This window comes from Drosophila gunungcola, chromosome 3R (genome assembly GCF_025200985.1).
Source record: "Drosophila gunungcola strain Sukarami chromosome 3R, Dgunungcola_SK_2, whole genome shotgun sequence".
In the NCBI taxonomy this organism is placed as follows: Eukaryota; Metazoa; Arthropoda; class Insecta; order Diptera; family Drosophilidae; genus Drosophila; species Drosophila gunungcola.
The window spans coordinates 4,189,102-4,296,603 of NC_069139.1; the positions used below are offsets into that span (position 1 = coordinate 4,189,102).

Consider the following 107,502-nt stretch of genomic DNA (forward strand, 5'->3'; position numbering starts at 1 on the left):
TTTCCTTATTTTCCGAAAATGGCTTTGCAGAAAAGTGACCTAATATCAGCACTTCTTAAGCCATAACTTTTCTTACAATTATCCGATTTTGGCATAGCTCTATAAGTTTGTGGGCTTAAGTTCTAAAAATCTGCATTTAAATTTTGGTTCGTAAATTTGGGTCGATTTTCTTGAAATTTTAATGATGGTACCCCTTTCCTTTTTTTCCGAAAATGGCTTTGCAGAAAAGTAACCTAATATCAGCACTTCTTAAGCCATAACTTTTCTAAAAATTATCCGATTTAAAAAAGGCATAGCGCTATAAGTTTGTGGGCTTACGCTCTAAAAATCTGCATTTAAATTTTGGTTCGTAAATTTGGGTCGATTTTCTTGAAATTTTAATGATGGTACCCCTTTCCTTTTTTTCCAAAAATGGCTTTGCAGAAAAGTGACCTAATATCAGCACTTCTTAAGCCATAACTTTTCTAAAAATTATCCGATTTAAAAAAGGCATAGCTCTATAAGTTTGTGGGCTTAAGCTCTAAAAATCTGCATTTAAATGTTGGTTTGTAAATTTGGGTCGATTTTCTTGAAATTTTAATGATGGTACCCCTTTCCTTTTTTTCCGAAAATGGCTTTGCAGAAAAGTGACCTAATATCAGCACTTCTTAAGCCATAACTTTTCTAAAAATTATCCGATTTAAAAAAGGCATAGCTCTATAAGTTTGTGGGCTTAAGCTCTAAAAATCTGCATTTAAATTTTGGTTTGTAAATTTGGGTCGATTTTCTTGAAATTTTAATGATGGTACCCCTTTCCTTTTTTTCCGAAAATGGCTTTGCAGAAAAGTGACCTAATATCAGCACTTCTTAAGCCATAACTTTTCTAAAAATTATCCGATTTAAAAAAGGCATAGCTCTATAAGTTTGTGGGCTTAAGCTCTAAAAATCTGCATTTAAATTTTGGTTCGTAAATTTGGGTCGATTTTCTTGAAATTTTAATGATGGTACCCCTTTCCATTTTTCCAAAAATGGCTTTGCAGAAAAGTGACCTAATATCAGCACTTCCAAGGCCATAACTTTTCTTACAGATATCCGATTTTGAAAAGGCATAGCTCTATAAGTTTGTGGTTTTAAGCTCTGAAAATCTGCATTTAAATGTTGGTTTGTAAATTTGGGTCGATTTTCTTGAAATTTTAATGATGGTACCCCTTTCCTTTTTTTCCAAAAATGGCTTTGCAGAAAAGTGACCTAATATCAGCACTTCTTAAGCCATAAACTTTTCTTACAATTATCCGATTTTGGAAAGGCATAGCTCTATAAGTTTGTGGGCTTAAGCTCTAAAAATCTGCATTTAAATTTTGGTTCGTAAATTTGGGTCGATTTTCTTGAAATTTTAATGATGGTACCCCTTTCCATTTTTCCAAAAATGGCTTTGCAGAAAAGTGACCTAATATCAGCACTTCTTAAGCCATAACTTTTCTAAAAATTATCCGATTTAAAAAAGGCATAGCTCTATAAGTTTGTGGGCTTAAGCTCTGAAAATCTGCATTTAAATGTTGGTTTGTAAATTTGGGTCGATTTTCTTGAAATTTTAATGATGGTACCCCTTTCCTTATTTTCCGAAAATGGCTGTGCAGAAAAGTGACCTAATATCAGCACTTCTTAAGCCATAAACTTTTCTTACAATTATCCGATTTTGGAAAGGCATAGCTCTATAAGTTTGTGGGCTTAAGCTCTAAAAATCTGCATTTAAATTTTGGCTTGTAAATTTGGGTCGATTTTCTTGAAATTTTAATGATGGAACCCCTTTCCTTTTTTTCCGAAAATGGCTTTGCAGAAAAGTGACCTAATATCAGCACTTCTAAAGCCATAACATTTCTTACAGATATCCGCTTATGAAAAGGCAAATATTGGTTTGCAATTTTGGATCAATTTCTAGACATTTAAATTTTTTTAAAAATGTCTTTGCAGTTATATGACCTGAAATTAGCATTTAAGAATACTTAACATCTATTTCCATTACATAAAAGTGATTCAGAACATATTTGTATGATGATTGAGTATTGATTGAGCAGCCTGACTTATTACCGCCGTAACTCATTTAGCATCAATACTTGTGGGAGTCTGTTGCGACTGCCCCTCAAAAGCGAATCACTCAGAGATGTGTTGAAAATAAGCTGTCACATCTGCGGCTGCTCCATAAGCCTCGTCAACCTTCATTAGTTGGGCCGCAGCGTATGACAAATTACGGATAATCAGCATAACAAAAGATCGGTTAAGCCAAAAAAATGAAAATCCGAAGACAAAGTATTAGACCAGGGCAAAACCCTTTAGTGTTTGTTAATTTGGCCAATCCGTTTTCACACGCCGCACAAGTGGGCGTGCCCATGTGCCCATCCTCCGCCATATGCAAGGTATAAGGTAAGGTATGACCCCAGTCACCACCTACAATTTGTTGGGTCAACAAAATGTTAATCACCCGAATGAGCTTAAGGCAGAAAAAAGACGAACTTTGTTTGGGAATCTGCATTTCTAATATGTGAAGCAAAGTGCGCAAAGTTGACGCAATCGGCGAACGAAAATATTCACAAGATTTATGATTTTCCTAGATGTCTCGAAATCTAAGCCACTTTGTTACATAAAACTCGGGGTTGGGTCGTCTCGAAGCTCTAGGTGTGCAGATCCGACATAATTGATTGATATTGCCCGGCGGTTGTTGTTTATGAGGCGGACGTCATCCCAAAAAACGTATCAAATGTATCTTTTGGCTTTTGGCCTGAAAAATTTAGTGGATCGAATAAATGTTTAAATTTGATTTGCTCGAGGCATAAACAACATGGGAATATACACAAATAAGGAAAGCAAATGATCTCCGAAATCATCTCGTATTATCTCATTTGATGGATTATTTTAATATTGGATGGCTAACTAGTTATAATCATTAAGCCCTAAAAAATGGGTCGTAAATCGAGGCACCATTAATTGGCCACATCTTCATCAGGTTGCAGCGAAAACAAGTTTTGATTGGAGTGATTGAAAGATGAAAACCCATCAGCCAGGCATTGTTTAAAAATAGATATGTTTACCTTGCTTAACATTTGGTTAAAGTAATTAAAACTTACCCTTTTTTACACCGACATTTTTGGATGATTTAAAATTTTTAATTAGTTTCCTTAAAATTGTTTTTTTAAATAGTTAATCACAATACCATTTTACACAAGGCTTAATTTTTCTTCAAAATTGCTTTTATAGTACTTAATTTATTTTATTCTTTTCCACAGAAAACTAATGAGATTTCTCCTTTTCTAAGACCTCAAAAATTTCACTTACTTCATGCATCAATCAAAATCCTTCAATTTCCAGATTTCACTGACATTTAAGTTCCCAAACATATTTCAATCATGGTGAAAAATCACACAAAAAAAAAAAAAACCAGCCTGCCATGGCATTGAACCATGCACAATGGGCCGAAAAAAAAAGTGGGGTTCAAAAGTTCAGCCGGTAGCTGCCCAAAAAAACAAAAAACAATCGCCTTGTGGGCGTGACCACCGATCGCTGGACAATTAAGCAGCTGTCAAATGATTGATTTAGCTTACTTAAAAAGCAATTTCGTCTAATCCGGAACTGACAAGGCCCCCAAAAAAATGAAATGTAACCGAAGATATTTGGGTAAAAAACATTTGGATGCATATGATTATCCGGAGTGCGTTGGCAAATCTTTTCTCGGGTTTCAGCCTGTCACATCCCATGGGGTCTAAAGATTAGAGCTGCTTCTGCCGCGTCCATATTTCACACCTTAAACGACAGTCGACAGTCGTCCGCGATTGCCTCTTTCGACTATTTGCATTTTAAATTATTAGTTCGGCCCTCATTGACACGTTTATTTCTGCTGGCACAAAGGCCTTTGTCTTATGCCCAATCCCAGTCCATGCAAATTATACAAATTTATTTATAAGCAAATTTCTCGATTGTCCGCCGTGTTTGTGCCATTTATTGAACTCGTTGCTCTTTTTGCTATTTATGGTTTCATTTGCCGCCTGCCCATCATAAATGCCTGGCAGCTCCTGGGAATGGAAGTCGAAATAACCCCTCAATCAAGTGTCACAACAAAGCTTAGCCCCAGGCCACACGGTGATCGCTTTGCCCAGATGGATGACTTTATTATGCGACATGGACAACAAAATACCCACAAACGGTAGTGGCCAAAGGGCGTGGCGAAGCAAATCAAGTGGCTAAGGTCATCGATGGGTTGCCAAACGAAGAGGTCAAAATTGTGGTTTTCCTGAGTTATGGCAGCCGAGATCACATCCGATCGAATGCCAGTCCGCAAAACCGCAAAACTTCATTAGGAATCCAGTTCACATACAGATTTGCAGCTACTGGCACTGACTGTTAAACCAAGCAACATGCTTTTTCAATTTGCATGCCACTCAAAAAATAAGTATTATAAATTCAGGCAAATAGCAGAAAACTAATGCCATTTTGTAATCAATTTAAAAAAAAAAAACGTGTGTGTTTTAAGGAGGGAAATTTAGTCAACATGCATGCAATGAAAAGTTTTTGTTTTTTTAAGAATATTATATTAACCAGAAACTAATTAGTCTTGAATAGTTTAAAATGTTTAAATTCTTTTTTTTGTTTTAACTAAAAAATTTGTATATTAAAGTAGTTTTTGTTTTACAAAAATTGATCCTTTATAATATTACAATTAATTGTTGATACCTAAATGTATGAAAATTAATATAATAATGTCATAACCCAATTTGAAGTAATAACAATTATCATTATTATATCCTTGTAGATCAGAAGGAGAAATGTTTGTTGAACTCTTATAAAAGAATGAGGTGTTTTTATTTTATTTTAAAGAAAGTGTTGTGTCTTAACAAAACAAATTTAGCCGTGATCTGACAAAATCACTAAAAGTACCAAAGTAATTATATAAAAAAAAATATATATATATAAATGAATAATAATAATTTTTTGTAGATTACTCAGAATTTTTTTGAATATTACTTCAGTGTATAATGTTAATGCTCTTCAGCCAACTCCCTGGCCGAATGGCCTGCGGATCAGCACGTTCAGCCTGCAGTTGGACAAATGTACAGCAGCCGTTGTCCTGGCCACAATCAAAATTTGTTCAGCATACAGAGCAGCAAACGACTTGGACTCGGAAAAGTCAAATTGCAAAATTGTAAGGCGGGGGAAAACTGCATTGGAACAGTTGGAAAAGGGTGCAAACGGGTTCAAAAGCTCACCAGGCGACGGCGTCGAGGCGTCTCGACATCATTTCAAATATCAAAAGTCACGACGAAGAAAGCTGGTTTGCCATTCGACGTTCAACGTGTTCGATGTTTGGTTTTGGTTTTTAGTTTTTCGGTTTTTTGGTTTTTGGTTTTTGGCTCGCTTTTGTGGCTTTCTGTTGGTCTTTACGAAGCATTTGCCAAATAATCTGCCGCTAAGAGATGTTACACCGACTCTCCTCCCAGTGGCATCTGCAAACTTGTCGGTGGTGGCGGAAAGTGCTTTTCACTGCCTGCCGATTCCCATTTCCCCATTCCCCATTGACTGGGGACAGAGGGCAGATGACAGTGGAGATGGGTCTCCACTCCCCCGCCGACTGGGGATTTCCCGGGCAGGTTTCTACTGCTCACCCAAATGGTGTTATGGCACCTACCAGCCAACATTTGGTAATACCCGAAAAAATGTTATTAAAAGCAATGGTGCATTACTTACTCACTTATTAAAAAAAAAAAACATTTTAAAACAAAAACCAGTCACATAAAAAAGTTTACACTTTTTGGAGAGATATTTCTAAATATAAAAGCAACTGCATTACATTTGTGGTTTTGACATATACATTTTCCATATTAAATGTAGATTAATTATTGAGTCATTGTTTTGACATATAGTTTTTAGTCAAAAATAAGTTTCTTTATAAAAGGAATTGGTAAATTTTATATAAAAATAAGTGTAAGTGACATAGAAATCTTTTTGGATAAAATTTGATTGACTTGTGATATACATATATGATGTAAACACAAATTTTAATCTAGAAATTTAGTTTTATACCCGATTTTTAGACAATTTTTGTAATGAGAGCTGGAAAAAACCTTAGACCTTCATACTATTTTGAAATACGTTTGGTAATTTTATATATTTTTTTTAAAATATACAATTAATACCTTAATTTGAATGAAAAAATCATTTAACACTATGTTCCATAATCTGCGTATATAGTTGATTATAATCAATATTGATGGCCAAGAAACACTTCCAGGTTTAGCCTGTTTGGCATAAAATCCTAACTCATCATCAAAGCTTCGTGGCAAAAATAATTGCAATTGGCAAAGATGAGCGGAACTGTGAAAAGACAGGCGGAAATCAAATATTGAAACATGCGTCTTCAGAAATGAGTTAATTTACATGCTGAATTGGCGCTAACTTGAGAGAAATTGGCGCCGTGAAGTGGCCTAAAAAAAGAGCCACAAGGAAGTGGAAGTGGCAGAGCCAACTTTGATCTGCGGCACGTGTGTGAGTTGGCCCCAACTGGCTTGGCTTGGGGCAAAGTGGCTCATTAAGCTGTGGGCAAGGATTTCGAACGAAAGCGAAACCAGCCATGTTGAGTAATAACGCGAAACTTGGAAAGTGTCTGCCAGCGAGTCAGAGACACGCATAAAGTCCGAATAAAATACGAAAGATAAATAAATGTAAATAAAACAAACTTAATTAAGCCGCAGGCTGCAGTTCCACTAGAATTCCGTTGCGTCATAATGGCCATTAAAGGTGTAGCATAGTAAGCGTTTGCAGTTGGCTGCGAGCCAAGTTCAAACTAGCTTTTCATTTTCATTCATAGCCAACTGGCAACATGCACGCCAGCAACATGTTGCCGCCCGGCAGCAACATCCGCAGCATCTTCAGGCCCATGGTTTTCAATGCTTTTGTCTTCGGCCAGGAAACCTCGAAATGTTCGCGCCTCAGTCTGCAGCGAGCGTTCAGACGGTTTGGTTCAGTTTTCCCTCTGCCAGCGGTTGGCCGCCTCAGCGCTTAATACAAAAATAAAAACCCCTAAAAAAAGAAGCAAAGTCAAATAGCAACCTTTAAGCAGCAAGCAAAACAAAGAATACAAAATCCTAACTAACTCTGAGCCGCGAAAATTATCGGACGGTGTGAACTATTGTCCGCTAATTCGAAAATAACGATTCGAAATTTGGCAATTTAACGAAAATAAAGTGCAACAAGGAACGACCTACAGCCAACGGCATATTGGCATTATACAAATCAAATGAATATAATCCAAATTAAATAAAGGAAACGTTAGCAGCTAATTCGCATTTGATTAGTTTCTGTTTCTGTCTCGATTCGAATATTACGATTTGATTGCGTGCATCGTTTGGGACGAACGAGAGGAAAGAGAGAGTGAGGTGGAGTGTGGTCATCAAACCATCGGATTACAGCGCTATAGATTTGGATATATTGCACTAAAATACACAGTCAAAATGCTTGTGGTGAGTACCTGTATAAGGGGGCAACAACTTTGATTTCTTTAACAAAACCATGGGAATAAATTTGCAAACTATGAAATTTCTTAAATCATCAACCTCGTATTAAGTTTCCCATTTATTTTTTTTTTATTTTTTTCATATGCAAAAATTGTTAAAAAATAATTTTATCTGGAAGTGATCAATCTTTTAGCTTTAAGACTTTTTTTAGCTAAGTTAAAATCAGAAATTAGGGTTTATTTTTCCAAAAATAAAAGTAAGTTTTTCCCGCAGTTATTTTTTTTTTTGTACTTTAATCCTTTATCAAACCCCTTGTATTTTTAATAGTCATTTGTAACAAACGGAGAATTATTATAAACGCTTAAAAGTTTTAATTTCAGTTAGTCTGGTTATTAAATGAAAAATGTATAAATTGACCAAAAAATTCGATTTTTAATTCAACCGCAAAAGTAAATCAGATCAAAGCCAGTAGTAAGCCAGTTAAGCAAAAACAAATAAAATAAATTAATAGATTAATTTAAGGCAAAAACCAATAAGTTTTAGTAAGCTTTAGCTAAATAATTAAATTTAAAATATATAATATTTATAAAGTCTAACTCGTTCATGAAACATTTAAGACGAGTGATAATAAACATTTTTTCCCGAGAAATATCAAGCTGCGTATTTAAATGGTTGATCCAAGAAATCCCCTAGCTCTTGTTTCTTTTCAATTTGAAAGTTTGACACCCGAACCTCAATAGAAATTTCTCCACGTTTGCTAATTAAATTACCTCAATTAGTGAAGACATAAGACCCCGCCCATTTTTGGCACAATGAACACATTGTTGTAGGAGTTACGCGTTACGATCTGACAGCTGCGATCCAATCGCCAATCGATCAGATAGACCAATCATGAATATATGCATGGGTTTTTGTGGTTTTTGGCAAGACCAAATTATTGGAAGTCATTTGCCAAGTCATTTGTGTAATGGGTTTTTAATGCCGTTTAATGAGTCCATTTCGAAGGCAATAAAACAATTTAATTGGCGACATATGAGACGCATTTAATTTGTTTGCCAGCTACCGATCGAGTTGTTTTACGATCGTTAATCACTCAAAGTCCATTTAGTGGCTAAGCCTGATTAGCACCGTTAAAAGTGACAAATAAAGCCGTGACTTTGAGGTCGAAATGCGAATGGATGGCTATTAAAGCACAGGTGCTGGCTGCGCGTTTAACCCAATTGGATTGGCCAACCCAAAACTCAAGGATTTATATGCCTTCTGGCCCGCATGTGAGCCAAGTTAAGGCCCACACCCCAGGCATATCCGATTTCCAGCTTATGCAATCGACAGTTTATGGCCAAATTCAAATGGCCAGTTGTCTGGCGACCTGTTCGTGGCCAGCCAAAGTTGAGAGTTGGCACCCGGTTCCAGTGCCCAGTACCCAGTACCCAGTACCCAGTACCCAATACCCAATCCCAGCCCATCTACCAAGTCATCTGCAAAGTCGTCCCAAAACGCAAGATGTGTGTAGATGTCTGCCGTTGTTGACATGCAATAAAATTTCACTTTTCACCGTTGCATAATTGCTGTTTGACAATGCTTAAAATTGATTATGCTGCGTTTTCCTTTTTTCCTTTTTTTTTATTTCTGTTTTTGCTTGGCTGTTTGCGTTGGCAAAAATAAAAAAAAATCAACAAAAAAAAGTGACGTCTTCCTTGCCGGCCGTTGATTTCTCCAGCCCAAAATTAGCCAACGGATCATAAATCATCCAGAGGCATTCAGTGTCAAGGGATGTGCTTACCGATTTTCCTGGAAAATTAAAAGTATATAGGAAAAAATGTATTTAAGCTATTAAACATATCCATTCAATTAGATACTTTATTATTGTTGTTTTTTTCTGCAATGTAAAATTTACAGACGAAATAAAAAAATAAATACATAAAAATAAAAATTTATCGATAGCTTAAGGCCTTAAGCTAAAAGTGATGTTATGTATTGCGATTTTTTAGAAGAAACTGTAAGTTAACTATGTGTGTTCGTGCTTAAAAGCATTTAGTTACGACTATTCCCAGAATAAAGATATTTGATGTTTCCTCTAAGTTAGTTGGGAAAAGATCAAAAGGTTGTAAAAATTGTAAAGAAAGAACTACAAATAAAAAGTTACATTAACTACTATAAATATGTTTATAAGACAATAAATTAAAAAAAAATTTTTTTTCTTTTAGTACAACAATCAAGAAGTATTACAAAATATTGTTTAATGGTTAACTTTCCAGCAGGCAATAAAATCAAACAAAAAACCAAACTAAAGTCAATTAAATGATTTTACCATTTTTAAATTTTCAAACTGATCTCTGCAAGCCATTTCAGTAAGTTTTTGTTAAATCAAATTACATATAAGTTTGTTTTTTCCTTTGTTAAATCTTAACAAGAAATTCCAAAATACTTACCCAATAGACTTCCAATCCTTTTATTAATTTTTGATCTACAACAATCTTTCCAACACAAAGGCAATTAATTTCTGCCTAATGAAAGCCAGTCAAGGCACGTAGTAAAAAGTACAATTGGATTATTAATCCACCAAGTCATTGGCTATCATCAATCCCAAAAACCATATACCATAAGCACAATTCAAAATATTTTACAGGTAATATCTTTGACTGGAGTTTATTACACGTGAGTTTCTCTCGGCCAATTCAATTAACGATTTTCAAGTGCCCCGGGGTTCCGATTTTCGCAGTCATTGATCAGGGAATGTTATTTGATTTGCTTATCGGAACTGTTGACCCGCCGCCATTGTAGGGTAACAAAAGTAAAAGTGCCTCACACTCACTCACGATCGGCGGTTCATTCACAAGATATCCAATTCATGGATTCAACAAGAAATAAATAACAAGAAATGAAAAAAAACCGCCCGCACACTGAGCAGGCGAACATATATCGTGCGGGGAGATCTGTATCTAAGAGCAGGGTCTGCACGAAATTGTGAAATTGTCAAAATAACAATTTACAACTTACCATATGATGGATGATTGGCAAAGGAATAGTGAAGGTGAGGGGGAAGAGGAGGGAGGGGGAGGAAAAAACCCTCGAATAAATCAAAAGCACCTGAGATTTATAACTATAACTGCTAAGCAAGTGCAATGAATGAGTTTTTTGGTCATGCAATGCTTTTAGGGGGAGTTTAGTGTCGAGTTCGTTGCCTAAGTCTTTGGTTTTGTAAACCCATCGACGCATCTGCCACCGCTGAAAGGTCAACAGCAGCATTTCGAACTGGCAATTGTGGTTGCTTCGGTAGGTATAGGTACCCCTTTCAAATAGTAAGTGGCACACGACGCGCTGCACACACAATGTAAGCGATTTACATAATAATATGTAACTATATATACATATATACAGTAGTGGGGGGGGGGCCAAACAAAGCATTTACCACGTCAACTGGCCACCGATGATCTCTGCTCCGCCAGCATCTTCATCGCCGCTTTGGCTTTGGGTCTTCCTCAACAGCCTTCGTCTGCGGAGCTTCAGATGCCCGGGCATCGATAAAAGTGAAACCGAAATTGCCGAGTACACGGCCCAATGATGCCATTGACATTGCATTTTTGTCTCAACGCGCGCCATTAGATGCAAACAGCCAAACAAAAAGCGACGGAAAATAAATTATAAAAAAAAATGGTAAAAGAAAACACACAGATTTCCCCGGCAGCCCCTCCCTAAAATCCAAACCTCGAACAATGGGCAGACATTACGCGAACCAAAAACAAACACCAACAAACCAAACAGAAATGATTGTAAGATGGAAAAACCTCACAAGTATGACTGTATGTGCCGCGGAAATTTATCGTAATATGCGCACATTGGTAATTTCGTCTTATTTTTATTATGAAATGCTGAATGCTGTGTGGCTAAATAAAAGCCGTGGAAGATGGCAAAAAGCATTGGTCAACGGATTTTCACTCAGCCACTAAAACGCCAGCGAGAGTTTTGGCGTGGCAAAAATATATGGTGGAAACCTGTTGTTTCAGACAGCATAATATTATTGTTATTTGTCTGGCAAATTGAATATGAAGTCCAAACTTGAACTTCAGCTGGTTATCGGTGGTTCATCAATAAACTTGACCTCTGGCCAATCAGGCGAAGATAATATCGTATATTATATCTGCCATATCTATGACTATGGCTTGCACGCAACCAAAAACCCAATTAAATGCACATAAATATGCAAATAACAGTCAGCAAAATGGGCCCTAATCGAAATGTAAACAGCTATGAATTCGTGATTTCTCGGTGATGAAGATCCCCTCGCCTATCACGATATCGCATTATTGGTCAATATTCAGCGATCCAATCAATGCCAATCAAAAGCCTGCTTCCATGTCAAAACAGCATCATAGACTCATATTGCTAATATCTCGCCGAAAACAATGCCACAAAATCTGAGATCAGGGCGCGTCAGCCTCGAAATGCGAGTGTGAAATTATGCAAATGCCCGGGACTTGCTATCTAGTATCGAGCATCGAACTAGAGATTGAGTTAAAGGTGGAAAGGGGCTGCCATTGGGAGAAGACGCTGCCGAAGCCCACACACGCAATTATGGAGGTTTTTTATGGCCCTTTGGACAACGCAGCTTGGTAGCCACAAAGGCAGTTAAAAGCCCATAAAATACTGTAACAAATTTATTGAGCAACCGAAAACCATAGGGGATCGTCATTGATAAAGGTTAAAAAGTGGTGGCAAAGTCATCGATTTGTGCATGCTCTTACATTTTAGGAATCTGTGTAACAGCTGGAAGAATTGGTTTTATTTAAACAACAATTTGTATAATGTTTTAAAACCAAAGTTAGTTGAATATGAATTTAAACTTAAATTTAAATTTTGAAATTGAAACAAACAAATTTAGTAAACATTAAACAAGATGCACAATATAAGTTACAGAATTCTATTATATTTTATATTGATGATAGTAGAAAAGTAAACTAAAAGTATCTAATATAAAAATAAAACTAAATACTTTAATTTATATTTACTTTGGTTGATTACAAAATCTAAATATAACTTTCTTATCTTGCATATAATCTGTAAATATACAAAAATATAAAAGTCACCACGAAACAAAAACCTCTAGATGCTTTTTAAAATCGAAGTATACTTTCCTAAAGAGAATTTACCATGTGCAAGATAATAGCAAATCTTTTATGAATGGCATAACATAAAGCAACAAAAATCGATTTCAGTGACAACTATATTTGGCTATTGATGTATTTAAAGCAAAGAAGATTTCTGTAGCATCATGATAATCCCTATTGTTTTAAATATCAACCAAAATTTGCTTATGAATACAGTCCAATTTGTAAATCATAATAAAAGGCCTTTTAGACCAACGTTGGATAAAGATGCATATACAAAAAGATCAATATACCAATAATGAATATACCCTTCAGACCATCAATCGTTTATTTTAGGCGTGAACTTGGCAGACCCATAAACCTTTTAATATAAAATATTTGTATTAAATTTGTTTGCTTTTTACGACTTTTGCTATGGATTACAACATAATTTTTACAACATTTAATGTTTATGGTGGCCCACATAAAGCATAAACACCAATTTGCACTGGCTCGCCAATTGGCAAGGGGATGGGTATGGGGATTGGTATGAGGATTGGGATTGGTGTTGGGATTGCGTTATGTGGCAAGGCGAACTGTTACATCCAGAGCCAGATAAACAACTTTCGGCCGGGTCTCGAAATTCGGTGTTTATCATCTTGCCAGCTGCTTAATAATGCGTGGCTTGTATGGATGTGGATGTGGATGTACCACACTGCAGGCTTGAGCAATGCTAAATGCAAAATGCGAAAATTCAAAATCCAAAATGCATCTGCAGAATGCGAAATATTCGTGGTGCAGCGGCGCTCAGCTGGCGTGAAATTAATCACAATGAAAAGAGGGGAAAACCCCGCCCAACTGACAGCTCGAATTACTGGCATACGCGAATATGATGTACCATTTTTTTTTTCTGTTTTTACCTGTATTGTTGGTCAGTGGAACTGGGTTACCCAGTCCGCAAGTCGAAAGTGAAGTTTCGGTTTTGGTCAGTTTTTTTTTTTTGGCTTATGCAATTGCCGCTTCTTTATTGCCCGCGGAGATATGTATTTGCTTACCTCAAGAGAGGGGGTGGGGGGTAGAAAAACAATAAAGAAAACACTATCAACCCACACACTGGAGATAAATAAATTATATAGACAGCTCTGGGCCATTATCCATTGAGGTATTGCTAATTTATTGGCGTTGTCCGATTGTTGTTAAATCACTTTTACACTTTGCCGCATGTTTGTGGTCGAAAAGCTGTGGCTTCGGGCATTTTGCGGAACCCAGCGGCCAACAAAAATAATTACGGATAATTAAAGGAATTTTATTGAGCTGCCTTATGGCGTTTTACGCGCTTGTTCACTTTGTACATTTACCCATGTGAATATATTCATCCAATTAAAACGGAAATTTTGCGGCGCCTTTTGACTGCGATTTTGGTTGGGAACTAGCGCGAATTTTAAATAGAGAAATTTTTGAAATTGCTGCAAGGCTTATTAACCTTTAGCCATTAACAATTTAAATTTATAAGCCATTGAAAACTATTTGGTGAAAGACATATTTAAATTTAGCATTTTATATTTCCTGGAGCCAAGTTGATAAAAATAGATTTGTTAAAGCTTTTGATCAGTCATCATAATTAATTTTTAAGGCATTTAATAAGATGCCTCTTTTACAAAATGATTTTAAAATTTCTGAAAATTCCAATACCTGATTTTTATAATAGTTTCATAATTAAAATAAAAACTTGTATAATCTTTAATTTAAATTTCTAAAATATTTAAAAAATGTGCACTTTTTGTACCACAGCATAATAAAGTTATCTACTTTAATGCCGCAAATATTTACAATTAATCGCTTCCGCAACAAGCAGCGTGGATTTTCGTGTTTTGAAGTGCCAAACATAGCAGGGAAATGGCCCGAAATGAAATAAATGGAAATGCCCACATGCAATTGAGCCCCTGCCTTTTAATATGGCTGCAGAGATTCCCAACTGACCATTACAATTTATGATGATTGCTATTTCTTTTCGCCGAGCCAGTGGATCCCCCTCGCCCCTCTGTATTGTAATATTACCTTCAGCTATGAAAACCATCCAAAGCCGGTAAACCTGATTAGCTTAGCGCCAACTTGACGCGACTGACGGACTGTCCGACTATTTGGCTGGCTGACTTCAGGCCCACGATGGTTTCCATAGTGAAATTGACGCAAATGAGCAAAGCAAATGGTTGGCCAGAAAGCGAAAAGGCAGGCGGAAAGTCAATAGCAAATGGCAAACTAGTTGTGTGGAAAAACGACTGCCAGCTGGAAATTGTTTCCCATCAAAAGGGGCTTCCTCCTGGCTCATAATGCTTTGCCCTTTAGCAGAACTTGAACCCTGGCCTTGGTTTTTGTTTTGGGCGGCATCCGCCTGCAAGGTAAATTGTGAAAAATAGTGGTTATTTTCACCAGATTATTCAATGTAAAAAACACTTGAGTCATGTTCGATTTTATAGCAATGGACTTCAAAGGAGACGCCTTCGAAGGCGGAAAAGTAGAAAGTTTGGGGTTCAAAAACTCCAGTCAAAGGTGTTGGGCAGAGTCGTAAGTTTTAATCAATGGGGAAGATTGATGACCGATAGGGGGTTCATCAGATCAATGGCCTTCATCATTTTGGCATTTGTTCCAGTCCACACAGAAAAATCAATAGTAATTTGTAACTCCGAATTTGAAGCTTAGCACGTGATATTTGGTTTTGCATAGCACATACATTAATATTGTAAATAAAACTTTAGCAAGTGTGTTTTTTTGTGACAAAAACTTTAAGAATAATCGTCAAAAGCTAAAATGTCAATACATCGTTGAATTGGTCGTAAATTTTCAAATCGAATGGCATTCACAGCTTAAAATATTTGATTTTTTTAAATTTTGTTGTACCCTATAAGAAATGCTTCAATTGACAAATCTGTAAAAGATATATTTTTCATATTTATCTGGTATTTTGATACACAATAATAAATATTAATAACGATATAATCAGTTATATGATTGGTTTGGTTTGGTTTGGTTTAAATTCACCACCAAATCTTTTCCAGATTTCTAGCCTAAAATGATTTCCTTTTATTAACTTTTTTTTACATTTGAGTATTTAAGAAAAGACATAAAATTATGTTATGTTATATAAAAGTTGTATACACTTTTTCGCTGTGCAAAGTAAAGATTTATGCAAGATCAGCATTGCAAATCGCTGGAATCCTTGCTGCGAATCAAATGGGCTTTTCATTTCATCTGCTGCTGCTGATGCTGATTAAATAATTTCGACTGGGCCACGATTGTTCGAATTTGGCCAGAAACGCGGAGTAATGCCAAGTGCCAAGTGGCAACAACGTGACTGTGACTGCCTCACAGAAATCCTGGGCACCCAAGACGAAACCTTAAGTCCAAATCCGAATCCCAGACCAAAAACTAAGAAACAAAACCAAATCAAAAGCGAGAAACTCACGTAGTTGCGGCGACAGGTGGTCAGATGGTTTTCCTCTGATCGTTGATGCAACAATTAGCCTAACTAAGCACTTGGCCGCAGCCAAACGAGCTTTGCAAAGTTGCTGGCCAATTTGCAAACGGTCTTGCCAAACCACATGCAAAATAAAAAACAAAAAAAATGAAAACAAAAAACACCAGGAATCAATCGTCAAGCTGTTGAAAATGGGAAATTGTGAAAACGCAGCCACAGATTCCCCCCCAAAAAGAAAAAGGCAAGAAAACTGCATGCCATGAGTGGGCAGTCTGACCAGCAAAAAACTATGTATAATGCGTTATGATTTTCTGTCTGTCCAAATGCCGGAAAGATTACCACTTCGCGATTAGCTGACTTTTGGTTGGAAAAACGAAAAGCGAAGGGGTCACAAGCTGCACACAGTGCTTGCATTTTCCACCAGCCTGCAAAAGTTTCCCGCGATTGGGCTTGGCTTCTAATATTGCAAAGAAAATGCAATCGAAATTCCAATGAGTTCAGTTCATTACTTTTTCACTTAAATCAGGAAGTTTGTTATGCAGGAAAAAGAAAAATATTTTACATCTAAATTTTAATTTATATCTAAAGTGCGAATTGCCAAAAATTAAAAACATTCCAGAAATAGCAATATTATTATGACTTACAATTTATGAAAATTAGGTCACATTTAAAAATATGTATATTCATAATAATAGCCATAAATATTGGTGTGCTTTAATTCGCTAACCAGATTTAAATAGGCCAATTTTTAGATTCGATGAGGTGTAATTTCATGCATCTTATAAAGTTGCCTAGTGCTAGTCATTTTATAGTTTGATTTGTATCTTATAAAAAGCTTTCCAAAGCAAAAACTGCAGAGATACTTTGCAATTTAAAAACTATTCTTACTGAGAGACTGTCTCAAACAATAATATATTTATATCACAATAATTTTAAAAGCTTTAATAAACTTACATAAAACATAAAACAACTGCTTAAGCTTAACTCTTTTGGCAAATACCACTTAAGCCAATGCCATGAGCGAAATAGCTATATTATTATTTCACAATTAATAAAATATGTATACGAAATAATAGTCGTAAATATTTGTATGCTTTAAACCACTAGCCAGATGTAACTAGGCCAATTTTTAGATATGAAGAGGTGTAATTTTCATGCATTTTATAAAGATGCCTATTTATAGTCATTTTATAGTTTATGGTTTTAAGAAAAAAAATTTTATAGAAACTTTGCAATTTCTAAACTACTCTTAGATATAAAAAAATTTATTGTAGAATTCAGACATTTGTACTGCCAGTCGCTTATAAAATAAAATTGCTTAAGCCTAACCATTTTGGCAAATACACCTTAACCAAACGCCAGGCCATGTGAAATGGTTAAGGTGTCACAGACAAGTGCCCAAGGTGTCTCCAACTAGCCGAGCATTTATGGCCATTAAATCAAATGAGGCCTGAAACTAAGACCTCCATTAAGAGCAGCCCCTTCGAACTTATTAAGTTATTAAATTTAAGCGTAACCATTAATGTTTCCTCTTTCTTTGTTTTTCTTTTTTACATTTTTTTATTTAAACAGAGACATTGGAATGGTTTGCCTTGGGCTTTGCTGGCGATTCTGCTGCTGGCTGCTCTGAAGCTCCATGTGGCCAATGCGGAAGCCAGTGAAGGAGAGCAGAAGGAGGAGGAGGTGGATGCTGCCAGCACGGAGAGCAACGAGATCATACCAAGGGAGGCCATCCAGAAACTGGATTACTCTGTGAGACAGGCCCTACTGCGGGCAATTGATAAACTGGAACAGGAGGAGGCGGCGGCCACGGAAAGTGGGGAGGAGAGTGAGAGTTCCAGCAGCAGTGGCTCCCGTTCCCTGCTGCAAACTGAGACCTCTACCTTACCCTCACATCGCGAAAAGGATGAGATACTGGAGGAGAGCACAAGGGGCAACGAACCGGAGCCCGTGGTGCCCACTGTTCAGTTTTACACGGCCACCTTTGACGAGAAGAATGCCCAGGAGCAGCTGCTCTCCTCCTTCATCGATCGTTCTAAGTTGTGGAAGAAGACCACGGTCAGGAAACAGAATACGCCCGCCATTTCCCTGCCCCTGGAACCCACGACCTTGGAGGTAGAAGCTCCGGAGAATCGCCAACTAACCCGCAGTGTGGACTCCTCCAGTTCCGGATCCGTGAGCAGCAATGAGATCTCCCACGACAGCGGCAGCCATGAGATCAAATTCGAGATCAGCAATGTGAGAAAGACCACCGCCGTGCCAACCACATCCTCGACCACGATCCCAACCACAACAACCACGCCCAGACCCCGCACCACCAGGCGTCGCACTACCACGACTACGACGACCACCACAACCACAACACCACGACCCACCCACAACGAGGATGGGGAGAACATCGAGCTGGTGGACAAGCAGGACATTCGCATCCAGGAGGCACCACTGGTCACCGCTTTCACGGTGGATCTCGACGAGCGGGGCACGGCCCAGAAGTTCCGCCCATTGCTGGCGGGCAGCCAGCGCACCACCCATTTCGGGGCACCACAGCAACAGCAACAGCAACAGCAGCAGCTGCAGCTGCCACACATCGGACCCACCATCACCAAGCTGAATGTGTTGGAGTCGGAGCCGCCGGCCACACCGCTGCCCACTCAGTTTCCACCCACCAGCAGCAGCACAACCACCACCCAAATCAGCACGAGCACCACTGCTGGCGGCGGTGGTTTCTCCACCACGCCCGCTTTCCTGGCCAGCTCCACCAGCAATTATGTGAAGGTATTATAGGGAAACTTATAAAACTGTTTTAAAAGCTTACTGACTTTCAAATACCTTTCTTTAACCAATTTGTGGGTTAAAAATATATGTTATATATATTTTATGGACTAACCCTGTCTTAATCCATATAGGAAAATATAAAATTGCCTTTTTCAATTCTCAATAGTAAACATTTTAAATATAATCAATTTCTTAAATTATTTTCCTTTTTTTTTAGTTAGATAAAACGGGAATATAAGTATCAATAAATATTTTAAATAAATTTATAAAATGAAATAAAAATTCATTTGCAACAAGCAAAACAAGATATTTGTATACAAATATATTAACAGAGCTTATAAAAAGAAAGAAAAACGTTTTTTAAACGTTTTTAACGTTTTAAAACTAAATTTAAGTTATGAAAGATGTTTTATAATTTAGAAATTTTAATTTTTAGTGACACACAAATCACTCCGTAAAAATATAACTAACTAAAATGAAACAATAATTTCAGCAGGAGCCGCTGAACAATCTGGCAGAGCCGCCAAGCGTAAATAACTACCTGATTGAGCGTCAGCGGGCACTGGAGCAACAGATCTACCAGCTGAAGGTTCAGGCACAACAGCAACAGGCTCTAATCCTGCGTCAACTGAAGCTCCTGGAGGAGCAGACCCAGAGTCGTTTCCAGGGCACACCGATTGCCCAACCCAGCACACTGCAGCCACAGCAGCAACTTCAGCAACAGCAGCAACATCAGCAACATCAGCAACACCTCCAGCAGCAACAGCAACAACAGCAGCAGCAGCAGCCGCAAGTCAAGCAGCAACTTGGTTCGCTGGAGGCCATTCAATCCGGTCTGCAACCGCCCTCTTTGGGAGGTTACTCCATAAGACCTTCGGTGGAATTTATACCCAGCACACACACCAAGACTGTTATTTATCCCACATATCCAATTGAGCAGCAATTGCCGCTGCGCGATTCCGTTGCGGGTCATAAATTCGCCCTGCACAATGGCAACATCAACGCGAACAACTATCAGCCGAAGCCGCCAGCGAATGCAGTGCAGCAGATTTTCCAAAATTTGCAGCAATCGCTGCAGAAATCGAACGAAAACCCCCAGGTCCAGCCCTCCAATCAGTTCAATTTTGCACCGGCCGAGGTGTCGCAACTTCAGGCCTTGCCCCATAACAATTACAAGCCGTTTCAGCAGCAACATCAGCAACAGCAACAACAGTTGCTGGTGCCAAACTACGTCAGCAATGCGGTTTTCCAGCAGCAACAAAGGGCTCGGCAATTTCGCCAGGAGTCGGGAGTGGGCAATTTCGGACTGAATACAAATGTGGAAATACAGCCGAGCAACTCCTTTGCCACCACAATTGTTAGCCAGCAACCTGACCTAAATGCCAATCCACATCTGGAGAATCAGAACTTTTACAGGCAGCATTTGACGCCTCAGTTGAGCAACCAATTGCAGCAAAACGCCCAGCAATATCTGCAGCAGCAACAGCAGCAGCAACAGCAACAGCAGCAACAGCAACAGCAACAGCAGCAACAGCAACAGCAGCAACAACAGTTGCAGCAACAACCAAAAGCCAGCGGCGATATTAGTCCAGGTAATGCACACTATAAGAGTAGACCGAGTGGCCAAAATGGCAATCATCTTAGTCAATTTAGCAGTTTAAGAAATCTTGATGAATTGAAAGTAATCAGTAAAGTTTTAGCTCTCAACCATGGGATACCGCAGTTCGCCTCACAAAACCTGCACTTCAACGGGGCCTTTTGAGCACTTGCACCACAAAAAACCACCACCAAACCAGCACCACCATCCCGCACCAACAAACACCCACTGTTTCCGTTTCCGGTCCTGCTCCTGAGTCCTTTTTACCCCGAAATCACAAATCTACCAACCTACCAGTTGACTTAAGTTTTTGCGTAAAACATCTTTGTAAATATACATTTTATTTTAAAACTTAAGCATCGATCTAAGCGAAAAAATATAAAAAAAAAGAGCAGGATTGTCCAGCGGAGAACGAAGGATGAATTTATGGTTAGGCAATTGGCAGAGCATTGTGTTGAAATGTAACAATTATTTATTTTTTATGTGAATAAAGTTTATTTTAAAGTACAACTAAATTTAATGTTTGGGTGTTTTAATTAAAATAAAGATCTAAATATTTTAAAAGTACTTCTTACAAGCAAATACCACAAATGAAACGAATGAGTAAAATAAGCTCAATCAGTTTATTTTATTTATCAATTTAAGTGAAGTAAAATCGCTTGGGGTACAAAATTGGTAAAAGGAATACCAAAGTTCTCTTCTGTGGTACATCGTTTGGCTCCGGAGGAACAACAGGACGAGCTAAGCCAGATCGAGCACCTAAAGGAACAAAGTTTTTACCATTTGCTGTAGTTAATAAAGTACTCACCATCAATAATGTCAAATATATCCTTATCCTTAGAAACAGGTTGGGAATATGCCAGGGCAAATAAAGCCAAGCAAACCAAAAGGACACGTAGTAACATTTTGATAAAGGTTGAAAGCAACTAAATAACTTTCCAAATATGCTGGGCTTAAATACCTAAAGCAAGTAGTATACGAGGTAAGCAAATAAACAAAGCTATTTGTGAATTTAACTCGTAAACTCATCAATCAGCTCGTTTTATCTTCAAAGTCATGTTCTACTAACAGACATATTAGTAATCAAACTAGGTTAGTTTCTCAATTAGTTTGGATTTATGCTTAAGCTAACAAAAATATTTAACATATTTATAAAACGAATTTATAGATCATTTGCTAACTATAAAAAAGTTACAAATTAAAATTGTTAAAATCTTGGGATAAAACTAATAAAATGCGGATTGGCATACCTCATATATCTTGTAATTAAGTTTTGAAAAAATTGGTATCTTAAATAAAGTTTTTACAGTGTCTTTACATTAATGGTATAAACACAAACGATTGACAATATTATTAATTTTTTATTAAATATATTTAAAATTTTCTACGTAACCGTTACAAAGATCGCGTTAACAGCGGCTTAACAGGAAATGTAAGCTGTTTTAAATTGTCCATCTCTAATGTGCGTGCTTCCGCGTCTATCGAAATCCAAATCGCCAAGCTTAAAAAACACAAGGCAACAAATTTAGCACTTCTCGCCAATCAATTCGAATTAAATTAATCCAATTGGGCGAAAACGCAACAATTAAGCTCGCAATATAACAGCAATTATGTATTTTTAGAATTCGACAGTGCCAGTGCGAAATGCGATTAAATAAAAGAAGAAAGCGCTGAGTGCGCGTAAAAGCTTGTTGCAAAGCTTATTTTGGCGAGTACATGTCGCTATTTGTTTATAAACAATTGTTTTAGTTCGCCGACGGCTGTCGCCCCCAAAAGAGCGCCATGTGGTCGCGCAGTAGCAGTTCCAGACGACAAGGACAAGTCACCACCGCCGATGGTGACCCCGAAAGGGTTCTAAGCCAGGTGCAGGATCTCGGCGATTGGCTCCTGGCCAATCCCCAAATCAACGGGTGCAACACCTTCGAGAACCTCCACTTTTTTCTGAGAACTTCCAAATTCGATGTGGATCGAACCAAAAAAAAATTGAAAAACTTCTATCAAATGCGAGCGGAGCGCACTGAATGGTTTGAAAACCGCGATCCCAAGTTGCCCGAAATCCAGGAGTTGCTCAATCTGGGAGTTTTTCTACCCATTGGCGCTGATGCGGAACAAAGAATGGTGGTGGTCATCCGGACAGCAGCTCATGATCCCAAGCTACACACTCAGAACAATGTCTTTAAGGTGAGTCAGGCATTATATACGTGCTTAGATATATACACGAAAAAAAAATAATTACCTTAACCGAACTTAATAAACTGAATCAAGTTTACTCATTCATAATATTAATAAAAGACTGCATCTGGTTAGGAAAAACTGGGTTCAAATACCACCGCTGCCCTTAAAACTTTTCTATTTTTTTAGCTTTTAAAAAATATTTTGAGAATATATTATAAAATGTGATTGTATTATTCCATTACATGATTTGTACAAATTTCTTTTATTAAAATGCTATTATTCGGTATAAAACGATATGTTAAATATTGAATTTTATTTTCAAATCCTATTTATATACTTTTTTGTTTACACTGTATAGTTATATATATATATCCGACCTTTGCTTCTCAGACCAGCAAAATGATATTGGACCTGCTGTTAAAGCTCGAGCCAGAGACTTGTGCTCGTGGAATGGTGGCCATTCTGGACATGCAGGGCGTCCAACTGGGTCATGCCCTCCAAATGAATCCGAAGCTCATCAAGCGATCCGTGGAGAGCTGGACAGCCTATCCATGTCAGCCCAAGCTATTGGAATTCACCAACGCACCACGTCATGTGAACCTTTTTTTAAACACTTTCAGGTGGGTGACACCCAAACTAAAATTATACCCTACTATATAATTGGATTATCGTTTTAGAATATTCATGACACCGAAGATAAGATCCCGACTTTTGTTGAGACGCGAGGGCACCTCTGTGATCTGTGACCAATTGCCCAAAGAACTGGGTGGACAAGGGCTCAGCTATAAGGAGCTCTCTCTAAAGTGGAAGCAGCTGGTGGAGCAGAATGCCGATTTCTATGTGGAGCAAGACAAATACAAAAGCCAGCTAAAGTGATTGGGGTTAGTGTGGCGACAGTGATAACAAGGCGATTAGCCGAATGCTATAGATTAGTCGAAAACATTTACAATGCGCAAATGCATATGTAAGTATCGGTTGTCATATTTTAGTAACCTTCCCGTACTAGAAGTACTCCCTAGTTCCCCAATAAACCTTAGGTGTATATATACAATACCTTTTTTAATGAAAGGTATTTCAACATGTTAATCTTAACCGGTTTTGTCGTTTCACTTTTTGTTTTCGTTTTAAAACAAAGTGTCAATGCACGATAAACCTAAAGGAGAGCTGGCTTTATTCATAATATTCTCTTTATTAGTATAAAACGTATCAAAAATGTTTATCAAGTCTACAATTATTATCAGTTATTGGGTGCTGTCGAGCGTCGCCTCACATTGCTGGGGTTTGCATTACAAAATCGCTTGATCCGCTGGACGACTCCAAGCTATATAGCGATAGTTTAATAGTAATAAATACATACAATACATACAGAAAGAAAAAACGATAAACAAGGGAACACGCATAGTTTGTGAACGTAATATTGGTTGTTTCTCGAAAGCTGGATGTGTTGGTGATCGAAGGCGTGCTGCAGATGCCGCTGCTGCTGCTGATGCTTTTTGTTTTCTCCTTTACATATACATATAAATATGATTTATACTCCTTAAAGTTACGATTCACATATAAAAATATAGTAGTTGCTCTGGATCAGCAATTAGCCCGCTATAGTTCGGTTATCTTCGCCGATCGGCTGTTTTTATGTTATGTTTTGTTTTGTTTTTGTTTTGTTTTTAGTGGGAGGCACCCCATGAAGCAGTGAACGAAACTTAAAAGAAAAGGCGGTAACTAACTAAAGCGTAATACACGAGTCTGCCGGAGCGCTCCCATCACAAGTCCAACTGCAAGCCCAGGCTACCGCCATCACCGCAGGCAATTGCGGCTTCCTGCAGTGATTCCTATATCTGCCGCTCGTCCTTTGCCGTCAGCTTGTCGATCAGCTCCTGCAGCGGGGCCAGCTCGCGCCGCTCGATCAAATTGAACTCCTGCACGAAGAATATGAAGTGCTTGAAGGACGTGTTTAGGTGGGCCTCCTCGCCCAGCGTCACCACCTCTGTGAAGTGCTGGTGATAGATGTGCGCATACACGCGGAACAGACGCTTCAGTATGGTCTTCGCGGAGGAGTGAAAGTTCTTTGGAAACGGCACGCCGATCTTGGAGGGAAACAGAGTCTCGTCGTCCAGCTGGTCCTGCACCCAGGTCATCAGATAGTCAATGTACTTGGGGGCGCTGCACTTGATCGGCTTCTTCACGGTCAAACCGTCAGCCCAGTGGTATTCGTATTTCGGGCCAGCCGACATGATGCCACAGGTCTCCTCGGTGCAGAATTCGGTGATGGTGCCGTACAGCATGTTGATCTGGTTAAAGAAGTCCACGGCTGCAAGGCAGTAACCATTATTAGGAGCCTTAATAAATTATAGTATACTCACTGTTGACGGCCACCCACTCGTTGAGATCCTCGCCATCGGGCAGGGCCACAGCATTGCGTAGGTTTCCCGATCCCAAGGTGGCTGCCGCATGCTTCATGAGATCATACTGGTGGGTGCCCTCCGGGATGTTCTTCTTGGGCTTGAAGGTCTTGCTGGAACGGGAGCCGCTGTGGGAGCAGGAGGGCAATTAGTAAAGGACCATGGAATAACTTTTATAGAAGTGAAATACCGCAGAATTCGTAGCGTACAAACTTTTGTAATGGTAAAATATTTTTCTTTTAATTGGAAATAAGACTATAGGAAAAATCGAGCGAGTTTGGAAACTGTTTGTTTCAGAATTTCTTTAAATTAACCTTTATCATAAGATAGATAGTTTTGGTACTGCTTTGAACTGTATTATTAGGTCTTTCCTAATTTAGAATTTTGTTAATGTCTCAGAAATCTTATAATTTAGTTTAAGAAGTATCACTTTTTGTAGGAATTTGGTCCTTAATATTTTTTTTGACACTCATATATATTTATATTTTTAAGCAAACGGAATGGTTTTCAGGCACAAGTTTCGACTTTCTGTTGGAATTCGTTTTGAAGGGATTTCTGGACAGCCCCAAAAGAGTTAGGGAAGTTGTACTGCTTTGGAGTTGGGGGTATCACCCCGAAAAAAGAAAACAAAGCCACAAGGTCGGAATTGGGGGCGGGTGTGATCCAAGCTTTCTTTGTGCTCCAAAAGGACGGCAGTTTGCACACCGTGTTGCATTTTTTATTCTGCGCCCGAGAACTTACAACAAAAAGTCCATGGCATGCAGTAGTTGTGTTGTGCTCGCCTTTCACTGGGCCTCCAATGGAATTTTCCTCTGCGCTGACTTTTCCGGCGAGTGCCTCACAGCTTTTCCGGCTCTCCTGTGACGTGTCAGCCGATTTGATCAGCCGATTTTCACACAATTAATGCCGAATAATAATCAACAAAAGTGGCTGGAATTCGCTGCAGGTTCCTTTCTCTCCTCCAAGGAAACTGGGAAACGGTATTGGAATCAGTCTACAAGCTGGTGCCAATGGCCAACAGCTGATACGAGCGATTCCAGGAAGTGCGCCGAGCCAACTATTTATTTCTGTTGTGTTTATAAACGCAAAAATTGTTATAAATAAAAATAAAATTGCTTTCACACACAGAGACAGAGATAGCTGAAGGTGCGAGAAGGACAACGCGACAGGTTATCAGGCTATCAACGTGGCCAGCCTGTTGAAATTATACGGTATGGTACTTTGGTATTTTTTCTAGTATATCGTTGACATTTCTATACTAGCCTACTGCTGGTCACACTTTTAAGTAAGCACGTGGAAAAACAACGGCAGGAGCATCGTGTTTGAATAAAAATATATAATTTTATATAAAAACGGCATATATTCGGCATAAATATGGTAAGTACATACTGTCTAAACATCTAACATTAAGTGCTGCTTGTGAAAGGCGAGTGTTTGAAATGTTTTGTCAACGAAAACTAACCTTACCTGATGGAGCACCCTAAAACACATGTGCTTGCCACCGCACCAAATTGATAGTTTTCCATTTCCCCGCCTCCAGTCGAACCTGTATGTGCTGTACGAGCATGCGGCGGGCTTCTCGCTCTTCTCCGTCAAGGAGTTCGAGGAGGTGTCCATGTTCCTGCCCCAGGTGGAGTCCTCGGTCACGGACCTCGCCAAGTTCAACTCCATTGTGAAGCTGGCGGGATTTGCGCCCTTCAAGACGGCCATCGCCGCTTTGGAGAACATCAACGCCATTTCCGAGGGCATTGTTCCGCAGGATCTGCTCAGCTTCCTGGACGACTTTTTTGCCAAGCTCAAGAAGAAGAAGTGCACCCTGGGCATTGCAGATGCCAAGCTTGGAGCAGCCATCACCGAGTCCGTTGGGGTGCAGTGCAGCCACTTTGGAGTAGTCCCTGAGATCCTTCGAGGAGTTCGATTCCATTTCGCTAAGCTGGTCAAAGGTAAGTAAGTCACTGGCCTACGAAATGACTCTGTAACTAACCCTTCACTTTTTCCCATCCTCTCCAGGATTCACTGACAAGTCTGCTGGCGTTGCTCAACTGGGTCTGGGCCACAGCTATTCGCGTGCCAAGGTCAAGTTCAACGTGCACCGTTCGGACAACATGATCATCCAGTCAATTGCCTTGCTTGATCAGCTGGACAAGGATGTGAATACATTCTCCATGCGGATACGCGAGTGGTACTCCTACCACTTCCCAGAGCTGGTCAAGATTGTGCCCGATAACTACATGTTCGCCAAGTCTGCCAAGTTCATTAAGGACCGCAAGAACCTCACGCAAGATCAGCTTGAGGATCTGGAGAAGATCGTAATGGACTCGGCCAAGGCGCAGGCCATCATCGATGCCGCCAAGATGTCCATGGGCATGGACATCTCCATTGTGGATCTGATGAACATCGAGCTGTTCGCCGAGCGCGTTGTCAAGCTCTCCGAGTACCGAAAGAAGCTCTCGACCTACTTGCACAACAAGATGAACCTGGTGGCCCCCAATCTGCAGTCGCTGATTGGAGACCAGGTCGGTGCTCGCCTCATTTCCCATGCTGGCAGCTTGACCAATCTGGCCAAGTACCCGGCATCGACTGTACAAATTCTGGGTGCCGAGAAGGCGCTCTTCCGTGCGCTAAAAACCCGCTCCAATACGCCCAAGTATGGACTCATCTATCACTCCTCGTTCATCGGTCGCGCTGGCCTGAAGAACAAGGGTCGCATCTCCCGGTTCCTGGCCAACAAGTGCTCCATTGCCTCGCGTATTGATTGCTTCCTGGAGCAGCCAACCAGCGTGTTTGGTGACACTCTGAAGCAGCAGGTCGAAGATCGCCTGAAGTTCTACGAGTCCGGCGATGTGCCGCGCAAGAACATCGAGGTCATGAAGGAGGCCATTGAGGCAGCTGGCCAGGAGGCGGCAGCGACTCCCCAATCCGAGAAAAAGAAGAACAAGAAGAAGAAGCGGGTGGCGGAGGATGAGGGTGAGGCCAATGGCGCCAGCAATGGAAACGGAGCAGCCGCCGAGGCCGAAAATGGCAATGGAAATGACGATGGAGAGCCAAAGAAGAAGAAGAAAAAGAAGAACAAAAACAAGGAAGCCGTGGTGGCGTAATCGGTCGTCTCCATTACATTCAGCTTAGTCTTAAGTACCTTTTACCTTATCAGCTTTTTCTGTATTTTCTTTGACCCTAATGGATCCACATTTAATAAACATACTTTGGAGGGTACTCCCACCGAATAAGATTTGCCTTTTGATTTTGAATTGGACGGACTGAAAAGGAATGAAAACCTTAATATATAGATAAATCTTTGTTAATAAAAACCGCAAAGAAATCTTTTTTACTCGGTTAATTTAAGTAATTTCTGTCGAGAAATGAAACGGATTGTTTATCATGACAATAATTAAATATATAAATAATAAATTAGGTAAAATTCTTATCAGCTTTTTCTGTATTTCCGGTTGTAACTGATTAAAATTAAGTAAATAACAATATTTTAAAATTATTGGTTTCATTTCTTTTATATTTCATATTTCTTTTACATTCAATTTATATACAGACACATCGTAACGTTAACTATTGCTAAAATTGTTTGATTTCAATATTTGTAGTATTTTGTTTAACAATTTCATTGATGGATCGCTCAGCCGTCGTCCGTCCGCGCGTTGTGCTAACAAATCCGTTCAGTACAACCATTTATTCAACTACAGTGTATTGCATTTGATGACGACATTCGGTTTCCGAGTGGACAATCAGGACGGATGTGGAATTCATGGATGTGATCCGAAAAACTGCATCGCGGGTGGGGGAACTTGTTTAACAATAAATTTAGCAACAAATTGCACGCTTCGCAAACTTTATACAGCAAGGGGGAGTAGGTAAGTAGGTAGGTAAACGTAAATAATATATAGAACTGACAAGTTTAGCGATCGTGAAAATGTGAATGTGAGAGTGGAAGTTTTGGGGGGGGGGAAGTAGTTCAAGGCTGGGGTGGGTTGAATTAGGCTAAACAATATCATTGGAACAAGTCGAATGCCGACGAGCTGTTATTGTTATTATTGCTGTGATTCTGCTGCTGCTGCTGGAACGCTCCAAAGTTGGCAAATGCTGGTTGGTTTTGTGGAATGCTTTGCTGTGGCGCCGCAGAACCAAAAATATTGGGACTGTTCATCGGCGAAAGTCCGGAGAATCCTCCGCCTCCCGTCTGCACATTCAGCGGGCCCTTCGCCGGACTGTGGGTCTTCAACGCATTCATCGAGGGAGCCGGAGCACTGGGCTTGCCCGACTTGCTCATGAGCAGGTTGTCCAGATCGATGTTCATCTTGCCGCCTTTGAGGTCGCCCGACCAGGTGGCACCCACACTGGTGGGCTGGACACTTGGAGCGGTGGTCGCTGCTCCCCCGTTGGTATTATTATTGTTGTTATTGTTGGTCATCGACATGGGCTGGAGCAGATTATTGCCCGTGACGGCGGCAATGGGAGGCAGCATGTTGTCTGGAAAAATAAAACAAAAGCAATAATATTGTTATTCGGGGTTTTCACTTTCGGTTTATTTGTTCGGTTTCACAAAAAAGCTGCTTTGGATGTATGTGGCTTCGATAGAATTGCAAATGCGACTACTGGGTGATCGGCTAATGAGGTGGTAACTACTGCTCGGAAGCGTTTGCGCAGCAAATCAAGTGCAATTACATAGTCAAAGAATAGATTTGGTATCTGTTATAAGGCTATTGCGCTTATTGCTGTTTTATTGGGGTTTGTTATTGGTTTACCTAATGAGTCCGCGGCTGCGGTGGCCGCACAATGCCCGGAATATTGAGAAATGCTTTTCAATTCACCATAATTAAGTACATATATATTTGAGAAATAAAATCGTATCCGATGTGTGTGTGGTTTGCAATACAAATATGCAGTGGGAGAAAAAACGAATAAACAAAAGAAAGTAGTTTAAATGAAGTAAGTCCGTATATGTATACCTGTAATACAATGGCTTGGCGAAGCGAGAAATACATAATCATCATGAACTATATAACTTATTTCTAGCAAGTACATCTCTTTTGTGAGTTCATTATTATTATTTTATAATGTTAAGAAAATGCTTAAGGACAATGTTTTATGTCGAATACTTTCTTTAAAAATTTGTAATGGTGAAGGTATGAAATATATGATTAGCTTTGCCAAATTATGAGATAATAGAAGGTTTTTCAATGACAATGTTCTTGGGGGATTTATAATATTTATGTTGGTTGTTTAAACTGGAACTATTTTTTGTACATATATATGGCTTTATAACAACTAAAAGCATAAAATTGTCTTTCTTTTTCTTTAGAAAAGCATAAGGATTATGTATTTCAAATACAGTTTTTATAGTAAAGAAATCTTTAGTTTTTCAATAGTTATTTCTTCTTAAGAATGGTTAGGCTGCCTGTTCCATGGCAGCTGAATCGAACAGCTTGTAGCAGGTGTCCAGGATGCTTTGGGCCAGATCCCGGCACTCCTCCGAGGATTCCCCACCGATGAGGGGCGATCGTATAAAGTCCTCCAGCCAGCGCTGCAGCTCGTTCAGCGACTCGGCAAAGTGCTGGGCCAGCACATGACCCGGTGTGGTGACCAGGGCGATCCCTATTAGCTGCAGAGTGGCCGCTCGCACACGAGCCTCGGCATTGAAGCGCACAAAGGCGCACAGGTCGAAGATCTCGCGGGTCATGGCCGGGAGCAGTGGACAATTCTGGGAGCACATGACAATCACGGACAGGGTGTGCAGTAGATTTACCAGCAACTGGGTGTCAATGTCGTGCGATATGTTTTCGTACTTCACGAAAAGCATCTGGCGTGTCCGTTGGCCCCTGACCAAATTGAAGAAGAAAGTGCCTGCCACCGGGTGAAATGGATTGGCCTTTTCAATTCGATCCCCAACCTTGGGCTTGCTGAAATAACGCTTTGTCTTGGCACGCAATCGTTCGCGGATGATTCGCTGGGCAGCAGCCAGACGGGCGGCAGGACTCTCCTCCTCCTGGTGGAGATCAAACTTGCGCGGCTGTTTGGCTGCTGGTGGCACAATGTCCAGGATTTCACTCTCAGTTTCCTGCTTCTCGTCGCCAGATAGTTCTTTGGCCGCCGCTGCCAGCACCTGGAGCATCAGGATGCGCACACTGGCCGCATAGCAGGTGTTATCCGTGTGAAACTGGCGGCACAAGTACTCGGCACAGGCTCCCGGATGCGAAACACAAATGGCCACACAGCACTTGAACTGTGTACGCTCGAAGTGCTCATAGTAGAACTGCATTTCCATGACGATGAATAACTGCAGCAGATCAATGGCCAACTGAGTGTCATGCCTGGCCAGCTGGCCACGAATGAGCTGCTCGGCCGTTCCAAAAGCGCCCTCAAACACTTGGTAATTCTCCACTTTTGTACGGAGAAGTTGCAGCAAGTCTATGACGAATTTGGGGCGCTCCTCAATGGTGCTGGTTATGTCATTGGACATATCGTAGGGCTTCAAATCATCGTCGTCGTCTTCATCCAGTGGCTCATCGTCATCCGAGTCCAGCTGCATGCTGACACTTTCTGTTTTGGTAGGTGGCTTTGGTTTGGCTTCAATTTTATGGCGATTGAGCTGCTCCTTTTCCTCTGAGTTACTCATAAACTCCTTGAGATGTGACTCCAACTGTTTCAACTGATCTTCATCTGGCTTCTCATCTAATTTGGACTTGCTGGGCGATTCAAAGCGAGCCAGTTCATCAAACTCCTCAAAGATGTGCCACTGCCGAGTTTCCTGCATTGAATCGTAATCGAATTTTAAGCGATCTTCCTCCTTTGTATCAGGCAAAGCCATAAAATTGAAGAGCAGCTCCACTGTCTTCATGCCCACATGTCGCTGCAGCGCATCTGGGGACTGCAAATGGTGGCTCAGTCCATCGTGCAGCTGACGCTTGGTGTCCAAATCCATTTGAAGACTGCGGGAAAGGCATTTTCCGGCCAGCACAATCATTTTGGATATGGCCAAGTGCTCTTGGCTGCCCAGTTTATGCAAAGAGATTCGCTTTGACCAGATTCCCAGCAGTTGATTAAAGAGCACCTGCAGTTGAGCAGGAGCCACGACATTCAGATAGCTCCCCAAAGTCTTAAGCTGCTTGTTTTCCACCGGTGTCCGCTGGAGTGGCAACTTCTGGAGCAGGCAGTGCTTCCAGTGGGGTGTCTCCAGGGCGGAAGCTCCAAGAAGTACGTAGAGATTCAGTTCCGCCGAAAGCGCCGATTGAGCGGTCTTCAAACAAGCAGCAGGATCAAGTTCCTTCAGAATAGTATGCACTAATTTCCTTCCTCTGGGGGCCACCGCATAGTCCTTGAGCACTCGCAGGAAACCCTGCAACGTTGGTCCATCGTAAATTAGATTTACAAGCTGTGAGAGAAGCCAGGAGTAGGGTTCCAGATCAAAGCAATCCTCGGTATCATCGCACTGCAGCACAAAGTGCAAGGATTTCAGCCACTGGCGCAGCAGGAGCTGCTGGTAAGGAACAGGGGCGAACATCTCCGGCAGCCTGCGACCCAACCGATTGGCCACCTGGGCTGGAAGTCCGATGAGCAGCTGAAAGAACGCCTTCACCTGGGCATCCAGCTCCTCCACACGCCTCTCCGGCATTACTTTAATGGTCCTGGCAAACCGCTGCATCAAAGATCCTCTCTGGCGGGAGATGTGCAGCAAGGCGACAGCAATTAGGCCATCATCTTTGAGTAGATCCTGCAGCAACGATGTGATTGTACCCGGAAACTGATCCAATTTTCTCAGCAGCGCTTCAAAGGCAACCCGTATGTAATCAAAGCTGTGATCGAGTTTGAAAAGATTCAGCACATCCACATCCCGCGACGGTTCTGGCCAATCCTGGCTGAATAGCTCCACCAGTTGGTTCAGCAAGGCGGCGTACTCTCCGTTGGCCAGCGAACTCCAGTCGCACGTCTGACGATCGAGGCCCACCAACTGCTCCGGGGTGGCAAAGCCGGGCAGGGCGTTCGCGTGCAGCAGCTCCCGCAGAACGGATGCCACTTGGGCGGTGGCCGAGGCGCTCTGCACCTGCCCCAAGTCGCGCAGCTGCCTCTGCGCCTTGGCCAGGGCCAGACGCACTGCCTCCGACGGCGGGGAAGGCTGAGACGGCGACATCGAATCGCCACCGGATGCCAACTGCTCTTCGACAGCTGCGAGAGAGAATGAGAAGAGAACGAGTGCATCCGATTGGAATATGTTGCCGTTTTTGTGTGGAAGGATGTGTGTGAGAGTGTATCTTTGTGTGTGGGTCTGGGGGAGCTCGAGGTAGAGATAATGGCTCTAGTCAAGCTCGGGAGACGCGCCGTCATGCAGCGATTCCTAAATACAATATCATGAAGTGACTAAAGCCAATACAAGTACTCTAATCCTAAGCCTAATTCAAACTTAAAACTAGGTTAGTCTACGAGTATCAAACTACAACTCACCCATGGGCATGCTTTGGTGTATGGACAGATCGCCCAGGCCCGCCAGGAGATCCGTGGCCGTTGTGGCCGCCGCCGTCGTGGCGGGAGCGGAGTTGAACAGGTCAAAGGAATCGTTCGCCGGCGTGGCCGTCTTTAGCAGATTCCCGTCCAGAGCGGAGGTCGAGCTGGTCGATCCTTGGAATGCGGCAAAGTCGGCAAACTCATCGTTGACAGCCGGAACGAGGCCCGTTGATGGTGGCTCGCTGAGCGCCGATCCAGCTGGATTGCCACCGAAGGCGGCGGCAAAGTCCCCGAACTCCTGCTGGCCAGCATCGCTGGCCCGCGGATTAAAGTCATCGTCGTCGTCGTCCACGATCCTTGCGGCGCTGTTCAGTGTCTGCTCCTGCGCTGGCGGTGGCGAGCAAGTCTTGAACAGATCGTCCAGCAGATCGTTATTATTGCTTTGCGTATTATTGTTGGCCTTGGAAGTGGACGGTGAGGGTGAGCCGCCGCCCATTAGGTCCACGCTGGTAGGTGTGTCGCGGTGCGTGGGCGAGTGAATGCCGGCAGCACCGCCTGGCGCTGGCTTTCCAAAGTTAGCCGCCGCACCCAGATCGATCTTCTTCTGGGGCAGCGTCGGCTTGGCGGCCACCGTTGAAGTGGGCTGTTTGGAAACCGGCGAGCTGACAGTCTTCGAGCGAATGTTCATGCTGAGGCTGGAGGGCTTGGCCTCGCTGGCCACTTCGGCGGGACTGGCGCGGTCATTATAGCGATAATTACGTCTGAGGTGGTAAAAGTAACATTAATTATTTAGTCATGTTCTGTGGGAGCTTGTTGTTCACTTGCCTTGGACTGGGTGAGTCGCTGTCGGATCCTTCGCGCTCTCCATCGTAGTGAGTATCATCATCCTCGTAGCGATCCTTGTCGGCGTTCTTGTCAGAGTCTGCAGAAGAAATATACATCATTAATTACTTGTATCTGGTTAAGAATAGTTTATGGAAGGTGTGTAGCCTCCAGAAATGAACTTCTAGCTTACACCAATTGTCTCCACGACTAGAGCGGTAGTCGCCACCATCATTGTAGCCACCGCCGCTGCCGCCGCCTCCTCCACCGCCTCCACTGTAACCGCTGTAGCCGCCGCTGCGCATGCCCATGGCATCGCTGCTCATGCCAATGTACTTGTCCTTGTTCTTTTTCGCCTTCTTGCGCTCCTCGCGCAACCGATCGTCGTCCTGAATGAAGTCTATAAGCTCTCGTACCTTATGCCTAACATTAATACCCTGATCCTTGCCGCCCTCGTCGGTGAACGTGTAGTTCTCCAGCGAACGCAGATCGTAGATGTGCTCCCGGGAGGAGGTCACCACCCGTTCGGAGCCATTCCGCACCAAATAGTTTAGAAGAAGTAGACTCTGTAAGTATAGGGATTTGGTAAATAACTTTATTGACTCATTTAAAGTTAATGCCTACCTTGTAGGTGCGTCGCCAGTTGGTTTTGTTGTCCTGCAGCATGCGCTTCCACAGCATGGACATCACCTCGGGGAACGTCTCGTAGGAGAAGGTGGAGTAGGCCAACTCCTGCATGAGTGGTCCAGTGGGTCCCCAGGGATCATCGTTGGTGGCCTCCCGCACCTTGCCCTCCGTCTCCGTGTAATTCATCACGACATTGGTGCTGCAAGAGGAATTGGCAAGAGATTAAGATGCTGTAAATCAAATCTTGCTTCTAAATATTGCTTCAAATGACTAAAACATATCTAGGTCTTAAGTCAGCGAGCCAATTTAGATCGCAAAACACATATTTAAACCAGTAAAACAAGCTACTTTTATGGTGAAGTAATATTAAAAATATTATGATTTCATCTTTCTTATAAGAGTCTTAAAAGAAAAGCTATATGTGTACTATTAGTATAAATACCTTAACCCAAAACTTGACTGTTAAAAAAGTATCTAAAAATTTTTTCTAAGTATTTTTAATACATTTAAATTAAGTTGATTTTAAAAAAGTTATAAAGAGACGTTAATCATTATTCGTAAGTTTAAAACAATAACCACGTAAAGCTTCCAGTAGTAAAGTTAAAGAATGCCTATTTGCTTAATGCATTGATAAGTTCAATTGACTTGATAATCAAACAGATACAGCCCCGGTTAATAAAAATAGGTATCTTGAAAATACAAAGCCCAGATAGAGATAAATAAATAAATAATAAGACTGCGACGTTGATAGACATTGGAAACGTGATGGAAGAGGGCTAAGTGTCGCGGCCCAGTTCCAGCTAGTTATTCCTTATCAGTCCGCGATAAGGGCTAGAAAAAGTGTACCCGAATCCCCTATAGTAACTGCACTTAGCTTAATGATTTGGGTGACATTATAGCAGCTCCATTGGCTTTAATTTATTGGAACTATAGTCATTTTAGGTGGCACCACCACCGTAAAAGGGGCAGGCGAAAGGGGGCAACCTTAATTAATAATTCGATGGCGAAACACAAACACCCGTTTCACTGGAAAGCCTGGAAGTGGAAGTGTTAACACAGGTGGAAACATTTTTTTATATTTGGGCAGTCGAAGCAAACAAATTGTTTCTTGATAAAGCCTCACACACACACACGCACACATTCACATGGATATCCATATCGGAATGTGGTTGTGTGTGTAAAGCTCGTTTGGAATTACGAACAACCTTGAAAACAGGTAAAAATGTGCACCTAATCAAACTCCCTGATGCAGTGCATCCATTAATGAGATCTTTCTGATGATACTCAGAGTTTTGGACAGGATAGAGCTTTGTGGAGTAGGGGGCGTGGCGGGAAATCGGGAACTTGGGGCGTGGGAGGCTCCACATTCACTCGATTTGAAGGGGCTTGTTATACACACAGCCCAAAATTTAAGTACTCCTGATCACTTACACCTTGTCCGCCAATTCGCGCACTTTCCACATGCTGATGAACTTATCCACCATTTTGGAGCTATCGAATGCTACGGAATTTTTCACACAATCTCGTCGAAAGGTGGCTGGAAAATCCAACTACAACAAGAGACGTCGAACTCGTTTTCGCTTGGCGTGCCGTTCTCGTATGTGTGTTTTTGCACTCGCGTTTTGCACTTTTGCATGGAAATTGCGCACTTGACTCGCACCCGCGCTATCCGCCAAACAAAAATGTAAAAATTTAAACGAAAATTGTAAAACAAAATCACAGCAGCTAATTTTTTTTGGTGAGCTGTCCCCAGTGTTGCAAAATTGCCTCTTGACTTGGGCAGTGTGGCAAGACCTTGGAAAACGTTATTCGGTCGTTAATCAACACTAGCAAACAGCTGAACGCTGCCGTCATCTGTGGATTCTCAACGTTCAATAGGAAAGTTTGCTTAAATTAAAGGATTTACTAAATGAAACGTAAATGATTTCAAGGAAAAAAGGCTATAACAATTCATAAATATAAGGCTGTAGCCTTGGCATACGATAAAAAACGGAAAACTGCCCGCTCAAAATGTAAACAAAAAGGTTATGTAAACTTCTGTGGTTTCTTGCAGCGTGTAGATTGACTGAAAATGTTGGGACTGCAACGTTTTGCCGGCAGCTTTGTTAGCCTATTATACCGCCGTGCCGCCTACAGCAGCAATGTGCGGGCGGCGGGCGTTCCACTGGCCAACACCCACACCCCTGGAGGTCAATCGGATGGAGATGCAGTGCAGCCAGAAGCACGCACGCCGGCTGCAGAGGCGGTGGCCAGAAAACCGCGAGGTAGGTAGCTCCTTGAACCTTCTATACATTGCTAACCAGTTGGTGCTCCAATACGAACAGGCAACATGGTGGCCGCCGCCTTCGAGTCCCTGAAAAACGACAATCCCAAGGATGAGAGCAAGAACCTGGCCTCCAGCAAGATAGACGAGCGCATCATCAATGCCAAGACAGTCAACGGACTGCTGTCCATCACGGAGAGCAACAACGCCTTCTCGCGAAAGCATGCCCTCAGGATTGTCTCCATTCTGGCCGAGTGGAGCACCCTGGATCGGGTGAAGATCTCAGAGTTCGAGAACGACACCAGATTCCTGCGCATTTGCCGTATGTTGGGCAGGACTGTGCCCAAAAGTGGGAACGGTGGCAACAGCAAGACTCTGAGCGAGAACAATGGCCAGGCTAAGCGGATTTCCGGCTTTCGGACGGACGATCTGAACACGGTGCTCGGCGTAGCTGGCGATGATGAGGCGGCCAAGCTGATAGCCAGCATCAGTCTGCCCCAGATGGTCAAGGTGATGAGCACGCTGGCCCAGAGGAAGCGGCGTAGCACTCCGCTCCTGCGCTCCCTGGCCTTCAACATTAGCAGCGCATCGGAGGCACTGGATTTGAAGCAATCAGCGGATGTGCTGTACGCCATGTCCACGCTGAATTTCCAGGACTCTGTGCTGGGCGCCAAGGTCTGCGCGGATGTACAAACGGCGCTGCCCAAGAACGTGGAGAAGTCCGCCGTTGTGGGATCCATCATTACCAGCCTGGGCATCTTGCGTTACCGGGACTTGGGTTAGTTTACCTATATAGCCACTCCAAGTCATAACTGCTAATCATATGCCTTGATTTGCTCTAGATATCCTGGAATCCCTGACGCAGTGGCTCTTGAAAAATAGCGAAATCTGCCGTCCCCAAGATCTCAGCGCCTACTTCCTTACATCGGCCCTGCTGAACTTCAAGAGCGCCCAACTGGAGGAAGTGAGCAACAAGCTGGTGAAATCCATTGTGCGTGAGGACTTCACCAAGCAATCCGAGTGGCTGAGCTTTGTGTGGTCACTCACAATGCTGGGTCTAGTGGAACACAGTCATTTGGCTTCAGTTTTGAGGTTTGTCCTCAAACTTAAACCTTAAAATATTCAATTTTATATTTATAATTTAATGTACTTGCAGTGCGGACTTCTTAGAGAAATTGCAAAAGGACAAGGCTGGCATCACAGCCACCTCCAAAATGAGGCTGCTCAACCTGAACAGCTATGCCCAGTTATTAGCCACAGACTACAAGGGTCCTCTGCTCTCCGCCGACAGTCCTGCCTACCAGGTGCCCATGGCGCATCCCAAGGCAAAACAAGTGCTAGTCAATGGCATGCTGGATGCTCTTAAGAGCCTGCTCCCGGCCAGCAATCATTTCCAGAGCGCCGTGGACAGTAAAATGGGCTTCCTTATAGGTATGACACCCTTTTTTTTAGTCGAGCAATTTCCCTGATCCTCTTTCGTTCCAGATGCCGTGTGCCACTTTGATGCTAACAGAAATCCCCTGCCCTTGGACAAGGAAAACCCCAAAGCCATTAGGTGATTGGGATAAATCTCTTTCACTTTCTTGCTGGTACTTATGCTCTTATGTTTTTAGGGTGGCCCTGATGATCATTGATTTCCATGACATTTGCCACGGAACGCATCGCAGTGGCAGCGGCGTTACGAATCTGACATTTGACCTGCTGGAAAAGAGTGGATACCACGTTATTCCCGTGCCCTACAACGAGTTCAGCACCAGTGACAAACTACTGAAACGCGTTCAGTATTTGGAGGCAAAGTTCAAGGCGATTGCAAGTAGCAAATAATTGCAGTTGTAGTTTTATTTAATTTTCCTTTTAATGATTGATCAATATTTGAATTGTTTAAATTTTGTAAATGTTAAATTAGGCGCTGAATTACAAGCTAAACCCAAATGATTGAGAGTGTGTCTAGCCATAAGTTATAATAGCCATAGGTTAAGTTTATTTTAAATGGCATCCAGTTTGCTGGAGCGCTGCTTGTTCATGCCCACCTTCCACCACTGACCCGTCTCCTGGAACTCGATGGCCACGGCCGCCAAGGTGTGGAACAGACTGCGGGCCAGCATGTGCAGATTGCCAATGTGCAGAATGAACTTGGCATCGTACACCTTCTCGATGTCATCGATCTTGTAGTGATCTCGCGTCTCACGCTCCGTGAGGCAGACACAGTTCCAAGGTGCCCAGTCATCGCTCTTGTTCCATCGCGGCAATCTGCAGGAGATAAATTATACTTAATAATATTTATAAGTCATCTAGTAGAGAACTCACCTCAGTTCGCTGAGATTCTCAGTCTTGCTGAGGGCCGAGTGTCCATGCCATATCTTGTCTATGATGTGGCGCACATCATCTGGCTGCATCACAAAGGCAAAGGACGTGGTGCACTTGCGTTTGCGCTCATCCCGATGGATGCATCTCAAGATGGACTGATACACCGTATTCTCAGTGGCCGTAAGCTGTGGGTAAGTGGTTCTTATTATATTTTATCAAAGTAATCTGTGCAACATCCACCTTAAGATAGTAGCAGTGCTTGCAGGTGTCCACATGACTCTGACGAGTCCTGATGGCAAACTCCGCATAGGTCTTAACCTTCTTGCACACAATGCACATGCGGGATGGAGTTCCTGGATATAACATATTATAAAATGTTCAAAGAACTAATGATCCAAACTCACTCTCCTTGGGCTTGTCCTTCTGAAACTTTATCAAATCAAAGAACAACATGGTCTGACGTTTTCGCAAAATTTCCACATCAAAGGATTTGGCGTAAAGCAGTAGATTCTTCTCACGTTCAAAGAGATCGAAGAGCTCGGGAAAATTGGGATAGCAAGTCTCCTCGGTTAAAACTGTCATGACCTGACGGATGAAGTTCAAGCGCTCCTCCTTGTTGCGTGGCTTTCGTAGATCCTTGTAGATCTCGGTGAGAAAGCGCACTCGCTGCGTGCTCAACAGATCCATGTGGATCTTGGAGTCCTTGTAGCCGATCCACTCGATCGGCTTGCCCATCTCCTTCAGTAGCTGGTCATTGCGGAAATCCTCCATGGCCTTGTAAACCAGATTGCGCTGCCTCTCCACGCCATTCAGCAGCTGGATCTCCTTGTCCAGCAGGATGTTCACCTCGGCGATGCGGGCAGGACCTTCGTAGTTGGCTGTAATCCTCTTCAGCTCAGCCTTTTTCCAGCGACCCACCTCGGCGAACAGTAGATCGAAGTCGTCCTTGTTGCGGGGAAATTGCTTGACTACTCGATGCCGCTCCACACGCTGCTCCACGCACTTTTCATAGCGCTCATCCTCCTGCTCGCGATTTTGGACCAGGCGACTGGTCAAGAAAATGTCATTCAGATTTAATTAACTATTAAATACATAGTTGCGGGTAAAATATTAGTAGTGGAACAATGAAAAGTGCTCAAAGACATACTTTGAGGCAGAGAACAACCTTTCTTTTAATTTATCATAGTGCCTACTTATCGATAAACAGAATAACATTAAACATTTAGTTTTTCATGGGAAATAAAACTGTCAATAACTCCTTAAAGTATGCTTTTAAATATACTGTAATAAATCATTTTAGAACATAACTAAAAATCCTCGTTTATCTGCACTTTGCAAAGGAATAAAAACGTTTTTATTATGAGATTTAATTTTAAGTAAATTTTAAAAAACATTTTTTTTTGTGTCAACCATTTAAAAAAAAATTTTTAATTAATGTGCATACGAAATATGTGGGTTTTTAAGATTTTCCCCAATTTAGTTTCAAGTATTAGCTGAACAAAAATATAAAAAAAAACTTCTGAAAGTTTTTACTATTTTCATAAGCTTAAAAACTACTAATATTTTGCAGCAACTATACATATAATCTACCCACCGATATTCCCTAGCCCTCATGTGGATATATTTCCATAAAATCCAGCGCCTCCAATTCCGCTGAATGAGCAGAATCTTCTCGAGCTTTCGTTCGGCTCGCTCCTTCTGGGCAAAAGTCTGGTACTTGCCAGGAACAATAGTAAATTCATTGACTGCGGATACATACAGGATGTTAGTGCCATCCAGATGGCATTGCACCGACTGCTCATGGGCTGTGTTCTGGTGGAGATTGATGGGTAATCAATTTTAGATATTACAAAAAATCGTTTGAGAGCCCACCAGAGTCTTCTCCTTTTGCTCCCAGGTTTGCGTATCCCTGGTCTTGTATTTCCTGTACTTCATCTTGTCGAAATAGGGACCAGTTTGGGTAAAGGCATCCAAATACTCCTTGCCAGTGTTCTTATCCCGGTAGCCGCACAAGAAAGGTTTGACGATGGCCGCATTTTCAATCTCCACCACCACGTTTTTGGACTGACCATCCTGGGTATCCTCTCCAGAAATGTGGACAGTGATGAAGTCCGCCAAGCGATGTTTGCTGATTAAAATGGAAGGTATTTTTAAAAGAGTTTGTGATCAAAAACCTCATATTTAAATACCCACTCGTAGTAGACATCCAGATCCAGTTTGGAGGAGGGACTGCCCTCAGCACACAGCTCCAGTTGGAACTCATGGATGCCGTATTCATCCAGGGCCGTGGAGTTGAGGGGCAGGGTATCGCAGAGCACGCGATTATCCTGCCGGAGGACCAATGATCCCGGTTCCACTTCGAATTTGCGAGCAAGGTCCTGCTTAACTTCGCCCAGGGTCATGCAGTTGGGATACACCTGGGCCAGGATGTCGGATTCCGTGAGCCGGAACTTGACCGTCACGTTCTCCAGCTCCACACAGCACTCCTCGGAGTGTTGCGGCTCCGATTCGGTACTGCCGCTGTCCAACGGAGGAGGGCAACTAGGCGGCAACTTGGGCCGCTCACCGGGCTCCACATGGAGTTGCACATTGCACACATACTCCGGGGCATGCTCCTCCACGCTCATCTTGCCGCACACAAAATATATCTATCAAACTGGGAGCGAATAATAGTTTGTAGTTGGGTAATTTCAAATTGAGTGTAAAAACTGCCTGCTGAGATATGGCCAGCAAAAAAGAGGATGGGTTGAATGGAGCCATAAATTTGTTCAATAACGTTTTTCAGCCGCTGCTAGGCGCCCTGTTGTGGCAACGGGTTGTAGGCCAAAAACGCCGCTTTGGCCCTAATTTTATGGGGTCCCAATACAGTGGAGCTAATTGTACCATTAAATCTTGTCTTAAACACAGTTCTCATAATCATTAAGATTTAATTATTATATATTAAATTAAACCGCATTTGATCGGATTAAAGTGTTGGCTGAAATTTTTTAATGGTTGATCTTTTAGGTAAAATTTAGAATTTTATGTATCGATAATTTTTTATTAGTTGAAAAGTCAGTTTTAAATCTTAATTCTTATATTTCGTTACTTTATAACATACTTAAATACTAATAAATAAATGGCTTGAACCCTAAATGAATCAGGACACGGAATGAAATGAGTAATCAAAAAAAAATGGCTTTATTAGAATACAATAGAAACTTCTAAAATTATATTTTTAGCTGAACAGTCAATTCTTAAATCTTATTTTGTATTTATAATAACTTTTAAAAAAGATCTTGTATGTTAAACAAATGAAATCAAGTAATGAAATGGCTATCTAAATATATATTATAAAAATATAAACGATCAAAAACAACATCAAAGTCAATCAGTTTACCATCAAGAAGTTCCACTTAGAGAACTCCAACTGTGCTTAAGTTTTCTCACGCATACGCACTGAATTTTCACAAGTGAAAGCACCCAATCATCTAATGAGCTCCTCAACTCCACTGGGCATTTATGTACAAATTTGCATAGCCATAAATATTTTCTAATTGCCAGAAATTCATCGTCTTCCCAATTCAATCTGCCACTTTTGAGCGCCTTATTATTTATTATTATTTATTGCACAACTCGGGGCATTTGGCATGCGCAAAGACAACGGTGACAGTAATTACTTTTACTAAATGGATTGGAGAGATGGTCGGACCACACGTAAAGCTGATGATTTGAGGCTACCGATGAGGCTACCGATGCGGAAGCCGTCTTAATAATGATGCCTAACTATTATATCATGATCCGAACAGATATCATCAGTTTTAATGGCTCCCCAGCTTTCAGCGATTTCTTTTGCTTGATTTTGACCCAATTTGGGGGGTTTTGTCAATTCGTCAATTCGGCTCATAGGAAATGCGATCCAGATGAAAGGTTTTGCCGTTTCCCATTCAAAAGCCGCTTAAAATATTCGCTTACCAAACCCCCCCAAAACAAGGCAATAGTATTCGTTTGCGTTTTCGTTTTCTTTTTTATTATTTGCTAACTATGGGTACTAATAAATAATGTTTTTGTTATAGTAGAAGTTGGACTTTAGGTTGAGGGCCGTCAGTCCGGATTTTGCACCAGCATGGGCCACCTGCAGTCGGTGTGGCCGACCATTGAAGTAGTAGTCCTTTCGGTGCTCCACCCGGTACACCTTACTGGGATTCCGATGGTCCAGCTTGGGCCTGGATGTCGTCGTCGTCGTCGTCGTTGTCGGCGACGTTGTGGTCGTCTTCTCCGTGCTTTGGAGAATGGAATTGATTTTCATCGGCTGATAGTCCAAACCGATGCCGGGTATGTGACGGAAGGGCAGTGGGGGTACGGGTATGTAATAGATTTTCGAATCCTTTTTCGTTTTTTTCGTCTTACTGCCGTTCTTGTTGTACTTGCGCAGATTCAGCGGCTTGGAGGTGACCACGTAGTCCATGTACAAGTTGTCCAGCGACGGCGACTGCACCACAATCCGGTTGGCCAATCTCGTGGGCGGCCCATTTGCATCGGCCCTTGGACCGTAGGAGTAGGGTCGGGCTGCCACCAAGTTGGCCAAGATGATTAAAGACGCCAATGGAAGCAGCGGCGACATTCTGAAAAAGGGCAAACAGGTGGGTGTTTAGAGCTTGACTAGAAAATATTGCATACAAAGTAATTTGATTGTCACGCTAAAAAACTTACACAATTAGGTAATTTTTAAATTTTTTTATATAACACATACAGAAACACTCTTAAGATTGAGGGATTACTGATCTTATAAGATTTAAAATTCCTATTTTTAATTTATTAAAAAATATATAGAATCTTCTAAAAATTGCTAAAATAAATACTATTCCTTTTCTATTAATAGAAAATTAAAAAAAAAAATTATAAATAACTCTTTGTGACTTTTTAAACTAAACCTAAACCTTGTCGCACTAGATTAGTAAATAAAAATATAAATTAAAATTAAAATTAAATTTTAATTTTCGAACAGAGGTTCGTTTTAAAGTAGATTTTAGAAAATATTACCAAAAACGGTTTTTTGAAAGTATCTTAACAAGTTTAAAAAAAAATGTATGTATGGGCATTTGCCAATTTGATTACTTTTAATATAATACATAAAATTACACTTCGGTTTCGTTTTTATGAACAATATACATTCATTGACCAGGAATTTAAACTAAACATTTAGTTTAAGAGTGCACAGGAAATTTATTTACAAAAAAAGTATTTAATGAGTTAAATAGGGTTTTTTGATATCCAGAAAAGATCGCAATTTGGGGTACCTATTTGAGCTTTAACAATTGAGCAAAAAATAAAATATAAAAAAGCAGTCATCTGGATAAACATTTGTGAGAGGTGGGAGAATGTCAAGGCGACAGGCAATGAAAGTGCTGAGTGCCACCCACGCCCCACTCGACAGCTTGTCCAATTGTTCAAGGTTTTGATCGATGGGTGGCGGTGGCGATGGCGGTGGCTGTGGCAGCACCCGAAGTGGCCAACTCGATCGCCAACTGCCCGCAATCATAATAATAATATAGTGGCCAATGCGATTTTTTGCAAGTCACATGCCAAAGCCGAATAATTTAATAACAAATAAATTGTCTGTGCGCATCAAAGCGCAAAATGATTCGCCTTTACATTGTAAAGTTTCTCACGTTCTCCACATACACACGTACCCTACCATATGTATAGATAAACTGAAGCACTTACATGCCAGAGATAATTTTCGTTTCGATTTGATTTAAATGAAAGCATTTAATGCACGCTAATCAAAGTGATGCCGGCCAGGCAATTACCCTAATGAGCGAGTCGAGCGCCATCTGCGGCGCAGATTTCAACGCTTCAGTGATTAATGAGCCGGTGGAAAATAAATTGATCGCCGCAACAGCCGAAAAACCAGGGATCGTTGTGGATAAAACGAATTTTGGGACTAACTGGGGCGTCAGCGGTTCGCCCACCGTTTCAACAGGTTGTGTCTATGCAAATCTCTTCTCCGAGTTGTATGTTTTTCCGATAAAGACATTTGTCTAGTTCTCGTGTCTGGCAGAATTCCCAAAAAAAAAAAAAAAACACAAATAAATTGCAGAAAGTTGGGAATTTGTTTTGTTGGCTGATCACAAGCCCCGCATGATATATGATATATGATGGCGGTGATCGGGGATCGCAGTGATAATGGAACAAAGTGCCTTGGCAAAATGTGAATCTCGAGAGACCACACACACATTACAGTCTGGGCTCATTACAATTTAATTGTTTGAAACCCTAATGACACGCAGTTCGCAGAGTTCAGCAACCAGAAACTGAAACTGAAAAACTAAATTTAATTTGTCCACTCACAGACTTCAATTATCTAACGCTTTTTTTTATTTCTGCGCCTATATCAACCGCATTGCCAAGGTCATTTTCGTGATGCTGGCTGGCCATGATTAATCATATCACGCGCTCCTCACTCTGGTGAAAAGAAAAACTCGAAACGGGGGGTAGCGAAACGAAAGACTTAGGCAGCGAACTCGCTGCAAACGAAAGACTCAGGCAACGAACTCGATGCGGATGGGGGGCAACAATTATAAACTTATTAATGAACCGCCTGCCAGCCGTCAATTGCAAACGATTTAACGTTCTATGGCCATACGACCGTATTCTAATCGCACTCACTTTAAATGGCTGTGATGGCAGCTGCCTGTTGGCCAAGTTGATTACTGATTTTCCTTAGCTATATTTAGTTGATTGTGAAATTTATGGCCCGGGTGTCCTTCAAGTGAAGATGTTTGCTTGCATAAATTGTGCAAATTAATTTATGCGTAATGCTGAGCGCACGTTTATTTTAATTTTACTACGAATAATCTAAAATGCACTTTTTCTCGCGTTGATTTTTCGCGTTTTCCTCGCACTGCTTTGCCGACGCTACGGTTTTTTCTATTTCTGTTTGAGTTTCAACTTAAGCGCGCAGCTTTTTGAACGTTGTGAACGCCTCGGAGTGCGGCTAATAAATGAGATCTGCGGACTGTTTGTAGTTTGTTTTTTTCTCTTCTTTTCTTCTTAAATCAAAAATCAGTCTCTGTCGCTACCGCTGTTTCTGCTTCTGCTTCTGCCGACGTCGCTGCCTCTCTGTCGTCATCATCAGCGGCAACGTGCAGAGCGCTCACTTGCTGGATTTATTAATGTGTGAGGTCCTAGAAGCCAACTGGTTAGCCGGATGGCAGATGATCTTCGGATGATGGGCGGCCATAAATTAGCCAGTTTATTGTTTGTCCACTTACTGTTACAGTTGCCAATTGCACTTGGGGGGATTTGCATTTGCCTCCGCACCTCAATCACCCGCCATTCGCTTAACAAATTCATCAGCTTTACATTTCTCGGCTCCCCTCTTAAAGAAAACAGAAAACAGAAAACAGAAAACAGAAAACCGGGCAGGAAATCCAACACCAACACCACTTGACCAGTCAGTCGGTTCTCGATTGGATTACACCTCGGCAGCTGGTCCAGCTTCTTTAACCCTCTGCAAAAGTACTCGTTCTATTTTTGATTTCTAAAAATAGTTGCAATAATTAAAGAAGATTTAATACTTAATTATTTTTCTAAAATATAAGTTAGAGTTCCCAAAATAATATTGCCATTCCTCTGTCTCTAACATAACAGTTTTCAAATTTAAAGTTGACTATAATAGGGTTATCAATATGATAACAAACATCTTTTGTTATTTGGCATCATAATCTTTAGCTAATTTGTACAAATTTCGGAATAGCAGATATAAAACTGAATGAATTTGCATACATTTGATTATTTTGTTATGTTTGTTTTGATAACATGGATTGAATAATGCTTACAAATTAATTTGAGAATTTTTAAGTTTTGTTTATATTGTGGCTTCCATTTTTATACCTCTGATTTTTTTATTTATCCATTTGTCCCAACCTTACCTTATTCTTATGTTGAAAAAGTATAGGTTTTATAACCTTTCGTTCAGTTGTGTTAAACGATTAACAAAACACAATTAAAAGATATTCTTTGGTTGAAGAAGAAAAGGGTTAAGACTTTAGGTCTGGAATGGGTTGGGGATTGGGATAGGGGTCTAGTCTGGCTGGAAGCTCCTTTGTCTTTACGATACTGTGCACAAATTAGTTACAAATGAACCTACGACAACAAAAGCACTTGGCGGTAACACGAAGCCTTCGTTGAGGTAGTGCTTTAGGTCTGCTCTTCTTTTCTGTGTGCCAAATGGTTTTATGTACTTTTACGGTTTGGATTATTGACAGGCCTGCGGACTCTAAAAACTCCATTCCAATTGCGTGTGGCGCTCCAAGAGATTCTGTGCATTATTGCCCTCATCACAATTTAATTGGAATGGCAAATGGTGTTCGTGGCATTTTTCCAAACATTTTTGCGTTAGCTGCTGACGTGGATTGGGAGTGTTGGATGGTTGAAAGAGAAGAATCTCTCGACCTTGGGTGAAAACTGTGACCCAATGAGCCAGAAATCTAAGCGATAAATCAGCGAAAATGGTCATATTTTATGGCGAAATTTAAGCAAACGTGCTTTAATTAAATCACTTCCCTTCGAGGCACCGTTTTATGAGCCGCTAATTAAAACAAGTAAAAGCAACTAACGCGGTGAGGGATTATATAAAGGCATTTCCAACTTTCCCAGGGCCCAGACATCTTTCACCAGCTTTCTTGACCACAGAGACTATCTAAAATTTGGGACCCCAGAAAAAAAAACACAAACGAAATGACATAACCGCAACAACTCTCGAATTGTATAGTACAACTTCCCATCTTCTGTCTTAAGTCTCGTTGCCAAGACACTTTAAATATTAATTAGCCATGGCAGCAGAACTGCCGGCAATTAGGCCTCCGGTTTAAACATTGTGTGTTGAAGTGCGTAAGCTCTCGCATGTGCCAAATGGCCAATGGAATCTGAACCTCTATATATATATATATATATATATATATATATATATTTATAGATATATAGCGAATACCAGTTCTCACAGCCAACTGCACGCACCACCTGCCAGAAGAACGGGCAGTCAGAGGCCTAATTGTAATTGTAATTGTAATTGTTAACGATTAGACTACACAAATCACGAACAAGCTGCAAACGCCTAGTAACATGTATCTATGTATCCAGTATCCAGTATCCACTGTCTGTGCATTTGTAGCGTCTTCGTGCCTCTGATTCTGATTCTGATTCTGATTATGGTGCCGATTCACTCCCATTTCAGGCGCCGTGTGTGAACCGAGTTTTAGGCATTATTAAGAGTAATATATTTAATGCTGACGGAAGCAATACGAATAGATGGCACGGACACGGGCACGGGGCGCCAAAATAAACAGCTTAGGCCGCCACAGAGAAAAAAAAAACGTTTAATGACAAAATATATAGGTTTATTTTGCCTAAAACATAGATTATTTTGGGTGCTATTGAGCATTTACCTGACCAAAAAGCCCATAACAAAAAGCCCATAAGCAATATCTACCTTTTTTATAGAAGCGTACTTTTGGTAAATTTTGTAGCTTGTTTTTGTATAACTTAATCTTTTTTTGGCAGAAAACCATGACTATTATTTAAAGAATTAAAAAAAAATGTTGTTAGGCCAATAATCCAACATTCTTATTTTTCTGAGTGCTTGGGAAATGTATTCTCCTTATTGAAAAATAAATTAAATTAATTTAATCGCTAATTAGTCAGTGTAAAAGGTACTCCAAAACTAACTTTTATCTGGTTTTTAAAATATTAATATTAATCAAAGGAGGCTTAAATTATAACATGTTCAAAGAAATTTATAAATTGAATTTGTTTTTCATACTTTATGGAGTACCTTCTCAGGCATCTTTACAAGATATGTTATCCAGATTCGCATGTTTGGAGTATTATTTTCGCTGTATGTCACCCCAAATGATGTAGATAATAAACCAACTGAGTAGATCATTAATCTGGCGATAAGGAACCGAGATTGTTGTGTTTTTCCCTGTGTATGAGCCCACCCCGCGGACCTCGTTTATCAACCCCGTCTCCGTTTGGGTCCACAAACCCAGTCTTTTAGTCATTTTAAGTCCGGTGTCTTCGGTCTTCGGTGCTTGGAGTTCGCTGTTCGAGTCTGAATGACAGGCACACTCTGAGCTCTTAACTCTTAACTCTTGTCTCTTGGCTGCTGGCTGCTGGCGCTTGCGTGTTTGGCTACTGAATTTTAAAGCATTTGCCACAGCATGCCGTGAAGTTGAAAGGGGGGCTGCAGAGGAGCTGAAATGGAGTGAAGCTCCTCTCCTAAGGCTTCATTTACATTAGCAACGTTTTAATTAGCCGCTTATAAAGACACACGGCACAGAGATCCGGGGCGATCCATTTAGATGAATGGCGGGAACACCCACCGGCAGTGCTACGTCACAGTTAAGCCGACTAATCAGCCGACTAATCGCAACGATTATACATGGGCCAATTATAGCGAATCGTTTATTGTCGATAAATTCGCAGGTTCATTAAACCCGCACTGCCAGTCAGCAGGCAGCCCATAAACTGAGTCAACCACTTTAAGCTAAACCTCTGTCCGCAGTACGTTTGCTTTTGTCATTCGGGGTGCTTGGCATGTGGATCGCATCTCCGTCGAATGGAGCTGTGCACTTACGCAACGCTATGTCAACCATCCCGATTTGACATTTCTGAGAATTAGCCCCCCGGGATATCGGGGTCATAGCTGCCAACACGTCTGCAACTTTCATCGAAAGTCAAATATTTGCGGAGCAGAAAAAGAAAAGTGTAACGAAAGGAAAAGACCTGCCATCGATTGTCAGCCGCAAGATTCAATATTTGCTCATCCGTTCCAAAACGTTTAGCAGCAGCAGCTACAGCAGCAGCAGCAGCAGTGAATTCTTCGCGGGATTTGTGAAAGTCCCCGGGGGCAGGGTAGCAGGTTAAAATGGGCGTTACGATTTCCACTGGAGCTTGGCCTCCAATGGAGTTAAATAGTCGAGGAGTCGACGAGTCGAATGGGGGCGATTGGTGGCCAATTGGATTGGCAGTCGAGATCGTTATCCATTGAGTCTGCGGTCTATTGAGTCATAACCAGGGGCTCAGGCTCAAGTGCTTTGGGGAAAGAGCTCTTCAGGCTGTCCAGCCGAGAATGAGAAAGAGAAAGAGAAATAGAAAGAGTGAGCGAGTGAAAAAGAAAATATATTGGGGGGGGGGAATCCCCGTGTTCTGGCCGCGTTCTAATTGCAGCAAAACGTTAGCTAGCTTTGTTATGACGTTATAAAAGATTTATAACCCTAAGAAAAGTAATTTTAAAGCAAAACTAATTATTTTAAGATTTTATTAAATATTTCTTATCTTAAGAAATTGTTTACTGGCTTTCAAGTAATAAAAGTTTATAAGTCTTGAAGATTGCTAGTTAGATTGTAAAACTAACGCACTTTTTACTGAGACGTGTTCATAATAAAATCTTTAGAAATATCAATTACGTGAATTAAACTCATTTAAAAAGTAACTACAGCGTATCGTAATTAAAGTTTATAAGTCTTGAAGATTGTTTTAAAGATAAGTAATCTTAATCTTATCTTAAACATACGCACTTTTTAGTAAGACATAATATAGTAATAATAAATAGTAATAATAAATCTATAAGAAATAACAATTCATTAAACTCATTTTAATAGTAAGTGAAATATATTAAGTGCAGAAGCGTGTCGTAAATAAAAGTTAAAGTTGTTTTGAAGATTAGTAATTCAAAAAATTTATATTATAGTTTTTTTAGTAAGACATTGTTGATAATCTTTAAGAAATATCAATTCAGTGAACTAAAGCTATTTTCAGTGTTAGTGAAACTCAATTCAAGTCAGCAGCGTGTCGTAATTATAGTTTATTAGCCTAAAAAGTTAGTAATTTAGTTAAAGATTAGTAATTCAATATTTATATGTTTGTTATCATGGCTGATTTTTTAATTATAACTCTCGCATTTATTGCAAAGACTTATTGATAAGAAATCTTTAAGAAATAGCTCTTCAGCAAAACAAACTCAATTGAAAAGTAACTGAAATATGTCAAGGGAAGAGCAATGAATTATGAAAAAACGATAATTACTATTTGGCATGTTTGCAAAACCCCAGACTCACAATATTCACTACTTTCGACCTTCAGCTGTCACCGCAGATAAGTTGTCTCTAAAGATGGGTATTTTGCCATTGTTGACATGGCGTTTGAATCCTTAGCCATATAGAGCTTTACCAGCTCTTTCAAAGACATCGTCACCTCCCACACCAAACTGAGTCCCCTGTTTTCCCCAAAATATATCAGCTCGACTGGGGTGGAGTGGAGTGGAGTAGAGTAGAGTGATTTATACCCGCAATAAAGCCGACCTGCGAAACTTTCCAAGTGGTCAACAATCAGAGCAACGCGATAGATATACATATGTATGGATAGATCGTTAATGATGGCCATGGCTTTATGGCCTTTTTCAGTGGCTGAAAGATTTTAACACGTCGCCCGTCCACTGGCGCAAAAATTCTTTTGGCTTTTCCATTAATGATCGAGAAGTATGTTTTGGATAATTGAAAACCAGTTGGTAGTTGGTAGTTGGTCAGTAAAAAGGAAAAGCAGATGAAACTTTAACCGAACGGAAAACATAATATAACCCGATGTTTGTATTGTAATTGCGTTAAATGCATTAATTAGCCGGCCAGCGAACGAGAAAGAAATCATTGGAAACGAAGTTAATTACCCCAACGGCTTATATTGTTTTGGCTTCTGCCTGCGGCGAGCGGACTATTATTTCAATTGGAATTTAATTTCGTGAGTGGGCATTGTTTGTATTACCCATTTGTAAGGCCTAACTGCGAGATCTCTGGGCTTGCGAAAAATTTCGCCCCACGGTCGAACCCATCTGCCGACCTTGAGAGCCAAACGAGCCATTAATGGCCCCTCACACCTTCGGATTGCCACAGCCCTTTCCACGGTCCACGGTGTCAATAAACCCCGGTTCTGGTGAATCCGTCTAGTTAACCCGGTCGTCACTGCATCCTCCACACACATCGCCTCTTATCGCCGGGCCAGAAGATCATCCAATGCCACCATCAGCGACACTTAAGCTGTTATCAATGTATCTATTTTCATTGCTTTTAAACTGCTGGGCCGGTCATTATTGTCGTTCGTCTGCCAACGAGGCTGTAAAACTTTAACTTCAATTGAAACGCGATTAGCATCTGGCTTTTCGATTGTCTCAGTTTTAATGTCTCGGTTCTTATAAGTAAAGATTATTTTTAGTCGACAGTAGCACAAAACTGTGAACAAAAAATAAATAAATTAAAAAAATAAAACTCGACGAGGATGGGATTCGAACCCACGCGTGCAGAGCACATTGGATTAGCAGTCCAACGCCTTAACCTCTCGGCCACCTCGTCATATGCGACCTTGGCAGCCAAATGCTGTTGTCGTGCACCGCTTGTTCCGCCAGCAAGCAGTGTTAGTTCTTATCATTAAATGGCCCACAAACAAAGCACATAACGCCGTTTAAATAACAAAAACTAAAAGTTTCCCACTGAATTAACAAAAATGATATACTAACAATTAGTAATAATCTCATCTATTTGAAATCAATAAAGTATTAAAGCAGCTAAACTACATCAATAACAATGTTCTAATGCCCGCCAAAACTGCTTTCTGTCGATAACCATGTGTTTTGCTGCTGCGCTCAGAACTAGTGCCATGTTGGTCCTACCTGCATCACTGGACGAGGTGGCCGAGTGGTTAAGGCGTTGGACTGCTAATCCAATGTGCTCTGCACGCGTGGGTTCGAATCCCATCCTCGTCGATATAATTTTTTGTTTTTCCTTATTGGGTTTTTATTTTTATAGCTATTGCATTAAGTTTAGTTATATTTTTAAATAATTAAAAAACAAATAGAAGAATATTAAGAAAATATATACGAGTGTTTTTGTAATAAAATAGCAAAATGCTTTTTAAGCAAGTATTACGTTTAATGGCAATAACTAACCTTTAGTAATAAATCTAAACACCGCAAATTTAATAATCAAGACACAAGTGGACTTTTCCAAGTTTCAAATGGCAGGGAATTATTAAAGGTACAAAAATGTTTAGCGATATGCTTAATTTGTTTTAAGTGGGCATATGTAATTAAAGGACATGTTTTCGCATTACATTTTGATTTAATTAAATATTTGCACCCCTAATTTCAAAAAACGATCTAAAATGAATGAACCCAAGTTGACGAGGTGGCCGAGAGGTTAAGGCGTTGGACTGCTAATCCAATGTGCTCTGCACGCGTGGGTTCGAATCCCATCCTCGTCGAAATTTCTTTTTTGGTAAATAAATATCCTTAATTTTTTAATAGGTAATAAAATTAAACATTTTTTCGAATTTTAATTATTTTACTGTCAGGCAAGTAAAGTAAAGCTTAATTTCTGAGTCACCAAAAAAATTGAAATCGAAATGCAAATAATGAACACTACAAATTTGAAAAATTTAACTAAATAAGGATGATTCGACGAGGATGGGATTCGAACCCACGCGTGCAGAGCACATTGGATTAGCAGTCCAACGCCTTAACCTCTCGGCCACCTCGTCTTCGATTATAAAACAATCAATATGCTATTTGTCTTAAAACATTTCTTATCAGAGAACCCAAGAACACTACGCTTTAACTTGGAACTAATTAAACAATCTGAAGATACTGATAAAAGTTAACATATAACTACAAACAATAAAGTTATCCGGAAGTGTTTGCCAAATTTCTTTTGCAAGCTCTCAATTGTTTGAATAGTAATTGTGTCAATGAAACTGGAAAAAAAATTTGCAAGCACCACAAATAACCTTTTGAATGGTTGCTCATTTGTTTGCGGTTAAAGAAAGTAGCTGAGTGTGGCTCATGTGGGGGCGATTTCTGAAGTGCAGCTTAGGATTTACAGAGGGGTATTTATGGCTTAAAGATACTATTAGACATCTCGATCAAATTAATAGAATTTGAGGTACGGAACTCTGAACATATACATATGAGCTACTATATTGTAGGGTATTTGGCTTCCCAATCGTCTTAATATTTTCGATATTCGCCAAGTAATTTGTTTACTTAGTCCGTCTGGAGGGCGACTTCCTGAGGGGTTTTCAATAATCCAGATTCTCGGCCGGCGGTCGTGCCGCTTCTGACCCAGTTCTCCGCCGATCTTCTGTCTTGGCTTCGATTTCTTTTTATATCTCTCTTTTTGAGTAAAAAACAAAAGTGGTTTACTTTAGATGGGCCATGCGCAAGCGAGTGTGTCGGTAGCGAGGCGATGATGGGATGGGGCTGATGATTTAATACGAGAGCTTCTGCCTTTTAAATGGCAATAGCAAAAGCCATCAGCGGGGTCCGCAGCAACTACGGCGTTTTGTTTGGGCCATGTTTGTGTCCAGGCTGTCAGTTGGTGTTAATGAACCCTTGTAGTCTGATAGCTGTTAGTTGTTTACGTTCCGAATGCCGATACCACGATAGGAACGTCGATTGTACACTGAGGGAAGCTTAAAATAACAATTGTTAAAATGACATGTAAAACTGAAAATGTTTCTTAGATTTTATGTATTTTTTTTAGTTTCCATACTCACCCACTTGTCAAACCGTTTCTTCTTTATTATGGTTATTAGTTATTATAAATTCACTCACCCACCCGTTGGATGATTCTTACCACTTGTTAATTAATGTATTTATGGTTAATCCAAAATATTAACAACACAATTAAACAAGAGTTCTTACAAATATTAAGTAAGCTAAAAAATTGTTGTACGCTTAAAATAAAATAAACTTATTATGAGAAGACTAGATGGGTTTTTTTTGGAGCTTAATGCACGATCATATTGGTATTGAAACAAAAGTGTAATTATTTAAATCTAAATTAATGACTTAGAAAAATATCTGGTTTTAATTACTAATTAAAGCTATAATTTTATGTGTATTTTTATAGGTTATTAAATTTAAAATTTAATTGAATTAAAAAAAGATCAATAGTATAAGATTCCTTATTTTTGAAACTGTGTTTTTGACATCTTGTTTTTTCAATAGCCTTGTTTTTTCCGACATTGAACATTTTTTTTGGGCAGTGCAGCGGCGACATTGTCACCTAACGTGGCTTCGTTAGGAAAGTGGCCAAGTTTGATGATCCGCAGGCACGCGCGTTTTATATTTAGCCCCACACCAGGGCGGCTCGGATCTGGATGGGGATCGGGATAGGGATCCTCTGGAATGGGGAGTGGGAAATGGGAAACGGGGAGCGGGGCTGGTCACGTGCACAAGGACATTCCAAGGCTAATTACGTGTGGCATGGGGCTTGGCCAAGTTGGGCTTGGTCTTGGGTTTTAGCAGTGCGGCTAGTGCCTTTCGGTGGGTAAGCGTAATAGTATCAGTAATAGTTATAGTAATAGTAATAGTAGTGGTAATAGTGATGGTAATACACACATAGAACACGAACCGTTCATTATTGTGGTCGCCACCGCTTGTTGTGGAAGCCAGGCCGTTGCAATCTGCGGCATGTATCTGTATCTTTTGCATCTGCGTGGATGTTGCAGTTGCAGCAACTGCCGCTTAATTAGCTGCGTAATTTATTATTGCTCTAATCTGAACGTGAACGTGAACGTGAAGGTGAACGCCGGCGCCAGTGCCGCTGCTTTTGACAAATAAACAAATTATTCATATTAGAATATTAATAGTGCCTCTGGGGGCTTATCTTTTGCTGAGTATCTGGAGTATTTGGCATAATTATGACCCGTTTGACAGACCTTGTGCCTGGGAGATGGGTTCTGGGTTCTGGGCTCTGGGTTGTGGCATTACTTGCTCTTAACATTATACTTGGTAATCGTTAGGGGGACAATAAAGCTGCTCACTAACTAAATATGTAGGCACGCCGATGCAATTGCACAATTATGCCCAATTATGCAACTGGGAAGAGAGATGTTTAGATCAGGTGCAGGTAGGCAGGACCAGGTGCTTCCACTGGGTGCTAGGTGGAATGCCAGGCGGATATCATTGACTAATGAGCCCATCTCCGACTCCATCTCCAACTCTTTTGCTCTGTCATAAAAATTAAAATGCATAATCGCGGGCGTTGCTCGAAGGGCGCTTGTTGCCCCAAGTCGGGGGACCTTTTGCCGTTGGTAATTAACATTGCTCGCGTTTCTTAGCCAGCTATCGAGATGGCTAGCATTAGCTTTTGCTTTAGCAAAATGCAACAAAGCAATTGCATGTGGATATGGTTATTTGCAGCTGGCTGGGTCGGGCTACTTCACAGTCGGGGCTAATTAAGACGGCGTTTAAGCCGTGGGCAATTAGCCGATTTATCACTTGCCACAGAACCTCAAAATCATGGCCTTAGATCGCTGAGAAAAATTCATGCTGGGCAAATGCAAACACACTTATGGCCCAAACGCTCTGCGCACTTAACTTCTTCACTTCACTTCACTTCTTCCATTCTGATTCTGATTCTGATTCTGCGCATGCGCAGCGCAGCTCAGTCGACGTCGACTGAGGATCGACTGGGAATGTGGCCAGCGGATTCTGGCCAGCCCAGGCCCACCTATATAAAGCGCCAATTCTGGCCGCGATCGCACTCATTTCCAGTCGAACCCGCCTGCCGACCAGTGGGCCAATTGATTCGTTGGCATTACGAACAGGACTCTCCGATCCTGTTCAGCAATCATCGATCGCCGCTTTATTAGCTAGGTAAATCCAAAGAAAGTGCTTGGTGAAAAGTGACTGGTGGGAAAAGTGTGACAAAAAAGGAAAAGTGTTTGGGCTTACAGTGCAAAAATATTTAGAAATCTGCTGTATGTAAGATGGTTCCATTTTAAGTTTATATAAATTATATTTGTTTGTGGATTTTACAAAAAATACATGTTTTGTTGTATGTCCCCTATTTAAATCTTAAAGAATTTAGACTAAATTCATTTCATCTAATTTGTAAAAGCTTAAATTTCGATTAAAGTTTAAATTAACTCGGAGAAAACTAAATTCAAATTCCAATTATCGACAGCTTGCTGCTAATTTTTTTTTTTACTTTAAGTTCACCGTGAATGGAAATATAATAGTTATTCATAGGGAACTTAATCTTCTTTACAGAATATATAACTCTTGAAATTTGTCTTACCATTTAAAATTTTTAACAACCAAAATATTAACAGTTCTCAAACAGCGTATTATATTCTTTAAGTTTTTAAACTTTTTTATTCAAAAGTTGATAATCGAATTAATTGCTCTTTAAATTCCTAATTTCTCAAAAGCCTACAGTTTTTAATTCTATAAAACCTCTTATCTAACAACCTACAATTGAGCAAAGTGTTGCAAATCCAGCGGCTTAGCTTCAAAGAAGAGTTACATTCGATAGCTACATATTAACTTAAGTTCGTTCATTTAGTAAGGAGCTAGTATGGGGTCGAGATTCTCTCCACTTTCCTAACACATTATTCGCTCCGATTGCAACCAGCGGGGGAAATCCAAAGTGCTGGCCATAAATATAATTTTCCGTTGTTTACTTGTGCTGCTGTTGTTGGTGGGGGAAAATCCGCTGGTTGCGCAATTGGAGTGTGAGAAACTAGCTTGCGGCATGCAAATTAGCCAATCCAATGGTTTGGGGTCAGTCGGAGATCAGCAGAAGTTCACCTCACCGCCAATGTCCATGCTAATCCAATTCATTTACAGCTACCACCTGTGAAATGGGCAACCAAATGTGGAGCATTTTCGTGGCACTGCTGGTGCTGGAGCATCTGATGGCCCAATCCTTGGCGGCCAATCTCGGCCAGCTGGTGAAGAAGCAAAGTCAGCAGAAGCAGGTGCAATCCGCGCAGCCAGGACAACAACTGCCACAAGGCCAGCAGATCCATGCCCAGCAGTATGTGCAGGATAGCCTAGCCGAGCAGCAGGATCTTAAGGCCGAGGAGGAGGAGGACCACGATCCCTACCAGCTGCTGCAGGCGGCGAAACAGGAGTCGCGGCTGCCCAACTCGGCCAACTATCCCTGGAGTCCCTATGCCGCCGCCGCCGCCGCCGCCCAGGGAAATCCCTATGAGGCCATGCCCAAGATGCTGCCCTTTATTGGCTATGCCCAGCCGGTGCTCATCCCATTTCCCCTCTACCTGGCTCCGGATATGTTCTATCCGGCTTTTCCCGGCCCCAGCAGCAACGACCTCGAGGATGTGGTGATGTCCAGAGCTGCCGGTGGCCGTCGTCCGGCTGCCAATCACCCGTCAACTGCCCGCAATTCGCCCATTTACTATGTGAGATTGCCGCCAACGCCGTATATGTTTCTGCCCAATATGCCGACGGCTCCGTTTGGCGGAGGATTCTCGCCACTGCTCACCTACCAACCGATGCCCTCGTTTTCCGCCTACGGTTCGGTGTTCAATCTGCCCGTCAACTTTCTGGCCAATGGAAAACCCTCGGGCGTCTATCAAATGAATGGATCACCTGGCGATGGTTTGGGTTCCCTATCATCCGGAGCCTTTGGCATGAGGCCACCCACGCCGAGTAATCCCTTCAGACCCATGGCCACACCTCCAATGGGCGGATATGGAGCTAGCCAGCAGAACTTTGGCCTCGCCTCCATGCCAGTGCCGCAGCAGGACTCCAAGCTGACATCCCTGAAGCGTCCGTTCGTGTTCAACGGTCGTCCCGAGGACATCTACATCCTGCCCAACAACTTAGGTCCGCTCTACAACGAACAGAGCTACTACTGAGTGTGCACTTCTGCGAATGGCTGTGTGGCACCAACTGAAAGTATTACATAACACATTTACTAGATCGTTACTTGGATCACCATGAAGCTTGAAAAGTAATTTTTACTAAATATACATCCACCGAAACTAACAAAATTTGTGTTTCATTGGGAGAATCCTAGAAATGGTTTAAATAAGTAATTTCACTAATTTAAGTGGCAGTGGTTGAAAGAGTTGATTTATGTCCTCATTTTGAATATACACGTCTAGTTATGCTGATCAATAATAAATATTTTTCGCTTTGATTTGCGGTGTTTGGTTATTTAACATAGGAAAACATTACATTTTTTCAAGTTAGAACATTGATTTCGAAATTTATTTTAATATCTGAAAGTTTAATTTAATTTAAATGATTTGACATCAAATAAAAACTATTTTTATTTTAATAATGCTATTTAAAATGCATTGTATTTAATATTATGATATAAAATTTATTTCAGATATTGAATATAAAATTATGAATTCAATAGTCAGATATATTTGTTAACTATTCTATAATTCTATTCAATTCTTGTATAAGATATATAGGATCGGAATTGTCTTCTCCACTGCGTTAGAAACTTGTGACCAATTTTATAATAACCACTTAAGGGCTATAAAAAAACCCAAGGCATTTGACAATTTCCATCATTTGAATTGTATATAAATTGTATATTTTTGGCCAAAAATATCAGATGGTGTTTAGACAAATAAATAAAAGTTCTAATGTCCTTAACAGCCGCATTCCTCTGACTTTAAGCAGCAAAGGCAAAAAACTTTGCAAATGGGGGTTTAAGTAAAAGACGACGGCCATATATATAGTATCCGTGTAAATTCTCCAAAATCAGTCGCCAATGGCTGCCACCTGAGCTGTTTTCCGCCTGATATATTCCTGATCGCCCAGGTTAATGGCCGAGCCAACTAATCCGCCAGAATTCAAGTCAAATTCGTAGACGCGTGGAACGCAATTTGGAATGTTCACCTTCTCGATGGCCTCGTTGGAGATTCCTGAAGAAAAATGTTCAAATATATTTTGGTGTACAATATTAAAAGGCTGTCTTTTGCAGACTGCAAATATTGATTATTTATGTGTGTTTTTAAACAAAAATTAATCACTTTTGGTCAATCTATTCTTTCCCCAAAATCTTTGTACATTTTTTAAATATATAACATTCTTTAAAAATTTGTTTAGAACTTATTTCCACAGATATAATTTTAAAGGGCTAAATCAGTCGTAAAATTTCAGCGTAACCAATGTTGGGAATACGAAAAAGGTAACATCAACAAAATGGTAAACATTTTAAATGGAGATTAGTAAGGAATTGAATTGCAAACTTTTAGAGGTACGCCACATGAATATTGGTTTTTTTATAATTAATGTTATATGAAAGTTTTAGGTCACCCTTCAAAGAATTGTTTTTAGGGAACAACAAACCCTTATAGGTAAGCCACATGGATATTGGTTTTTATTCATGAGTGTTATATGAACGTTTTAAGTATAGTAATTTATTACCCACCTTCAATGGATATTGGTTTTTAATAATGAGTGTTATATGAACGTTTTAAGTATAGTAATTTATTACCCACCTTCAATGTGCTGAACGAGGGCGCGGGCGACAGTTCCGTGGACGCACATCAGCACCCGGGAGCCCTTGAGCACCTCCTGCTTGACCTCCTTCCAGACGGGCTCCACCCGGTCGACGCACATGTGCAGGGACTCCGAGAGCGGGAACTCGCCGGGAGGAACGTCATCGAAGATGGGATTGCTGCAGATGGTGTAGTAGTAGCGATTGCTCTCCTCGATCGGTGGGGGAACGCAGTCGTATCCTCTTCGCCAGGCCTGCACCTGCTGCTCCCCATAGCGATCGGCTATCTTGCGCTTTTTGTGGCCAGTCAGATCTCCGTAGTGCCGTTCGCATAGCCGCCAGTCTTCTTTTATGGGCACATAGGCAATGTTTAGCTTGCAGAGAATCAACTCGGCTGTTTGCCGGGATCTGCTCAATACGGATGAATAGACCACGTCGAATTCCAGCTGCGACTGTTTAAGTGCTGGAATCGCCACCGTCAAAGCCTCCTGGATGCCTAATTAATTAGTTAGATTTAAAAGTTTTTTGTATTGTAAATTAATTAAGACTTTGTTTTACCAAACTCGCTTAATGGCGCATCATGCCAGCCGCAGAATTTGTTCTCTATATTAAAATCACTTTCGCCATGCCGCAAAACCACCAAACGATTTGTCTTCGTCATAAATTGGGAGCTGTAAAAATGAATATTGTTTTACAGATAGTTGTAATAATGTTTAAAGTTAAACTATTTTACTATGACAAATAAGTTATTTATTTTTATTGAATTTTGCTTAAAATTGCATTGGATTTATAGCTTTAAAAGCCGTCCCTTTTAGCTATGAAAATATTCCTATAAATAAACCTTTTTGCTTATGCAATGTATTTGTAAGTGGTAATTCTATTTCTGGATTTAGATGACCCATAGATCGTCACAGGTTTTCCGCGTATTCCGATTCAGTGGCACTTGGTACTTGACTTCGGCTTTATCTGGCCTCGCTGGTTTGAGTTTATTCAATTTTATTTGGTTTATCCACAATAAAGTTTAGGGCACGGCTTAGCTGCCCGATTAGCTCTTGGGATAAACTGCAATCTTTAGGGGTATACCTCATGGTTGTCGGCGGATGTCGCTTCCACGCAAACGATAACGGGGTAGATATAGGTAGCGGTATATGTATTAACAACTGGCGAGCGCCGGAGACTCAAGAATTTGAACGTGTGCTCACCTCGACACCGTCCGGATGCGATTGAAACGCGGTCCAGCGGCGGACACTCCGCGAAACCTCGACAGAATAATGCAAAAAAAAAAATACAACAAAATACACAAAATACGAAAACCCCGCACATTCCGCACATATTTTTCGGCTAGTGTATCTGATAGATACAAGCGCGGCATAAGAAAAAAAAAAAACGCGCGCTTCGGCCAACATGACGAGACAAAAACAAAGTATAATTCGCATTATCTGATGTCCAGACAGCAGCATAATCACACGCACACCCCCACACAAATGTGCCCCATTCATAGTCACACAGATACTTTTTCGCGTCGTTTTGGGTTTTCGTGTTTTGCTCGCCTCATTCTCATTCTCAGTCGCAAGTCGCAAGTCTCAAGTCTCAAAACTCATTCTCGGTTCGAATCTCAGTTACTCTTGCAGATAATCCCCCGCCTATATCGGCCAGGTATCCACCAGATACCAGATACTAAGATACTTCCTAGATGTAAACAATGCCCCCACACTTTCGCATACTTACGCCTGAATTTCGCGCATATTGTTGTTCTCGTGGGTTGAATAGTATCTTACTTTGTATCTTTTTAGTTTTTTCTCGTATCTTTTTCGCGTATGTTTACGTTGATCTGTTGTGTTTATATGTGTGTATATCTACATATATACGTTACAGTTTGCTCTTCAAGAACTTGAAGAAAACCATGGTCTTTTGCTTTTCCTGGCGCAGCTGCAGCCACGTTCCTGTATCTTTCGGATGCCACCTCGCACTAAGCCCGATTCTTATTGGCAAACAATTTTATCGCGGCGCAGTTGCCTTGTTTTTTTTTTTCTGCTTTTTTTCTTTTTGCGGCTGCGGCGGATATATAATTGTTTTGTTGTCGTAGCCGCCAAACAGCTGATTTGCGCTGGGTTTTACGCTCAATTTGGGATCGACGGGGAAAATCAATAACAATAACAATAAATGAAATTTTTGTACTTGTTCTTGTTGTGTCATAAAAATGAGTTAAAACGAACTGTTTCTGTCAACTGGGCAGCTAAACAGTAAAAAAGCATGCATATTAAAGATTCATTTAGTTTTTTTGAGTTTTACTAAATTGGCTTTCACAAATTGGCATGGGTTAAAGAAAAACACTGTAGTAAATTTGGGTTTTACAAGCAATGTTCAATATCTTCTTGAATTTATGTGTTGTAAATTTATTTTTCGGTTTAAAGCTTTATAGAGAGAGGCTTTAAAATGGATTGCTGAAAATTTAAAATTAAGTTAGATCCATAATTTAATTTAGACGATCAATATCAAATTTTGTAAAATAAAATTCATCGAAATTTTATCATCTATTTTATTTTAATTTCAAGATTTTCACAAGTATGTTTTCTATTTTATTTTATTTTTATTTTTTATCCCTTAACTAACTTTTAAAATACATTAATAATTCTTGTCAAACAAGGTTTTTGTCTTTGTTAATCCTAAAATATCTGCCACGCGTGATATGCAGCTCCGTATTTAAATTTAGCTGATTTGTTAAATAAACTCAGCTGAAAGCTGTTCGAAGTTCGTATTGTAAAAGTAATAAACATATATATATAAAAGTCGTGTTCTATATTTTTGATTGAGTGACATGTACATCTGGGAAATAATAAGCAATTTTTTGCATTCCGCAGCTGCGCAGCTGACTTACTACCGAAAACTTGATCTCAAGAGTCTGCAGTATTTACCTTTCCAAGCTAAGCTCACAATATTAACTCATAACTTAAGGACCAACCAAAAATCAGTTAAAACCCTAACTCACAAGAGGATGTCATGAGCAGAGATCAAGTTAAACATGATTTTTGTATCTATTTGTAAGGAGTTTTTTGCAAAATGTTAAAAAAATATGTTTTTATGGGTATATTTTACTACTAAAATTGTAATATGTATATTTATGTTTGCTTATTAAGTTAAGTTAAAAATATTACTTCTTTAAATAAATAATAAGTTCAATAAGTTTAAATAAAAATGAAAAAATTCTTTAATTTAATCATAAGTTTTTTTCTATTATATAAGTAGCTGCTACTAGCGTACACTTTTTGCTATCATAAATTTATGAGTCACGAGTGCCAATAGGAATCCATTGGCCAAGACGTTAATGGCCAAGCCATTTCACTGGTGAATTATGTCAAAGCCCAAGAAATATAAGATTACCTATTTTCCACGTGCTATATTACGTAACCAATTCCCGTGTCTTTTTATATTTAGACAAACTTTTTATAAATATAATTTACAGAAATTAGCAAAACCTAGATTATATACGACTGTCGTTTGAGTCGACAAATTCCAATTTGCCTAATCTCTTTTTGTCCCCATCGAACAACATTTTTCAATTATAATTTGCAATCTTGTGGAAACGGGGCTCGAACTCAAGTACCGGGTATAGCAACGTCGAGTCGAGATAACCATCTTTTGCTGCTCCGCCGAGCATTTGACAATGTTACTCTCGCAGTGGGGCAAACTATGGCCCTTTGGTATAAAGGTTTTGGCCAAAGCCGATCGTGGCTCAGTCTGCAGAGGAACGTGCGTCGATAGCTTTGGCTTTTCCGTACGGTGGTTAGACCAAGTTCATAAGGATTGGTGTATAGAGTGCATAGAGCGGGTGATCAGGTAGAAAATGCATTTTCCGACTTTTGATGACTTCTATCAGCGAATTCTGTTTCTGCTGCCGTTTGCCGCAAGTGAGTACCGAAATGCAAACCACTGAGGTGTGTCGCGTCCGAAAAAAACAATACCTTAGAAGATCTCCTTGATATTGAGACGCCATCGAGAAGGCCTAGATTTTGAGACGTCGCGACTTCAAAAACCCATATGAACAACAAACATAGCTTCATACGTAATATCCATACCCATAAGGGAATTTATGAGCCATCTCCTCCAACCGAACCCTCATATATGTCACACTCTACACTCTATACTACATACTACATACTACATACTACACACTACACACACCATCTCCACCCATAAAAGTGTATCATCGCGGTTCATCTAATGGATAGCAAACAACCCGGTGGCTTGTAAATAATAACAATAATTAAATTTGCATCCACAAATGCCCCATGAAAGCCAATGAGCGCGTCAATTTCGGGGGCGGAGTAGATGTCGAAGTACCATCTATTATTATAAGACCAGCGTGTGCGATCCATCGTTTGGAACAATGTACACAAAAGGCAATTATGCCTCGCTTAGACATATAACCGTAGGCTCTGTGAAATATCCAGAAATTGCGAAGACATTTTTGGAAATTGGCAAGTGCAGAAATTGCTGAAATAGCCTTCTTAATGGCTTACAAAATGACCACGCCTATTTAGGGCAAAACTTGGGAAAATATGGGAAAATTACCTAGGAAATGGATAAAGTTAAATTTGTAATAGGTTTTCTTTTGAATAAATGTGACAAGTGCTTAACCTTAGAGAGTATTCAAAATCTACAAAACTTGAAAATAGGTAAAGGGAGATTTTAGATTCAGGAGTTTTCAAATTTAGGATTAATTTAAAATTAAATAAAAGCAAAGAGAGTTTAAGGATTATTTTAATATCAAATTGTTGTAGACTTAAAATGTCATTTCTTTTACTTGCTTTTTAGATTTTAGGTCCAATGAATTCGACTACCAAACGCCAGACCTGTGGCAGTTTAAGCATCCGCAGTGTGGAGGTTTTGATCAATCGCCTATTGCAATTCACAGACGAAAAGTGATTCCTCTTAGCTTGCCTCCTCTGACATTCGGGTTCTACGACGAGCTCTTTGATGATCTGGTGACCGTAAAAAACAGTGGACATACAGGTATTTAAAAACAGGTACTTATCAATGACATAACAAGCTAAGCCATTCGAATTTTAGTGGAATTCAAGGTGCCTTCGACGATTTATGGACTTAAACCCTATGTCAGTGGTGGCTTACTGCAGGATTTCTACGAAGCTGAATCCGTGCACTTCCATTGGGGATCCCGCAAATCAAAGGGTTCGGAGCACGTGCTCAATGGTCATTATTATGACCTGGAAATGCACATAGTTCATCGGAATACTAAATATCTGACTTTTGATGAGGCACTAAACTACACTGACGGAGTGACTGTGCTGGCGGTGCTCTTTAAGGTCGTAAGGGTAAGTACAGATCAAGCCAAGTTTAGCTCTCCAATATACGATAAACATGGAGGCTATTCAATATATACAAGATATTGGGGTTTATTTTTTTTAAACAATCTGAGCTATCCATTTTATAATATTGATATACCTGTTAATCGTAGGATAAAAGGGTATACTGTATTCCTTGATAAGTGTATAACAGGAAGAAGAAACGACCCTATTCAGTGTATTTATCATGATATCTAAATAGTCATATCCATCTGTGGCTTTTTATAAATCTCCAGGCCTTTATTTCAAACTTCAAAATTTGTCATATCATATTGGGATATGATAGAGGGAATTATTAGTCTTTATATGTTTATTCGGTCAAGGTATATCAAATCATTCCAACATTTTTCTAATCTAAACAATATTTTTAAAGTTATTAGCGTAAAAGTAAATGGTCAGCAGATGGCGCCACCTAAAATTTAAGCTAGTTGTTCGACAGATGGCGCCATCTTAAATTGATAAGCAATAAATTGAGCAATGGGTACCTAAAAGCCTATAGCTTTAACTATTTTGGTTTATCTATGACTAAGACTAAAAACTAATCAAGTAAATCCCTCTTTTAGCATGGTCCTGCATTCTACCAACCCGGACTTAGGGAGATCTTCAATTCATTGCTCCACTTGAGCAACTTTAGCAGCAGCTACACGGTTGAGGAACACCTCACCCTGGGATCTATGCTGGGCAACCTGAACAGGGGCAATTTCTACACATACAAGGGATCCCTGACCACGCCCCCCTGCTCACCGGTGGTCCAGTGGCATGTGTTCGCCGAGGTGCTGCCCATTTGGATACAGGACCTGGCCAAATTTTGGCTGCTGTTCGACGAGCGGAGGCGTCCGCTGCTCAATAATACACGACCGTTGCAGTCGCAGGAAAACCGATTGATTTTCCACCGGCAACCCTTCCTGCCGCTGCAGCCGGAGCAATTGCAAGGACTGATCTGGGTTTAGCCAGAAAATTAAACGTAGAAACACCCCTTTATTCTCAATAAAATGTAAAGTATTCTATACAGAGCTCGTACGGTTGCTCACATCAGGGGAATCGATGGGTACGTTGCATCATTGAATTTTTACCTGGCAGTCCAGAGATGAGTCCAAAGTTTAGTTTTTCTTGCAGCAAGCCAAGTAGGAGGCGAGTAGTCCCAACTGCAGGGCACACAGTATCTTGGAAAACGTGGGCGAGCGCGGCACTCCCGAGGGTATCTTCCACAAGGGCGGTGGCACGGTGGTTGGCATTTGACTGCGCAAATCGGAGAGATGCTTCATCTGGATGGTGCCGACCAGGGAGGTGCGCTTCTGGCTCAGATTCTTGGGCATGGGTGGCCATTTCGCAGTCGAGGTGGCGGTCATTGTATGGAACTCCTGATCTCGACCATCGAAAGGTGGTCGTGGCACGCGCATTCGTGGGTTGATGGGAGGGTTGAAAGGTGGCGTCACCACCACTTTGCGACGCTGATGGCCCAGACCCTCGGACTGTCCCGCTTTGCCCTCTTGTATGCTGGTGTCCATCGGCGGCCTGGAGTCCAGATCCGGCTCCCCCTTGTAGGGATTCTGGCCTCTGTAGCTCACGCGACGATCGGCCTTGCGCATTATGCTGATCTTCTTGTCCACGCTTTCCAGCCGCTTCTTCTGTTTTTCAATACTTGAACGATGCTTTTCGGTTTTTTGAGTATTGAGGCGGTGGTCTGCGGGATCGGCATCACCAATTGGCTTGCTGGTGTCATTCTGCTGTTTGATTTTGTTCACGGGCCTTCTCTGCTGAGCTGGTGGAGTTTTCTCCTTAGGTTGCGGTTGCTTCGTGGATGCCTCCTTAGCCACCGGCTCAGTCTTGGATATCTTCTCAGCTACCGGTGGCTGCTGATCCGCAGTTGATGCCTCCGGCTGCCTGTCTCCATCCAAGTGCTCAAATTTAACTGGAGCATTTGTGCGAGGGGACTGGTGTTCCTTGGGCGCGGGCGGTTTGGTCTGAGGCGCATGTTGTGGAACAGAACCTGGTTGGTTCTGGAACTGGGGTGTGCCCTCACGGATGTGGGTCTGCTTGCTGGGCTCTGGCACTGCCACCGGCATGGGCACAGCTGGAATTTGGCTGGTAGTGGGAGTGGGGTTCCCTGGCTGCTCAGTAATTCTCTTAGCAGCCTCGGGATCTAGTTCTGCATCAGGCAAGCCTTCCTTAGACTCGTCACCTTGGCTAGTCGACATGACGGCCAAGTCATGCTGCAAAGCTTCCTTTAGTTGATGGTCAAGATTGACTAGTTTCTCCTGGTCAGATTTGCTGAGTGTTTCATCCGCTTCTTCCATGCGCTGTTCGGCATCCATACCGATCTTCTCATTATTCATTAGCCAATCCCACTCGTGGTTACCAGTAGTTTCACCATCGTTGGTTTCGCTGAACTGGCGAACCTTTTTCGGCATCTTCTCGTTCTCTGGTAAGCTAAAGTCCTTGTTCTCAGCCCGCACTTGAACGAGTTCTGCCTCCTGATGGTTAGCCACATCCTCCAACCTATCTTCATGCTCCACTGGAAGCCTCGCGTTTTCCTCCCAAACTGTAGAATCTTCCAGTTCGGCTGAAGCGTATGGATGTTCATCCCCTCGGGGTTTTAGTTTTTGCCACTCGAACAGCTTCTGGAGTTCCATGTTCTCTTTGGTGTAGGTACGGTCATTTTTTCCTATAACTGGCTCATCTTCATCCAGATCAAAATCGTTTTCATTCTGTAGTCTCATTTCAGCAAGCTTCTCGGCCTCCAAAGGCTCCTCTGAATCCTTGAACATAAGCGCTTTAAGGTTTTCATCTTCTGATCTCACTTTGTACTGCTGCTTGTCAGTTGGTTCTTCCAGAGCTTCCTCGCCTTTTCGGTTGAATGCAATAAAGTGGGATTCATCTACTTCGTTCTTTAGTTCAATAGTTTCCTCATCCATTTGGCTTTTCAGTTGAGAAGTTTCCCCATCCATTTGGCTTTTCATATCGGATGATTCATCCTCCATTTGGTTTTCCATATGGGAAGTGTTCTCTTCCAATTGGTTTTTCAATTGTGAACTCTCCTCCTGTACTTGATTTTCAGCAATTAGATGTTCCATTTTCTCTTTATCACCAAGTGCTTGAATAGTTTGCCTAATGGATTTTATGAGATTCTCCTGAGCTTTCGAATTGGCCGCTTCCTGTATGCTGATTGAATCTTTGAATTTATTTATCTTTGAAAGCTTGGAGGAATTCGGCTCCGCAGGGAGTGGCTCAGATTCCGAGGTCAAGTCCAGGACATCGTGCGTATCGGTCGAGGTTATGCCAGAGGGAAAGGCTTTGTCCGCCTTCTGATCAGATCCTGCGGAAGAGTCCAAGATGTTTCCACGAGCCATCCTGGCACTGTCGTCCTCTTGGCCTGCAACTAGTCTGGAAGCTATCACCATGTCGTCTTTGTTGCTGAATCTTTCTCGCTCTTCTTCCAGCAAAAGTCGTAAATGCCGGTCACCTTCGTTGATGTCCATCTTAAAGGCCAGCTGCACGTTGCCATCGCGAATGTCATCCTGGAGCTGGGCGGCTTGCACACTTAATTGCCTGGCCATTTCCTCGTTCTCAAGGGAGGAATCCTGTGAGGTCACTTGTCGCCGACTCGGCTCCTCCACCTCGTAGTCATTGACTTCCGTCCAGTCATCCATTACCTTCAGCTGCTTGAAACTCTTGTTGCCCGACTCGGCCAGAACCTTGTCTAGGGCAGTCCTCAGTTTGGGCAGGGTGTTGGCCACTTGATCCAGCACTTGATCCATATTCTGCCCGCCCTTCGCTGACTCATGGCTCAGTAAATGCGAAATGGATGAATTGCTATTGACGGGATGTGAATAAATTGGGGATAAGCTTGAACCAGTCACTCTGCTTACCTCAAGTCTGGATGGTTTTGCAGTGCCTCCAGCATAAGTTCAGGCGAGGCTTCGCTTTGGCATATCAGATGAATGGCCGTAAAAAGAGGAAAACTGCAGACATATTTGGGTAAATTTATTATAACATAGGAATGAACGTCTTGCCACTTACTCGTGCTGCATAAGCTCCCTTTCCAACAATGCATGCACATCAGCAGCCACCATTGGACCCAATATTTTGCGGCCATGAAGAAGATTTGCTTCTATTTCCTCTATCGTTTTGCCTGAAGTGACTAAGCTCTTGGCAAAAGTGGCATTTTTATCAACTGCGGGTAAGGGAATTTGAAGTTTTTAAATTATAAATTAGAAATTGTGGTCTTCGGCCCACCATAACTTGAAGCGACCGAGTTGGCCACGCCGCAGCTCTCGTAGAAAGTAGACATTTTGGCGGAGGGAAAGAACGTCTTAATGAATCGCATCATTTCCTTGATGCCCAGATGAATTGCGGCCACTCGCGCATTCTCGCCCAGCCGCAGACCATCTACAAAACCAGCTCCCAGTGCTATAACGTCCGTGAGCGTTCCGCACAGCTCCACGCCATCAACGTCATTGACGGAAATCACACGGCAATTCTTGGTTTGCAGAGCGGCGGTCAGCAGCTTGGCATGCGCATCATCACTGCAACCGATGGTCACCTCGCACAGCTTTCCCTGGGCCATCTCCATGGCACTGTGGGCGGACATCATCGAGTAGCACGGGATTTCGAGTCGCTCACCGATGGCCTGCGTCACGAGCCCCACTTCCTCTCCTCCTCGCACCCGCGTCAAACCTTTGGTCATGGACACGGCAAAGGCAGACTCCTTCACATTTCCGGCCAGGATGTTGCAGTAGGAATTGACAAACTCCTGGGGCGTGGAAAATATCAAGATATCTGCGTTCTGGGCAGCTTCCAAAAGATCATTCACAGCGATCTGCAAAGGGGATTACCATTTAGTTTGGTGACTTGATTGGATAATCTGCCGGCAAATGGCTCTTACCAGGTTCTTGGGCAGCTTAATCCCAGGCAGATACTTGACATTCTCGTGGCGACTGTTTATGACCTCCGATAGCATGCTGTTGCGAATCATCTCATCGTTGACATACATATGCACCCGGCGATCGAAGTCTCCCTGCAAAACATTGCTGCTCACGGCGGCCGCAATGGCCGAGCCCCTAAAATATACAATTCCCTTATAATATTTGTGTATAGCTTGATAATGGCATCAACCTACCAGCCCTCGGCGCCAATGATGCATACTTTCAGCTTTCCGGCCATCGATCCACCTGTTAGATATCAACGTATTTCTTTAATTTAGGGCCGAAACGCGACCAAATGACCGCCTGTGTGGTGTTTACTGGTTGTAGAACGCTTTAAATTTTATTCTGAATTTTGATTGTCCGGAGTTAGAGGGTGTCGAAAATGTGAAGTTAGTGTTTTGATGAGGAGAGTGTGGTTGAGGAGCTTGAACGGCAAACACCCAACCTACTTTACGGGCAGGGCCGAAATTCGTAAAGAATCCCCGATGCATCACCGCTTCTGTAGGGTTGCTTTTGCATCTGGCGCTCCTGCTGGGCTTCCATTTCAGAGATGGCGCGGATCTCGAACTCGGTGATGATCTGCGAGATGCGACTCTTGGCCTCCGCGGCCAGTTTGGGTGGCAATCCCTTGACACTGACACAGGCGCTTTCAAAGAACAGGTCGTAGCTGTTTCTCTGGGGAGCTGGAGGAGCTGGCGCAGGAGCTGGAGCTGGTGTTTTAGGAGCCGATTGGCTAGCCAATCTCTGGAAGTAGGCCCCCAGAATCTCACGATCACGTCCGATGTTCTGGAGCAGTTCCTGGCGGTTCTGGGGGATTGGCTTTGAAACGAGTAGCTGGTTTCGCCTTAGTGACATATTGTTACGTTTGATCAACAGCGAACTAGTCGCCTCCGGCTGAAAATGCATATTCGCAACTTAATTCTTGTAAACAAAGTGAAATAAGTGATCTACTTCTTTGACGTATGACGGCTCCTCCTCCTCGTCCTCCTCGCTTTTAGTGTTATTCTTCTCACACACTTTCGAGTTGTTCCACATTATCGAATTATTTAATAAATCAGCCTTTAAACACTTTAAATTAGCTTAAAAATCATTCATTTAATACAATCTTAAACAAAATGCAGCCGCGCTTTAGAGATGGCAATCGCTGGATTGTTCTTTGCCTATCAAAGTTATCGATAACATGGCAAGTACGACAGCTGGCACCTTATTTGAAAAGTTTATTTAAAAACTAAATAAAGTACAAATTCAAATATTTATTTAATATTTTAACATCTTAACAAAAGTTGTTATACACTAGGTAAAAGTACGGCCTAATTAATTAGTTATTTAAAAACAGAAATAGCAAATAAAGACCTAATTATTGCATCTATCCGTTGAACCTCAACTGATGCCGCCGAAACCAGGTGGCTGGGTCATCGTTTGACCATCATGTCTTGATGGTCGGAGTATATGCAAGCCTTTTGCGCCTGCTTCCTTAGAGCTGTCCTCCTTGAGGCTGCGCAGCTCCAGTTCGCAGATCAGCTGGGACACCCGCATCTTGGCCTCTGCCACCAGCTTTGGGGACAACGCCTTCACACTGGAACTAACGCTCTCGAAGAACAGATCCACATGGTTCTTCTCCTTGGGCGGCTGAGTGTGGTTCTGTGTCTGGCTGCCCATCAGCTCGCGAAAGGAGTCCATCAACTCGTTCTTGTCCTGGTGGATCTGCATGAGTAGCTTGAGGCCCTCCTGGTTGGAGGGGCCACTGCATCTGGGCGGGTTGGTTGTTGATTCGGAAGCCTTAGTGTTGACTTCCGTTTCCGAAAGCAGCTCTTGTTTGGGCATTGCCACCTTTTCCATGGTGGGGGAGCAGAAATTCCGATCTGGAAGCTCCACCATGGGGACAGGATCTGCAGTAGTCCCTGTGGGTGTATCCAAGTCCTGCTGTTCCGCCGCCTGCTCATCCTCATCCTGCCGCATGGCCAACTTCCGCTGATGGTAATACTTGCTACGCTCCTGGCGAATCCGGAACTCCTGGAGCGCCGCCCCTTCGCCCTTGGTGAGCAGTGCCTCCAAATTCCGCTTGTGCTTGGTGGTCCGCTCGTGCCGCACCAGGTGGCACCGGTTGCAGTCCATGGTGCAGTGGCAGGCGCGACAGAAGGGCTTGTTGGGATCCTCGGCAGCTCGTCGCAGCCATGGGTCGAAGATCTTCAGCCACTTTTCGCAGAATTTCTGATTGTATTTGGGCTTAAAGGTCCTGGGCGACCTGGATCTCTGCTCCTTGGTCCGTTTTGAGGATTCCTTGATGGTCCGCGCCACTTTCACCCTGGCCGCCTTCCTGCAATTCATTGTATTTGGTTTCAGTTATAGTTAGTACGCGATTTGAGGGCTTACCAGTCCGAATCGGATGTATTTTCCGAGAAGCTCATGGCTTGAGCGTCCGTGTTTCCAAATTGTTTACTTTTGACTTTAGTTATTTTTTTCGATCAGCTGTTTTAGCCATATATCAACTATAAATTATCGATGTATTTTTATCGATAACAAGCCGGTCATTTTAATTTTGTAAAAATATATTATTATTATAAATATAAATATATTTAACTTATCATAACACTTAAAACCGTAAACTTTATGTTTATACTTTCAAAGTATTTAATAAAACATTTTATTTTATACAAATACATTTGTACTTGGGTTCCTTAAGGCATTTGTGAATTGGATTTTATAAAACGATTTACTTTTTTGCTAAGTGCTGCTTGCAATACTCCCAAATAAAAAGTGATCCAGTCACATGGACATTTAAAGAGCGCACTAAGCCAAACTGAGGAATCTCGACGGCGTAGTCCAAGAATCCAATAAGGTCAGCTGGTATTCCATGCTTTTCATGCCTGAGAGATTAAAATTATTAATTTTAACTATATAAAAATAGGAAAATATGTAACACACCCCAACAATAAAATGCTCTTCTTGGGAAACTTAAAGTCAACAAAGTTTGTGCTGTGTGCTGTTTGTTCAGCTCCAACTATTTTATATCCCTCCATTTGCTTGTCCAATATAAATTCAGCAAGAGTTTCCGGTTTTACCTCGACAATGCTTAAAGTTTTCTCGGCCGTCATGCTGCAAGATATTATTTAAATTGTATGATCTCACTTGCATCGCAATGAACATACCTTAAGTTAGTAAAATCGCTTTTCTCCGCCTGCGATTTCAGGCCCAATATCAGCGTCTTAACACCCAGCACTTCACAAGTGCGCGCCAATCCTCCCAAATTGGGCAGCTTGTCTATGAGGGAAGCCACCACAATTAGCTCATTCTGATCAGAAGCTGTGCTCGCATCGGCAAAGTCACTTTTCGGATAGATATCTCCAATGGGATTCATTTTCCTCTGCACATTTCCGTTGCATGCACCCGAAGGCGAGGCCATCTCAGTTGTCAATCCTGACTTTTTCGCTTGAAAAAAATGACGAGCCCGCTCAAGTTTCATTCTAAAGTGATATCCACACCTGACAAAATTAATGTTTTCATCAAAGGGTGCATTCGTCATCCAGAGAATGGCGTCAGAAATACTCGTAGGGCATTGTAAGCCCACTTCCGGTAGCAAAAGTCGAGCTTCGCTTTGGAACTCATCCAATTTGTCACCCAAAGTAACCTCGATGGAGTGCTTCAATGCATCAGCTATGGGCATTGGAATGCTAAATGTATACATATCATTAAAAACAATCCAAACTATTTTATAGTAATCAGTACTTTACCTACTTAGTTCGCATTTAGTACAAAGGCGATACAGGACCAACTGGGCCAACAGTCGAGTCTGAAAATTCGCACCCATTGTGAGTGGTATTAGAACGGCAAAGATTTCGGATAACTGCTCCAGTTTTAGACTTTCCCAGCGAGCCAGGCAGTAAATATGCACAACAGAGACTAGCGACATTTGTTGACTGGGCTTCAGAGTTGGCAGCAGCTTTAGTTGTTCCAGTAACGGATCGATAATGGGTAACATCTTGGCCACAAGGTACTCGTACATGAAGCTTATGTTTGGCTGATCACTGGAACACAAGGCGGCCTCCCATAAATCATTCGACCATTTCCAACGATCGCTTAGGTCGAGAAGCGCTTTGGCGATTCGCATTTTCATTCTATGTTCCTTGCAGTTGGCAAAATAACGTGGCTTCTTTCTGGACAGCTCGTTGTTCATGCTCAACAAATCGTCACAGATGCTACTCACATTCAAGTCTTTGTACTTATTTGCATAGCCAATAAATTGCACTCGGGTCGTGGCTTCCGCATCTCCGATCTGACCGAATGTAAGCTCGAAAGCTCGTTCTATTCTGCGGGGTTATTATATACATTAACGCTGTTTACATACCTGTACGACTATTTTTCTTACCGTGCGTCGCCAGTGGTGGTTTCTCCTTCCAGCAGCTTTTTTAGGACAAAAGAGGACGGTGCTTTAATGTAATCTTCGCAATTCATGGTACCCAATAAGAAAGTGTTCCTTTGCAAGACATCCACCACGCATTTCTCGTACTCTTCTGCAGAAAGACTGTCTGACGCGTATAACAAGATTGCTTGCCTTAAAATGGAAATTAAAATAAATAGGTGAACAAAAACTTGGTTCCTGTTTTGCACTCACGTTTCCTGACACTTAAGCTTTCCCAAGCGGGAAATAAGAGCGGGCAAGACATTCGCCTCCTCCACTTCTAGGTGTTGTTTATGCGTGGACAAAAGAATTGACAAGACTAAAAATGTATCTTCAGTTCCCTGGTCCAGCAGTTCCAAGGGCTTTAGGTTCAACTCCTTCAATTTGTTCCATGTTTGTAGATTAAGTCTAACAAACAGATCTACGCAGTGCTCTCGGACAAAGGACTTTTCCTCTCTGGTCTGGCAATCCAAGCGATCAAGCAGGTGTTGCCGCAATTTCTCCAGACTGACACCACTCTGCAGCAATGATGTATCCACGTTATATACAGACCGATAGAAACTCAAGAATATTTCGGGATTATCCAGCTGGCGGTGTAAAAATATGGGTAAAAGACGCCACCAACCATGTTGGGATTTCGGCACAGTCGTTAATTTCTCCAAAAAAGCAACGAAAACATCCAACTTATAGTCCATTTGAGAGACTATCTCGCAGCAACGACTGTTGAAATTTCCAATATGCTCCACCAAATCGCTGCAGTTTTTGATTTTAATTTGAAGTCTATGGTGGTCAACATATTTGTCAATAGTATTATACAAAGACTCAATAAAGAGAAGGTAATCGCCCAAAGACAGACTGTCAATGGTGGCCTGTAAAAGAGGTCAAATCAAAGAATATTTATAAATTACGTTCGTAGTTAAACTTACACTTAACGAATAGTTTAATGCCTTGATGGCAGCATCTCGCAGAATAGTATTTTGCAGGGCGCGAATGCGGGCACCTAACTGAAAAAGCAACCCCTTGGAAACCAAGGGCAGCGGTTCTAGTCCCCAGCCGACCATCCAATGGAGCAATGGGACACAATGCCATGGAACACCAACTAGAGCCTCCAGCAAAGATTCCGGCTGTGATTCCCCAACGAAGTCTTTTATTTGCTCCTGTGTGAGGCAATCGGGCACCTCCGGATTGTAAAGCTGCGTTCGGTTGGTGGCAGCCAGGAATTCGGGCAGCAAATTGAAGCGGGACAGCTGACTCAGGCTGGAGTGCGACAGGAAGTACTTGAGGGTCCAGCGCAGCACGAGGATGTTGTTGTCGCCCAGGAGGCGTATGCACAGAATCCTTAGCCAGGCCAGCCAATCGTTACTCAAGTTACTAGACATCAAGCCCAAGCGTGGCAGCAGGGTGCTCAAGGTGGGCAGCACCAGGTGTGACTGCTGCTCTTCGAGGTTCTCCATGATGCCCACCAAAGCGCTCCACTGCAGTTCGCTGCACTGCAGCGCAGCCATCACTTCCTTGTTCTCCTGCAGCTTGTGCATAAGGAAATAAGCCGAACGGCGATCCTCGCGCACTTCGGATTGCAGGAGATTCTGGGTGATAGCCAGCAATTCTGGGCCGCAATCCGGGCCCAGGTTGTGTAAAAATTCCTCGAAGAGATGGACCAAGATCTGGGCCGCATGAGGCTGGTTCTCATTGCTCTGGCTCAGCGACCAGAGCTGTTGCAGCACGAACTTGGCCTCGATGCGCGGGAACTTTCGGATATGGAGCTGCACGCAGACCAGCAAGTTGGCCACCAGTTGCCGCCGACTGACTGAATCCTCTTGGCTATCTGCAATCACCACGGAGACGAGTTTGTGGAACACCTTTGGACCGAAGCGTACGTTCCACTTGCAGTTCGTCTGCAGCAGATTGTGGATGCACTGCAGCACCCGCTTCAGCGCCAGTTCGTTGTCCTTGTGCATTTGCACCAGATCGTACAGCATGTCGTCCAGTTCGGCGATCTCGCCCAGCAAATTCTGGTTCTGAATGTACGAATCCACGGCCTGGACAACCGCGTGGGTTGCCGTTGCCGTGGTAGCTCTGGTCGTGGGCAATGACATGGTAGTAGCTCCTCCCGACGCTAATCACTCTATTATAAGGGGCAAGCTTTCACAATAAAACGAAATTGTGAATTCAATTTGTTTACATGGTGCAATTCGATAAATGTGGTATCGATAACTTACCTTGCCGGTTTAACCTTTATGTGAACAAGAAATTACTAGACTTTATTTAATTTAACCTTTAAAAATTATATAAAAAAAAATCTTGTTTAAATCTTATTTTTTTCCATTGTTGAAAGAATCAGGATCCTTGAGGGAGTCTTTCAGCTTTTTGCACACTGATTTCAAAATCCTGTCTGCTGATTCAGCTTGTGCTTTTTTCTTTTCATCCGCCAGTTTATTGCAAATATCAGCCTCTCTTTTCCGTTTTCGTTTTGCTGCAGCCTGTTTCCACCTTTTCTCCATTTCTGCCAATTCCTTTTCTTTCTCTGCCTTTTTGCATTTTTCATCCTTCTCAATCTTTTTCTTTGCTTCACACAGCCGCTTGCAATTAACGAGTTCCACGTCCTTTTTCTTATCCTCCTCTAATCGCTTTGCCTCTTCAGCCGCTTCCATTTTGGCCACTTCCTCCTCGATTATCTTGAGTTCCGCCTCATTCCTTTTTTTCTCTTCAGCTAACTTGCACTTTATTTCTTCTTCTAGTTTCTTGCACTTTTCAGCTTCCTCCTTTTTTTTCTGCTCTTCAGCTAGCTTACACTGCATTTCTTCTTCCATTTGATTGCACCTCTCAGCTTCCATTTTATTTTTTTTAAGTTCAGCTAATTTGCAGATCTTTTCAAAATCAAGACTTTTCTTTTTTTCAGCTGCAAGTCTTTCTTCCTTCATCTGCTGGCATTTCGCGGCCTCATCGTCTTTCTTCGGACAGATCTCTAGCCTTTCTTCGGGTTTCTTACATTGTTCGGCCAGTTTCTGCTGCTTGCACTCCTCCTCTTCGCGCTTTTTTCTACATTCTTCCGCCTGTTGGAGCTTTTGACAGGACTCCTTTTGAGCCCTCTCCTTGCACCGCTGTTCAAGCTCTAGTTTCTGGCATAGCTCCTCCTGATCCCGTTCCGCCTTCGTCTGCTGCCGAATGGTGAAGAGTCGGAAGGTGATCTTGTCCGCCGACATGGCATTCACCAGCACCACCGATCCCTTCTGGCCCGGCTCCAGGATGTCCATTTTGGCCATTAGTTTGAGGCCCGACTGCATGATGCGTCGGAAGTTGAAGCTACCCAGGACCATTTCTTCGACGAGCAATGGGTAAACGCCTCGAAAGATCAAGGATTGGGCTGCCTGGGACTGGCAGCCGGAGAGCATTACAATGGGACAAGGCGGCCGCATGTGGCTGAGCATCTGTGCCACCATAGAGCAAGGACTGGCCACCACTATGGCCCGGGCCTGACCCACCGTGGCCGCCTCCGCAATTGCCGTGGTCACTGCCGAAATGTGATCCGCGGCAGTGGTCCGGATCTCCCGCTTTAGGCTGTACTGCAGGGTTTCGTACCACAGAACCGCCTCGACCTTGGCACAGATCCTGGCCATGCACCGGACACACTCCACCGGGTACTTGCCCTTGGCCGTTTCGCCGGACAGCATTACGGCATCGCATCCGTCGAAGATGGCATTGGCCACATCCGAGGCTTCGGCACGAGTGGGTCGCGGCTTTGAGATCATCGACTCCATCATCTGGGTGGCACAGATCACCGGCTTGCCCACCTTATTACACTTGGCCACGATCGACTTCTGGGCCACCGGAACATCCTCCGTCGGGATCTCGATGCCCATGTCGCCACGGGCCACCATTATGCCATCGGATTCACGGATAATGTCGTCTATGTTGGCCAATCCCTGTTCGTTCTCTATCTTGGCGATGATTTTGATGTGCTCGCCCGTTGGTCCCAGGACCTGGCGAATCTCCTTCAATGCCTTGGCATCGCGGATGAACGAAGCGAAGATCATGTCCACCTGCTGTTCCGCCCCGAACTTGAGGTCACGCTTGTCCTTCTCAGTTACGGAGGGCAAATCCACCGGAATGCCCGGCAAATTGATGCCCTTGCGGGAGCCTAGCTTACCACCGTTCTCCACCTGGCAGATCACCTCGTCCGCCTTCGATTCCTGGACCACCAAGTCGATCAATCCGTCGTCGACAAAGATCCGATTTCCGGGCTTCACGAGTGCCGGCAATCTCTGATAGTCCACGTAGATCATCTCCTTGGTGCACTTCTCCTCCAGCTCCTTCTTCGTGCTCAGCGTGACCTTGTCGCCGGGCTTGAGCTCGATCTCGGCGGTGTCACTGCCGCCGGCCAGCTTTCCCGTCCGGATCTCCGGACCCTTGGTGTCCAGGGCAATGGCCACGGGTCTGGGCAACCCCGTTTGCTCCACATACATGGCAATCGCTTTTCGTGCCGCCTGGATCGTCTGGCAATGGTACTCGTGGCTGCCGTGTGAGAAGTTCATACGCACCACCCGCATCCCCGCTCGGATCAGCTCCAGGAGCACTTCCGGGCAGTTGGACGAGGGTCCAATGGTGCATATAATTCCGCTGAGGGGCACACTCAGTGCCGGGGCTTTGTATTGCAGTCGCGACTGGTAATCCAGCTGGGAGGCAAAAGGTCCGCGGTCCAGCCGGAACTTCGGCACATCCTGGCAGGGATTGGTTAGAAGGTGCCGCAAGGCGAAGCCACCGACGACTCACCTTCTCCTTTTTGCACTTGCTGGCAAAGCAGCGAGATCTTAGGTTCGACAGGCAATTGGGACATGGTCGAACCACCCAGAGGGTCGCCCTCTGGCAAAGGATTCTGGCGTATGGATTAATTTTGATTAAATTTTGAGAAACCGAATAATCAAATATTTGAAAATAAAACCTGTCAAAGCATAAAAAAAACTCACATTATTAAACATGGAATTTTAAAGCCCAAATAACTTAAATAACAAAACAAACTAAATTTTTCAAGAAAGGTCAAAAAAGTATTTTAATTAAATTTCGGAACACCCAGAAAAAAAAATAGTTAAATCTTAGAAACATTTTTTTAATTTTTAAAAAATATTACCTTTAGAAACTACTTTTTTGTTTAAAAGTTGAAAGGTTTGTCGAGTGGACATTCTCCTGATATCTTCCTAACTTCCCCAATGTATTATCAAATGTTTTAAAATATTATATATTGGCCAAGATGCAGCTGGTGAAATGGAAACATGTTTTTAAAAAGACTAAAACATGGTTCTTTTTTATTATTATTGATTCCACTCCAGCTTTGTACTCCGAGTTAAAAACACGTCTTGAAACCGGATGGCCAAAATTTCTCTTATTAGTATGTGTCTTAGGCTCGGAATAAGATCAATGATAATTAAAATATCTTACCTCATTTTAGTCTTTTGAACAACATCGTTCAATGCAGTCTAACGAACATAACATTAGCTTATGGATTCTTTCACTGCTTATTCTAAGTGTCTCCGGTTTGAATATATGGCGTGGCGAAGAGAAACGTTTTTATTATGTATATGGTGGCAAATTGGCAGAGCTTAATGAGTTCCGTCCGACAGCTCAACTTGGTTTTCGTCAAACTGCCATGGACGAAACTACATGGTTCTGTGGTGGAGTATATATAGCTCCTCTGGCGATTTTAACGGCTGCCCACTGTTTTTATTCGGAAGAGTAAGTGTCACAGATAACAATTAGAATGTATGTAGATACACTACATATTATATGAGTATTATATATTTGCAGGGGAGCAGTTAATGTTGTGCGATTGAATGACAGGGGAAATGCTTATGAAGTTCTTGAAACAAAGGAACATCCGAACTTTCGGTTCCCCGTTCTGTACAACGACATTGGGATTGTCCGACTGCGCAAAGATTTACCTGATACCCCATTCGTTTATCCCGCTTGTCTGCCATTTATCAATGGAGGCATGTTTGATTACTTTACCGCCGTTGGATGGGGACAGACGGAGGCTACCGCCCTCCTACAGCCCAGGGAACTGATTAAAGTGGAGCTTCAGAACTTTGAAGATAGATGTCCAAGCATATATGAACCTAGCGATCAACTACCGGAGGGATATAAGAATGAGTCACAGTTGTGTGTCGGATCTGCGGACCACAAGGACACCTGCTACGGAGACTCGGGAGGTCCTCTTCTTACCAACCAATTCGAAATGAATTGCCGCTATCAAGTTGTGGGGATCACATCAGTAGGGATCGCCTGTGGTATTCCGAACGTTCCCAGTGTTTACACGAGGGTTCATTTTTTTCTAGATTGGATACAAAAAGAATTGAGTGAGGAGCTATTGCAAGCAGCAATATCAGCTATTAGCCATCATTACCATTCTCGACACGACCTTAGTAAGTATTGAGCAGAACAACATGATCACTGATAACATTCAGATATAATGGAATAGATTATTAAAGGTTTTCATGTATTCAATGAATTTAATCAGATAAATTCTCTTCAAATTCCATACATACATAAATACAGTGATGACTTTTTTATACTTTTCGAAGAAATCTATATTATTCAACAATGGTATATTATATTTGTGTGTCTGTTTGAGGCCCTGGAAGGCCTTCGGCGCTTTCGACAGCGGGTCTAGCAGCCTCCTGCAGTTTCCAATATTCCGAATATTGTGTAATTAATAAATTAACTTGGTTATTAACATTAATCAACGCGACGCCCGCGACAGCTGCGACGCATCCAGGTACTTCCTGAGCGGCAAAGTTTATTCGACGGTGCTGGAATGATTGAATGATGTGGAGTATGAATTTATATCACATAGAACCCGATGCACTCTTAACATAGATCTGCATAGATCCAAAGATCAACTTGCTTAAATTTGAAACTTACACAATGCGGATGGTGTTGGTGAAGCCGGAGCCCTGCTTCCAGCCGGTGACCACCACGACGGAATCGCCGGTCTTGATGAAGCCGTTCTTCTTGCCCACGGACAAGCCGAACTGCACGCGCACATCCACATCCTTCAGCCAGTCACCAAGAGCGGGTTCTGCAAGCACAAGGCATGTTTAGCATGGGGAAGATTGAGAGGATGGCTCAACACCGAGACTCACCCTTGTAGATGAGTGGCACCAGGCCACGGTAGAGATGGGCCTGACGGGCGGTCTGCGGGAAACGGGTGACCGCAATGATGGGACAGCGTGGGCGGTACTTGCTGACCTGGAAGGCCGACTTGCCGCTGGTGGTGATCACCACAATGGCGGCGGCCTTGGCCTTGGTGGCTGCCTCAACGGCAGCGATGGCAGCGGCATGGGCAGCATCGATGGTGGAGGCGCCGCGAACCAGGTCGTTGAAGAGGTTCTGGTGCCAGAGGGCGGCCTCGGCCTCCTTGCAGGTCTTGGCCATGGTCAGGACGCACTCCAGCGGGTACTCGCCCTTGGCGGTCTCACCCGACAACATGACGCAATCGGCGCCATCGAGCACGGCATTGGCCACATCGGAGATCTCGGCACGAGTGGGACGTGGCTTCTTCACCATGGACTCCAGCATCTGGGTGGCGCAAATGACCGGCTTGCCGGCCTTGTTGCAACGGGCGATCATGGCCTTCTGGGCGAGGAATACCTTCTCGGCGGGAATCTCAATACCCAAATCGCCACGGGCCACCATGATACCGTCACCGGCCTCGATGATCTCGTCCAGGTTGTGCATGCCCTGCTGGTTCTCGATCTTGGAAATGATCTTGATGTTCTTGCCCTTCTCGCCCAGAACCTTGCGGATCTCGGTCAGAGCGGCGGCGTTACGGATGAACGAGGCGAAGACCATGTCCACCTCCTGCTCCACGCCGAACAGCAGATCGCTCTTGTCCTTCTCGGAGACGGCGGGCAGATCAACGGGCACGCCGGGCAGATTCACGCCCTTGCGGGAGCCCAAAGAGCCACCGTTCTCCACCTCGCAGGTGATCGTGTCCTTGGACACCTCACGCACGATCAGTGAGATGAGGCCGTCGTCGACGAACACCCGGTTGCCGGGCTTCACCACGTTGACAATGTTCTCGTAATCCACGTACACCACCTCAAGAGAGCCCTTCTCCAGGAAGTCCTTGTTGGTGGACAGCTTGATCTTCTCGCCCTTCTTCAGCTCGATCTCGGCGGTGCCGCTGCCTCCGATCAGACCGGTGCGGATCTCGGGTCCCTTGGTGTCCAGGGCAATGGCCACGGGGTGCTCGTAGCCCAGCTTCGCCGAGTAGTTTTTCACCGCCTGACGCACATTGGCCACGGTGGCGGCGTGGTACTCGTGCGATCCGTGAGAGAAGTTCATGCGCGCAATGTTCATGCCGGTGGCCATCATCTTCTCCAGCATCTCCACGCTGCTGGAGGCCGGTCCGATGGTGCACACGATTCCGGACAGACGGACATGGGGCACCGGCGAGTCGAACTGCAGACGGCACATGTGCTCCAGTTGGGTATCAGCTCCGGCGGCCATGTTTTGCGGTACTTCGTTGGGCTGAAAATTATTAATTAATTGGTTACTAATTTATCGATTTCATAGTTTAAACAATTTTTGCTAATGGTGATAGCTCGAATTGTTTACTTTAAACATGCAAATTCTTCAAATTGAACCTAAATAAAATTACACGATTGTTTTTATAATATTCAATGTATGATAAGCCTTATTTAAATTGGCGTTTGATAACTTTGTACAGTTTCAACTTACATTTGTACTAATGTCATTCCAATTTTATTTGTTTAATGATATTTTTAAGTTTTGTAAACAACTGCTTTAGATTCTTAGGGCCTTCTTGACAATTTAGCTTTTAGTTTGGTTACTGCCACAAGTAAATATTGTGACTCAAGTAATCAGCAGCTTTCCATGGCAACAAGTAAAACTATCTATTTCACAATCTTAAAAGTTCTTGCCCAAATACCGAGTTCTATAAAATCGAAATCAACCCCTAATGACACATTCCAAAAGGGTTATGAAACTCGTCTAGAGCCCCAACAACAAAAAACAAGCTGAAAGCGTGCAAAACTCATAATTACCCCATATCTTTATTTTTCCGCGTGGATCAATATTGTTTTTATCGACCAAATTAAGAGTTTACTACCGAATTATAAATAAAAGAAACTTAGCGACAGGTTTTATAAGCAGTATACGAAAGCTTTAGTTCTACCATATGCAGCTAAGAAAAAAAATTAGAAGTAATAGAATATTTATATCTGACACCCTGATAGACCTTGCGTTAGGGTAGTTCAAGTTAATCAATTATAGCAATTAGATCCTGGTTAATTACAATGCTAAATGTGATAACGTCCCATCTTAATATGACATACACTAATATAGGTTTGATATTTTTGCAAAGGCCTGTTATTAGGACATTAACTGATAAGTTATTCTACACTCAGAAACAATTTGAAAACAGCACAGTTGGGCAGCACCGACTTAGAGTAATCAAATACAATAGTTATATCCTGACTTAAATCAATAAATTGACATTCCGCAGTGATATAAAAGCAAACATAACATTTTTCAGTAGCCAATGACAAAAGGTTGCTAAATAAGCAAACGAATATCGAATCGAAAGAGACTTCTCAATGTTTAGTCTATAGTTCCTATACCCGGAATATGTCGCTGCAGAATTTAGTGATGTAAACAAAGAGCTGGTACTTGAAGTGCTTGAATGGGTGGGAGTGGGTGGCCCTCGAAGAGAGGGCCGGAGAAAGGCAGAGCGGGAGAGAGTGAAAGAGAGAAAGAAAGCAGCATGCGGAAGAAAAGTGTGCAGCTACGTCGACGCCGACTTTGCTGCACCGCCGAAGGTCAGTTCTGCCGACCGCGACCGACAGAATTTTCGCAGCTGCAGTTGCATAATTTCTAATTTTCCCCCAATGACTCTGATATCGGGCTACGGGGACTAGCCAACTGATTATGTGTATCTTTATGGACCAATTCAGGTAAGTTCCAGACCCGTGACATTGGCGTACCTTCAGCTGCGGGGCCTCATCGTAGATGGTTACGTTCACCATTTTGTTGCGTACCCAAGAAGGGGCAGTATGGAACCAACGGGAATCGTACTTCTGATCGAGATCGGGTTTGGGGTATAGACGACTATATCTTCCAGCTGCACAGCACACAACGCCACGCACAACACACACAAAGCCGCGGCTAGCCGAGTTTAATATTTTGGCAATATACTATCCAAGTTCAAGCCGAAAATCCGGATATTACGAAAAGCGGACGCGGCGAGGACGAGGCAAAAAGTTCGACTGCCGCACAGATTTTTTTGGCAAGCGGAAAATTTCCCGAGCCGCAGCAAAAGCGCTCAGAATGTCGGTAGCCCGAAAAGAAGAGAGAGCAGAAACGCGAAACGCAGAAAAAACGAGAGAGTTTGGCCTTTGGGGTCCAAAGAGGCGAGCGGCGGACGCAACAGGCCACCCCTAAAGAGCCAACTTTCGCGAGAAGCGGTATAAAAGGGGTACAACCAGGGGTATAATCGACCATGGAATACCAGCTACCAGCTACCAGCTACTCGGCAATCTGAAGGGCACCGCTATTGTCTAGGGCAGGGGTCTGGAAATGCATTTCTAATCAAGATGAACTTTGAGTGATAACTCAAAGGTGTGTGTTATTGCCCTTTTAGAAGGGCACACTGTTCTGATGTTACCTTAAAAAAACCAAAGAGTGTCATCGCTGGAAATTTATCTACAGTATTTATTTTTCACTTTTTATATTTAAAAGAAGTTAAAAAAAAACACAAAGCTTCGTTTACTCCTTCATTTAGCGCACTCACAAAATCGTTTCTAATTTTCAGGCCTTTAATGTGTAATGTAATTTGAAAGTGTAAAATAATTGCCATTGATTTATAAATTTTAAAAATTTGTAAGTAAGTATTTTAGGACATATTTGAAAATTTGTAAAAAGTGAATTTTACTAGTTAAATATAACAATAAAAAATGGATATTATATCATCCCAGCCCGTACCTTCACTTCTTTTGTGTGTTAAATGGACATTATTTATAAAGGTTTGTGATTATAAAAATCGATGGTGGATTTGATTCATGAATAAGAAAACTGGATATTTTGAAATTCCAAATCCTTAGTAAATATAGTATTGAAATATTCAGAACAAAATCTGAATATCGCAAAATTCCATCATGCCCATACCTTAACTCCTTTCGAGTAGGGGGTGCAAAAAGTTTATCCAAAGAGCGTGAAGCTTCTGGGAAAACTGGCGCAAAGCTCCGTTGCCAGGCAAGCCGGCAGAAGGTTCAACGATACGTCGAGAGTTTAATAATTTTTGCAAATTACTAACACATGTGTACATATATGAGCACGCGATCTCAATGTATATGTGTGCGTGGGTAAACAAAAAAACCGATCAACAGCTGTAAGATGCCGCTTATCAGCTGACAAAAAACGAGGAAAAGAGCCCACTGTCCCACAAGCACCTATTCACCCACTGTGCTGACCTTGACAAGTTAATTTCCTCCACAAAAACATTTCTGTCTCGTTCGCACCGCCATTATGCAAGTGCGTGAGCATTTGAATAGCTTTTCTTTTATCTTTCTCTCTCTCACGATTATCGTGAGTGACACGCGCCAAAAGCGTGCAACGAAAGCTTACTAATTGTCAGCTTTTGTCGTCGGAAAACGCATGAGAGAAAAGTTCTGAAAGTGAAAGTGCTTTTCCAGAGAATATATGTATGTAATGTGTATTATGTATGTGTATTTAATGCATTTGCCCTTGAACTTGTACAGGAAAGGTCGTTAGCATCGCTACTTTTGGTTGTTCTGGAATACAACAACCAAATGCTTATCACTACAACACCGAAATAGCAACAAAGTATTAAACAAATTCAACCCGGCACAGACGAAAATTATGCGAAATTACTCATCGCAGCTTGCTCCCATTCTGTTCGTCGTCGTCACAGGGCAATTAAACAATTGCGATAATGGAATTTTACAGCAGTTCGAGATTATTATTGCTGCATTTTTTTTTCCTGATGGCGTGTTTTATACAGTGTACATGTGAGGGTGTGGGTATCCGTATGGAATGACTTCTATTTCACCTTTACACATTCCGCTAACGAGACGTTTTTGCTGCTGTATGGGTGTGCGAATTTAATTTGCAAGTGTGTTTGTGAGGCGGCAAACTCAATTCTACATAATGTGGAGAAATTGCTTGCATCACCAACAACAACAACAGCAGATGTCTTTACCGCGAATTTACTTAGCTTTATTTATGTTTCGGTTGAGGTCACCCCGAGATGATCTGATATTTACCTTCTTGGACAATAAAGGTGAGCTCGCAGAGAGATGTATTTGCTCTTCCTGTTTTGGAATTAGTTTAATTCAATTTAAATGCACAGGCAGCGAATACTCCAATCAGAAAAGCCGTTCGACCAAGATCAATTGAAAAAAACTTTTGTACTCGGCTGGAGGTGGCGGCTGTTAGTTCGACTTTTTCCTAACATTTCTCTGTTAGTTCGACGTTTTGCTAACATTTCTCGTTTGTTCGACGTTTTTCTAACATTTCTCTGTTACAGGTGGAGAAGCGTCGATGCCAACATTGTTTCGTAAAAGTACTACAATAATACTATGTTGACTACAAGTAATCCCGGTCCAATTTATAAGCAACTTTTGTTGAACGCGGGCTAAAATTTAGTTGTTTTTTCTTTTGTCAACAAGCCCAGCTGACTGACAAGACCGACTGTTCGTCTATCTGAGTACTAGGCTAAACTTATTTTGCAAAAGGAATTTATAGTTTCTTATGGCAAAAAAAAATATGTTGGAATCATTCCAAAACCATTTAAATAATTATTAGTCCGACAGGCGCTCATCACTAGTTTTTACGCTCTTCTTCTTACCACCGCTTGCCATTCGCCCGGAGCCGTTTGTTTTGGTTCTCATTTTTATGGTAAGCGTGTTGGTCTTTTTATTTAACTTGAATGTTAATTAAAAATACACCTTAATTTAGCGAAATGGCGACGGAGGTGTCCCAACTGTTGCTGGCGGTGATTCAGGGCATCCCAGCCGGCGCCAACAATGATGACCTGACCAAGGCGCTGCCCGATGTCTCGGCTGCCACGCGGGTGGAGGCTTTGAACATACTGATTCAGCAGGGCGGCGTGGAGATCCTGAAGAAGGGCGAGAAGCTGGTGTACCGCGCCAAGGATCCAGAGAAGAAGAGCGCCTTGCCCAAGGATGCGGACAACGAGGAGAAGGTGGTCTACGGAATTGTGGAGGAAGGCGGCAACAAAGGCAAATGGATAAGGGACATACGCATGAAGTCCAATCTGAACATGATACAGCTCAACAAGATATTGAAGAACCTGGAGACCAAAAAGCTGATAAAGGCAGTCAAGTCCGTGAACGTAGGTTACATGATTATGTATCTCAACTATTAAGTGATGAAGCCGAATAATTAATTTACAGGCCAGCAAAAAGAAGGTTTACATGCTTTACAACTTGGAACCAGATCTATCCATCACCGGAGGAGCTTGGTACCAGGATCAGGACTTCGAGGTGGAATTTGTGGACGTTCTCAATCAGCAGTGCCTGCGGTTTCTGCAAATGAAACGAGACAGCGCGGAGAAGAAGCGCGAAGGTCCTTTGGCCTTCAAGCAGATGTCCTGCTGCACGGTTAATGAGGTACAGAAGTTCATCTCGGATCTGGGCATCAGCAAAGTTAATCTGGCGGAGGCCGATCTGGAGACCATCCTAAAAACCGTGGTGTACGACGGCAATGCGGAACGGGTGCGTCAGCAGGATGGATCCCATGTCTACCGGGCTGTCAACTCCCCACTTCCACCCACCGGTCTGGTGCAGATGCCCTGCGGCATTTGTCCTGTGATCAAGAACTGTTCCAATTGCGGCGATGTAACTGCTATAACTTGTGAATATATGCGAGATTGGCTAGATTAAAAAGGTATCCAAAAAAAGGTTTTTTAAATTTGGGTATTTTTTTTTTTAATAATTTAACACTAACATTGGACCCACTTATTTCAATATTGCAGGAACAATAAAAAAATGTAACGGATATTTTAAATCCACAAAACCCTACCCAAAAGTTATACCGTAATTTGTCATTCAAAGTGTTTCACCGTTACGATATTCACTGCGACATTCGTCAGCTGGTTGTCATTCGCCCAGAGCGCAGGAACCAATACGTGGCTGTTGAATCTGTGAATGCCACCACGAAAATTCCGACAAAAGCTGGAAAACGACATAAAATTTAATTAAATTCGGGTTTTTTTTTTTAATATGCGATAGCTGTCCCCAGTGCGCCAAGTGCAATTCCTTCAGCGCCTTAGGAAGCCCGCGTTCGTAGAAATGGGTCTGTGCAAGTGCCCCAAGCGACTGGTGACCAACCAGTTTTGCTTTGAGCACCGCGTCAATGTTTGCGAACATTGCATGGTGCAGTCGCATCCGAAGGTGAGGATCCCCTTTAGTCCGCTTATTGGATGCCTGGCTAACCTCCTTGACTGTTCCTTTCAGTGCATTGTGCAGTCGTATCTGCAGTGGCTGCGGGACAGCGACTACATATCCAATTGCACCCTGTGCGGCACCACATTGGAGCAGGGCGACTGCGTGCGCCTAGTCTGCTACCGTAAGGATTACACAGCCTCCAGCGAAGGCAGATTTAAGTTACTGATGCCAATATCCTGCCATTTACAGACGTTTTCCACTGGGACTGCCTTAATGCCCGCCAGGCCGCCCTGCCTGCCAACACAGCGCCGCGGGGTCACCAGTGCCCCGCCTGCAGCGTGGAGATCTTCCCCAACTCCAACCTGGTCTCCCCCGTAGCCGAGGCCCTGAAGAACTTCCTGGCGCAGGTCAACTGGGGCCGGAATGGCCTGGGACTGGCCCTGGTAAGCTTTCAAGGACTCTTTACCTTCCCTTGACTGAAACCCATGCTCCCACACAGCTTTCCGAGGATCAAACCAGCAGCCTGAAGGCCATTAAGCCAAAAGTGGCCAGCCAGGCGGCCGTCAGCAACATGACCAAAGTCCATCACATCCATTCCGGAGGCGAGCGGGAGCGCACGAAGCCAAATGGCAGCGATGCCTTAAGCCCACATTCCGTGCTCCTGATGGACGCATTTAATCCGCCCAGCGCGGGCGACTATGGTGCGTAAGAGAGCCCTATTTGATAAATTTAATTCTTAAATCTATTGTGATTACATTTGAATAGAAAAGTAATCTGCCTAATTAACTAAGGGCTTAGTTTTATCAGCTCTAAAAGTTTATTTCTATTCTTGTATGTCTGAATATTATGTTACTCAAATGTTTACATTTTATGCCTTACTAAAACTTAGTGGTAGTCATATATGATTATTAAGTAGCAAAGTTTATAAGTCTAGAAATACGTTGTGTTCAATCGTTAACCAGTTTTTAAAATACTTTTGCTCCTCCAACAGCCAGCAGCCGTCGACCGTTGCTGCCACGTCAGTCGCCCATTGGCGGTACGGATCGGGACGATAATAAGTACCAGCGCCGCACGCCAGCGGAGCTCTTCTCGCGCTGGACACGCCGTTTTTATGCGCCCTCCTCCCGGCCGCCTTGGCGACGCACCTGGTTCCTGGTGCTCGCCGGCATCCTGGCCTTCGTCTTGTTCGTCTACCTGATGGCCTGGCTGGGACGCGGTGGATCCGACGTGGACGAGGGCTGGAACAACCCCAACCCCCAGCCAAACCACTACGAATAGGGATGAGCATGCATTATCGAAACAAGCATACGTAGCATATAACCGATATCCGAAAACCACCCGTTTCCCGAAAGAATAAAACTTTTACAGCTATTTATATAACCTAACATTGCAACGCGAAATAATACAAAAGAATGTGTGTGTGTTTGTGTACATAAAGAACGATTTGAAGTCCTTAATTATCTAGTCAGCATGGGGTTTTAATGTCTGGACTTGGCTTCCCTCGCCCGAGGGTTTAACTACCACCTTGCGCTTTACTGGCGTCGCTGCCTGCTGCTTGCGTTTGGGTGCATCGAGCACTTCGTCATACTCGTGAAGCTTTTTGGCTAAGAAATACATCTCGGCAAGGGCTATGATGAGAGCCACAATCACGCCCAGCAGAATGCGAAATCCAAAGGGCAGAGGCCCCACCATCAAGTTGACGCCAAAGAAACCAAAAGTAAAGCCAGCGGCCACGGAGAAGATGAACTGCACGACGGCAATGATCTGCTTATTGAGGCTCTTAACTGGAAGGCAGGAACAGTTTTTAATGAGAATGACCTAAGGGTTTAAGTAACACTTCCACTCACTCTGATATGAGATTGTGTCTTCGGGATAATGTTTCAGTCCGGCATCCACGTTCTTGGTCATCTTAAGGTAATCCCGGTTGTGCTGCTCCGCACGCAAACGCTCGCAGCGGGCTTCCAGCTCCGGATTGCGAGGCATCATCTCGTTCTCTGGCAGAATAAGTTCACAGGACTCGATCAGCTGATGAAGAAACACCAGACAATGGTCCTGGCGGCGCAGTTCCACCAAAGTGCTATTTAGCCAATGCATATCACTTAAATAGAGAAACGTTTTCCTCTCCGGTGTTTCTTCGTCAGTATCTTTCTCATCTTCGATATCCGGCTTGTCCTTGGCGGGTTCTTCGGGCGCAATAGTTATATTATTTGTAAGTTTTTTCAGCAATGATTGGTCGATGACTGGACGTTTGCAAGCAACGTCTTTATCCTTGATTATCCGCGTCTTGAGGGGCAGTGTGAAGCCCTTTTGCTTCATAATCTTGGCCACATTTTCGGTGACCTCCGGGAAGCGCTCCTTCTGAGCGTCCAGAAATTCCAGAAGCTTCTTCGACGGCACCAGGCGCACTCGTGGGTCCACGATCGTTGACTTCAACATGGTTTCTACTTGGCAATGTTCAGTTTCAGCTGAAGGTCCGAGTAGAGTTCAGCGATTTCCTCCTCCTTCTCCTCGAATGAGTTCTCTATGCGGCGATAGCCGTGCTCCAAGTTGGTCAGAAACTCCGCCCGTCGTTGCTCACGTGCCAGTCGCGCCTCCTGCAACTGGGTGCTGGCCTGGAAACCGAGAAACGGGCAATTAATCAATGATAAAGGGCTGAGATTACGGCGACCCACTAACAGTTCGTTCCACTTTCGCCTTCGCTAGCAGTGCATTGACCTCATCCAGCAGATGATTCACCTCCGTGTCCAGTTGGCTAAGGTTCTGCGTTCCCGATGCAATACAGCGCTCCGAAAGATCGTACTTCAGGGATCCCACTGTCTCGGTGACCTGGAAAAGTTTCTCCACTTCGCTGTCGTTGCGCCGCACCTCGAAATTCTCTAGGAACGACTCGATCTCGCCGTTTACAAACACACGATGGTCTAAAATGCGAAGCGGCACTTTGTAGAGCTCTGTAGAAAGCGGGAAAACTCGGTTACTATTGTTTTTCCAACCGATTTTAAAAAACTACCTCGTCCGACTTGGCTTATCATTATTTTTTCCACCGACAGCTGTCACATGAGGGCAGTGTTGGCAAACGTTCTAATCTGTTGTACCTTGATTAGGTACAAGGTAGTTGACAAAATAAGTACCTAGGTTACAAAAATTAATTATTTTAATGCTTGAAACCAATAATAAATTAATTTAATTAATTAAAATAAAAATCCACATCCCTACCTTTTATAGATTTTTTTAGAACCTTTTCTTGACTAAACTTCTTAAACTAAACAGATGTGAAGGAATATAATAATCATAATAACAAAAATACTTCTTAATAAGATTCTTTGAGCATAGGTTGTTGAATGATTAAAAATAACAAAAAAAAAAATAAAAACAAACATTAAGTTATGTTGTCGTTATACAAATTTTAATATATATTTTAGAATAATGAATATAACTATTTTGTAATAAGATGTTTCCAGAAACGGCTGGTCACTCTTAAGTTTGACAACTCTGGCATGTTGACGAATTAAATTTTCAGTCGCGAGTATTTTTTTAAATAGTCCTAACAATAAAATTTATAAAAAACAAAGTGGGCCATGCCTTTCATCACCCCCAAATCTCCCGCCCCTTGGAAACCCCAGAAAAGGGCAAAAAAAAGCCCTACTTTGGCGGCCAGCTGAGTGACCAGGTGTCGCATAACCACGCGGTAGCGGTAACCCCAGACTTTCCTCGCCTGGCCACACTGCACTCACGTTCTCCACTTGCTGCGTTTTCCAGGAGCCGCCCGAAGAAAATTGGCCAATTGCACCAGGATGAGCGAGGAATTCAAGCTGCCCAAGCGCTCCCGTAAACGCACACGTGATGTGAAGCGCAAGGCGCGTCCGGAATTGGACGGGGAGAATGCTTGGGTGGCGATGCGGTACTGCGAAAACTTCGAGCCATTCTGGGACTTCACGGACAACCTGGAGCGGATCGAAGACTCGGAGGTGCCGGAGGCGGAGTTCATCGAACGGTTCGAGAGGCCGTATAAGCCCGTGGTGATTCGCGGCTGCACTGACGGCTGGCTGGCGCTGGAGAAGTGGACACTGGGCCGCCTGGCCAAGAAGTATCGCAACCAGAAGTTCAAGTGCGGCGAGGACAACGAGGGATACAGCGTCAAGATGAAGATGAAGTACTACGTGGAGTACATGCAGGGCACGCGCGACGACAGCCCGCTGTACATCTTCGACAGCAGCTTCGGCGAACACCACCGGCGGCGGAAGCTGCTTGATGACTACGTGGTGCCCAAGTACTTCCGCGACGACCTCTTTCAGTACTGCGGCGAGAATCGCCGGCCACCGTACCGCTGGTTTGTCATGGGACCGGCCCGCTCCGGCACCGGCATCCACATCGATCCGCTGGGCACCAGTGCCTGGAACACGCTCCTCCGCGGCCACAAACGCTGGTGCTTGTTTCCCACGCAAACGCCCAAGGAACTGCTGAAGGTGACGAGTGCCATGGGCGGTAAGCAGCGGGACGAGGCCATCACCTGGTTCAGCACCATATATCCGCGCACCCAGATGCCCAACTGGCCGGAGCAGTACCGACCCATCGAAGTGCTCCAGGGCGAGGGCGAGACGGTGTTCGTGCCCGGCGGTTGGTGGCACGTGGTGCTCAACCTGGACGACACCATTGCCATCACCCAGAACTTCAGCTCGCAGACGAACTTCCCCTGCGTCTGGCACAAGACTGTGCGCGGGCGGCCCAAGTTGTCGCGCAAGTGGCTCCGCGTGCTGCGAGAACAGCGGCCGGAGCTGGCCCAGATCGCCGAAAGTATTAACCTGAACGAGAGCACCGGCTTCGCCTCGGACAGCTCCAGCAACTCGAGCTCCTCCTCCTCGAGCAGCTCCTCGTCCTCGTCGGAGGAGAGCGAGGACGGCGGCGGAGATTCCAACACGGACAGCGGCCAGGAGAGTCTCACTGCCAAGAAGAAAAAGAAACGACGCATGGCGGGCGGTGGCGGATCGGGAGCCGGATCCATGGGCGGATCCTCGCGCTCCTGATGCAGGGAGCGGGCCAAGCGCAAAGGCTTGCTCATGCGGCTCTTTCAACGGCAGCTGATGCTGCTCCGACGGCTGCCCCGCTGCCGCCGCAGTTAGCACTGAGATTACCACACATCATCATACGTAGCCAAGCCGTTCCAGAGTTTTGTAATATTTTTCTACTTAGACAAGACAAGCATGTTTGCAGCTCTTTGATTCCGTGCTCGCCCTCACCAAAAGCCTGCTCCCTGATTTCAATAGATGCTCCAACGTGACTCATTAGCGTAAACCTTAATTGCAAAAATAAATAAATCCAATATATTTGTAAAACGACACGTAGTTTCATTAAAGATTCAGGACTTTTCTTTTTCAAAATAAACTAGATATCGTAATAGAAAATAATCTTCTAAAAATATGCAATATATGCAGGAAATAGTTAGACACCAAAATAAAAGATTGATAAGATAAATGTTCTTCCTGGACAAAAATGCCATTGGTAACTCAATATTACCAAGCGAAAATTCTTACCCATCAAATCCAAAAATTTTAAAGAAACAGTAATACATTTTTATTTTACAAAATTACTTTTCTCCGTTTTATTTATAATTTTTTTGCAAACAAAATGCGATTTTATATAAATTGTTTTCTCTTTCGTATTGTATAAAAAGAGCCAAAGTACATTGATGACATGCAACTTAAAAATTTCAGCTAAATTAAAATGTACCATTATCGGAAGGGGAAACGGTCGATGGAAGGTCTTGGGGTTGTTTATAATATATTTTGCAGCCGAACTAAACTATAAAGGAAATCAATAGTGTCATTTACAATTAATAATTTTTAAATAAAAGGTAGATAGCTAAATTTTATTTATGGAACAGCGTCGTTGAAAGCACATGCTCTTAAATAAATCACCTTTAATTTGCTACAATTTGTTATTCATAATTATTATTAAAAGTTTCCCTTGCGCACTCTTTTCATCCTTCATCTCCTTATTATTTTATCCCGATGTTTTAGATAGAAAAGTTGTTTGCACTTTGATGTTGTGTTGTGTTTTTTTTTCACGTGGTTGTGTGTGGCTGGATTAAACAGTGTCGTTTAATTACAGATGTACATTGTTTTGTTTTGTGTTTTATTATTATTATGAAATATTTGTAATTTTTTTTTGTATAAATTAGAAATTGCGCACGCAGCTTCGTTTTGCTTAAGGTCTGACGGTTTGGGTTGGGTTCATTTGCTTTTCCGTTCCTTTCGGTTCTGATTTGTTGTCGAATTTTGTTTAAATTTTGTAGCCAAGTTATCGGTTTGAGTGTTGTTGAAATATGGTATGGTGGTGGTTGTTAATTCTGACTTAATCGATATACTGCGCTAACCAACGGAAACCTTCGCCATAGCCCTGTCGCTTCAGCACGGAACACATGAACAATTCCAACGGGCGGCCAGGCAAATCGGCGCGTGCAACTTTGCCCTGCAAATCAAACACACAAATGAATTATGTATTATTAATAAAATGGGTACCTTAACGGAGGAGGGTTTGGTTTACCTTGCCGGTTGTTAGCTGGTACAGTCCAAACACGTTTCTCAGCTCATCCTCGCTGGCCGCGCCGGGCTTATCGATTTTGTTGCCCAATATGAGCACGGGGCAGTTAGACAGCGCCTCATCCGTGAGCAGCGAATCCAGCTCGTTTTTGCTCTCCTGGAAGCGACCGCGGTCCCAGGCGTCTATTAAGAAGACGATGGCATCCACCGCGGGGAAGTAGTCCTTCCAGACGCGTCGTGCTGTAAAAGAAAGCAACAATATAAGTTATTTTGCCAAATATAAACTCTTGAATCTGTTTTCTCTTTTTTTGCAAAATTTTCTAGTGCAATAGTTTTAATTTTTAAGTTCAAAATTGTATTACACTTTAAAGTAAAAATCTTATATTTTGTTCATCGATCAGTCGCAGATGTTTCTAAAGCATTATTTCTGTTTTTAAAGGAAATAATTTATTTCCAAGACTAAACTTTAAAATTCGGTCATAAATTTAGTACTTTAAATTAAGATGTTCTTTTAAAGGGCACTAAAGTAGTCGACTGACAATCTATTATTTACATAACATAAACTAAAACACACAAAATGCACGTTATTCTTATCAGGCATCGGGTCTTGATATCTTTTCGCCTCTGAGACGGTGTCCGAACTTCAGCTAACTTTAGTCTAATCACGGTTACCCAGTTCCGAACCGAAAACAATCGTCACGATGACGGGCTGCACTAAAAATTGAATTGCTACCTCTTTATCAATAATAATAGCCCTATTTCGAGATGTTTTACCTATTTTTCATAATATACTTATTTATATACATATACTAAATTCACGTTTGTGAGAAAACTTGAGTTCTCCGTCTACAAAAGTGTTTTTTGTTCTCGCTCAATCTTAAGCTTTTTTTTGTTGTTTGTTATCTATATAGAATGTTTGCCTTCATACTTATATTATTCATAAATATTTCGCTTATAGATGCACCGTGGGTAGTGGGGTGTTAAGACTTGAAATTTTAATGTCATCGTTTGATAAGAAATTTGGTATGGTAACAAGACTTGATTAAATATTTGTGTTATATAACAGGGATGTCGCACAAATCTCTGATGAGTGTTGTTAATGTTATCTAAAAATATAATAAACTTTTACTGAACAGAGTCCTTTAAGGACTAATCTTAAATGATTAAAAAACCATACCAATGCACACATTTTTTCACTTAAATTTCAAGACCTGTTCAGACGATAATAATTAATAGTTCTAAGACCACTGTAATGGCATTGCTTGACTGGGCGTTCGAGTATGCGACGCTGATTGAACGCAACAAATGTAAAGAGTGTAAGCTGAATGGGTGACCCGCTGCGCTATATTTCATGCTGATTGTCGTGGACCTGGCTCTTTTGCATGTGTCGCCCTGTACTTGATGCATTCTGATCTATAATTAGCCAATGGGCACGTTCGGAAAATCGCAAATATTTGGATTCGCATTCTCCTGGGCTCCGGTGATGATGAGAAACTTACCCTGAGTGTGGCCACCCAAGTCGAATGTAGTGAAGCGCATGTTGCCGATGGACAGCTCTTCAGATGCTGGAAAGGATAATTGAATTTGAAGTTACTTATGGAGCCGTAACTTAAGTGTTTAAAGCTACTCACTTGGGTGCAGTGTGGGCACATGCTGCGCCAGCTTATCATCTTTGAGCATATGCAATAGTGTGGTTTTGCCAGCATTATCCAGGCCCAGGAACAATAATTTGCCAGACTTTTTCCACAGACCTGAAACGAGGAATGTGGATATGCTTAATAAGCGCCTTTGACCAAATCGTCACCAATTAAAATAGGCAGCTAAACTAACATTAGTGACGGATCACTTGTGTTTGCGCAGCCTACAGACACGAAAATCCACAATTGGGTTCAAAACAATAGCTCTACGAATGCGAATTAATTACATATTAGTTTTTCATTTACTTTGATACTAAATTGAAGTGCTCTAAAACGAAAAATTAAAGGCTTTAGTTCAAATGAGAATGCTCAAAGTGTTTAAAAAAAGTTTGCGTTATAACCTTATCTTTTGATTAGAGAGTTTCCTGACTACAGCTCTTTTTTATGACATATAATTCTGTTTAAAAATAACTACATTTATTGCTTACTTTAAACTGGTGCCTGAATATAAAATTGTGCAATTGAAAGCCGAAAAATAGTTATAGAAATCATATCAACCGCAATACTAAATGGTATGAGACTCAGCTGTATTATATTTGACAATGTTTATAACTAAGTATTAAGACTACCAATCAAAGACTCACGACTCAACACTTTCGAAGTTAATACGATTTAACTTTAAGATTTCGACATATTCCCTCATTAAGAGCTTATTTCTTTGACCTCGGCTGTATATCAGTCAAATTTCGGTTTCTTTTGTCTGGTCGTCTGGCGTTTCTGCTGCTTTGTTGGCACTTGCTCAAGAAACGCTCCCCCAAGGCACAATGTCAGATGTTCAGGGACCTCGAAAGACCCCTCCCGCACCGCGCATAAAGATTCTTACCCAGGTATCCCAGCACTCCGGTGAACCAGTCCCAGATGAACATCCTGCTGATTTTTTGTGGCTATCGGTTGCGGGATAAGCTGAGTGTTGTGTGTTTTTTTTTGGGGGGAAGAGAGCTGCTGGGCTAGACGGCTATATGGATGGGATCGAAGAGATATATAAATATATATATAAAGATTAGTGCGCAATTAAAATCAAGTTCAATGTCCAGCTGAAACCTCAACAACAGCAACAACCGCAGTGGCAGCAACAAAAACAAACGCTTAGCTTATAGGAAATCAATTCGTCGGTGTAGAATAACTTCCGGAACCTTGACACACATACGCACACACACACACGTACACAACGGTCGGGGACCTTGCGGATATAGCTTCCTTCTAGCGGTACATTTTTCGGCCTATTATTCAGTTAATTAGGTTAAAACCTGTTCTTTGTGGGCAACACTTTCTTTCTTTCCCTCTACTTCCCTCTCTCTCTCTGTCCATGTCTCTGTGTGTGCGAGTGTGTGTTTGTCAGTCGATGTGTGTCTGTGTGGAACTACGTGGTAACACGCATATTATACTTTATAATATCATTTCGCCTTTCGAGCACATTTCGTAATCACACATTGGATCGCAGGTTCACCCGTTTCAGCCGCACCCTCGACCCGAAAAAAAACACCCAGACATCCCAGATTCAGATTCGGATTTTGCACTACGTGGACGCATTTCGGGATTTTTGATCCCGCTGCCTGTGCGGGTGTCTTGATTTTTCGGGCTTTTCAGTTCTCGCAATTGCTGCTGCCGCCGCGCGTTTAGATCGCGTTTCGCTGCTCGTTACCGTGCGGGTGCTGTGTGCTTAAATTATCAACTTAATTCGCCTTTTCTACCTCACGTTTTTATTGGAGTCAGTTTTTTCTAATCAAAGCCCCAGTGTGACCAATAAGCGGATATCGGTAAATCCAACACAATGCAAGCGATAGTTGACCAGCCCTGGTCATTTTGGAGGGGGTCTGGCAGCGTTGATTGGGGTGGCAGCACTGGTGGAGCGGTTGGCATCTCCATTCGAAAGGTAGCCAGACGGGCAATTCAAAATTAATCTTGTATTGTACTAGCTTGTACGCTATAAAAACATGCAAAAAAAAAGGAAATACTTTTGTAAGCGAGGCTGATTCTTTAGCTATTTAATGAGAATCTGCAAACCAATTTGCAGGTTCTCGTTAATTTAACACTCAATTTCTCATAAAACTTTCAAAAAAATTTAAATGGAGCTGCTGTTGCTAATTTCTTTTGTGTTTAAGATAGGAATCTGTTTGCTACCAGACTAAATAATATAAAATTAACCAAATATTTGTTATTGGCTCTATAATGCAAATAAAACCCTTCTGTGCTTTCATTTTTTTTGTAACAAAGTGGATTTTTAATAAATTACTAACATAATCCAACAAACAAAAAAAGCCATTTTCCGTTTTTTATAAATATTTATTTGAGTTTTTCTTTTTTAAGGTTAAGTATATTTGTTTTTTATGTTTGTTTGTACGTGTGAATAACGTTTTTTAATTGTAAAAGATAAAGAAAATTTAAATTCAATATTCTCTAAGTTAATAAATTTTATAAACTTAAAATAGTCCATCAGATAATACTGGTTATTTACATTTTCAGAAAGTTTGAATGTACGTATTCTTCGATTACAATGTTACAATATATTTTAGTTTAATATTTTACAAAAGATATACAAAATACATGTTACATATTGCTTAAGGAAAGAAAATGGTTATTTAAAAATCTATGCAGTGGTTAATTGACCTGCCGCATCTGCTGTAGGATGATGTCCTCCACCTGGACGCCATCGGGAGTGTCCAGAGCATAAAGCACGGCCTTGGCCACATCCTTCGCCTGCAACTTGGGCAGCTCGGCCACCGCCTGCGAGTAAACACTGAGGAAGTCCGTGTCCACCATGCCCGGACAGATGCTCTATGGGGCGGGAGAAGAAGGGGTTACGGTTACCCATTACCAATCGGCAGGAGCGCCGTGTTGGCAGCATTTTCCAACCAAGGATAAAGGAAAAGGATGAGGCGCCATGTATGCACTGCATTTAACTTACCGTTAATTTAATATTTAATTTGAGAAAATGTATTTCCTGGCGCACCGTTTGGCAGAGTGCCGTAATTGCATGCTTCGTGGCCGGATAAACGCTGAATAAGGGCACCGGCACTTCCGGAATCCGATGGCCAAGCACGCTGTTGTCAAATGTTGTCCATGTGTCCATGTGTCCGGAGGTGCATCGTGGCGGAGGTGGAGAAAAAAAAGTGGAGGGGTCACAGTGTGGGTAAATAAAGTCAACACAACGGATTCCGAGCACTTTAAACAGCAACAAAAAACAAGTAGCCGACGAACACTTACGGAAAATGACGGTCAGCAGCTGACGGGGACTACAGAACCTCCACCCCCCAAAAAACCCACTTTGCATGCCTCAAAGAATGTGTGCGGAGGTCCCAGGCCTGTTTTCTGTTTTCTGTATTCTGCGCCATGCATTCACCTGCCTGCATATGTCGCTGTGCATTTTGTGCAAACATTGCGTAAACTTCTTTTAATTTACCCACCACACACAGAAAAAAGTCTATTTATAGTTGATATTTAATAACTGAATTTAGGACAGGCATTGACTTTACATTCTTGTTTTTGTACACAGAAAACATCAGCAAAAAAGGATTGTAAAATTTTAATAATAAAAACTTTTCAAATTTATGTTTTTGTACTTTCTAAATTCTTTTTCCCTCTTTTTGCACATAAAACTTCGAATTTAAGAGGTCTGTTTTTTCTGTGTAGGCATTTTTATTCAATAGCTATCTATAATAATTTTTAAACTTATTTTTCAAAACTGCAACTAATCTAATTACTTTTCTTTTTCTTAAATTTTTTTCATTGACTTAAGAAGGAAAAGTAGTAATGTTAAGAAATACGCTAGAAATGTGTAGCTTCTAGTTTGACCAATAAACAGTTGCAAAATAAAAACGATAGATATTAAGAACAAATACTTTAAAAATATAGCTCTTGTTATAAGCCTTATTCATATGCATAATCAATTTCCTTAATTACGAAATTTACGAAAATTACGAATTTATGTGATTAGAAAAAATATATCAATCGAAAGTAATTAATTCTATCTTAGCCAATCAATAAGTGATACTTTTTATGGCAGTGCAGATATAAGAGTATATTGAGGGGGGCGGAACTGTGGGGCAGGGGGCGGAACTGTGGGGCAGGGGGGCGTGGCTTGGTGCCTGGGGCATATATTGCAAACAGATGGCGAAGCCGTTGCAGATGCTGGCCGGCCAGCATACTCTTGCATTTTTTAATTAATTAAGTCTTAATATTATTGCACTGACATTAAGCGAAATGCATATTGACGACCGCCCCCTTTCCGACCACCTGGTCCACCTGCCACGCCCTCCCGGCACACACGCCCCCCGCAACGTCACACGCTCATTAGCAACGCCTGAGCAGCGTTTTCAGAACGGGATTGTCTTTGCCTCGCAACGCAACCAAATAAATACATTTTCTCATTAATTACCGTTTGCGAAGTTCGAAGTCGCATTTCCCCGCTTTTTTCGCCGCTTGTCCGCAGTGCTCAATTGTATTCGGTTGCGGACAATACGCTTGTGTCCGCTGCTCATTATGACGAAAAAATGCGGATGATAAAAACCGGAAAATGCGTATTTACGAAGTGTCGTTAATGCACTTTCCGAATGCGCTATGAAAAGTGGGTGGAACGGGTAGCATGTTCAAGGTCTAGTAAAGTAGATTTATGTAACACTTATTTCTCTTAAAGTAAATTTCCTTGCTAAATATATTGCTCCTAAGCTTTACAACCGTTTTTAAAAATCGTAATACTCGCAAAAAATCCTTTTTTGTTTTTTTATTAGAGTTAAGAAGCATATCGTCATTTCTAAAATTTTGGTTTCTTTCAATTATTATTCAATAATAAATACTATGATATATATGTAAGCTATATTATATTATATTATTATATTATTAAATGTATCATAGCTTTATTACTTTCAACCTATCAAAATTTAATGATGAGGGGCTCAAAGTCGTTTCTTAAAATTATGTTTCCTTCTTTCAACCATAATTCAATAATAGAATTTTGTTATGTTATTATATAAAACTATACACTTATAACATCTTTTTTTTTAGCTTTTTCACTCTTGTTAGTACACTGTTGCTTTTCCAAATTTGTAGATTTTTATATAACTTTACCAAACGATCAAAACGCATATCATATATCTCTTATTTGTGATTTGAATGCAGAATGCAGCAACGGAATAAATTGCTATCTTTGCACAAACTAAAAGCCAATCAATAAATAAGATTGACGTTGGCTTTGTTGAGTTTGCCTTAACATTTCCGCATGCTGACTGATTTTACAGACATGAAAAAAGCAAACATACACACACGCACACACATTTACGCATGCATGGGCCCACCCACAGTGCGTATACGCAATTATTCAATTTTGCCTTTCGCTCATGGGCAAACGACAATAATTGCTGTCTGGTTGGTTGGTTGGTCGGTTGGTTGGTTGTGTGGGTGTGAGTGTGCGTATATGCACTCAAGTAAATTTCATTAAAATTAAATCAATGCAATTTGAAATTAAAGCCATAGCGCAAATCAAACATGCGGCTTAATGCGCAACATTTTTGATTTTAAATGCGGTACGCATTGGAATACATGATATAATAAAAATCACATTCGACGACTGCCAGTAGAGGAACGCAAAATGCAAATGCAAATGCAATACGCATTCGGCTTAATGCAAAATACTTAATTATGTTGAATAATTGAGTTGTTGTTGCTGTTGTTGTTGTTGTTTGGAGCAAACACATTGGGCATGCAAAGCTTTTAATGCACCACCCGCACCGCAACACCATCAATGCGTGCCCCTGCTGCTTTCGGCATTTAAATATCAATAAATGTTTGTGCTGTTGTGCTGTTGTGCTGTTTGTTTGCCGCATGGCTTTTAATTTAATTTAAATAACGCGCCACTCACTCACTTCGCAGAGACCCTTCTCCTTTGTGTTTTTGCCCGTGCCTCTGCCGGCCATTCAAAATGCATTGAGCTGACTGAATTGCGAAACACGGCTATTGACTGACCGGCTGCATTGTTTGCACTTTCATTAAGCCCCAATCGGCTGAACCCCCTTCTGGCTAAGCCAACCCTATGGCCGCCAACCAACACCCTATAGAACATAATTTGGTAAATATTTTGCCACTCAAGGCAGCAGCTTTTGGTCAGTTGTTTGCCCAGCACAAGCAAAACTATAAAGCAAATATGTACGAAAATGATTTACCTCCAACTCTGCCAAGCAGCCTTTGCGGGCCCCTGCACTAATTTCGATTTAAGCCCAATTTTCCTAGTTCAGCTGGGTAAACATCGCTCCCGAAATGATAACAATTAACCCCTCGTCCCCCCCCAAATGGCAATTGTGTTGCTCAGTGCTCTGTATTTGCAGTTGTGCTAATTTTGTAGCTCTATCTAATTGTCTCGAGTCAATAGACAATCCTTTCATGTATGGTTTTCAATTGATGGCTCTCTCATTTCGTATGGCTTCAAACACTTTCCATGCGAGAGGCTGCATTTAAAGAAAATTATTGTGAGTTTTAATAGTTATATAAAGCTTAGTTGCTGAATTATTTGAAGAAAAATATTTAAATGGCACTGTTAATATAAATAAGTAAGTAACAATCATTATTATTGTACTTAAAATATTTTAACTGATTTAAATATTTAGTTAGTTAATTAAATAGTGTATTGTCAAGTTATGTGCTGAAATATTTTTTAAAAAATATTTAACTGGCACAGTAAATATAAATAAACTCGTACCCATTCTAAATTTGTTAAAAATATTTTACATGTTTGAATTATTAAGACTATTCCATTTATGGCTGGGTATTTTTTAGCCATCTGGTTGTTGTTAAAATGCCTATGTAAAAAAACATGCTTATATATATTCGTAACTTATTTCAAATCATCTAACTGATTTTTTTATTAAGTAATTAAGTTATTTAAATGTATGTATACATATATCCATTTTTAATTTATTTCAAATCATTAAACTAATTTAATTATTAAGTGCAGCCAGTTTGTTGCTGGGTATTTTTGTAGCCCACTGACATTTAAGCTGAGTTTCTTTTATCTGAAGCTAATTGTTTTGCCTGCAAGAAAACTCACCTGTTCATGACCACAATGTGACCGCGACCCTTGACCGCAGCCATGTGCTTCAGTGCTTCCCGCAGACAGCTGGCGGTGGCCACCACATTCGTGTCAAACAGTTCCTTAATATCCTTCGTGTGGGACTCTAAGCCGGAGAGTTTAAGATCAGAATTTATTTTTACTATGGCCCATACTTACCGCTCAGAAAGTTGGCCTTCAAGATCCCAGCGTTGCAGACGAGTACATGAATGGCCTCGAAATTTTCACGAATCCAACTAAAGGTACTAGTCAGCTGCTCCTCATCGTTGAGGTCACATTTGCGGGCAAAGATTTGACCCTCACCGGACACTTGGTTCTTGAGAGCCTATTTAAAATCCCAAAATGATATTGAGAGGATAACTATAATTAATAGTCTATACCTCAATGAGTTCCACTCGACGAGCTAGACCCACAACCACCATTCCGGCATTGGCCAATTCCAGAGCTGTGCTAGCTCCGATTCCCACGGAGGCACCGGTGACCACCGCCACCTTGTTGCGCCAGTAGAAAGTATTTTCCATTATGAAAGACTTAAATCCGTAAAGTCAAGGTGAAGTACAAGCAGAGATAACCTCACGGCTTCGTGGACCAGTGACAACTGACATTGGAGGCTGGTTGCGATCGTTGCTCCATCTATCGCAGCTGCAAATGCAGCACAGTGGGTCCGATATACACAAATTCAGGTAAAAAGTAGGAGGGAGCATAATCTTTAATTCTTTAAGTTATTCAATTAGTAAGTTTCTATAAAAAATTCCATGCATTTTACATTTTAGTAAATATCTTTAAGTGGTTTTGTAAGTTTCTATAGTAAAATTGATAGGAAATGACCTTGTTTAATTTGGAATTATAATGATAGTTATCTAATTTTAAACATTAATTATACAAACGACAGAATGATAAATTTAATTTTAGGTAATAAAAATAAATTTAAGTGGTTAATCCAATATGGTCTTAAATGTATAATTAGAAACTTAGAGTTATAAGGCTAAATCCTTTTTCATTGTTTTTAGTGATTTTTAATCGGGTTTCATTATATTTATCTTTATACTGTTAACAAATAAGCTTGAAATTTAATACCTTAATGTTTTGAAGATACCATAAAAGGTAAAAATTTCTTAGTTTGTACATTTTTAAGAAAAAAATATTTTATTTTACTGCCCGCATCTTTTTACATTTGGTGGATCAGGGAGCTCAATCCGGCAGAAGTCGGATTTAATTGATTGCAATTTACCGGCTGTCGCACTATTCGTATTTGCATTGTGCGGTTTGTTGTTTGTTGTTTGTAGTTTGTAGTTTGAATTTGCCTAGTTGCACTTTGGCCCTCGTTTCCATCCCCTCCATTCTCCTTTCCCTTTTCTATTCATGGAGCATTGCACTCGTTTGCATTTCACTTCTAGTTAAAGCTATCTTTTTTTTAGCATTTTCTTTTGTCTGCTAGGTTTTTTCCTGGTCGGTTTTGCGGATATTTGATACCAAATGAAAAATCTCATTTCGCTCTGCGGCTTTGGTTTGTTGTCTCTAATCTCCCGGGCTGACACTTGAGGATTATTTTCATATTTCTGTTCACAAAAACAGACCACGAGGAGTGGGTTGAAAATGGCTAAGCAACAAGAAGAAAACACTTAATACCCAGCTCTAAAACCTTTTAATACCCTTTAAATTTGATTGTATTGGTATTTATTTATTAATTTGTATGCATGTATACATTGAGTAAAGGGTATATTAATTCATTTATAAATATTTTCGTAGTATTTACTTTAAATAACTATTTTTGAAGGTAAGTTAATAGAAAGAAAAATATAGATAATATTAAATTTAAATTGTATTTTTAAAATAAAATTAAATTGAATATTATCACATATTTTAAAGTTCAAAAACCTTTTAACCTTTCCATCAAGCCATCAATCCGAATTCGGCAAACACGACAATATGCATTATCGATAATCTGGCATAACATATTCCATTATATTTTGATAGTTTCATCAACAGGCCATGAATATTCGCCCAGCCAATTGTGTTCGCTTTCCAGTTGAACGGGCTGCTCTGAGCCTTATCGTATTTTTGTAATTACCAAACAACAGATTGTTCTAGACTCTAGAGGAATAGTGTGAGCTGGTTGGAGGTTGGAAATGTTACTTGGCTGGCTTCTTGGCCATGGCTCAGTGAGTCTGCTGGCAAATCAAAAATCAACTTTATCTCGGGCTGCTCGAAAGTATTTGCATGTCATTCCCAACAGGAGATGCACCAAAAAATGCACTTAGACTGGATTTTGGGACGGGGAGAACGGGGTCAGGACATTGCAGTTGACAGCCATAAAGTGCAGGTG

The 107,502-nt window shown here is 41.9% G+C and overlaps 25 protein-coding genes, 1 long non-coding RNA gene and 4 other non-coding genes across 41 annotated transcripts; 12 read left to right on the forward strand and 18 right to left on the reverse strand.

Annotated features, from left to right (window-relative positions):
• The first annotated feature begins 6,945 nt into the window (after positions 1-6,945).
• Positions 6,946-20,917, forward strand: LOC128266546 (ras-interacting protein RIP3). 2 transcript variants are annotated; one of them, XM_053003134.1, is made up of 4 exons: positions 6,946-7,484; positions 17,613-18,815; positions 19,309-20,407; positions 20,516-20,917. In XM_053003134.1, exons 1-4 carry the CDS (start codon positions 7,476-7,478, stop codon positions 20,575-20,577), a joined length of 2,373 nt encoding a protein of 790 aa, XP_052859094.1. In that variant the 5' UTR covers positions 6,946-7,475; the 3' UTR covers positions 20,578-20,917. The 2 variants fall into 2 exon arrangements, with proteins under 2 accessions (XP_052859094.1, XP_052859095.1); XM_053003135.1 differs by having other exon boundaries at positions 19,312-20,407.
• A 104-nt stretch (positions 20,918-21,021) lies between these two features.
• On the reverse strand, positions 21,022-21,351 carry LOC128251891 (uncharacterized). The gene is made up of 2 exons (XR_008267254.1): positions 21,221-21,351; positions 21,022-21,171 (listed from the first exon to the last, which is right to left on the reverse strand). It is a non-coding gene; the product is annotated as an uncharacterized LOC128251891 (long non-coding RNA).
• Positions 21,352-21,993: 642 nt separating this feature from the next.
• On the forward strand, positions 21,994-23,679 carry LOC128257263 (retinol-binding protein pinta). The gene is made up of 3 exons (XM_052988213.1): positions 21,994-22,593; positions 22,978-23,207; positions 23,265-23,679. The coding sequence occupies exons 1-3, from the start codon at positions 22,195-22,197 to the stop codon at positions 23,461-23,463; spliced, it is 828 nt and encodes a 275-aa protein (XP_052844173.1). The 5' UTR covers positions 21,994-22,194; the 3' UTR covers positions 23,464-23,679.
• A 77-nt stretch (positions 23,680-23,756) lies between these two features.
• On the reverse strand, positions 23,757-26,140 carry LOC128257273 (MOB kinase activator-like 1). The gene is made up of 3 exons (XM_052988225.1): positions 25,728-26,140; positions 24,948-25,114; positions 23,757-24,895 (listed from the first exon to the last, which is right to left on the reverse strand). Exons 1-3 carry the CDS (start codon positions 25,739-25,741, stop codon positions 24,417-24,419), a joined length of 660 nt encoding a protein of 219 aa, XP_052844185.1. The 5' UTR covers positions 25,742-26,140; the 3' UTR covers positions 23,757-24,416.
• A 108-nt stretch (positions 26,141-26,248) lies between these two features.
• Positions 26,249-28,213, forward strand: LOC128257254 (nucleolar protein 56). The gene is made up of 3 exons (XM_052988202.1): positions 26,249-26,363; positions 26,527-26,929; positions 26,997-28,213. Exons 1-3 carry the CDS (start codon positions 26,361-26,363, stop codon positions 28,082-28,084), a joined length of 1,494 nt encoding a protein of 497 aa, XP_052844162.1. The 5' UTR covers positions 26,249-26,360; the 3' UTR covers positions 28,085-28,213.
• Positions 28,214-28,473: 260 nt separating this feature from the next.
• On the reverse strand, positions 28,474-36,466 carry LOC128252880 (clathrin interactor 1). Of its 3 annotated transcripts, none has more exons than XM_052981036.1 (6): positions 36,315-36,466; positions 34,881-35,082; positions 34,450-34,822; positions 34,260-34,356; positions 33,435-34,195; positions 28,474-29,465 (listed from the first exon to the last, which is right to left on the reverse strand). In XM_052981036.1, the coding sequence occupies exons 1-6, from the start codon at positions 36,365-36,367 to the stop codon at positions 28,987-28,989; spliced, it is 1,965 nt and encodes a 654-aa protein (XP_052836996.1). In that variant the 5' UTR covers positions 36,368-36,466; the 3' UTR covers positions 28,474-28,986. The 3 variants fall into 3 exon arrangements, with proteins under 3 accessions (XP_052836996.1, XP_052836994.1, XP_052836995.1); XM_052981034.1 differs by lacking the exon at positions 28,474-29,465 and adding an exon at positions 29,915-33,158; XM_052981035.1 differs by lacking the exons at positions 28,474-29,465; positions 34,881-35,082; positions 36,315-36,466 and adding an exon at positions 29,915-33,158 and having other exon boundaries at positions 34,452-34,719.
• A 176-nt stretch (positions 36,467-36,642) lies between these two features.
• LOC128252882 (FAST kinase domain-containing protein 4) lies at positions 36,643-39,081 on the forward strand. The gene is made up of 7 exons (XM_052981038.1): positions 36,643-36,759; positions 36,935-37,147; positions 37,208-37,924; positions 37,989-38,238; positions 38,303-38,577; positions 38,632-38,701; positions 38,760-39,081. The coding sequence occupies exons 2-7, from the start codon at positions 36,955-36,957 to the stop codon at positions 38,968-38,970; spliced, it is 1,716 nt and encodes a 571-aa protein (XP_052836998.1). The 5' UTR covers positions 36,643-36,759; positions 36,935-36,954; the 3' UTR covers positions 38,971-39,081.
• A 33-nt stretch (positions 39,082-39,114) lies between these two features.
• On the reverse strand, positions 39,115-42,279 carry LOC128252881 (IQ and ubiquitin-like domain-containing protein). Its single transcript, XM_052981037.1, has 7 exons — positions 41,647-42,279; positions 41,326-41,581; positions 41,048-41,265; positions 39,858-40,501; positions 39,694-39,806; positions 39,454-39,638; positions 39,115-39,396 (listed from the first exon to the last, which is right to left on the reverse strand). The coding sequence occupies exons 1-7, from the start codon at positions 42,078-42,080 to the stop codon at positions 39,132-39,134; spliced, it is 2,115 nt and encodes a 704-aa protein (XP_052836997.1). The 5' UTR covers positions 42,081-42,279; the 3' UTR covers positions 39,115-39,131.
• Positions 42,280-43,441: 1,162 nt separating this feature from the next.
• Positions 43,442-46,469, reverse strand: LOC128266638 (uncharacterized). Its single transcript, XM_053003290.1, has 2 exons — positions 46,105-46,469; positions 43,442-44,057 (listed from the first exon to the last, which is right to left on the reverse strand). The coding sequence occupies exon 2, from the start codon at positions 44,054-44,056 to the stop codon at positions 43,484-43,486; it is 573 nt and encodes a 190-aa protein (XP_052859250.1). The 5' UTR covers position 44,057; positions 46,105-46,469; the 3' UTR covers positions 43,442-43,483.
• On the forward strand, positions 43,947-59,318 carry LOC128266629 (uncharacterized). Of its 2 annotated transcripts, none has more exons than XM_053003277.1 (2): positions 43,947-44,075; positions 58,121-59,318. In XM_053003277.1, exon 2 carries the CDS (start codon positions 58,135-58,137, stop codon positions 59,152-59,154), a length of 1,020 nt encoding a protein of 339 aa, XP_052859237.1. In that variant the 5' UTR covers positions 43,947-44,075; positions 58,121-58,134; the 3' UTR covers positions 59,155-59,318. The 2 variants fall into 2 exon arrangements, with proteins under 2 accessions (XP_052859237.1, XP_052859235.1); XM_053003275.1 differs by lacking the exon at positions 43,947-44,075 and adding an exon at positions 57,033-57,145.
• Trnas-gcu (transfer RNA serine (anticodon GCU)) lies at positions 52,760-52,841 on the reverse strand. The gene has a single exon. It is a non-coding gene; the product is annotated as a tRNA-Ser (tRNA).
• On the forward strand, positions 53,170-53,251 carry Trnas-gcu (transfer RNA serine (anticodon GCU)). Its single transcript has one exon. It is a non-coding gene; the product is annotated as a tRNA-Ser (tRNA).
• On the forward strand, positions 53,667-53,748 carry Trnas-gcu (transfer RNA serine (anticodon GCU)). The gene has a single exon. It is a non-coding gene; the product is annotated as a tRNA-Ser (tRNA).
• Trnas-gcu (transfer RNA serine (anticodon GCU)) lies at positions 53,943-54,024 on the reverse strand. The gene has a single exon. It is a non-coding gene; the product is annotated as a tRNA-Ser (tRNA).
• Positions 59,319-59,823: 505 nt separating the features above from the next.
• Positions 59,824-62,983, reverse strand: LOC128266635 (phosphoglycerate mutase 2). 3 transcript variants are annotated; one of them, XM_053003283.1, is made up of 4 exons: positions 62,632-62,983; positions 61,317-61,429; positions 60,760-61,254; positions 59,824-60,180 (listed from the first exon to the last, which is right to left on the reverse strand). In XM_053003283.1, the coding sequence occupies exons 1-4, from the start codon at positions 62,661-62,663 to the stop codon at positions 60,017-60,019; spliced, it is 804 nt and encodes a 267-aa protein (XP_052859243.1). In that variant the 5' UTR covers positions 62,664-62,983; the 3' UTR covers positions 59,824-60,016. The 3 variants fall into 3 exon arrangements, with proteins under 3 accessions (XP_052859243.1, XP_052859244.1, XP_052859245.1); XM_053003284.1 differs by having other exon boundaries at positions 62,487-62,982; XM_053003285.1 differs by lacking the exon at positions 62,632-62,983 and adding an exon at positions 61,842-61,973.
• Positions 61,976-67,179, forward strand: LOC128266626 (carbonic anhydrase 12). 2 transcript variants are annotated; one of them, XM_053003272.1, is made up of 4 exons: positions 61,976-62,414; positions 65,574-65,771; positions 65,829-66,091; positions 66,685-67,179. In XM_053003272.1, the coding sequence occupies exons 1-4, from the start codon at positions 61,976-61,978 to the stop codon at positions 67,069-67,071; spliced, it is 1,287 nt and encodes a 428-aa protein (XP_052859232.1). In that variant the 3' UTR covers positions 67,072-67,179. The 2 variants fall into 2 exon arrangements, with proteins under 2 accessions (XP_052859232.1, XP_052859233.1); XM_053003273.1 differs by lacking the exon at positions 61,976-62,414 and adding an exon at positions 64,287-64,666.
• On the reverse strand, positions 67,080-71,458 carry LOC128266622 (muscle M-line assembly protein unc-89). Its single transcript, XM_053003266.1, has 6 exons — positions 71,241-71,458; positions 71,007-71,181; positions 70,358-70,940; positions 70,142-70,295; positions 69,991-70,083; positions 67,080-69,934 (listed from the first exon to the last, which is right to left on the reverse strand). Exons 1-6 carry the CDS (start codon positions 71,282-71,284, stop codon positions 67,222-67,224), a joined length of 3,762 nt encoding a protein of 1,253 aa, XP_052859226.1. The 5' UTR covers positions 71,285-71,458; the 3' UTR covers positions 67,080-67,221.
• Positions 71,459-71,484: 26 nt separating this feature from the next.
• LOC128266639 (protein suppressor of variegation 3-7) lies at positions 71,485-72,180 on the reverse strand. The gene is made up of 2 exons (XM_053003291.1): positions 71,998-72,180; positions 71,485-71,940 (listed from the first exon to the last, which is right to left on the reverse strand). The coding sequence occupies exons 1-2, from the start codon at positions 72,079-72,081 to the stop codon at positions 71,497-71,499; spliced, it is 528 nt and encodes a 175-aa protein (XP_052859251.1). The 5' UTR covers positions 72,082-72,180; the 3' UTR covers positions 71,485-71,496.
• A 104-nt stretch (positions 72,181-72,284) lies between these two features.
• Positions 72,285-73,540, reverse strand: LOC128266630 (protein suppressor of variegation 3-7). Its single transcript, XM_053003278.1, has 2 exons — positions 73,420-73,540; positions 72,285-73,363 (listed from the first exon to the last, which is right to left on the reverse strand). Exons 1-2 carry the CDS (start codon positions 73,452-73,454, stop codon positions 72,427-72,429), a joined length of 972 nt encoding a protein of 323 aa, XP_052859238.1. The 5' UTR covers positions 73,455-73,540; the 3' UTR covers positions 72,285-72,426.
• A 155-nt stretch (positions 73,541-73,695) lies between these two features.
• Positions 73,696-77,658, reverse strand: LOC128266623 (uncharacterized). Its single transcript, XM_053003267.1, has 7 exons — positions 76,372-77,658; positions 75,659-76,314; positions 75,413-75,598; positions 74,778-75,353; positions 74,196-74,717; positions 73,972-74,142; positions 73,696-73,913 (listed from the first exon to the last, which is right to left on the reverse strand). The coding sequence occupies exons 1-7, from the start codon at positions 77,539-77,541 to the stop codon at positions 73,760-73,762; spliced, it is 3,435 nt and encodes a 1,144-aa protein (XP_052859227.1). The 5' UTR covers positions 77,542-77,658; the 3' UTR covers positions 73,696-73,759.
• Positions 77,659-77,731: 73 nt separating this feature from the next.
• Positions 77,732-80,409, reverse strand: LOC128266624 (pyruvate kinase). Its single transcript, XM_053003268.1, has 2 exons — positions 80,216-80,409; positions 77,732-80,163 (listed from the first exon to the last, which is right to left on the reverse strand). Exon 2 carries the CDS (start codon positions 79,990-79,992, stop codon positions 77,758-77,760), a length of 2,235 nt encoding a protein of 744 aa, XP_052859228.1. The 5' UTR covers positions 79,993-80,163; positions 80,216-80,409; the 3' UTR covers positions 77,732-77,757.
• Positions 80,410-80,884: 475 nt separating this feature from the next.
• Positions 80,885-81,878, forward strand: LOC128266633 (serine protease snake-like). The gene is made up of 2 exons (XM_053003281.1): positions 80,885-81,172; positions 81,245-81,878. The coding sequence occupies exons 1-2, from the start codon at positions 80,910-80,912 to the stop codon at positions 81,867-81,869; spliced, it is 888 nt and encodes a 295-aa protein (XP_052859241.1). The 5' UTR covers positions 80,885-80,909; the 3' UTR covers positions 81,870-81,878.
• Positions 81,879-81,969: 91 nt separating this feature from the next.
• LOC128266625 (pyruvate kinase) lies at positions 81,970-87,881 on the reverse strand. 3 transcript variants are annotated; one of them, XM_053003271.1, is made up of 4 exons: positions 87,742-87,881; positions 82,579-83,968; positions 82,358-82,514; positions 81,970-82,245 (listed from the first exon to the last, which is right to left on the reverse strand). In XM_053003271.1, the coding sequence occupies exons 2-4, from the start codon at positions 83,945-83,947 to the stop codon at positions 82,233-82,235; spliced, it is 1,539 nt and encodes a 512-aa protein (XP_052859231.1). In that variant the 5' UTR covers positions 83,948-83,968; positions 87,742-87,881; the 3' UTR covers positions 81,970-82,232. The 3 variants fall into 3 exon arrangements, with proteins under 3 accessions (XP_052859231.1, XP_052859229.1, XP_052859230.1); XM_053003269.1 differs by lacking the exon at positions 87,742-87,881 and adding an exon at positions 85,444-85,734; XM_053003270.1 differs by lacking the exons at positions 81,970-82,245; positions 87,742-87,881 and adding an exon at positions 85,444-85,734 and having other exon boundaries at positions 82,354-82,514.
• A 170-nt stretch (positions 87,882-88,051) lies between these two features.
• On the forward strand, positions 88,052-89,386 carry LOC128266634 (probable DNA-directed RNA polymerase III subunit RPC6). The gene is made up of 3 exons (XM_053003282.1): positions 88,052-88,375; positions 88,436-88,832; positions 88,894-89,386. The coding sequence occupies exons 2-3, from the start codon at positions 88,440-88,442 to the stop codon at positions 89,380-89,382; spliced, it is 882 nt and encodes a 293-aa protein (XP_052859242.1). The 5' UTR covers positions 88,052-88,375; positions 88,436-88,439; the 3' UTR covers positions 89,383-89,386.
• Positions 89,387-89,617: 231 nt separating this feature from the next.
• Positions 89,618-91,271, forward strand: LOC128266632 (zinc finger protein-like 1 homolog). The gene is made up of 5 exons (XM_053003280.1): positions 89,618-89,892; positions 89,956-90,067; positions 90,136-90,329; positions 90,386-90,587; positions 90,878-91,271. The coding sequence occupies exons 1-5, from the start codon at positions 89,791-89,793 to the stop codon at positions 91,162-91,164; spliced, it is 897 nt and encodes a 298-aa protein (XP_052859240.1). The 5' UTR covers positions 89,618-89,790; the 3' UTR covers positions 91,165-91,271.
• On the reverse strand, positions 91,241-92,322 carry LOC128266631 (transmembrane protein 199). Its single transcript, XM_053003279.1, has 2 exons — positions 91,734-92,322; positions 91,241-91,670 (listed from the first exon to the last, which is right to left on the reverse strand). The coding sequence occupies exons 1-2, from the start codon at positions 92,320-92,322 to the stop codon at positions 91,348-91,350; spliced, it is 912 nt and encodes a 303-aa protein (XP_052859239.1). The 3' UTR covers positions 91,241-91,347.
• Positions 92,323-92,327: 5 nt separating this feature from the next.
• LOC128266640 (biogenesis of lysosome-related organelles complex 1 subunit 5) lies at positions 92,328-92,994 on the reverse strand. The gene is made up of 3 exons (XM_053003292.1): positions 92,894-92,994; positions 92,563-92,834; positions 92,328-92,498 (listed from the first exon to the last, which is right to left on the reverse strand). The coding sequence occupies exons 1-3, from the start codon at positions 92,913-92,915 to the stop codon at positions 92,328-92,330; spliced, it is 465 nt and encodes a 154-aa protein (XP_052859252.1). The 5' UTR covers positions 92,916-92,994.
• A 494-nt stretch (positions 92,995-93,488) lies between these two features.
• On the forward strand, positions 93,489-95,216 carry LOC128266628 (bifunctional arginine demethylase and lysyl-hydroxylase PSR). The gene has a single exon (XM_053003274.1). It carries the CDS (start codon positions 93,678-93,680, stop codon positions 94,905-94,907), a length of 1,230 nt encoding a protein of 409 aa, XP_052859234.1. The 5' UTR covers positions 93,489-93,677; the 3' UTR covers positions 94,908-95,216.
• A 235-nt stretch (positions 95,217-95,451) lies between these two features.
• Positions 95,452-99,968, reverse strand: LOC128266637 (GTP-binding protein SAR1b). 3 transcript variants are annotated; one of them, XM_053003286.1, is made up of 6 exons: positions 99,811-99,968; positions 98,943-99,074; positions 98,054-98,173; positions 97,922-97,987; positions 96,427-96,662; positions 95,452-96,351 (listed from the first exon to the last, which is right to left on the reverse strand). In XM_053003286.1, exons 2-6 carry the CDS (start codon positions 98,983-98,985, stop codon positions 96,235-96,237), a joined length of 582 nt encoding a protein of 193 aa, XP_052859246.1. In that variant the 5' UTR covers positions 98,986-99,074; positions 99,811-99,968; the 3' UTR covers positions 95,452-96,234. The 3 variants fall into 3 exon arrangements, with proteins under 3 accessions (XP_052859246.1, XP_052859248.1, XP_052859247.1); XM_053003288.1 differs by having other exon boundaries at positions 99,816-99,871; XM_053003287.1 differs by having other exon boundaries at positions 99,762-99,867.
• Positions 99,969-100,603: 635 nt separating this feature from the next.
• LOC128266568 (farnesol dehydrogenase) lies at positions 100,604-105,764 on the reverse strand. The gene is made up of 5 exons (XM_053003158.1): positions 105,557-105,764; positions 105,336-105,501; positions 105,156-105,282; positions 101,025-101,160; positions 100,604-100,894 (listed from the first exon to the last, which is right to left on the reverse strand). Exons 1-5 carry the CDS (start codon positions 105,695-105,697, stop codon positions 100,718-100,720), a joined length of 747 nt encoding a protein of 248 aa, XP_052859118.1. The 5' UTR covers positions 105,698-105,764; the 3' UTR covers positions 100,604-100,717.
• Positions 105,765-107,502: the final 1,738 nt, after the last annotated feature.

Coding starts and splice junctions, on each gene's coding strand:
- LOC128266546 (XM_053003134.1), top strand. Junction 18,816..19,308: donor CCACCAGCAATTATGTGAAG/GTATTATAGGGA, acceptor CAATAATTTCAG/CAGGAGCCGCTGAACAATCT. Junction 20,408..20,515: donor CAGCGGCGATATTAGTCCAG/GTAATGCACACT, acceptor GTAAAGTTTTAG/CTCTCAACCATGGGATACCG.
- LOC128257263 (XM_052988213.1), top strand. CDS start 22,195: ATGTGGTCGCGCAGTAGCAGTTCCAGACGACAAGGACAAGTCACCACC. Junction 22,594..22,977: donor CTCAGAACAATGTCTTTAAG/GTGAGTCAGGCA, acceptor TTTGCTTCTCAG/ACCAGCAAAATGATATTGGA. Junction 23,208..23,264: donor CTTTTTTTAAACACTTTCAG/GTGGGTGACACC, acceptor TTATCGTTTTAG/AATATTCATGACACCGAAGA.
- LOC128257273 (XM_052988225.1), bottom strand. Junction 24,896..24,947: donor CGAGTGGGTGGCCGTCAACA/GTGAGTATACTA, acceptor ACTGCCTTGCAG/CCGTGGACTTCTTTAACCAG.
- LOC128257254 (XM_052988202.1), top strand. Junction 26,930..26,996: donor TTTCGCTAAGCTGGTCAAAG/GTAAGTAAGTCA, acceptor CATCCTCTCCAG/GATTCACTGACAAGTCTGCT.
- LOC128252880 (XM_052981034.1), bottom strand. CDS start 36,367: ATGGTGGATAAGTTCATCAGCATGTGGAAAGTGCGCGAATTGGCGGAC. Junction 35,083..36,314: donor CGCGAATTGGCGGACAAGGT/GTAAGTGATCAG, acceptor TTCCTCTTGCAG/CACCAATGTCGTGATGAATT. Junction 33,159..33,434: donor ACACCAAAGCATGCCCATGG/GTGAGTTGTAGT, acceptor TCTCTCTCGCAG/CTGTCGAAGAGCAGTTGGCA.
- LOC128252882 (XM_052981038.1), top strand. CDS start 36,955: ATGTTGGGACTGCAACGTTTTGCCGGCAGCTTTGTTAGCCTATTATAC. Junction 37,148..37,207: donor GGTGGCCAGAAAACCGCGAG/GTAGGTAGCTCC, acceptor CAATACGAACAG/GCAACATGGTGGCCGCCGCC. Junction 38,702..38,759: donor GAAAACCCCAAAGCCATTAG/GTGATTGGGATA, acceptor TTATGTTTTTAG/GGTGGCCCTGATGATCATTG.
- LOC128252881 (XM_052981037.1), bottom strand. CDS start 42,080: ATGAGCGTGGAGGAGCATGCCCCGGAGTATGTGTGCAATGTGCAACTC. Junction 41,582..41,646: donor GATCTGGATGTCTACTACGA/GTGGGTATTTAA, acceptor CATTTTAATCAG/CAAACATCGCTTGGCGGACT. Junction 40,502..41,047: donor ATGAGGGCTAGGGAATATCG/GTGGGTAGATTA, acceptor TTTCTTGACCAG/TCGCCTGGTCCAAAATCGCG.
- LOC128266638 (XM_053003290.1), bottom strand. CDS start 44,056: ATGTCGCCGCTGCTTCCATTGGCGTCTTTAATCATCTTGGCCAACTTG.
- LOC128266629 (XM_053003277.1), top strand. CDS start 58,135: ATGGGCAACCAAATGTGGAGCATTTTCGTGGCACTGCTGGTGCTGGAG.
- LOC128266626 (XM_053003272.1), top strand. CDS start 61,976: ATGCGATTGAAACGCGGTCCAGCGGCGGACACTCCGCGAAACCTCGAC. Junction 65,772..65,828: donor AAAAAACAGTGGACATACAG/GTATTTAAAAAC, acceptor TTCGAATTTTAG/TGGAATTCAAGGTGCCTTCG. Junction 66,092..66,684: donor TGCTCTTTAAGGTCGTAAGG/GTAAGTACAGAT, acceptor TCCCTCTTTTAG/CATGGTCCTGCATTCTACCA.
- LOC128266635 (XM_053003283.1), bottom strand. CDS start 62,663: ATGGTTTTCTTCAAGTTCTTGAAGAGCAAACT. Junction 61,430..62,631: donor AAGTTCTTGAAGAGCAAACT/GTAACGTATATA, acceptor TCATTTTTACAG/CTCCCAATTTATGACGAAGA. Junction 60,181..60,759: donor CCTCGTTCAGCACATTGAAG/GTGGGTAATAAA, acceptor ATTTTTCTTCAG/GAATCTCCAACGAGGCCATC.
- LOC128266622 (XM_053003266.1), bottom strand. CDS start 71,284: ATGGCCGGAAAGCTGAAAGTATGCATCATTGGCGCCGAGGGCTG. Junction 71,182..71,240: donor ATCATTGGCGCCGAGGGCTG/GTAGGTTGATGC, acceptor TGTATATTTTAG/GGGCTCGGCCATTGCGGCCG. Junction 70,084..70,141: donor AGGGAGCTTATGCAGCACGA/GTAAGTGGCAAG, acceptor ATATGTCTGCAG/TTTTCCTCTTTTTACGGCCA.
- LOC128266639 (XM_053003291.1), bottom strand. CDS start 72,081: ATGTGGAACAACTCGAAAGTGTGTGAGAAGAATAACACTAAAAGCGAG. Junction 71,941..71,997: donor AGCCGTCATACGTCAAAGAA/GTAGATCACTTA, acceptor ATGCATTTTCAG/CCGGAGGCGACTAGTTCGCT.
- LOC128266630 (XM_053003278.1), bottom strand. CDS start 73,454: ATGAGCTTCTCGGAAAATACATCCGATTCGGACTG. Junction 73,364..73,419: donor AATACATCCGATTCGGACTG/GTAAGCCCTCAA, acceptor AATGAATTGCAG/GAAGGCGGCCAGGGTGAAAG.
- LOC128266623 (XM_053003267.1), bottom strand. CDS start 77,541: ATGTCATTGCCCACGACCAGAGCTACCACGGCAACGGCAACCCACGCG. Junction 74,143..74,195: donor AGCGATTTTACTAACTTAAG/GTATGTTCATTG, acceptor AATATCTTGCAG/CATGACGGCCGAGAAAACTT. Junction 73,914..73,971: donor AAGAGCATTTTATTGTTGGG/GTGTGTTACATA, acceptor TTAATCTCTCAG/GCATGAAAAGCATGGAATAC.
- LOC128266624 (XM_053003268.1), bottom strand. CDS start 79,992: ATGCGGGTGGTGCGTATGAACTTCTCACACGGCAGCCACGAGTACCAT.
- LOC128266633 (XM_053003281.1), top strand. CDS start 80,910: ATGCAGTCTAACGAACATAACATTAGCTTATGGATTCTTTCACTGCTT. Junction 81,173..81,244: donor CACTGTTTTTATTCGGAAGA/GTAAGTGTCACA, acceptor ATATATTTGCAG/GGGAGCAGTTAATGTTGTGC.
- LOC128266625 (XM_053003269.1), bottom strand. CDS start 85,485: ATGGTGAACGTAACCATCTACGATGAGGCCCCGCAGCTGAAG. Junction 83,969..85,443: donor ATGAGGCCCCGCAGCTGAAG/GTACGCCAATGT, acceptor AATAATTTTCAG/CCCAACGAAGTACCGCAAAA. Junction 82,515..82,578: donor GGTGCCACTCATCTACAAGG/GTGAGTCTCGGT, acceptor TTGTGCTTGCAG/AACCCGCTCTTGGTGACTGG.
- LOC128266634 (XM_053003282.1), top strand. CDS start 88,440: ATGGCGACGGAGGTGTCCCAACTGTTGCTGGCGGTGATTCAGGGCATC. Junction 88,833..88,893: donor AGGCAGTCAAGTCCGTGAAC/GTAGGTTACATG, acceptor ATTAATTTACAG/GCCAGCAAAAAGAAGGTTTA.
- LOC128266632 (XM_053003280.1), top strand. CDS start 89,791: ATGGGTCTGTGCAAGTGCCCCAAGCGACTGGTGACCAACCAGTTTTGC. Junction 90,068..90,135: donor CGTGCGCCTAGTCTGCTACC/GTAAGGATTACA, acceptor TGCCATTTACAG/ACGTTTTCCACTGGGACTGC. Junction 90,588..90,877: donor GCCCAGCGCGGGCGACTATG/GTGCGTAAGAGA, acceptor CTCCTCCAACAG/CCAGCAGCCGTCGACCGTTG.
- LOC128266631 (XM_053003279.1), bottom strand. CDS start 92,322: ATGTTGAAGTCAACGATCGTGGACCCACGAGTGCGCCTGGTGCCGTCG. Junction 91,671..91,733: donor AGACACAATCTCATATCAGA/GTGAGTGGAAGT, acceptor CCTGCCTTCCAG/TTAAGAGCCTCAATAAGCAG.
- LOC128266640 (XM_053003292.1), bottom strand. CDS start 92,915: ATGATAAGCCAAGTCGGACGAG. Junction 92,835..92,893: donor GATAAGCCAAGTCGGACGAG/GTAGTTTTTTAA, acceptor CGCTTTCTACAG/AGCTCTACAAAGTGCCGCTT. Junction 92,499..92,562: donor AGGCGAAAGTGGAACGAACT/GTTAGTGGGTCG, acceptor CTCGGTTTCCAG/GCCAGCACCCAGTTGCAGGA.
- LOC128266628 (XM_053003274.1), top strand. CDS start 93,678: ATGAGCGAGGAATTCAAGCTGCCCAAGCGCTCCCGTAAACGCACACGT.
- LOC128266637 (XM_053003286.1), bottom strand. CDS start 98,985: ATGTTCATCTGGGACTGGTTCACCGGAGTGCTGGGATACCTGG. Junction 97,988..98,053: donor TGTGCCCACACTGCACCCAA/GTGAGTAGCTTT, acceptor TATCCTTTCCAG/CATCTGAAGAGCTGTCCATC. Junction 96,352..96,426: donor ACCAGCTAACAACCGGCAAG/GTAAACCAAACC, acceptor TTTGATTTGCAG/GGCAAAGTTGCACGCGCCGA.
- LOC128266568 (XM_053003158.1), bottom strand. CDS start 105,697: ATGGAAAATACTTTCTACTGGCGCAACAAGGTGGCGGTGGTCACCGGT. Junction 105,502..105,556: donor GTCGAGTGGAACTCATTGAG/GTATAGACTATT, acceptor GATTTTAAATAG/GCTCTCAAGAACCAAGTGTC. Junction 100,895..101,024: donor AATTAAATATTAAATTAACG/GTAAGTTAAATG, acceptor CCCGCCCCATAG/AGCATCTGTCCGGGCATGGT.